Raw genomic sequence first — 144,179 nt, 5'->3', positions numbered from 1 at the left:
GAGAAGGTAATATTATGAATAATTTTATGCCAAAATTTTATTGATAGATCAGTGGTCTGTAAAGTATGACCTATGGGCCTTGCCACCTGTTTTGTGAATAAAATTTTATTGGAATGGAGATGACCGTATTTGTTTACATTTTATCTATGTCTGCTTTTATACTGCAGTGGCAGAGTTGAGTATTCATGAGAGACCAAACCTGAAATATTTCCTATGTGACCTTGTTTAGGAAAAGTTTATTGATTCCCAACTTAGATGAAAAGAACAAATTCATTGAAAGGGGCAAACTACCAAAGTTTACTCAAGAAAAAGTGGGTAACCTGGATATCCCCTGTTCACTAAAGAAACTGAATTTGTAGTCAAAACCTTCCCACAAAGAAAACTTTGGGCCCAGAGGGATTCACTGGTAAATTCTGCTTCTTTCTTTTTATCATGTATTTTTTCTTCTCTAAAATTTCAGTACATCATTGAGTGAGATTGGTGAAATTAGATATCCTGGCTTTGTTCCTAATCTTACTGGAATAACAGTGTTTTGCTTTAAGTATGTTATTAGTTGACCTAAGAGTTTTTTTTTTTTTTTTGTAGAGACAGAGTCTCACTTTATGGCCCTTGGTAGAGTGCCGTGGCCTCACACAGCTCACAGCAACCTCCAACTCCTGGGCTTAAGCTATTCTCTTGCCTCAGCCTCCCGAGTAGCTGGGACTACAGGAGCCCGCCACAATGCCCGGCTATTTTTTGGTTGCAGTTTGGCTGGGGTCGGGTTTGAACCCGCCACCCTCGGTATATGGGGCTGGCGCCTTACCAACTGAGCCACAGGCGCCGCCCAACCTAAGAGTTTTATATCTTCAGCTAATATCTATGAAATCTGGCAGGTTAGGTTTACTTGTAGGTTTTATGTAGAAGCTGCTATCAGTTGACAAAGTTTCTTTTTATTCGTTTGAAGACCATATTTATCTGAATGGGTGTTGAATTTCCCCCCATTTTTTCCATTATGTTTTCTTCAGTTGGCATGGTCTATATATTTTTTCTTATTTTTTCTGTTAAAATGGTAAATGACATTGCTTTTAGAATATTAAAGCAACATTGCACATTTCTGGGATAAAGCATACTTGTCATAATGATCTACCTCTTTTATATTTTTGCAGATTTTATTTGCTGATATTTTATTAAAGATTTTGATGTTTATATTCTTGAAAGTTGGCATCTGTAATTTTCTTTTCTTTTAGTTCTTTATTAGGTTTGGCATCAGAGTTATAACAGCCTCCTAAACCAATCCAGGAAATCGTACTTAGATTTTCTGCTTTTTTTCAAGGAGTTGTATAATTCATTCCTTAAAGCTTGATAGATTATGCTGTCAAAGTCATCTGAGCTTTAAGTTTTTTTTATGGGAAGGTTTGTATTAATTAATTTGATTTATTTATTGGAAATGGAACTATTCAAAAATTTTTACTTCTTCTTGGAATAGTTTGTTAAATTATATTTTTAAAGGACTTTGTCCACTTAATCCAAGTTGTTACATTTATTGGTATAAAGATACAATATTTTCTTATCTTCCTTCCTTTCTTTCTTTTTTTGAGACATAGTCTCACTTTGTGTCCTGGCATCATAGCTCACAGCAACCTCAAACTCCTGGGCTCAAGCGATCCTCTTGTTTCAGCCTCCTGATTAGCTGGGACAACATATGCCTGCCACAATGCCTGGCTAATTTTTCTGTTTTTAGTAGAGATGGGATTCTTGTTCACGCTCAGGCTGGTCTGGAAATCCTGAGCTCAAGCAGTCCACCTGCCTTGACATCCCAGAGTGGCAGGATTACAGGTGTGAGTACCACACCTGGCCATTTGGTTTATTTTTGCTCTGATTTTTATTATTTCCTTTCTTCTGCTAATGTTGATCTTAGTTTGTTATTTTCCTAGTTCATTGAGGTATATGGTTAGATTGTTTATTTGAGATTCTTCTTTTTGAATGTGGGTGTTTTACTGTACCTTACACATTATGGTATTTTGTGTTTTCATTTTTGTTTTTCTGAAGAGCCTTTTTTTAATTTTTATTTTTTTAAAGACAGGGTCTCACTATGTTGTCCAGGCTGCAATGCAGTGGTATGATCATAGCTGACAGTAGACTCGAGCAATCCTCCTTTCTTAGCCTCTTGAGTAGCTGGGACTACATTCATATGCCACTATGCTTGGCTAATTTTTTTATATTTTTCATAGAGAGAGAGTCTTACTACATTGCCCAGACTAGTCTTGAACTCCCAGTCACAAACTATTTTCCTGTGTTGGTCTCCAAAATGCTAGGATTACAGGTGTGAGCCACTATGCCTGGACAGAATATATTTGTTGTATTTTCTTTTGATTTCCTTTTTTAAGCAATGATTGTTCAAGAGTATGTTGTTTAGTTTCCACACAAATATTACTGATTTCTAGTTTTATTCTATTGTGGTTGGAAAAGATACTTTGAATGGGGGGTCCGAGACAAGATGGCTGACTGAAGCCAGCTTTCCACAGAGGCTCCCGTCCAGAAGGAGAGTTAAAGGACAGAAATTTAGCAAGTAACCTGGTGGATTAGAGCTGCACCAAGAGAGACGGTTGAAGAACGTACATCAACCCCGCTGAAGTGAGCTGTGACCCAAAGGATACAAACAAAAGGTACAAAATCCATCACCAAGTGGACGGGAGTCCACTCCCCCATGAGAACGGCTCGGAGTCCCCCACAAACAAACAAGCAGAGTTCAAAGATCCTCCCACTACACTTCACGCATGGGAGAGACCCTCTAAAAGCTGGACTTACCTCCCCTACTAGGGTGCCACGGCGTTCTCCTGCCTCCTGTATATATTCTCTACTTACAATTCTGAGCTCCCAGCACTCCCCTCCACTCTCACTCTGAGGTCTGGAGGCCTGTCCCCCAGGAGTCCAGATTCTTGGGTGATTTCTTGAGGGGTGTGGACAGGGCCTAGACTGCAGCTGGTCAGTGCTGATTCTGTGGCACGGGAATGAGGAGAGGATGGTCGGCTGAGAGGGAACCACACCAGAGTGCAGAGTGGCAGGCATTTTTGGCAATAATAGGGCTCATTCCCGGATATTCCAAAGTCATACCCACTGTCTCCCTGGGCAACCAGAGGAGGCCGGGCATCTTCTCAGGTGGCAACCACCATGGAACAGATCTGGGATGGAAATGCAGGCCCCGTGAGTAAAGGCCTGAGGTGGTACTGGCCTGAGTGGAGCACGGGGACTAGAAAACGCATATGCACAGCCGGGAAATTCCCAGGGCGGGGCTGACCCAGAGGACTGCTTTACTGAGCCTAAGACTCACCCAGCCCTCAGGGGATCGTCAGTCTGTAGACAAAGGAACACAGGAGGCTAGAACTAACAGCTAACTGAATACAAACCTACAGGAGCAAAGACAGGGCCTGAGGTGCAGGCCCTGGGAACTCAAAACAGCTTCTCTTCTGTAGGGCAATTTAGCAGGGACAGAAACAAATTCCTGCAAAGTTGTTCTGTTCTATTCTGTCAGTAACATCAATCAGGGGTGGGGCTGGAACTGAGTGAACACCCCCCAGCCTCTAACAAGCGCCCAAGGTTGTCAGGCCTCACCTCCCCCTGCTGGATAGAGGCAGAGTGCAGTGGCCTGGCTGAGTAGATATAAATTTCCTTGTGATTCAGGCAGGTGCACACCCCTGGAATATCTGTTCACTAGAGGCAACTGGATCACAGCCCTGCGGGGCTATCAGTGACAGGTGCAAGGTGGGGAAGGAGGCATCAACTTTCCCAGACTATTCTATTTGCTGGGTGGGCCTCCTGACTTCGTGGACCACCAGAGCAAGTTATATCTGAGTTGTCACCAGACCCCTGTGATCCAATTGCCGGAGACCTTTTAAACTCTTCCACCTGAGACAGGTGCTGACTGAGACAATTGATTTGGACCTTTTGAACTGAGCCAATCGCCCGAGGAATATTCAAGTGGTGCCCTGGGTGTGTGGTTGTAGGAAGGTTTGATTTTCCTTTTCCAATTGTTGCCTGTGGGTAGCGGGGTGACTTAATTGCTGGTATTTCTCCACAGCTGAGACTTCATCCCAGAGTAACTGTTTCACTAGGGTTGGACAGAGACCAGCTGAAAACAAGACAGAACCACTTAGCCCCACCACACCAAACAGGTCCCCAGTTTCTCAGGCTGTAGCACTGTACGGGTCCTTGACAGAGCTCCAGGGGAAAAGTCAAATGGTGTAAAATAATCATGGGGCAGAATCTGCGGAAAAACTCTGGTAACATGAATAACCAGAATAGATCAACCTTCCCTAGGAAAGATATGGCAGATGTAACGGAAGAGCCCATTCATAAACAGCTGGCCAAGATGTCAGATATTGAATTCAGAATTTGGATTGCAAACAAGATTAATAGAATGGAGGAAAATTTGGAATTAGAAATTTGAGGAGCAATTCAAAAGTCAGAATTAGAAATTCAAGGAGAAATTCAAAAGTTGTCTCAAGAATTTAATGAATTTAAAGACAAAACCACCAAAGATTTTGGCACACTGAAGCAAGAATTTGCAGCCCTCAAAGAGCTGAAAAATACAGTAGAATCCCTCAGTAACAGAGTGGAGCAAGCAGAAGAAAAGATTTCTGACATCAAAGACAAAGCTTTTGAATGCTCCCAAACTCTCAAAGAGGAAGAGAAATGGAGAACAAAAGTGGATTATTCTCTCAGAGAGCTCTGGGATAATTTGAAGAAGGCTAATATCCGCCTTGTTGCGTGACCGGAGACGCGAACCAACAGCAGCTTTGCCGTGGGTATAAACTCGCTCCTGTAATTATTAAGTCAAGAAACAGACCACACAAATGGGATGGTGTGTGTAGTGAAATTCTTTATTCAGGGTTTAGATTTTATACTTTTCTACTCACGTATACACTTAATCTATCATGTTATTTCCATCATTATCTTATTTTACCTATCTGAAATTAACTTGAAATATTTTGTTATTATATCAATACAATTACTTTTGTAGTAAACCTCTTCTTATAAACACTGACTAATTTCTTGGCAGGTATCTAAATAAAGATCACAAAGAAGAAAATAGCTCCAGGGGAACAGAGTTAATGAAAGAATATCTTCAAGCATTCACTCAGTTTACTCAGTATGAAGTAACGACTGTGTCTTTCCCTCAGGGCAGAGTACCTATAGACCTCTGACAATATGTTGTTAGCTTACGTCAACCCTGTGGCCCATATCTCTGAGAAAGGATGGCATGCCCTTTGATCTCAGTCTTCATGGGGCGCATAGCTTCAGAGAATGGGCTTGTGGAATTTTTAACTCCAGGCAAGCCAACTCTGTGTGTGTCCAAGGGGGCCCCAGGTCCCTTAAGTCTCTGGAAGAAAAGCAAGTCATTTTAAACTCACACTGAGTTCACTTTGTGTGCTTGATGTAGGATATGTTTATTTCTAAATATTATCCTACACACTTGATTAGAATCCCTGAAAGTGATGAAGTGGCCTCGCAAGGCACAGAGGCCCTTCTCCATGAAATTATGAAAGAGAATTTTCCAGACATGCCAAGAGATTCTGAAATTCAGATAGCAGACAGTTTCAGAACCCCAGCACGACTCAATCCAAATAAGACATCCCCTAGGCATATCATAATTAACTTCACTAAAGTTAATAATAGGAGAAAATTCTGAAAGCAGCCAGATGTAAGAAATCCATTACCAAAAAAAAAAAAAAAAAAAAAAAAGAAATCCATTACCTACAAAGGGAAGAATATTAGAATGACTGCAGATCTCTCTGCTGAAAAATTTCAAGCCAGAAGAGGGTGGTCATCGACATTTAATCTACTAAAACAAAATAACTTTCAACCTCGGATCCTGTATCCAGCTAAACTGAGTTTCATTTATGATGGAGAAATTAAATACTTTAATGACATTCATATGTTGAAGAAATTTGCCATAATCAAACCAGCTCTTCAGGATATTCTCAGACCTATACTACATAATGACCAGCCCAATCCTCTACCACAAAAGTAAACTCACTCAGAAACTTTTGATCAAACTCCTACCTCCACAATGGCAAAAGAATTAAAAACGTCCACTGGACTTTCGAAAATCTTAATACCCAAAATTTCACCAGACTTATCAATATTCTCCATTAATGTGAAGATCTCTCTGCTGAGAGAGAGAGAGACAGAGAGATCTGTCCTCTAAAGAGGCACAGGTTAGCTGACTTTACAAAAACTCAGGCCAGATATTTGCTTCATACAAGAGTCACATCTTACCTTAAAAGATACAGATTCGGGGTGAAAGGATGGTTGTCCATATCTCAGGCAAATGGTAATCAGAAAAAAGCAGGTGTTGCAATTCTATTTGCAGACACAATAGGCTTTAAACCAACAAAAGTAAGGAAGGATAAGAATGGTCACTTCATATTTGTTAAGGATAATACTCAATATGATGAGATTTCAATTATTAATGTTTATGCATCCAACCAGAATGCACCTCAATTTATAAGAGAAACTCTAACAGACATGAGCAACTTGATCGCCTCCAGCTCCATAATAGTCAGAGATTTCAACACTCCTTTGGCAGTGTTGCATAGATCCTCCAATAAGAAGCTGAGCAAAGAAATTTAAATGTAAACCTAAGTATCCAACATTTGGATTTAGCTGACATCTATAGAACATTTCATCCCAACAAAACTGAATATACATACTTCTCATCAGTCCATGGAACATACTCCCAAATCAATCACATCTTAGGTCACAAGTCTAACCTCAGTAAATTTAAAGGAATAGAAATTATTCCTTGCATCTTTTTGGACCACCATGGAATAAAAGTTGAACTCAGTAACAACAGGAATCTGCATACTCATACAAAAACATGGAAGTTAAATAACCTTATGCTGAATGATAGCTGGGTCAGAGACGAGATTAAGAAGGAAATTGCCAAATTTTTGGAACAAAACGACAATGTAGACACGAATTATCAGAACCTTTGGGATACTGCAAAGGCAGTCCTAACAGGGAAATTGATAGCACTGTATGCCTTCCTCGAGAGAACGAAAGGAGAGGAAGTTAACAACTTAATGAGACATCTCAAGCAACTGGAAAAGGAAGAACATTCCAACCACAAACCTAGTAGAAGAAAAGAAATAACCAAAATTAGAGCACAAGTAAATGAAATTGAAAACAAAAGAATTATGCAACAGATCAATAAATCAAAAAGTTGGTTTTTGAAAGGTCAATAAAATAGATAAACCTTTGGCTAACCTAACCAGGAAAAAAAGAGTAAAATCTCTAATCTCATCAATCAGAAACGACAAAGATGAAATAACAACAGACTCAGAAATTCAAAAAATCTATAAGGAACCATTTCATTGTTAGGGATAACCTTCAAAACTCTGAAAAAGTTAAGTTTCAAAAACTTCAAGAAGTCAATTTATGAAAGATAAGAAAAGTGAGTCATGACAATTAAATGCAATACAAAATTCTCAAATGAATCTGAATTAAGAAAAAGAAATAGGACATATTAGGACAATTGAGGAAATCTCACTCTAGACTTTATATTTTCATAGATACTAGTATTGTATTAAAGCTAAATTCCTAAATTATATAGAAGAATGCCCTTGCTCTTTGAAGATAAAGCCTAAAGTATTTAGGATTCCCAAAAGACTCAGTGAAAAATAAGGATGTGTGTAAAGCAGGGAGTGAGCATGTAGATGTGACAAAATATTAACAACTGGGGAACCCATATAAAGGTGCTCACTGAACTATTCTTTAAATCTTTCTATGTGCATGACTTTTTTCAATACAAATTTGAGATTAAAAAGTATCAGAAAGAGGTCTAACTTCAGGGTGCAATGAATTGTCTAAAAGACTAATTGGACATTTCTTCCCTCCACCCCCAATTCAGAGACAAAACCACAAAGGAAAACCATTATAATCTTTGTTAAAAATTATAATGTGCAAACTATAAAAAGAGATGCCCATATTAAAGAATTAATATAAATAAAGAAATTAAAAAAATCCTTAATGAATATTACAAGAAACTTTATTCTCAGAAATATGAAAATTTGAAGGAAATGAACCAATACCTGGAAGCACGTTACCTTCAAAGACTTAGCCAGAATCAAGTGGAAATGTTGAGCAGGCCAATATTAAGTTCTGAAATAGGATCAACCATGCAAAATCTCCCTAAAAAGAAAAGCCTGGGACCAGATGGTTTCATGTCAGAGTTCTACCAAACTTTTAAAGAGGAACTAGTATCTATATTATTCAACCTGTTCCAAATTATAGAACAAGAAGGAAGACAACCCAACATGTTCTATGAAGCAAACATCACCCTGATCCCCAAACCAGCAAAAGACCCAACAAGAAAAGAAAATTATAGGGTGGTGCCTGTGGCTCAAAGGAGTAGGGTGCCAGCCACATATGCTGGAGATGGTGGGTTCAAACCCAGCTCCAGTCAAAAACTTCCACACACACACACAAAAAAAAAAAATAAAAAAAAAATTATAGACCAATATCACTAATGAATATACATGCAAAAATATTCAACAAGATCCTAACAAACAGACCCAGCAACACATCAAAGAAATTATACATCATGACCAAGTCAGTTGTATCCCAGGGGCTCAAGGCTGGTTCAATATACGTAAATCTATAAGTATAATTCAGCACATAAACAAATTAAAAAACAAAGACCACGATTCTCTCAATTGATGGAGAGCAAGCTTTTGATAATATCCAGCATAGCTTCATGATCAGAACACTTAAGAAATTGGTACAGAAGGGACATTTCTTAAACCGATAGAGGCCATCCACAGCAAACCCACAGCCAATATCATATTGAATGGAGTTAAATTGGAATCATTTCTACTCAGATCAGGAACCAGACAAGGCTTCCCATTGTCTCCACTGCTCTTTAATATTGTAATGGAAGTTGTGGCCATCGCAATTAGGGAAGAAAAGTTGATCAAGGGTATCCATATAAGGTCGGAAGAGATCAAACTTCCGCTCTTCGCAGATGATATGATTGTATATCTGGAAAACACCAGGGATTCTGCTACAAAACTCTTAGAAGTGATCAAGGAGTACAGCAGCATCTCAGGTTACAAAATCAACATTCATAAATTGGTAGTCTTTATATATACAAACAATAGTCAAGCTGAAAAAACAGTTAAGGACTCTATTCCATTCACAGTAGTGCCAAAGAAGATGAAATATTTTGGAGTATACCTAACAAAGGACGTGAAAGATCTCTATAAAGAGAACTATGAAACTCTAAGAAAAGAGATAGCTGAAAATGTTAACAAATGGAAAAACATACCATGCTCATGGCTGGGAAGAATCAACATTGTTAAAATGTCTATATTATCCAAAGCAATATACAATTTCAATGCAATCCCTATTAAAGCTCCACTGTCATACTTTAAAGATCTTGAAAAAGTAATACTTCATTTTATATGGAATAAAAAAAAAACGTTGAATAGCCAAGACATTACTCAGAAATAAAAACAAAGCAGGAGGAATCACACTACCAGACCTCAGACTATACTACCGTGTTTCCCTGAAAATAAAACATCCTCCCAGCGGCGGGTGTGAGAGGAGAGGGGAGGGCCGAGTTCCGGATCCACATAGGCGCCCATCCCGCACACAGGCCGGGTGGGGCCAAGACGCGAGCGTGGGAGGAGCAGGGTCCCGCCAGGCAGGGCTGCGAGGTGGTCTCCCCGTGCCTGGGGCTCCCGAGGCCGCGGGGATCCCGTCTTCGCGGCCTGTGGACGCGCCCGAGGGTCTCGTCACTTGGACGCTTGTTTGTGCACCTGCCTGCGTGTGAGGCACACCTCAGAGTTGCGACCAAAACCTGAGAATAAGCCTTTCCCACCATAAAACAACCAAAGGGCGAAACGACCACCCTGCGCGGCTCTGGCCACGTCCTTACCGACCGGCAGCGGCGTAGGTCGGAACAGCGCTTCGTGCGCGTGTTGCTGACGGCGCAGCCTTGGGAACAACACTGGTCCATCTTGTGTTTGGTTCCAACACTTGTGCGTGACAGGGAGACTGAAAACTCATAATGTGGTATGGAAAAAGGAAGCATGCTTGAGAAACCTGATTTCTTTAAATGGAAGATTAAGTTCTTATAGAGCAATGATTTTCACTGGTGTGCCATGAGAAGATCTTAGGTATGCCACGAAAGTTCTGAAAGATCATTAAACTATTTTCAAAAGAAGTTCAAAGCGCAGCCACAACTCCTCAGTAGACTATGGCACTAGAAAAGAGAAAATAATTTACTGTGATGAAAATGTTGTGGTGTTAAAATATATGCCACAATCCAGCTTTACAAATTCTTTAAAAAGCTGAATCAGAGGAACACAGAGAAAAGGCCATAAGAAGACACAGCAAGTGAAAAGGAAACCACACACAGGCTGAGGAGAGGAAAGAGGCCACAGAAAACCAAACCAGCAGCACCATCTTCGTTACCTTCAGCTTCCAGAACTGCTTCAACTGTGAGGAAAAGTCATTCAGATTTGGCCAACATCTCATTAAGCCCTCTGTGGTCTTTCTTAAAACAGAACTGTCCTTCGCTCTTGTGAACAGGAAACCTGTGGTGCTGGGACATGTCCTTGTGTGCCCACCGTGGTCAGTGGAACGCTTCTGTGACCTCCGTCCAGAGGAAGTGGCTGATTTGTTTCTGGCAACCCAGAGAGTTGGGACAGTGGTGGAGAAGCATTTCCAGGGGACCTCTCTCACCTTTTCCATGCAGGACGGCCCTGAAGCTGGACAGACTGTGAGGCACGTGCACGTCCATGTGCTTCCCAGGAAGGCTGGAGACTTCAGCAGGAATGACAGAATCTATGACGAGCTCCAGAAACGTGACAGAGGGGGGAGGACTCCCCGGCCTCTTGGAGATCAGAGGAGGAAATGGCAGCAGAAGCTGAAGCTCTGCAGGTCTACTTTCAGTGACACAGTAACTCAAACAAATCTCAAAGCATAAGGAAATGGGCCTCACTCTCGAGGACTCTGCAGCATTGGAAATGAAGCTAAACAGACTTCATTACAACTTAGAATTTTGCAGCCTTTTAGGAAGGATTTTATTACACCTGTGGAAGGCACTGGGTTGTGATTCAGTTATGATGACACAAGCTGACTCAAACCCGTAGCCACAGCCCTTCCACCTCTTTGTTGATTATATACTTAGAGTAAAACTTTTCTTAAATTGTCCCCTGGCCTGGATAGAAATAAAATAGTAGTTAAAATTTTTTTAAAAAAACTTGAATCGTGGACAGTACTGAAAAAACCTTTTTACTTACAGCCTTCTCCAGTTTGCATAAAAGTAGTAATGAAATAGTTAAATGGCCTTAGTGTATTTAAACTTCCTTAATGCACTCCATCATTCATACAGTTGAATATGAGCTCTGTTGTGGGCACCTCTGACGAATCTGCAAAGGAAGCCAGACTGCTGTGTCCAAGGACTTGAGCCTCACAGAATTGGAAGGCAGGTGTGGAGCTGGAGGTGCAGCACTGAGCACCTGGGACAAATGGCAACCCCACCCAGGTCTGCTGCACTAAGGACGCAAGTCAGGGGGGCCCTAATCCACATCATCCTTTAGTAGGAACAGGAAGACTTCTGGGATGCAGATAGTGACACACACACCCACATTGTTTATTCCCTCAATGAGAACTTCAAGACAAAGTTCTATAAAGAATGAAAAGACAAAGCAAAAAGAATCTAAGTTCCCAGCTGCTCCAAAAAAGGCCTGCAGCTGGCTGTTGACAGCACTGGTCACAGGAGCGGTGTTGGCATCAGGAGAAGTGGCAGCAGGTGCAGGAGGCCCACTGCACCACTTTCCCAAATCGCCGCCACTGAGCACACAAGTTCCCAGATACTGCCCTCCCATTTCCTGGCTTTCCTCCTACCTCTGGCTGTTCTTCCTTTGTCCCTTGCACTCCGAGTTACTAGTTGCTATGTCCAAGCCCTCCTAATTCCACTTTTTAATGTTTCTGGACTATGTATATTTTCACCTTTATTTGAAGTAAAAAAATTAAAAGTTACGCATGACCTTTCAAATAGCAATGCCTTAAATTGTTCTAGGTATGTTCCCTGTCTAGGTGACCTTATACCCATGCATGGTGGGGCACGTACAGGGACTTACATAGCAGCATTGGTTGTAAGGAAAGGAACCATATAAAAGTTCGTTGACTAAAAACTATATGGATAATTACAATCCATTTATAAAATGAAATAATCTACACTTAAGGTTTCCAAACCTCTTAGTCTTGGGAAGCCTTTATAGTCTTAATTATAATACATCAGAAATTAGAACAATTTTTTTGAAAATTTAAATCATTGACAAAGAATAAATTCATTATAATGTTAACATTTTTATGGAAAACATTTCCTAAACAAAACAAAAAAAATTAGTGAAAAAACATCATTTTACATGTTTTAAGTGCATACCATTCTGTCTTTGGGTTGAAAATAATAGCATTAATACCAGGAGCTGACATTAAGCATTTTGTTTACTTGGTATATCTATCAATCCTTGTAACAGCCCCCAAAGCTAGGCATTATTATTCCCATTACAAAGATGAGACAAAGACCTAAGGAAGAAGGAGAGATGTGTGGAGTATTCTGTGAGCAGCTGGCTGCACAGCAGGGCATCTGATCCAGATGTCCTTACCCACTGCTGTGTTAAACTGAGCAGTACCTCATCACGTACTTGGGTATCCAACAATGAAGTGATGGTAATAAAGTCAAATGTGTATCTGAAGAGCATGTGATGTGAAATCAATACTGCTAACTTATTTCAGCATTAACAGGTGGGAAAGACACACCCACTGTGAGGGAAAGTGAGGTTAGGATGGACCTGACCCCTTCTAACAGGGGTCCTCATAACAGGAAGTTTGTATGCAGTACAGAGGTGAAGGCTTGGGCAGAGCTCAGCCATACAAACAGCCCTGCCAGCACCATATCTTGCTTGGACTTTAGTCTCCAGAACGGCCTGAAAATAAACCTGATTAAGCCATCCAGCTCGTGATTCTGGGTTATGACAGCCCTAGCAAACTAGTGCAGTGGGAGATTTGACAAGGTTTCGGTGGTTCCTGGTGAACCTGCCTAGTGTGCTGTGTGGGCTAACAAATGATAGCATAAGACAATTCTCCAAATATATTCATTTTGAAGTGTATTTTGTATACTTAATGGCAGAAAAACTAGTATATTTGGGGGTCCTCTAACACATTAGCACGCTATAATTTTAAAATGAAACCTGTATACTTTAAAAAATAAAGTGAAGCTTTATGTCATAGTATCTGATTTTCGGTAAACTTTTAATTTATCATTTTATAACAAAATGTCCTTAGTTTTTTTTTTTTTTGGAGACAAAAGAGTCTCACTACGTTGCCCTCAGTAGAGTGCCATGGTGTCACAGCTCATAGCAACCTCAAACTCTTGGGCTTCAGCGATTTTAGCCTCAGCCTCCTAAGTAGTTGGGATTCCAGTGCCTGCCACAATGCCAGGCTATTTTTTTGTTGCAGTTGTCATTGTTTACCTGGTCTAGGCTGGGTGGGAACCTTAACTATTGTGCTGTGGGTGCCAAGCCAACATTTTAATATAATACCGAATAATTGTGGGATTTATCTTTTATATTTTTTCCTTTCTGTATGAGATTAAAGCCTAGCAAAAAGAGATTTACACTTTTTACTGGTAAAGACACTACTATATCAGGATCAAAATAAAATGTTATGTAATAATTCAGAGAAAATTTATATAGTATCACTAGACAAAAGTAAACTGATAATCTTATCTACTCATAAAATTTTAAGGTTTTGTTTTTTGTTTTTTTGAGACAGAGTCTCACTATGTCACCCTCAGTAGAGTGCCATGGTGTTACAGCTCACAGCAACCTCAAACTCTTGGGCTTAAGCGATTCTCTTGCCTCAGCCTCCCAAGTAGCTGGGACTACAGGCGCCTGCCACAACACCTGGCTATTTTTTTTATTGCACTTATCATCGTTATTTAGTAGGCCCGGGCCAGATTTGAACCCGCCAGCCTTGGTCTATGTGGCGGCGCCATAACCACTGTGCTATAGGTGCCGAGCCAAGAATTATTTTTTAATTACAAATGTATGGCCAATTTAGAATTTAAAAATGGAATTTTGATATCTCTTACCTGAGATTCTAAATCAAGGATTTAGAAATGAGACACCGTGGAGAATAAGATTTTAGCACAGAAATACAAAGGACACAAATCATCAAAGAAGTAATGAATTATATTTCAAACTTTATTATTTCATGAAACAGTTTCTATATACTGCTTTCAATTACTTTTTATTAACCGCTTCCAGAAACCGCAGCAGGTGCAGGAATAGATTGATGATATCCAAGTAGAGGCTGATGGCAGCCAACACATACTCTTCAGGTGACAGTTTATGCATCAGTGAGTGTGTGTCATAGATGATGAACCCACAAAAAAGAAGGGCTCCCGCAGCAGCCAAGACCAACTCCATTGTTTCATTATAAAAAAATAACTGCAGGCAAGAGATTTTAAAGATTTGTTGGTGTTTAACAACAGTTTTAAGAATACTTAAGTTACTTTCCCCCAATGGCCCACTGCAACACACACATTTAATAATGGTGTAAAACTTTGAAAACCAATGTTAAAAGCAGAAAAAAGCAAAGCAAGTCCAAGCCTGTTCTGTTGGAGGGAAGGACGAATGTGTGGATATCTTTCAGTTAAAACTGCCCACTTGACTCTGAACAGTGGCATTCCAAATATAAATTATTTTAAAATATATCTCTTCTTTTTTTTTAGAATGAAATGAGTGATTGCAAGTTGTCAGTTAAAAAGTAAAGGTCTCTTTCTATGTAATTTAAAAAAAAAAAACATCCTCCGAAAATAAGACCTACTCACAGGTTTCCTTCTCAGTGAAATATAAGGCATCCATCCGAAAATAAGGCCCCCACAGGCTCTGTCTTGGAATGAAAATTAATTTACTGTAAACTGGTTGCTAGGGCCGCCCCAACTGGCGTCTAGCAACCAGTGACATTACGCGGAGTCCTGACATCACTGCTGTGTGGAGGCAGAGTGGAGGTTGGAGTGAGTAGTGAGTGGGTGCGGGAGAGAGGAGGAGACGTTCATAGATGCATGTAGAAGAAAAGGAGGATCAGAGTGGACGGGACGCGGCGAAAGTGGTGAGTGCTGGTCTGTCTCTGATGACACTGCCTGATGCTTGCAGCCGCCCTCATGATGACTGACAGTAGGATTCACAGTTTGTCTGGTTTGTGTTGACTACTACCGTACTACCGTACTGTATACAGGTAATAAATTTCCTTTATTTTCATTTAACAATAAATGTGTAACATATTCTTCTTCATGGAAAAATAAGACATCCCCTGAAAATAAGACGTAGAGCATCTTTGGGAGCAAAAATTAATATAAGACACTTTCTTATTTTTTGGGAAACAGGGTATAAACCGAGAGTGATCAAAACAGCATGGTACTGGCACAAAAACACAGAAATAGATGTCTGGAACAGAATAAAAATCCAAGAGATGAATCCAGATACTTAGCGTTATTTGATCTTTGACAAGCCAATTAAAAACATTCAGTGTGGAGGGGTGGTGCCTGTGGCTCAGTCAGTAAGGCGCCGGCCCCATATACCGAGGGTGGTGAGTTCAAACCCAGCCCCGGCCAAACTGCAACCAAAAAAAAAAAAAAAATAGCCGGGCGTTGTGGTGGGCGCCTGTAGTCCCAGCTACTTGGGAGGCTGAGGCAAGAGAATCACCTAAGCCCAGGAGTTGGAGGTTGCTGTGATCTGTGTGAGGCCACGGCACTCTATCGAGGGCCATAAAGTGAGACTCTGTCTCTACAAAAAAAAAAAAAAAAAAAAATTGAGTGTGGAAAAGATTCCCTATTGAACAAATGGTACTGGGTGAACTTGCTGGCAACCTGTACAAGACTGCAAGTGGAACCACACCTTTCACCATTAACTAAGATAGACTCTCACTGGATTCAAGGTTTAAACTTAACACATGAAACTATAAAAATACTAAAAGTGAGTGTGGGAAAACCCTTGAAGAAATCAGTCTGGGAGAGTATTTTATGAGGAAGACCCCCCCGTCCCCTGAGCAATTGAAGCAGCTTCAAAAATACACTACTGGGACCTGATCAAACTAAAAAGCTTCTGCACAGCCAAGAACACAGTAAGTAAAGCAAGCAGACAGCCCTCAGAATGGGAGAAGATATTTGCAGGTTATGTCTCTGACAAAGATTTGATAACCAGGATCTACAGAGAACTCAAACGTATATGCAAGAAAAGAACAAGTGATCCCTTCACAGGCTGGGCAAGGCACTTGAAGAGAAACTTCTCTGAAGAAGACAGGCGCATGGCCTACTGACATATGAAAAAATGCTCATCATCCTTAATCATCAGAGAAATGCAAATCAAAACTACTTTGAGATATCATCTAACTCCAGTAAGATTAGCCCATATCACAAAATCCCAAGACCAGAGATGTTGGCGTGGATGTGGAGAAAAGGGAGCACTTCTACACTGCTGGTGGGAATGCAAATTAATACATTCCTTTTGGAAAGATGTTTGGAGAACACTTAGAGGTCTAAAAATAGATCTGGGCCGAGTAACAGCTTCCCTGCAACTAAGCATGGTGAGTCTGGGGAGATAAGACTCCAGGCATCTCTGGCTGGTGGGATCTGCCTATAATCATCCCTTTGCAGATACAGTGAGTCATCAAGGGACTTATAGACACCAAGAGGAGGACAAAAACAGTGGAAAACTGCCAAGTGGTTGTGTGTGTTTGTTTGACCTGACCTAATCTCGCCGGCAACCGTAAGTACAAGCAGCAGTGAGACTGCAAACTGGAAAGGCCTTACCTGTGAATTGTTTTGGTGTTATTGGACTTGGCACTCAGTTGAACTGCCTTGGGGAGAGCTTGAGCAGGAGTGTGGAGAACTTTGGGCATTGTCTAGGGCCCCAGACTGAACTCCTGAGCCAGAGAGAGCTAATAGTATTTTTTTTTTTTTTTTTTTTTTTTTGTAGAGACAGAGTCTCACTTTGTGGTCCTCGGTAGAGTGTCGTGGCCTCACACAGCTCACGGCAACCTCCAACTCATGGGCTTAAGCAATTCTCTTGCCTCAGCCTCCCGAGCAGCTGGGACTACAGGCGCCCGCCACAACGCCCGGCTATTTTTTGGTTGCAGTTTGGCCGGGGTGGGGTTTGAACCCACCACCCTCGGCATATGGGGCCGGCGCCTTACTGACTGAGCCACAGGCGCCGCCCGAGAGAGCTAATAGTATTAAGGCTGTGGGCCACAGGGAGCAATTGTGAGAGAACTGCCCTGGCAAGCTCTGCCCTCAGGGTTGCAGAGCAAGGATCAGGCGGGAGCTAGTAACCTAGTGACTGAGCAGCCTAAAGGCGGGGAATGACCTGCCTATGGCCTTACCCTCAAAAACAAAATAAGAGACTGGTCTGGGCACACTGGAGCCTTGGGCTGTTGCCCTGGGTAGAGTGCTGTGGTATCACAGCTCATAGCAACCTCAAACTCCTGGGCTTGGTACCGCCTGAAGCTCCATAAGAGCTGCACCCGCTGGGCCTCTGCATGCCCTGACCAGGAACTGCAGGAACTGCACAACCCCGTGTCCTCCCTCTCTCCTCTAGCCTCCCTGCCTCCACACTGTCCTACCCACCTGGCCAGGGACACTGATAGCCACGTGCCCTTCGGAGCTCTCCCTGCCTCTGTGCAGAGCCCTTCTACTAGCCAGAGACTGCTAGAGCCTTGGGCTCTCTTTGCCAAACTCACTGGGTGCCAGGCACTCCCAGAACCGTGTGTACCACCTCCCGCCTTGTTGCTGGATCTGGATGTGTCACACTCCGGAGCTGCTTCCACAACAAGATCTTCCTAGCTGGGCAGCCACAGAGGAACTACACAGGGCCACTCCCTACAAAGATCCAGCAACAATAGAGTGATCCTGCTGGGGTCTAATCTTGGAGAGAGAGAGAAACCTCGTCAACTCTGAGGATGGCCAGAGGCAACAGTGAAAAACAATCATGAGGCAAAATCAACAGAAAAACTCTGGCAATATGAATAATCAGAGTAGATCAACTCCCCCAAGGATCAATGGGGCAGACACAGCACAAGATCCCATATACAAACTAATAGCTGAGATGTCAGAAATCGAATTCAGAATCTGGATAGCAAATAAAATCGAATTAGAACTCCAAGCAGTAACCCAAAAGATATCTCAAGAATTCAACGAATTCAGAGACCAAATGACCAAAGATTTTGACATTCAGGCAAGAAGTTGCAGCCATCAAAGAGCTGAGAAACACAGTAGAATCCCTCAGCAACAGAATGGAGGAAGCAGAAGAAAGGATTTCTGACACTGATGACAAAGCTTTTGAATGCTCCCGAACTCTCACAGAGGAAGAGAAATGGAGAGCAAAAACAGATCACTCTCTCAGAGAGCTCTGGGACAATTAGAAGAAAACCAATATTCGTCTTATAGGGATCCCCAAAAGCGACGAAGTGACTTCACAAGGCACAGAGTCTCTTCTCCATGAGATTATGAAGGAGAACTTTCCAGACATGCCAAGAGATTCTGAAATTCAGATAGCAGACAGTTTCAGAACTCCAGCATGACTCAACCCAAATAACATCCCCCAGACACCTCATAATCAATTTCACTAAAGTTAATATGAAGGAGAAAATTCTGAAAGCAGCCAGATGAAAGAAAACCATCACCTACAAGGGCAAGCATATTAGAATAACTGCAGATCTTTCTGCTGAAATTTATCAAGCTAGAAGAGGATGGTCATCAATTTTTAATCTCCTAAAAGAAAATAACTTTCAACGCAGGATCCTGTACCCAGCTAAACTGAGTTTCATTTATGACAGAGAAATTAAATACTTCAATGACATTCACATGTTGAAGAAATTTGCCATAACTAAACCAGTTCTTCGGGATATTCTCAGACCTATCCTCCATAAAGACCAGTGTAATCCTCCACCACAAAAGTAAATCCACCAAGAAAATTCTGATGAAATTCCAACTTCCATAGTCGCAAAAGGATTAAAAATTTCCACCGTACTCTCCAAGGGCTTATCAATATTCTCAATTAATGTGAATGGTTTAAATTGTCCTCTAAAGAGGCACAGGTTGTATATAAAAACTCAAGCCAGATATCTGCTGCATACAAGAATCATATCTTACATTAATAGATGAATATAGACTCAAGGTGAAGGGATGGTCATCTATACTCCAGGCAAACAGAAAGTAGAAAAAAGCAGGCATTGCTATTCTATTCACAGATGCAATAGGCTTTCAGCCAACCTAAATAAGGAAGGATAAGGATGGACACTTCATATTTGTTAATGGTAATACTCAATATGATGAGATCTCAATTATTAATATTTATGCACCCAACCAGAATGCACCTCAATTTAAAAGAGAAACTAACAGACATGAGCAACTCCATTTCCTCCACTTCCATAGTAGTTGGAGATTTTAACACCTCTTTAGCAGTGCTGGATAGATCCTCCATAAAGAAGCTAAGCAAAGAAATTTTAGATTGAAACTTAACCATTCAACATCTGGACTTAACAAACATCTTCAGAACATTTCTTTTATTTTTATTTTTATTTTTTGTTAAATCATAGCTGTGTACATTAGTGCAATCGCCTGTACCCTTTCTAAGATGCACCATAGATGTGGCCCAACCCATTACCTTCCCTCCACCAAAACCTCCACCCTCCCTTCCCCTTCCTTGGCCCTTTCTCCATAGTCTTGTGCTATAGTTGGGTTATAGTCTTCATGTGAAAGCTATAATTTAGCTTCATAGTAGGGCTGAGTACATTGGATAATTTTTCTTCCATTCCTGAGATACTTTGCTAAGAAGAATATGTTCCAGCTCCATCCATGTAAACATGAAAGAGGTAAAGTGTCCATCTTTCTTTAAGGCTGCATAGTATTCCATGGTATACATGTACCACAATTTGCTAGTCCATTTGTGGGTCGATGGGCACTTGGGCTTCTTCCGTGACTTAGCAATTATGAATTGGGCTGCAATAAACATTCTGGTACAGATGTCTTTGTTGTATTGTGACTTTTGGTCTTCTGGGTATAAACCTAGTAAAGGAATTATAGGATTGAATGGCAGATCTATTTTTAGGTCTCTAAGTGTTCTCCAAACATCCTTCCAGAAGGAACGTATTAGTGGGCATTCCCACCAGCAGTGTAGAAGTGTGCCCTTTCCTCCACATCCACGCCAATATTTCTGGTTTTGGGATTTTGTTATGTGGGCACTCTTACTGGGGTTAGGTGATATCTCAGAATAGTTTTGATTTGCATTTCTCTGATAATTAAGGATGATGAGCTTTTTTTCATGTGTTTGTAGATCTTGTGTCGGTCTTCTTTAGAGAAGTTTCTCTTTAAGTCCCTTGCCCACCCTGAGATGGGGTCACGTGTTCCTTTCTTGTTAATATGTTTGAGTTCTCTGTGGATTCTGGTTATTAGACCTTTATCGGAGGCATAACCTGCAAATATTTTCTCGCATTCTGAGGGCTGTCTGCTTGCTTTACTCACTGTGTTCTTGGCTGTGCAGAAGCTTTTTAGTTTGATCAGGTCCCAGTAGTGTATTTTTGATACTGCTTCAATTGCCTGGGGAGTCCTCCTCATAAAATATTCACCCAGGCCAATTCCTCCAAGAGTTTTCCCTAAACTTTCTTCAAGTATTTTTATAGTTTCATGTTTTAAGTTTAAATCTTTTATCCAGTGAGAGTCTATCTTAGTTAATGGTGAAAGGTGTGGGTCCAGTTTCATTCTTCTACAGGTTGCCAGCCAGTTTACCCAGCACCATTTGTTAACTAGGGAATCTTTTCCCCACTGAATGTTTTTAATTGGCTTGTCGAAGATCAAATAACGCAAGTAGCTGGATCCATCTCTTGGTTCTCTATTGTGTTCCAGACATCTACTTCTCTGCTTTTGTGCCAGTACGATGCTGTTTTGATCACTATGGATTTATAGCACAGTCTCAGGTCTGGTAGCGTGATTCCTCCTGCTTCGTTTTTATTGTTCAGTAATGTTTTGGCTATTCGAGGTTTTTTCTGATTCCATATAAAACAAAGTATTAATTTTTCAACATCTTTAAAGTATGGCAATGGAGCTTTAATAGGAATTGCACTAAAGTTATATATTGCTTTGGGCAGTATGGACATTTTAACAATGTTGATTTTTCCCAGCCATGAGCATGGTATGTTTTTCCCTCCGTTAACATCTTCGGCTATTTCTTTTCTTAGAGTTTCATAGTTCTCTTTGTAGAGATCTTTCACGTCCTTTGTTAGGTATTCTCCCAAATATTTCATCTTCTTTGGCACTACTGTGAAAGGAATAGAGTCCTTGACTGTTTGTTCGGCTTGGTTATTGTTGGTATATATAAAGGCTACAGATTTATGGGTGTTGATTTTGTAGCCTGAGACATTGCTATATTCCTTGATCACTTATAAAAGTTTTGTAGTAGAATCCCTAGTGTTTTCCAGGTACACGATCATATCATCTGCAAAGAGTGAAAGTTTGATCTCTTCTGACTCTGTGGATACACTTGATTGCCTTTACTTCCCTAATTGCAATGGCTAGAACTTCCATTACAATGTTATAGAGCAATGGAGACAATGGGCAACCTTGCCTGGTTCCTGATCTAAGTGGAAATGATTTCAATTTAACTCCATTCAATACGATATTGGCTGTGGATTTGCTGTAGATGGCCTCTATTAGTTTAAGAAATGTCCGTTCTATACCAATTTTCTTAAGTGCTCTGGTCATGAAGGGATGCTGGATATTATCAAAAGCTTTTTCTGCATCAATTGAAAGAATCATATGGTCTTTATTTTTAAGTTTGTTTATGTGTTGAATTACATTTATAGATTTACGTATATTGAACCAGCCTTGAGACCCTGGGATAAATCCGACTTGGTCATGGTGTATAATTTTTTTGATGTGTTGTTGGATTCTGTTTGTTAGGACCTTATTGAGTATTTTTGCATCAATATTCATTAGTGATATTGGTCTATAATTTTCTTTTCTTGTTGGGTCATTCCCTGGTTTGGGGATCAAAGTGATGTTTGCTTCATAGATGGTGCTGGGTAATATTCCTTCTTTTTCTATATTTTGGAAGAGGTTTAGTAGTATAGGTACTAGTTCTTCTTTAAATGTTTGGTAGAATTCTGACATAAAGCCATCTGGTCCTGGGCTTTTCTTTTTAGGGAGATTTTTGTATAGTTGATGCTATTTCAGAACTTGATATAGGCCTGTTCAACATTTCCACTTCGTTCTGGCTAAGTCTTGGTAGGTGGCATGCTTCCAGGTATTGGTCGATTTCTTTCAGATTTTCATATTTGTGAGAGTAGAGTTTCTTGAAGTATTCGTTAAGGATTTTTTAAATTGCTGAGGGGTCTGTTGTTATTTCATCATTACCATTTCTGATTGATGAAATTAGAGATTTTACTCTTTTTTTCCTGGTTAGGTTGGCCAAAGGTTTATCTGTTTTATTGATCTTTTCAAAAACCTAGCTTTTGGATTTATTGATCTGTTGTATAATTCTTTTGTTTTCAATTTCATTTAGCTCTGTTCTGATTTTGGTTATTTCTTTTCTTCTGCTGGGTTTGGGGTTGAAGTGTTCTTCCTTCTCCAGTTGCTTGAGATGTCCCATTAAGTTATTAACTTCATTTTTTCCGTTTTCTTGAGGAAGGCTTGCAGTGCTATAAATTTCCCTCTTAGGACTGCCTTTGCAGTATCCCAGAGGTTCTGGTAATTCGTGTCTTAATTGTGGTTTAGTTCCAAAAATTTGGTTATTTCCTTCTTAATCTCATCTGTAACCCATCTATCCTTCAGCATAAGGTTGTTTAGCTTCCATGTTCTTGTATGGGTATGCAGGTTCCTGTTGTTATTGAGTTCAACTTTTATTCCATGATGGTCTACGAAGATGCAAGGAATAATTTCTATTTTTTTTAAATTGCTGAGGTTAGATTTGTGGCCTAGGATGTAGTCGATTTTGGAGTATGTTCCGTGGGCTGATGAGAAGAATGTGTATTCAGTTTTGTTTGGATGAAATGTTCTGTACAATGAATCCCCAACAATAAAAAAAAAAAAATAAATAAATAAAAAAAAAAAAAAAAGAAATGTTCTGTAGATATCCGTTATGTCCAGATGTTGAATGGTTGAGTTTACATCTAAAATTTCTTTGCTTAGCTTCTTTTTGGAGGGTCTAGCCAGGACTGCTAAAGGGGTGTTAAAATCTCCAACTACTATGGAAGTGGAGGAAATTGAGTTGCTCATGTCTGTTAGAATTTCTCTTATAAATTGAGGTGCGTGTGGTTGGGTGCATAAATATTAATAATAGAGATCTCATCATATTGAGTATTACCTTTAGCAAATATGAAGTGTCCATCCTTATCTTTAATTATTTTGGTTGTTTAAAGCCTATTGCGTCTGTGAACAGGATTGCAATGCCTGCTTTTTTCTGCTTTCCATTTGCCTGGAATATAGATGACCATCCCTTCACCTTGAGTCTATATTTGTCTTTTAATGTAAGATGCGATTCTTGTAGGCAGCAGATATCTGGCTTGAGTTTTTGTATCCAGTCAGCCAACCTGTGGCTCTTTAGAGGACAGTTTAAACCATTCACATTAATTGACAGTATTCATAAGCTTTTGGAAAGTCCAGTGGACATTTTTAATCCTTTTGCGACTATAGAATCTGGAATTTGATCAAAATTTTCTGCGTGAGTTTACTTTTGTGGTGGAGGATTATGCTGGTCTTTATGGAGGATAGGTCTGAGAATATCCTGGAGAGCTAGTTTAGTTATTGCAAATTTCTTCAACATGTGAATGTCATTGAAGTATTTAATTTCTCCGTCATAAATGAAGCTCTGTTTAGCTGGGTACAGGATCCTGGGTTGAAAGTTATTTTGTTTTAGGAGATTAAAAGTCGATGACCATCCTCTTCTAGCTTGAAAGGTTTCAGCAGCGTGATTTGCAGTTATTCTGATATTCTTCCCCTCGTAGGTAATTGTTTTCTTTCGTCTGGCAGCTTTTAGAATTTTCTCCTTCATATTAACTTTAGTGAAATTGATTATGATGTGTCTGGGGGATGTCTTATTTGGGTTGAGTTGTGCTGGAGTTCTCAAACTGTCTGCTATCTGAATTTCAGAATCTCTTGGCATGTCTGGAAAGTTCACCTTCATAATCTCATGGAGAAGACACTCTGTGCCTTGTGAAGCCACTTCGTCACTTTTGGGGATCCCTATAAGACGGATATTGGTTTTCTTCAAATTATCCGAGAGCTCTCTGAGAGAGTGGTCTGTTTTTGCTCTCCATTTCTCTTCTTCTTTGAGGGTTTGGGAGCGTTCGAAAGCTTTGTCTTTAATGTCAGAAATGCTTTCTTCTGCTTGTTGCATTCTGTTACTGAGGGATTCTACTGTGTTTCTCAGATCTTTGAGGGATGCAACTTCTTGTCTCAATGTGTCGAAATCTTTGGTCATTTGGTCTTTGAATCCGTTGAATTCTTGAGATAACTTTTGGAATTCTAATTCGATCTTATTTGCTATCCAGATCCTGAATTCAATTTCTGACATCTCAGCCATTTGTTTGTGTATGGGGTGTTGTGCTGTTTCTGCCCCATTGATCCTTGGGGGAGTTGATCTACTCTGATTATTCATATTGCCAGAGTTTTTCTGTTGATTTCGCCTCATGATTGTTTTTCACTGTTGCCTCTGGCTGTCCTCAGAGTTGGGGAGGTATCTCTCCAAGATTAGACCCCAGCGGGATCACTCTATTGTTGCTGGATCTTTGTAGGGAGTGACCCTGTGTAGTTCCTCTGGGGCTGCTCTAGCTAGGGAGTTCTGGTTGTGGAAGCAGCTATGGTTTGTGACACACCTGTATGCAGCAACAGGGCTGGGGGTGGTGCGCACCGTTCTGGGATTGCCAGGCGCCCAGTGACTTTGGCACAAAGAGCCCAAGGCTCCAGCATCTCTGGCCAGGAGAAGAGCTCTGCGCAGAGGCTGGGAGGGCTCCAAATGTCACACAGCTACCAGAGTCCCTGTCCAGATGAATGGGCTAGTGTGGAAGCTGGGAGGAATCAGGAGGGAGGACGCAGGGTTGCATGGCCTCTGCAGCTCCTGGTCAGGGAATGTGGAGGTCCGGTGGGTACGGGTCACCGGTGGGGGGTCGCTGCACAGCTCTTAGGGAGGTCTGGGCGGCGCCAAGCCCAGGAGATTGAGGTTGCTATGAGCTGTGATGTCACGTCACTCTACCCAGGGTAACAGCCCACGGCTCCAGTGTGCCAAAACGGTCTCACTCTGCCCCTAAGCACTAACGCTGTAAGGCAGCTCAGTCCCCGCCTTTAGGCTGCTCAATCAGTAGGTTACTTTGAACCGCCCAATCCTTGCTCTGAGACCCTGAGGGTGGAGCTTGCCGGGGCAGTTCTTTCACAATGGCTTCCTGCGCCCAGCTCAGTGGCTCAGTCTGGGGCTCCAGGCAATGCCCAAAGTTCTCCACACTTCTGCTCAAGCTCTCCCCAAGGCAGTTCAGTAACTGAGTGCCAAGTCAAAGAACACTGAAACAGTTCACAGGTAAAGCCTTTCTGGTTTGCGGTCTCACTGCTTCTTGTACTTACGGTTGCCGGTGTGATTAGGTTGATCGAACACACGCAACCACTTGCCAGTTTTCCACTGTTTTTGTCCTCCTCTTGGGGTCTGGATGTCCCTCGCTGGCTCCCTGTATCCTCAAAGGGATGATTATAGGCAGATCCCACCAGCCAGAGATGTCTGGAGTCTTGTCTCCCCAGACTCGCTGTTCCCAGTTGCAGGGAAGCTGTTACTCAGCCGCCATCTTTAATCCTGTCCCCTCTTCAGAACATTTCATCCCAACAAAACTGAATACACATTTTTCTCATCAGCCCACGGAACATACTCCAAAATCGACCACATCCTAGACCACAAATCTATCCTCAACAAGTTTAAAAAAATAGAAATTATTCCTTGCATCTTCTCAGATCATCATGGAATAAAAGTTGAACTCAACAACAACTGGAACCTGCGTACCCATACAAAACCATGGAAGCTAAACAACCTTATGCTGAAGGATAGATGGGTTATAGACGAGATTAAGAAGGAAATCACCAAATTTTTGGAACAAAACAACAATTAAGACATGATTTATCAGAACCTCTGGGATACTGCAAAGGCAGTCCTAAAAGGGAAACGCATAGCACTGCAAGCCTTCTCAAGGAAACGGAAAGAGAGAAAGTTAATAACTTAATGGGACATCTCAAGCAACTGGAGAAGGAAGAACACTCCAACCCCAAACCTAGCAGAAGAAAAGAAATAACCAAAATCAGAGCAGAATTAAATGAAATTGAAAACAAAAGAATTATACAACAGATCTATAAATCCAAAAGCTGGTTTTTTGAAAAGATCAATAAAATAGATAAACCTTTGGCCAACCCAAACAGGAAAAAAAGAATAAAATCTGTAATTCCATCAATCAGAAATGGTAACGATGAAATAACAACAGATCCCTCAGAAATTCAAAAAATCCTTAACGAATACTTCAAGAAACTCTGCTCTCAGAAATATGAAAATCTGAAAGAAATCGACCAATACCTGGAAGTACGCCACCTACCAAGACTTAGCCAGAACGAAGTGGAAATGTTGATCAGGCGTATATCAAGTTCTGAAATAGCATCAACTATACAAAATCTCCCTAAGAAGAAAAGCCCAGGACCAGATGTCTTTATGTCAGAATTCTACCAAACCTTTATAGAAGAACTAGTACCTATATTACTAAACCTCTTCCAAAATATAGAAAAAGAAGGAATATTACCAACACATTCTACGAAGCAAACATCACCTTGATCCCCAAACCAGGGAATGACCCAACAAGGAAGGAAAATTATAAACCAGTGTCACTATGAATATTGATGCAAAAATACTCAATAAGATCCTAACAAACAGAATCCAACAACAGATCAAAAATTATAAACCATGACCAAGTGGGATTTATCCCAGGGTCTCAAGGCTGGTTCAATATACATAAATCTATAAATCTAATTCAGCACATAAACAAACTAAAAAATAAAAACCATATGATTCTTTCAATTGATTCAGAAAAAGCTTTTGATAATATCCAGCATCCCTTCATGATCAGAACACTTAAGAAAATTGGTATAGAAGGGACATTTCTTAAACTAATAGAGGCCATCTATGGCAAACCCCAGCCAATATGATATTGAATGGAGTAAGTTGAAATCATTTCCACTGGGCGGCGCCTGTGGCTCAGTGAGTAGGGCACCGGCCCTATATGCCAAGGGTGGCGCGTTCAAACCTGGCCCCGGCCAAACTGCAACAAAGAAATAGCCGGGCGTTGTGGCGGGCACCTGCTGCTTGGGAGGCTGAGGCATGAGAATCGCGTAAGCCCAAGAGTTAGAGGTTGCTGTGAGCTGTGTGACGCCCCGGCACTCTACCCGAGGGTGGTACAGTGAGACTCTGTATCTACCAAAAAAAAAAAAAAAAAGAAATCATTTCCACTTAGATCAGGAACCAGGCAAGGTTGCCCATTGTCTCCATTGCTCTTTTACATTGTAATGAAAGTTGTAGCCATTGCAATTAGGGAAGAAAAGGCGATCAAGGTATCCACATAGGGTCAGAAGAGATCAAACTTTCACTCTTCGCAGATGATATAATTGTATATCTGGATAACACTAGGGATTCTACTACAAAACTTTTAAAAGTGATCAAGGAATACAGCAATGTCTCAGGCCACAAAATCAACACCCATAAATCTGTAGCCTTTATATATACCAACATTAACCAATCCGAAAGAACATTCACGGACTCTATTCCTTTCACAGTACTGCCAAAGAAGATGAAATATTTGGGAGTATACCTAACAAAGGATGTGAAAGATCTCTACAAAGAGAACTATGAAACTTTAAGAAAAGAATTAGCTGAAGATGTTAACAAATGGAAAAACATAGCATTCTCAAGGCTGGGAAGAATCAACATCGTTAAAATGTCTATACTACCCAAAGCCATATATAATTTTAATGCAATTCCAATTAAAGCTCCATTGTCATACTTTAAAGATGTTGAAAAAATAATACTTCATTTTATATGGAATCAGAAAAAACCTCGAATAGCCAAAACATTACTGACAATAAAAACAAAGCAGGAGGAATCACGCTACCAGACCTGAGACTGTACTATAAATCAATTGTGATCAAAACAGTATGGTACTGGCACAAAAGCAGAGAAGTAGATGTCTGGAACAGAATAGAGAACCAAGAGATGAATCCAGCTACTTACTGTTACTTGATCTTTGACAAGCCAATTAAAAACATTCAGTGGGGAAAAGACTTCCTATTTAACAATGGTGCTGGGTAAACTGGCTGGCAACCTGTAGAAGATTGAAACTGGACCCACACCTTTCACCATTAACTAAGATAGACTCTCACTGAATAAAAGATTTAAACTTAAGACATGAAACTATCAAAATACTTGAAGAAAGTGCAGGGAAAGCTCTTGAAGGAATCAGCTTGGGTGAATATTTTATGAGGAGGACTCCCCAGGCAATTGAAGCAGTATCAAAAATACACTACTGGGACCTGATCAAACCAAAAAGCTTCTGCACAGCCAAGAACATAGTAAGTAAAGCAAGCAGACAGCCCTCAGAATGGGAGAAAATATTTGCAGGTTATACCTGCAATAAAGGTCTAATAACCAGAATCCACAGAGAACTCAAACGTATTAGCAAGAAAAGAACAAGTGATCCCATCTCAGGGTGGGCAAGGGACTTGAATAGAAACTTCTCTATAGAAGACAGATGCACAATCTACAAACACATGAAAAAAAGATCATCCTTAATTATCAGAGAAATGCAAATCAAATGTATTTTGAGATATCACCTAACCCTAGTAAGAGTAGCCCACCTAACATAATCCCAAAACCAGAGATGTTCGCATGGATGTGGAGAAAAGGGCGCACTTCTATACTGCTGGTGGGAAGGCACACTAATACATTCCTTCTGGAAGGATGTTTGGAGAATACTTAGAAACCTAAAAATAGAGCTGCCATTCAATCCTATAATTCCTTTACTAGGTTTATACCCAGAACACCAAAAATCACAACATAACAAGGACATCTGTACCAGAATGTTTATTGCAGCCCAATTCATAATTGCTAAGTCATGGAAGTAGCCCAAGTGCCCATCGACCCACGAATGGACTAGCAAAGTGTGGTACGTGTATACCATGGAATATTATGCAGCCTTAAAGAAAGATGGAGACTTTACCTCTTTCATGTTTATATGGATGGAGCTGGAACATATTCTTCTTTTGTTTTTTTTTTTTAGAGACGGAGTCTCACTTTATGGCCCTTGGTAGAGTGCCGTGGCATCACACAGCTCACAGCAACCTCCAGCTCCTGGGCTCAAGCGATTCTCTTGCCTCAGCCTCCCGGGTAGCTGGGACTACAGGTGACCGCCATAGCACCCGGCTATTTTTTTTGTTCTTGTTGCAGTTTTGCCGGGGCTGGGTTTGAACCCGCCACCCTTGGCATATGGGGCCAGCGCCCTACTCACTGAGCCACAGGCTCCGCCCATGGAACATATTCTTCTTAGCAAAGTATCTCAGGAATGGAAGGAAAAGTATCCAATGTACTCAGCCCTACTATGAAGCTAATTTATAGCTTTCACATGAAGACTATAACCCAACTATAGCACAGGACTATGGGGAAAGGGCAACAAGGAAGGGGAAGGGAGGGGGGAGGTTAGGGTGGAGGGAGGGTAATGGGTGGAGCCACACCTACGGTGCATCTTACAATGGGTACAGGCAAATGTTAGTAAATGCAGAATACAAATGTCTACATACAATAACTAAGAAAATGCCATGAAGGCTATGTTGAACAGTTTGCTGAGAATATTTCAGATTGTATATGAAACCAGCACATTGTACCCCTTGATTGCACTAATGTAGACAGCTATGATTTAACAATAAAAAAAAATAGATCTGCCTTTCAATCCTATAATTCCTCCACTATGTATATACCCAGAAGACCAAAAATCACATTATAAGAAAGATATTTGTACCAGAATGTTTATTGCAGCCCAATTCATAATTGCTAAGTCATGGAAAAAGCCCAAGTGCCCATCGATCCACGAATGCATTAATATATTGTGGTATATGTACAGCATGGAATATTATGCAGCCTTAAAGAAAGATGGAGACTTTACCTCTTTCATGTTTACATGGATGGAGCTGGAATATATTCTTCTTAGTAAAGTATCTAGAATGGAAGAAAAAGTATCCAATGTACTCAGACCTACTATGAAACTAATTTATGGCTTTCACATGAAAGGTATAACCCAGTTATAACCTAAGAATATGGGGAAAGGGGAGAGGGATGGAAGGGAAGGGGTAGGATGGGTGGAGGGAGGGTGATTGGTGGGATTACACCTGTGGTTCATCTTACAAGGGTACATGCGAAACTTAGTAAATGTAGAATATAAATGTCTTAACACAGTAACTAAGAAAATGCCAGGAAGGCTATGTTAACCAGTGTGATGAAAATGTGTCAAACAGTCTATAAAACCAGTGTATGGTGCCCCATGATTGCATTAATGTACACAGCTATGATTAAATAAAAAAGAAAAGATACTTGGAATGATTTTGATCTTCTTAAATTTGTTAGGACTTGTTTTGTCATCTAACATATTATCTAAACTTGAAAATGTTTTATGTGTGCTCAGGAACAATGTGTATTTTTCTGCTACTGGGTGGAAAGTTCTGTATGTATCTGTCAGGTCTATTTAGTCTATCATGCTGTTCAAATCAGTTGTTTTCTTTATCGATTTTTAGAAACCAGATGGTCTAGGTATTATTGAGAGTGAGGGTGTTAAAGTCTTTTACTGTTATTATATTGCAGTCAATTTTTTTCTCCAGATCTGTGAATTTTTTAAATATGTTAAGTGCTGTGAAGTTAGGTGAATATGTGTATATAATTGTTATACTTTTTCTACTGAATTGACCCTTATATCACTATAAAATGTCTTTCTTTTCCTGTGGTGACAGGTTTTGACTTAAATATTGTCAGGTGTAAGTATAGCCACTCCTGCTCTCTCCTTTTACCTTTTGCATAAAATATTGTTTTTAACCCCCTAATTTTAGCGTGTGACGTTCTCTAAGTCTAAGGTGAGTTTCTTATAGCTAACATTTCACTGGATTTTGATTTTTTTAAATTCGTGTAGGCACCGTATTTCTTTTGATTAGAGAGTTTAATCCATTTACATTTAAAGGAACTCTTGGTAAGGGAGGACTTATTATTCTTAAAAATTTGTTTCTGTAGAAAGAAAAAAACTTGTTTGTCTGTTTTACAGGTCTTTTGTTCCTCTCTCTCTCTCTCTTTTTTTTTTTTTTTGAGACAGAGCTCACTTTGTTGCTCCTGGTAGAGTACTATGGCATCACAGCTCACAGCAACCTCAGACTCTTTGGCTCAAGTGATTCTCTTACCTCAGCCTCCCAAGTACCTGGGACTACCCATGCCTGCCACAACACCCAGCTATTTTTAGAGATGGGGGATCTCACTCTAGCTCAGGCTGGTCTTGAACCTGTGAGCTCATGAGATCTGCCTGGTTTAACCTCTCAGAATGCTGGAATTACGGGCATGAGCCACTGTGCCTGGCCTTTGTTCTTCTCTTGATGTTTTCTCTTTCTCCTTCTTTTCTCTCTTTCTCTGTCTCTCTCTCTTTTTCGAGACAAGTTCCTGTGCTGTTGCCTGGTCTACAGGGCAGTGTTACCATCATAGTTCAGGGCAACCTCAGACTCCTGGGCTTAAGTGATCTTCCTGCCTCAGTAAGAGTACCTGGAACTATAGACACACACCACCATATCCAGCTAGTTTTTCTATTTTTGGTAGAGCCAGCGTCTCACACTTGTTAAGGCTGGTCTTGAATCTCTGGCCTGAAGCAGTTCTCCTGCCCCAGCTCCCAAAGTGCTATGATTACAGTCATGAACCACCATGCCTAGACTTTGCTATCTTCTGTTATTTGATGATTTTTGTAGTGATTTGCTTTTACTCTTTTTTCTTTATCTTTTGTGTGTGTGTATGTATGTGTGTATATATATATATATATATATTTTTTTTTTTGTTGTTGTTGTTGTGGTTACTTTAAGGCTTAAATATAATAAGTTGAAGTTAAAATAATCTATTTTAGGGCGGCGCCTGTGGCTCAGTCCATAGGGCGCCAGCCCCATATACCGAGGGTGGCGGGTTCAAACCTGGCCCCAGCCAAACTGCAACCAAAAAAAAAAAAATAGCTGGGCGTTGTGGCGGGCGCCTGTAGTCCCAGCTACTCGGGAGGCTGAGGCAAGAGAATCGCTTAAGCCCAGGAGTTGGAGGTTGCTGTGAGCTGTGTGAGGCCACGGCACTCTACCGAGGGCCATAAAGTGAGACTCTGTCTCTACAAAAAAAAAAAAAAAAAAAAAAAAAAAAAAATAATCTATTTTAGGTTGGTTGTCACGGTTTTCTGTGGACCCCAAACTGGATTGGGATTCAACCGGAAAGGAGGCTGGGGAAATCATGATATCTACACCAGTTTAAAACACAGAGTCTGAGAATGCCTGGAGAAAGGTGTACTTATTTCAAGCTGAATGGGAGAGTGGGACAATGCAGCAATTCTCTGGCTTTTTCAGAAGGCTTTTATTGATTTTTATCATTAAAATGCAAAGATGCCAAAAGATAGGGTTAAAAGAATCCTAGGTCCCCAGGAAGATTGGATAGAGGGAAAGGCTGTGTAAACGGGAGTGTAGGGTAGGGGGTTGTTAACAAACTGGCCCATAGCGTATTTAGAAAGGGGGCGGAGAAAACCAGTTTCATCCCCATAGGGCAAGCAAGCCAGCTTCTCTAATCTAACTGCAGATTAGGAGTTCAAAGGATTTAGTTCTGCATAAGGCTCAGTCCCACCCCACCTGCTGACTCTTGGGGCATAAGGATAGTCCCCTCAGGGCTCCTTTCATTTTAGGTGCTCTTGATGAGCCCCCAGTGATGGCCTGTCTGCAGCTTTCCCTCCATTGAGGTTTAGTGGTAGGGCCCTGTTGGGAAATCAACCTATCTACCTCCCACAGTTCGTAATTTAATTGCATATAAATTTCTACAGTTACTCCTTCATCTTCACACTTTATATTCTTGCAGTCAGAGTTTACTGATTTTTATACTATGTATTGGTTAGTGAATTTTTTATCTTTTAAATTTTATATCAGGATGAAAAGTATTTTTAAACTACTGTTACAGTGTTGTATCATTCTGCATTTGTCCATATACCTTTACTTCTGAGATTTATGCTTATGTGAGATTTATGCTTATGTGTTTATTTGCTGTTTAACATGTTTCAATTTAAAGAGTTCCTTTAAGTAACTTTTCTAAGGAAGGCTTAGTGGTGATGGACTCCCTCAATATTTGTGTAGGAAAAAATTAATTTTTCCTTCATTTTTAAAAGACATTTTTTCTGTGTTTAGTATTCTTGGATGGCTGTTTTCTAGGTCAGTACTTTGAATATACCATCCCATTCTCTTAGCCTGTCCACTGATACTCTTATATGTGATGAGTTATTTTTCATCTTGCTGCTTTCAAAATTCTCTTTGTCTTTGAACAATTAAATTTTAATGTGTCTCATTAAAATTGACTTTTTCCCCTATTATACATTCTTGATATCTTTGTCAAAGGTTAGTTGGTTGCATATGGGTTATTTAGAAGTGTTTCGTGTGTGTGTGTGTGTGTGTTTTTTTCCTGCTCACGCTGGAGGCGCTGGGTGTGCTCCATTTATTGTTCTGTAGGAATGCCCAACAGAGGACAGCATCCGGAGCACTCACTGTGCAGAGGAGCTAGTGCTTAAGTACAAATGGGAGACGTGATTCTTTTTAAATAAATACTTAAACACAACATGGGTCCTATAAGCCTCTGGACTCTAGGTCTGAGTGGCCCCCACATCAAGATTCCCCTCTCCCCGTAATCAATGGTCAACACGATCTGGAGCCCCTTTCTAGAGCCTCCCCAGCTTCTGCATGATCTGGCCAGGATAACTGGAATTTCTCGAAGGTTGATGGTCCGTGATGGTTAGGGATTCTACGTGGCTCTCCTGGTCTCCACACTACATGAGTGTAGCTGTTCTTAGATAACTTTCTTGAGCTTGTCGAACAGGACCAGCACGAAGGCCCCCCCATACCCCTGAAGACGTTGGACCAGGCGCCCTTGAAGAATGCTCTGCCCCCCTCATCCCTGAAGATCTTCCTCCAGCAGTCCACAGTGCCCTTGTACATGATGTCAGCTCCTTTGTGCCCCGACTGCATCATCATCCTTCGCCTCACAGTGTGGAAGGGATAGGACACGACACCAGCCACGGCCGTCACAGTCTAGGCTATTATCCAGCTGACCACAATGTGGGTGTTCTTGGGGTCGGGGAGCATGCCTTTGGCGGTGTCGAACACGCCGAAGTAGGCAGCCCGCCCAGTAGATGATGATTCCCTGCACTGAAAAGTTGAAGCCCTGGTACGGGCCGCGGACCCGTTTGACTTAGTGATCTTCACCAGTCTCTCAGGCCCTTGAACTCCCGTTCTGCGCCCGACTTCCCCACGTCGGCAGTCAAACGGGTTCTGGCAAAATCCAGCGGGTACACGAAGCAGAGGGAGGTGGCCCCGGCAGCCCCTCCAGAGGCCAGGTTGCCGGCGAAATACCTCCAGAGCTGAGTGTGTTTATCCACACCCCCCAGGAAGATCTGCTTGTACTTATCCATAAAGGCAAAGTTGAGGGCTTGGATGGGGAAATAGCGGATGACGTTGGCCAGGTTGCCCCTCCAAAAGGACAGTACGCCCTGCTCCCTGGGGATGCACACGACGCAGTCCACAATGCCCTTGTACTGCTTATCCGCCGCAATCTGCTTGCTCGCATGCTGCACCTGCAGCAGCAGCTTGACCCTCTCGATTGGGGCCAGCGCCGTCTTGGAGTTGGCGGCAGCGATGCCCCCGGCCAGGAAGTCCTTGGCGAAGGAGATGGCCTGTTCCGTCACGGTGGTGGCACAGGCGAACAGCCGGAGAGCAGGCGCGGAGGACAGAGGGAAGGCACCGCTGACTCAGCACTGCCACAGCTAGGACCTAAAGGTGAAGTGTGTGTTTTGATATCTAAATATTTAGGAATTGTCTAGATTTCCGCTTGTTATTGATTTCATGTGGCTGCAGAATATATCTGTAACATTTAATACTTTGAAGTTTATTGAAAGTTGTATTATGACCCAGTATATAATTAATTTTTTTGTATATTTTTTTACACTTGAAAAACATGTATTCTCTAATTATTGAATATCATTTTTTTGGATTTTTTTCTTTTGTTGAAGAGGGGACAGGATCTCACCCTGTCCTACCCTCTCACCCAGGCTGGAGTGTAGTGGCATGAACCTAACTCACTGCAGCCTTGACTTCCTGGGCTCAACGTTCCTCCTGCCTCAGCCTCTCAAGTAGCTGGGACTGCTGCCACATGTCATCACACCCAGCTAGCTTTTTAATTTTTAGTAGAGATGGGGTCTCACTATGTTATCCAAGCTGGTCTCAAACTCCTGGACTTAAGTGACCCTCTGCCTTGAACTCCCAAACTGGTGAGATTATAGGTATGAACCACCATGCTCTCCTGTTGGGTAAATTTTAATTAAGTAAAGTAGTTAATGGAGGTGTTGAGGTCTTTTATATTATTATTGCATTTTATTTAATAGTTTCATCAGCTACTGAGAAAGGGTTGTTAAATCTCCAACTATGATACAGATTTGTGTACTTCTCTTTAATTCAGTCAGTTTTTGCTTAATATGTTTTAAAGCTCTAAATTAAGTAGATGCCTATTTACAGTAGTTATGTATGCTTTGATGTAGTGACATATAATTATGAAATGTACCTCTTTATTCTTATCTACTTTGTCTTATATTAATATTACCACTTGTGGTAGGCTGATTAGTGATTTTCCCCACATGACAAACATGTTTACGTTCTAATCCCTAGAACCTATAAATATGACACCTTATAAGACAAAAGAAATTTTGTTGCTATGATTAAGAGTTTTGAGATGGAGAGACTATGCTGGATTGTCCAGGTGGTTCCAGTGTAATCATGGTGTCTTTATATGAGAGAGGCAGTAGAGTGAAGTCAGAAAAAGTGACAGCAAAAGCAGAGGTTGGAATGACACATTTTAAAGGAGGAAGAAGCAGCCCCAAACTACAGAATTTAGGCAGCCTCTACAACTGGAAAAGTCAAGGAAATGGATTCTCCTTTGAGGTCTCCAAAAGGAAAATAGTTTTCTTTCTGTTTTTATGAATTTGACTACTTTATCTACCTCATATAAGTGGAACCATGCAGCATTTATCTTTCTGTGACTGGCTTATTTCATAGAGCATGATGTCCCCATGGTTCATCATGTTGTAACATATGACAGGATTTCCTTTTTAAGGCTCCACGGTATGTGTAGACCACATTGTTTAGATTGCTTTCCTTTTAAGGGCAAAAAAATTTGTTCTCACCAGGCATTTAAATTACTGGTAGATCTTTTTTTTTTTTTTTTTTTTGGTTTTGCAGTTTGGCCGGGGCCGGGTTTGAACCCGCCACCCTCGGTATATGGGGCCGGCACCCTACCGACTGAGCCACAGGCGCTGCCCACTGGTAGATCTTTTTGATGAAGTCCATCTTTGTTTTATTTTTTGTTAGTGCTTCTAAGTTATCAGCACCTCTGTTCACACTGTTCGGCCTTAGCTCTTGGCCCAGTAGGAGCCTATCTTAGCTAGGATTTGCAGAATTTTGTCACATGTCTGTACAGCCCATCTCTCAGCTACAGACATGTGATGATTTCCCATACAGTCTCCTGGCACCTTTCTCTGTGCAGTTCTCTTGTCAGTTACCCTGCCCTGAAAATTCTAGGCACTTAGGGAGCTCAAAACTCCAATCTCTGCCTCCATAGCTGAGTGAGATTGCGTTCTGTTTAGGATTCATTTTTTCTGTTCTGTGCTAGAAAGTGGCCCTAGGTTGGAAGTAAGGATGATCACAGTACTCACCTTTCTGTGTTTGCTCTCCCAAGGATCACAGTGCTGCCTTTTGTGTGCCTGAAAACAGTTGCCTCATGTATTTTCTCATGTATAGTTTCTGCCTGGAAGATAAGTCTAATAACACTCTGTTATAGCTGGAAGCAGAAATACATTAGTTTTTATTTATTAATATTCACTCTTCTCATTCTTCTATCTTTATATATTCTATCTTGGTAACCTAATCTATTCTTAAGAGTGTTAATTGTCTTTCTGTTTTCCTTAATTTAACTTTTCAATAACTTTTCCCCTACCAGAAACAAATCACTAAGACTTTAACATGTATTTGTTTAACCTGTTACCCTTTTTAGTTGTCTTTGCCTATGAAAATGAGACAATAAGGAGGGAAATTTAATGGAATTTCTGACACCAAGAAAATAAAGATTGATTAGAGCACAACTGGGATAATGCTTTGGGGAAGACATGGGTATGTCATATTCACAAAACGTTTCTGGACAAGAGTCCATTTCTGCTGTGATTTTATGCACATGTAGCTAGTAGTCTACTTTAGTGCCTGTCACTACCCAGCAGGTTCAAAAAAATGATTAAATCAATCCTATTTGCATACAGTATTTTTTTCAGAAGGAAACAAAACAGAAAAAAATCTGAGATGAATTCATAACTAGGAAACACTCTCATTTTTACTCTAGTTTCCATAATCAAAATTTTCAGAGCTGAGAGCAATTTTTCCTTGCTCTACAGAATTATGTGAGATGGGAATTCAATTTAATACATATTCAATGAACATCTAGAGAATGTAGTGGGGCAAAAAATCAATAATTTAGAATACTAATTTCTATAGGCAGCCCCAACATTTGAATCATTTCCTGAAAAATTGCTTCTGCTTTTGTTAAGTTTCCTGCTAGCAGTTTAGAGATTGGGTGTTTCCTTGCTGATAACATGTCTCTTCACACTTTTATAATTTAACTCTGTCAAGTGAATGTGAAAGATATTAGACAGAGATGACTGACAGTGCTGTTTATTCCATGTTAGAGTTATCTCCTGCAACCCAAGCCCAGAACGACTACAGACTACAGCAAAAAGGTGAGTTAACAGAATTAGTATGGAATACTACACATGGTGACCATAGGCTAAGGATGAATGGGGAGGAGAATGAGTTTGGAGTAGAGGGTGCAGAAAAATTGACGATAATTGGAGGAAATATCTTGGTTCAGTTCAAAGTCTGGAGTTGGAATATGAAAATTTGGTATGTGGTCCTGAATCTGATCTTAGGTCTCAGGTAACTTCTTTTCTAACCATTCACTTCTATGATCCCATCTGGGAAACCCAAGCCAGGGCAATACTGTTATTTTGTATTACTCCTGACCTAAAGGTAAGAACTTCATTGGGAGAATTTTATCCCTTTAGTTATGTTTGGACTGACTGTTTAAATCTAGGTATATCTGTTTTCTGGACTATGAAATGAGGAGGATGCCAATCATTTTATTAATAGGTAATGGTAAGAGTTTGTCAAGATAGCAAGTGATTCACATAACTAGGTTTTTTTTTACCTTACAATGTTGCATCAGAATGATGACATGTGAAAGAAAAGGTATGAAGAACATTACAGATAAGTAGTTCCTGTGAGTGTTTGGGGATATGAGGGCAAACAAACCATTTTTATATAGAGCCCTGAGAGAATATTATCTGAGAGAGGCAGGTAGTAGTGTATATGTCAAAATTAATATTTGATTTTATATCTTAGTAGTAAACTTGTGGAAAGTATATTCTTTAGTGTAGCTCCATAAGTTTTATTTTCTTTTTGCTATATGGTCCTATTATTACAGTTTTTAATGTTGTCCATTGATAGCATGGCCATAATGTGCTAAATCATTTAAGCATTTAGATTTATTTGTATTACTATAAATTATGCAGAATTGCACATCTTTTTTTGTATACTTATTCCTCCTTTTGGATTATACTTGTGCTAACTTCTGAGGAATATAAATATCAAGTCAAAAGGAATGTATATATTTAAAGTTTAATCTCAAGGTAATGCAACTGATGATAAGTTGGAATGTAATGGTTGGGGCCATTTTTTTTTTTTTTTGAGACGGAGTCTTTCTTTGTTGCCCTGGGTAGAGTACCGTCATGTCATAGCTCACAGCAACCTTAAACTCTTGGGTTCAAGGGACCCTCTTGCCTCAGCCTCCCAAGTAGCTGAGATTATAGGCACCCCCCACAATGAGTTTTTCTTTAGAGACGAGGTCTCATTCTTGCTTAGGCTGGTGTTGAACTCCTGAGTTCAAGCAATCTTCCCACCTTGGCCTCCCGAAGTGCTAGGATTACAGGTGTGAGCTACAGTGCCCAGTCTGGTTGGGACAATTAAGGGACTCTTAATGGGTATATATTTAAGGTAAATTTGAAAAATTAATTTTACTCACTTTCTTGAATTGCATGGTGGTTTCACAAATTAAATTTTTTTCACTTAGCATAATATCTAAAATGAACATTTGTCTATGTCATTTAATGTTCTTTTGTAGTGAAAATGTATTTCTTTGGTCACTAGAAATCTAGGGTTTTTAGATCCATCAATCCACATATTTATCATGCAGTTTTCTTTCTTTATAAATAGTTTTTTCTTTTAAGAAGTTCGGAATACTTTACATTTACACACACATAACATATAGAATAATGTATCTAAAACTTAAGTAGGAAAATGAGGCTCAAATAGATAAAATTAATTTTCTAATTAAAAATTGCCAAGCCCAAAGGAGTCAGAATTTAAACTTAAATATATTACTTTACAGATTTTTGTTCATTACACATCATTTCTGCACTATCAGACTATGAGATAAAATAAGGGCTTGGGAAAAATACTTCATTTTTGAATGTAAAAAACAGCATAAAATGGTATTCTTAGATATAGCTTGTATGAACACAGTTAATATGAAGTGTCCCATCTTTAGCATGATATCAACCTACACCCACTGCTCTTTAATAACCATTCACAAATCCCTTCTGAGATGTAGATTATTTTATTTTCATTTAAATTTTATGTATTCAAATTTTCAATAGATAATACATTCCCATGGTTCATAACTCAGAAGGTACAAAAGAAAACAAGGTAAAAAGACCTCCTGGCTCCGTGTCTATAGTTCAACGGCTAGGGCGCCAGCCATATACACCGGAGCTGGCGGGTTCCAATCCAGCCTGGGCCTGCCCAACAACAATGACAATTACAACCAAAAAATAGCCAGGCATTGTGGCGGGCACCTATAGTCCCAGCCACTCGGGAGACTAAGGCAAGAGAATCACTTAAGCCCAAGAGTTTGAGGTTGCTGTGAGCTGTGATATCACAGCACTCTACCAAGGGTGACATAGTGAGACTGTATCAAAAAAGGAAAAAAAAAAAAGACCTCCTCCTATCTTGACCTTGTAACCTATTTCTCCTCCCCTGTTCTGTAGAATGCTTCTTTCTCTTCAGTGTATATTGTGAAAATTATTTCCTATTGGTAATATTATCTTTATCATTCTGTTAGAAGCTGCATATTTACTTTATGAATATATCAAAATGTATTTGACTGTTCTTTTTAATTTTTTTTCCAGACAGGGTATTGCTTTGTAGAGTGTAGTGGTGTCATCATAGTTCACTGCAACCTCAAATTCTTGCTTCAAGCGATTCTCCTACCTAAGCCTCTTAAGTTGGGGCTACAGACGAGGTGTGCACCACCATGCCTGGCTAATTTTTTTTCTATTTTTTGTGGAGACAAAGTCTTGGTTTTGCTTAGGCTGGTCTTGAACTCCTGGCTGGCCTCAGCCTTCCAAATTGCTGATTACAGCCTGTGATCTATTGCGCTGGGCCTGATTGTTCTTTTATTGATAGATGTTTAGGTTATAGTCAATATTTTCTTCTTACAGATATTGTTGCCATGAAAAGCCTTACACATGTGACATTTTGCACATGTATGAGTTATCTGTAGGGAAGGTTTCTCAAAGAGAAATATCTGGGTCAAAGGGTAAATGCCCTCACAATGTTGGTAGATATGGCCAAATTGTTCTCTAAAGAGGTTGTATTAATTTGTATTTTTATCACCAAAGTATGAGATCACATAAACCCCAATTTCAAAGGAAAAAAATATTCTTTAAGTTGATGTAGTGTGATCCTTGATACAGGTGTCGGTGGCTACCTTAGACTTTAGACAAACACTGACAGATCTGGGAAAGGAATCTTTATGGGCTGGGTCTCAGTTCCCACAGGCCAAATGGCTTTAAGATCCCAGATATTATTCTTCCTGACCTTCTTTTTTTTAACATTTCTTCTGACTCAAGATTTTGTTTTGGATTCTGTTGTTTCAGCTTCTTCTTCCAGGCATTCTCTTTTGTGCTATGTGGCAATAGCTTTGGGGGTTCTGACTGTGATTCTTACAAGTCTGCTGCTATCCCAATGGATTCTGTGCCAGGGTAAGAGCTAACTTAAACCAAAATTGGTCTTTCATTTTACATTATACACATAAAAGCTATGTATTATAACATAACATGACATTTGAAAAGTTAAAAGTAATTGAAACAAAATAATATGGTTATTCCCTGAGTACAGCCTCCCAATCTTTGATTGCTTACATTTGTGTAAGTATTTAGCTTCTATTTTTTTTTTTTTTTTCTTTTTGAGACAGAGTTTGACTCTGTTGCCCAGGCTAGAGTACCATAGCATCAGTTCAGCTCAGAGCAGCCTCACACTCCTGGGTTCAAGTGATCTTACTGCCTCAGCATCCCAAGTAGCTGTGAGACTGCACCAAACCTTATTGTTCTTTTAGTGATAGACATTTAAGTTGTATTCAATATTTTCTTCTTACAAATATTGTTGCCATGAACAACCTTATACATATGACATTTTGCACATGTGTGAGTTATCTGTAGGAAAAGTTTCTCAAAGAGAAATTTCTGGGTCAAAGGGTAAATGCCTTTGCAATGTTGGTAGATATGGCCAATCATATGGTAGCCACTACAATGCCTAGCTAGTTTTTCATAAATTCATATATTGCTTTTCAATTTTATATTGTATCATAACATTTTTACTTATTACCATATTTATTGTGATAATTAAATTATAATATTAATGGTATTTAATATTTCACATAATAGACATAATTTAATTAAACCTATTCTGATTCTTTTTTTTCCATTTGGGTGTCTTCTCATTTTCTAGGTTTAGTTCCTCTAAGTCCTTAAATCTGGGGATCCAGAGACGTCTATAGAGCATCTATAAGGTGCTTCCTACAGAAAAGATATCTAATCTTTACATGAAAATAACTTCTTTCTTTCTTTCTTTCTACCTCACCTCACCTCACCTCACCCTCACCCCCTATGCTGGAGTGCAGTGGCATCGTCTTAGCTCACTTCAACCTCAAACTCTTGGGCTACAGTGATCCTCTTGCCACAGCCTTGCAAGTAGCTTGGACTACAGGCTTGTGTCATTATGTCTGTTAAATTTTTTATTTTTAGTAGAGGTGGGGTCTTGCTGTTGCTCAAACTGGTCTTGAATTCCTGACCTCAAACAATCCTCCCACTTGAGCCTCCCTCCCAGTGTGCTTGGATTATAGGTGTAAGCCACCACATCTGGCCAAAAAGGACTACTTTCTCTACTTTTTAACTCTCAAATCTAGAATACACATATCTATTCTGTAATTATCTATTTATACATATACTCATCTGGCATAATGGCTTATACTTGTCCACTGTAGAATTGAGCTTATGGCGAATTTATTCAAATGTGTTTTATGTAAACAGAAAATGAATAAAATTATGGAATCTTAGATGGAATTAACCTTGACTGCTTAGTCCCTTTTTTTTTTCGTGGATAGGGTGGCCCCAGGTAGAGTGCAGTGGCATCATCAGAGCTCACCGCAACCTCCAGTGTCTGGGCTTAAGCTATTCTTCTGCCTCTCAGCCCCCAGGAGTTGCTGGGACTAGAGGCCTGAGCCACCATGCCCAGCTAATTTTACCACACCGAGCTAATTTTTTTCTATTTTTAGTAGAGAAGGAGTTTTGCTCTTGCTCAGGCTGATCTCAAACTCTTGACCTCAAGTGATCTTCCTGCTGTGGCCTCCTAGAATGCTAGGATTATAGGAGTGAGCGGCTGCACCCAACCCAGTTCCTTTTAATTTTGACAAAACTATAAGCCAACCATTTTAAAGGAATGAGGATCTCCAGTATTTACAAGAACTTGGTTAAGAGAATTCTGTCATTTTCTACTTTAGCATCTGATATATGTTTCTGTCAGAAAATCTTTTTTTTTTTTAAAGTAAATTCTTCTTGCTGAAGTAAATTTTGTCCAATTTCCAATGGTGATAGACAATCACTTCTGTAATAGTAAACAGACAAAACTTTTCATTCTAATTGTTTGCTTTTTAAAGTTTTTTTCCCTCTTCTTATGTACCATTATGGGGTATCAGGTTGAGGTTGGGCATTCTGAATAATTCTGCCTGATTTAAGCACTATAGTGACCACGTGTAGAAGTACACAGATACATATCACACAATGCACAGTTATTTTCTCTCACCTGTGCACAGAGATCTATAGCATGAGTAACGTACTCTCTCCACAGTCTTCAGGTGGACTGTACCACATTTTCTTCCTTGCTCCTTCAGTCACTGTCACATCCTTGCTTAGAGGGATGCACACTAGTAGTGATGGAGGTGAACATTGTGAGGTATTCAGTTTGTGAACATTGTTATGCATTTCAGTGACGTTCATCTGAGAGACTGAGTGGTCCATAAAAATGTGAACCAGGTCCTCTTGCTTTCTAGGCACCACCTATTCCACTTGTGTCAGCTGTCCTAGCTGCCCAGACCTCTGGATGAGATATGGTAACTATTGTTATTATTTCTCAGCGGAGAAAAAGGACTGGAATTCTAGTCAAGAATTCTGCTTAGCCAAAGATGCACATCTCCTTGTATCTACAGACACCCAGGAAATGGTAAATGCAAACACTTAAAAATGTTAATTGTTTTTTGGTGAATGCTCTTCAAATGTATCATGCATCCTTTTTTGACAAGCAAAAGAAATTTGTGATTTGGGGGGAGACTGTGTTCTTCCTTTTAACTCTGCTTTCTCTCTCCTTCCCCGCTACTTCTTATCCTCACACTGCCTGACCTAACAAACCTCGGTTGCAGCAACCCAGATGCTTATGTATGCATGTATGTGTGCGTGTTGGGCATAGGAGGACGATGAATATTACAGAGAAGAATTAGACCTGAAATTAAAAGAAGTAGTAGGTGGCTTGGCGCCTGTGGCTCAAGTGGCTGAGGCACCAGCCACATACACCTGAGTTGGGGGATTCGAATCCAGCCCGGGCCCTCCAAACAAGAATGACAGATGCAACCAAAAAATAGCCAGGCATTGTGGCGGGCGCCTATAGTCCCAGCTACTTGGGAGGCGGAGGCAGGAGACTCACTTGAGCCCACGGCACTCTACCCAGGGCAACAGCTTGAGGCTCTGTCTCAAAAAAAAAAAAAACAACAACAACAAAAAAGAAGTGGTAGGTCCAGAAACACACAGATCCAACAATAAGGAGGCACTAGATTCCTACATCCTCCCAAATCTGGAATAGACGTTATCTGTATCAAGTTACTGGAGAGGGAGGGGAAGGCAGAAATCCCTGGGACAAAGTGATCATGGCAAGGGCTTAAATGCATACTTTTAAAATGTTTTCCCTTCATTCATTGGAATCCAACAAGTTCTGGACCTGGAAACTATTTCTGGAAAGTTAAGATGTAAGAAAGGAAAGCTGTGTGCGTGTATGTGTGTGTGTGTGATCTTAAACACCTGGCAGTACTCAGCTGGTGGGCTCCACTCCCACAGTCCTCTCGGATCCTTCCTTCCTGCCCAGCATTTCCTTGTAGAAGAGCTGTGTGAGTCCTAGAGCATTAAGGCAATAGAAGGAATTGATATCCTGAGCTAACCTTGTGCAAAAATCAATCAGTTTGTCTAATGGTCAGCGTAAGTAAGATAAGAAATCCTAATTTGGTTTTTAATACTAATTTAATACTAATTTTTATATTTTGATATTGTTTTCTGTTTTCTTTTTTGAGTAAAGTCATGGAGACCGATTTGTTAATAATTTAAGGCTGAGTGCAGTGGCTTATGCATATAATCCCAGCACCTCAGGAGGCTGAGGCCAAACACTGAAGACCTAGCCTGGGAAACATAGCAAGATCCTGTTTCTCCCCCAAATAAAAAGTTATCTGGATGTGGTGGTGCATACCTATAAGGCCTAGCTACTTGGGAGGCTGAGGTGGGATGATCATTTGAGTCCAGGTGTTGGAGATGGCATTGAGCCATGATCAAGCCACTGGACTCCAGCCTGGGAAACAGAATAAGACCCTGTCACTTAAAATAAAATTCAACTAAAAAAAAATTTGAAGTATATTGAATTTGGGAAACTCAAAAAGATAATTACTCCAAAGCAATTAGGTAGAATATACAGTTCCTAAATGTTATAGCTACCTATATATAGAAAAGATTAAAGTACTGTATATAGATTCTTGTTTCCTGTTAAAGGAATACTTATTCCTTTGAAATTCTGGATAGACTCTAAACATCAAATCATTCCACATATGTGACTTATTTTTTCTTTATGTCTTCCCTAGGTTAGATGGCAGAATGCATTAAGGTCTACTCACTCATTAGACGAGATCTTTGGTTTTACAGCTTCTGGTAATAACAGGCTTGCTTTCTGGATTTTGTTGCAGCAACTACTATTCTTATTTTGACACAGCCACTCTGAGGACTTGGGCTGACTAAAGTCAATAGCAGAAGTGAGCAACGGGCTTGAAACATTGCTGGGCAAAAGTGATAGGAGTTAGCAGTCATAGCCCAAGACACTGCCACAGAAGACTGTGTAGCAGCTACTGTGTTACACAGTGCCAGAATGAGAAATGAGGAGAGAAAGAACTAAGAGTATCCGGGAGTTGTGGATATTTTTGTCTCTGAGGCACCTAGAGGAAGGGAGGGTACTGGGGATTTTGTCCTTTCTTTCCTTACATTTCCTGGGTCCTTTATGGAATATTGAGTAAACTCAAGAGAGTTACATTGGCTACATTTCCAAAATGAGTGTATTTTCTTCTAAGGTCCCTTGGTTCAAGTCAGTACTGGAGAAGGTAAAATGTCTTTGCTAGATTTAATAGCACCACAGGTAAGTTTTAGTTCTGACATTATTATGGAATCTTGCCTGGTTCTCTGGCTTAATTCTTTCTCTTGCTCCAGCTTTTGTCAGATTCTATAGAGCCAAATTGATTTATATCTGATTTGCTGAGCTTTTTGGACTAGTATTATTATTCTTGTTCTATAGTATGTGTGCTGTTTTAAGTTATGTGTGATGTTTCAAGTATTATACTGGGGTCTGAGGTCTACCAAAAGACCATATGAAAAAAAAAAAAAGAGGTCTCTGGGTCTATTAAACTGAAGTTTTTCATACTAGCATTCCATGAGTGGAGAAAATACTACTAGGAAATTAGGTTTCTACATGTAGAGTCCGCAGGTCTATAAAGTATCCCTCTCAGGCTGTTAAATAGTCATCTTTTGGGCGGCGCCTGTGGCTCAGTGAGTAGGGTGCCGGCCCCATATGCCGAGGGTGGCGGGTTCAAACCCAGCCTTGGCCAAACTGCAACAACAACAACAACAAAAGAAATAGCCGGGCGTTGTGGCGGGCGCCTGTAGTCCCAGCTGCTCGGGAGGCTGAGGCAAGAGAATCGCGTAAGCCCAAGAGTTAGAGGTTGCTGTGAGCCGTGTGACGCCACAGCACTCTACTGAGGGCGGTACAGTGAGACTCTGTCTCTACAAAAAAAAATAAATAAATAAAATAGTCATCTTTCAGTAGGATATATAAATGTAGTCCACCTCCTATCTTAGATCAGTTATGGCAAAGTGTACAGAAATAGAGAGGTTACCAAATGTCCCAATTTTTTTATGTATATTATTTTTAATCTCTATAGCAATCCTAAAAAGTGAATTCAGCATCTGTTTTATTAACAAATGAATAAAATTCAGAGGAATTAATGAACAAGTTCAAGGCTACAAATTTGGCAGACCCAAATATTAAATTGCACATCAATTTACTGTCAAAGGCACTTACAGAAATATTGTATTTGACAGCTTCTGTCCATCTTGTGCATGTTGAGAATGGTAACTTTTCCTATTAATCGTCTTCTGGAGTCTTGTCTTTTCTGTATGTGTTTAAAAAATTATTTGAATTTGAAATATGCAATGTACATATGGCCATTGAGATAAAAATAAAATAGATGCTTACTTATGATCTCTTTTTCTATTCTGGACTTAAAGATTATTCTTGATAGAGAAAATATTAATAAAAATAGAATTAAAATGGAATCACTCTGTTATTTTCTCAGTTTTCTATTAGCATCTAAGATTTACCCTTTGTTCTTTTGCTCTTTGAATATATCTTTAGATCTTTAGCTATATTCAAATTCTTGCTTTTTTTTTTGAGATAAGAGTCTCACTATGGCACCCTGTGTAGAGTGCTGTGGCGTCACAGCTCACAGCAACCTCAAACTCTTGGGCTTAAGCGATTCTTTTGCCTCAGCCTCCTAAGTAGCTGGGACTTACAGGCGTCTGCCACAATGCCCAGCTATTTTTTGGTTGCCATTGTCATTATTGTTTAGTAGGCCTGTGCTGAGCTCGAACTTGCCAGTTTTGGTGTATGTGCCCGGCACCCTACTCACTGAGCTACAGGCACCGAGCCCAAATTCTTGATTTTTCTTGCCCAGTTCTTCACACTTTCTTTCTCATCCTGGACAGCTTGAAGCCAGCCTAAGGCCTTGGATATTTCCAGGCACTGATAAAAGTATCTAGGTTGTTGCCCAAAACATTGAAAGAAACTGGCCTCTTCTCTGAGCCAGATTCCTTAAACGTTCATAAAAATTCCATACCCTGAGCTCCTCGCTGTGAATACATCTAGGTAGGACCCCTCTTTTCTCTTGCTGTAATGAGAGATTGCTACTGCCTTCTGTACGTTCCCCAAATTAATGCTTTGGCCTTATCACCCTGGAATCTAGTACTTCTTTCTTTGGAATCCATCACAGGACAGTCTTGGGCACTGTTTTGCCGGAACTCCTTGTCTTTCCTGGGGACTCCAACCTCTGGCTTAGCAGGACAAAACAGAGACATACTGTTTATGAATACATTTATCCTGTGTTTCCAGGCTTTTTGGAAAACCTGCATTTTAAGTTCTGCTTTTATCTTATAGCACTATTTCATTCCTGTTTTTTCTGAGCTTTAAATTATTCCATTTAATTTTTTTAAAATTGTAAAAAATGTATTTTATTATTTTAAAAATTCTGCATTACTCTATTGTTTAAATCTTTCCATATTCTTAGGTAAAATTCTACTTATTTTCAATTGTTATGAGCTATGAGCATATTCATATAACTCACTTTTTGTGGAGTCATATTTTTAGGTTATATGCTCTAAAATTAAGTTAGCTAATTGAAAGTTATGATTTAATATTTTTGATATATTGTTAGTTTTTCTTGATATGGATCAAAATAACTTAGATACATTCTATAAACTGTATTCATTTTGGAAGTTTAAGGAGTATATTTTGTGCCTTAATAATAACATTCTAATTTCAATTTAAAAATATTACCTACAAAAGTGTGTGTGTGTGTAGAGCATAACTATTGACCTAAAAAACAAAAAAGAAAAAGAAAAGAAAAAATGCACCTGATTTCATTTGTTTAGGTTTTGTTTTCATTTTGCTTTTAGGTTTTTCTCACTAAAATACAAGTAAACAGGATGGGTGCGGTGGCTCATGCCTGTAATCCTAGCACTCTGGGAGGCCCAGTTGGGTGGACTGCTTGAGCTCTGGAGTTTGAGACCAGCCTGAGTGCAAGTGAGCACCCTCATCTACTAAAAATAGAAAAGAAAACTAGCCAGGCATGGTGGTGCATGCCTGTAGTGCCAGCCTCTTGGGAGGCTGAGCCAAGAGGGCTGCTTGAGCCCAGGGGTTTGAGGTTGCTGTGAGCTATGATAACAACATGGCACCTTACCCAGGGAGACAGAGTGAGACTCTGTCTCAAAAAAAAAAAAACAAAAACCCCAACTATAAGTAAACATTACAAACTCTAAAGTGGCATAACACCTACCACTGGGCTCTATCACACCTTCTCTAGGTGACAAGAGTTCTTCGTTAACGCCCTAAGAAGCTGCACCTTCATTTATTTTCTCCAGTGAGTCACACATGCACACATTCCCCATGAATACATAGAAAGCTAATTACACTCTGGTTCTGAAGGCCTTTTCTAAGTGGGAAGGTTTTTGTTTTTATTTATTTATTTAGTTATTAGTTAGATTATTTTTATAATAATCTAACTCTAAATTTTAAAATTTAACTTTATTTATTTAGTTATTAGTTAGATTATTTTTATAACCACTAGACCACCAGGGATAAATGGGAAGGTTTTCTTTTTTTCTTTTTTTAAATGGGAAGGTTTTCAAGTAAAAGTGCTATAATAAACATTTTTAACATCTGCTTCCCCAATGAGAAGTAGCAAAAAAGATTGACTGGTCAAGGGACTTAGTACAGTATGGATCTTGAGAGTAGTAAGTGGGCACAAGATTGGGGCTTGTAAGTGGCATCACCTAATCCCGGCTCTTCTGACTCTGGTTGAAATTTTGAGCAAACCTTCATCCATTTTTATGCTTCATTAGCTGCCTTTCTTCCTCTGGAAGAAAAAAGAAATGAACTGTTTTTCTTATAATGCCAGTAGAGAAATAAAGAAACATTTATTTCTTTATTTTTTAAGTTAAATTTTAAGTATATATATTTATATATATCTTAATTTACAATTTTTCATTCAAATATACTCAGATTGTGTGTGTATAGTGTGAATACAGTAGCATTTTATTTTGAATCTTTTAGATCATGACTATCATTAGCACACAAATTTTGTGAATATATATTACATTTGTACGTATATATATGTGTGTATATATAATATATATGTATATATATATGTAATATATATACACACATTTTTTTGAGACAGAGTCTCACTTGGTCACCCTCCATAGAGTACTATGGTGTCACAGCTCACAGCAACTTCAAACTCTTGGGCACAGTGATCCTTTGCCTCAGCCTCCTGAGTAGCTGGGACTATAGTAGCCTGCCACAACACCCAGTTATTTTTTTAGAAATAACTTGCTCTTGGGTGGCGCCTGTGGCTCAGTGAGTAGGGCGCCGGCCCCATATGCCGAGGGTGGTGGGTTCAAACCCAAACCCGGCCAAACTGCAACAACAACAACAACAACAAAAAATAGCCGGGCATTGTGGTGGGCGCCTGTAGTCCCAGCTACTTGGGAGGCTGAGGCAAGAGAATCACGTAAGCCCAAGAGCTGGAGGTTGCTGTGAGCCTTGTGACGCCACAGCACTCTACCGAGGGCAGTAAAGTGAGACTCTGTCTCTACAAAAAAAAAAAAGAAATAACTTGCTCTTGCTCAGGCTGGTCTCAAACTCATGAGCTTGGGCAATCTACCCATGTTGGCCTCTCAGAGGGCTGAGATTATAGGCAGGAGCCACCGTGCCTGGCTGAGTTCTTACTATTATGATGCTTACATTAAATTTTTATAATTAAAGATATGATTAGACTAATTTATTTAAGGAAAATATTTCTGGTTTAATTCTATTACTTTTTTTAAATGAACAAATAATAATTGTACATATACAGACACATATTTAAAAGAAAGGAATTAGTAGTATGTCAAAGAGATATCTGTACTCCTATATTTATTGCAGCACAATTCACAATAGCCAAGATATGGAATCAACCTAAGTATTGACCAATGGATGAATGTATAAAGAAAATGTGGTAGATATACACAATGGAATATAATTTAGCCATAAAAAATGCAGTCCTGTCATTAGAGGCAACATGGATGAGCCTGGAGGACACTGTGTTAAGTGAAATCGTCAGGCACTGAAAGATAAATACTACATGTTCTTGCTTGTATGTGGAAGCTAAAAAAGTTGATCATGTAGTAGAGAGTAGAATAATGGTTACCAGAGGCTGAGGAGAGGTTCTGGGAGAGGGATACAGAGAGGTTGATTAAGTGATACAAAATAAGAGGTAGATGAGATGAATCAATTCTAGTGTTCTATGGCACTGTAGGGTGGCTACTATTATCAACAATTTATTGTGTATTTTCAAAGGGCTAGAAGAGAGGATTTTGAATGTTTCCAACATGAAGAAATGATAAGTGTTCGAAGCGATGGATATGCTAAATATTCTGATCTGATTACTGCACATGGTGTAAATGTTACATGTGTTTACATTTCAGTCAGAAGAGACAGACAACAAAAAAGTAAATTAGTGTGGTGTTATATGTTTTGAAGAAAATGAAGGAGTATGATGTAATAGTGAATGTGAGCAGTACTTTTAATTGGTCAATTAAGGGAGGCCTCTCTGGGGAGGCAGCATTGGAGTTCAGCCCTCAACCTGATGACGGCCATGTAAAAATCTAGGAGAAAGATATTCAAGTTAGATGGAAAAACTAGGCAAAGACCCAAGGCAAGAACAAGCTTGGCATGTAAAAGGAACAGAAAGAAGGCCCCTGTGGCTGGAACCTAGTAAGTGAGTAAATGATTGGTAGGGGGGAGGTTGTGTGAGACCTCATACATTTAGTAATAATCTTAGATTTTTTTTTTCTGTGTGAGAGGTGAAGCCATTGGAGGCAATAATCAGGGTTCCGCAGAGTGACTTGCTTATTACAACAAGGGGAGGAGAGCCTAGTGTAATGCAGAAGGTTAGCACTGAGAAAGAAAACATGAATGATTATTTGTTAAGGAGACTTGGGTAAGATGTTTCACCCATGGGGACTTGTTTTCTCTTCCATAAGGATGAAGATAAAATTTGCCTACCTTCCAAGTTTGTCAAGAATTTTATAACTGGAAAGAATACTATAGAATATTAATAAGCTAAATATTCATGTTACCAAACCCCCCAAAATGGGTCCAGCCCAATTATTGACACAACAAGAATTGCCAAGTAAGAAAAGAATTTTGATGTGAAAGGTATGTGTCAGGAGAATGGGAGGAATAGTTTCAAATCCATCTCCTCAACCTACCAAGGGACAGGGCTCTTAGAGTGGGTTGTGGAGTGCATGTCATGTTATGTGGGGACTGAAGTCATAGAGTCTCCACGAGTTGGATTTAAGAAACAGTCATTGATGATAGATGGCAAGTCCTGTGGAGAGGCTAGTTAAGTCTGAGGGAGCAAAAAATAACTTAGGAAGGGGGCCATTTTACAAGGCCAGTTACTCTCATAAAGGAACTAAAAGCTCAGCCAGATTAAGCAATTTCATTATCAGAGAGTAGGGACAGAATTAGCGGCAGACTATGATATTTTGCTTTTTTTCCCCTAAATTAACTTTTAATCCAGTATTGTATTTTTGTTTTGTCTTCCTAAATGCGTACTGCATATCCAGTATTTCAAACAAAGTTAGAAATTAATACAAAGAGATTTTTGTAAACCTTAAAATATAATACAAATACATACATAGTTGCTTTTAGGACACTGCCTTGAGAGTGTCCTTAAAACATTATCATAGGAGATAGAATACCTGAGAAGGAAGCATTGATAAACAAGTTGTACTGATTTTTCAAGTGTGTCACCGAGAAGATACCAAAACCATGTGTCCTGAAAGAAACTAGTACTGAAACCCAGATGAAGAGAAAATAGAGGTTATTATCAGTATAACCTGGTTTATTGTACCCTCAATGAATCCACAACAATAAAAAAAAAAGAAAGAAAGAAAATAGAGGTTATTCTTGATGGTTGGAAGTAGCACAAAAGACTCATTTTGCCTCCTCTAGCATCTTTACTAGGACCGCGAAGAGGCTTCTTTATGCCTTTCTTGATTTTCGAAGAGAAACTCTTTATTCATGCTGGTGAAGTGCCCAAGGAGGTAAAAGGAAAAAGTTAAGAGCAGGACCCATGAAATTCTTACTCTTCAGCAACCATCTTCCAGGAGTGGAATAAAAATGGCATCAAAATGGGACATCTGGAGGTATCATAACCATAGAGAGTTTAAATCTTACTGCTTTCTTAATAGTTTCTGGGTAAAAAAGAATTACTTTCTTCCAAAGATGTTCAGCTAACTAAACTGTCATTAGAAAATATTGAAAGTGTAATTATTAGTTACACTGACATGAAATCTTGCAAAAGTATTAAGCTTTTTGAATTTATCCTTATTTTATTTCATTTTATAAAAGCAATTCCTTTCCAATATGAACTTCTTCATTTGAATGGCAGATTCATTTATCTTTTCTCTGTGGGGGAGCGTGGCACACAAATGGTATGGCCAATTTAACTTTACCTCAAGCTTGTTCCCTTTAAGAACACTTTTTTCTTTTTTTCCTATCATATACAAAATTGATGAGGACTTAGAAAATGAGCGTTTAGTGGGTGAAAAACAAGTATACTGCTACAGGCTTAATAATATTTTATGTATTCAACAATGAGAAAGACAACAGCTTCTGCAGCAGCATTTAGCTTCTTTCTTTTGAAATTATCTGAATACCTGTCAGGTACCCCCATCTAATCAAAGAGGAAGTTGCAAGAGAAAGTAGAGGTGTAATATCTTATCTGTCACATGCCAAAGATGTTCATGTCCTAATGCCTAGAACACAAAAATATGTTACCTTATATGACAAAAGAAACTTTGTAGCTATGATTAAATTAAAAATCTTGAGATGGAGAGACAGCACTGGGTTGGCCGGGTGGTACAGTGTAGTCATGAGTGTCCTTACAACAGGGAGGCAGTAGAGACAAAGTCAGAAAAAGGTGATGTGACAGTAAAAGCAGAAGTCGGAATGACATACTTTAGAGGTAGAGGGAAAAAGCCACAAATTAAGGAATGCAGGTGGCCTCTAGAAGCTGAAAAAGTCAAGGAAATGGGTTCTCCTTTGCAGTCTCCAGAAGGAAAATAGTCCCATCAACACCTTGACTTTAGGCTTCTGATCTCTAGAACTTTAAGAAAACAAATGCATGTCATTTGAAGTCACTAAGTGTTTGATAGATAATTTGTTACAGCAGTGATAGGAAACTGATGCACCACTCTGTTTTTTTTTTTTTTTTTGCTTTGCTTACTCCTTGCTTAGTATATGTTTTTTCAAATACAGTTACAGACAAAAAGGTTAATTCTAGGAAGCTGCTCTGCTTGGCAATGAACAAATCTCTAGAATTAGAAATTTACACTCTGGGAGTCTGAGGCAGTTGGATTTCCTGAACTCACAGGTTCTGGACCAGCCTGAGGGAGAGTGAGATCCCACCTCTAAAAATAGCTGGGCATTGTGGCAGGAGCCTGCAATTTCAACTACTTGGGAGGTTGAGGCAAGAGAATTGCTTGAGTCCAAGAGTCTGAGGTTTCTGTGAGCTATGACACCATGGCACTCTACCAGGGGTGACAAAGTGAGATTCTGTCTCAAAAAATAAAAGAAATTTAAGAGGTATTATTTATTTGAAGTTGGTGATTGTCTTAGCTTGGGGTTACTATGACAAAATGCCACAGACTGGGTGGCTTATACAACAGCCATTTGTCACTCACAATTCTGTAGGCTGGGAAGTCCCCCTTCCAGCTTGCAGATTGTTGCCTTATTGTTGTGTCCTCACTAAGGGGAAGAGGAGAGAGGGGGAAGGGGAACACACTCTGGTCTCTGCTTCTTCTTATAAGGGCACTTATCTCTTCATGGGGGCTCCACTCTCATGACCTCATCTTTGACTAATTCCCTCTTAAAGGCTTTTCCTCCAGATACCATCATATTGATGTTAGGGCTTCAACATACAAATTTGGTGGTGGTGGCGGTGGGGGGACACAAACATTTAGTTCTTAACAGTGATGATGAGGAAGGGTGTAAGGAGTAATTGTTTGACCATGACAAGGGGTCTCTTCTTTGGTTTTCCATGTCTTTCTTACCTTTCATCATCTTCAATCTCTCTTCTTAGAGCTGGCTCAAAGATTTCCTCAGTAAAGGCTTTTATTGGATTGGCTTGAGAAACAATTCTGGCTGGAGGTGGGAAGATGGATCAGTTCTAAACTGCTCAAGGTAAGGGGTTTCAAAGGAGAGCCCAGAAAGAGAGAGGGAGTGAGAGAGAGAAGGAAAGAAAAATTGTGTCATTTGAAGCATGGATGAGTAATAGCAGATGGAGAGAGGAAAGAGTGAAAAAGAGAGGAAAGAGAGGGAAGGGAAGGAAATGAAAAGTAGGTAAGGGCAAAAACAAAAACAAGGATGGTATTTTAAAAAGAGGTTAATGAATAGTTTTTATTCTTCTGCTGTTTTGGGAGACTGTTTCTCAGAGCCTGAGTAGGAAGAAAGAATTTGCTTAGTTTTTAGCTCTTCATGCATTTCAACCCCTTTATTGTGTATGCACCTTAAAGCAATTGACTTTTCTGATTTCTTACAGGATTGTTTCTAATAGCTTGGTACAGACTTGTGGTACCATCAGCAAAGATAGCTTCCAAGCCTCTAGCTGTGAAGTTCCTTTACAGTGGATCTGTAAGAAGATCAGACTTTGATGGTGGACATGTGGTCCTGACCCTTGGACCTCTTATGTATCCTTAAAGAGAGGGATACTCTTTTTAGAGTATCCCCGGGCACTTTTTAGAGTATCAGTAGCCCCTGGGCATTGCGACAGCCATGAGTGTATATTTAGCAAATGCTGAACTTTCTCAGACATGGCATTGAAAGTAAGATTAATGTAGCCTCCTAGAGACTGATGCTTTACTAGTGGATTCCCTTTGAAAATATTTGGATATTATGTTAACCATTTAAAGACCAAATCTAGGCAAATTTGTGAAATGAATTTTGGTTTAAGTATTTCTCAGTCTGCTAACTGATGCTGCCTCTCTCATCCCTACCCCACCATTCCTATCAAAAATGTGCCTTTTCCGTGTTATATTCTGAGCTAATCTGATGAAATCTGTACCAATATATGCTACCATTGTTGTACTTAGAGGGGTTTCTTCTGGACTGGTGGTTACTGTGTTACTTCTTCCTGAGGATATATTTTTGTGCTAATAGTGACCCTTTACAGATTAATCTTTATTCTAAAGAACAATGCCAATGGCAAGAATATAAAGTGTGCAACATGGGTAAGGGTGGGGAAGTTCCTGCTTCTCACCCCTTCACACTTACATGAAGACTGGTTGATTGCATTTTTTTTCTGAGTATACATAAGTGTGAATAAACCAACGTGTGACTAAATATTTTCCTTGCTGTGAATGTGTGATTTGCATAGTAATTTCATAATAGTGGGCAATCAGAGGAGGCATTTTCACAGAGGAAAGTTTACAGAAGCAGTGTATGTGGTTGGGCATTATTCTGTCTCAAAAGTGAGAAAAATTTTATTATTTCTCCTTGGTAGAGTTTGGACATAGACAAGGAGAGAAGGACAAAGATGTAAGAGGCAGTAATGAAGGAGACCATAATTCCATAGTGTTGATGACACTGGATCATAATCTGTCATTATTTTTTTCTTTTTTTCTTTCCTTGCTTTTTGTTGTTGTTGTTGAGACAGTGTCCCACCTCTATGCCCTGAGCAGAGTGCAATAGCATCATAGCTCACTGCAACCTTAGACTTGGACTGTGGGTATCCTGCTGCCTTAGCCTCCGGAAGCCATTGGTATTACAGGTGCTCGCCGCAGTGTCTGGTTGGGTTTTTCATTTTTTTTATGAGTCGGGGTCTCACTCTTGCTCAGACAAGTCTTGAACTCCTGAGCTCAAGCAATTCTCTGTCATTATTTTTCATAGGTTTGTAGAACATGGATTGTATCTTATCCACCAGTGTATCCCAGACACCTAAGATAGTGCTTGCATTAAGTGAATATCAAATACATAAATGGATGAATAAAAGATAATAAAAAAATTTATTATAGTTGTCTCTGTTAACCCACAAATTAGAAGTATTAAAGGCAAGCAAAACAGCATATCCTAATTCTCCCTGACCTAGCCATATGAGCATTCAATAGCTGACTCTTAAAAAGGCAAAGGGCCGGTTCAATCTGGACATAATGATCATGGAAGAAGGTACAGTTGGCCCTTGGACAACACAGAAGGCGGGAATACTAATCTCCTGCACAATGTGAAATCCAAGTATAACTTTTGACTATCTAAAAACTTTACTAATTACCTATTGTTGACTGGAAGCATTACTAATAACAAACAGTTAATTAACATATATTTTGCATGTTGTATATATTTTATTCTATGTTATTACAATAAAATAAGCTAGATAAAAGAAAATGTCAATAAGAAAATCATAAGGAAGAGAAAATATATTTACTATTCATTAAGTGGGTCATCATAAACGTCTTCATCCTCCTTGTCTTCATGTCAAGTAGATTGAGGAGGAGGAATAAGAGGGTTGATATTGTTGTCAACCCATCTGTGAGTGGATGCCTGCAGTTGGAAGCATGTTGTTCAAGGATCTACCGTAGTGGGAACAAGCTCCCATCCCTTTGTCATCTCTTACCTTTGGTTCCATAGGTATATCTTCATTATGGATATGATGGTGGTGACGTCCACTTCATTAATGGTGTAATGATAGTGATTCCACTTGGGCCATGGCTTTGCTGTTATCGGGTACAAATTTCATTTACTTAATCAAAGATAAATGAAGAGGCACAATAGGCTTTTAAATTTTCACCTGAGCAGGCAGGATGTGTGTGGCTCTCCTCTGTGAATGTCTTTCAGTCCTCTCATAAGGATTTCTTGACCTGTCATCAGAATTGAGTCTAGTTCTTTATCTGCTTTACCTCCCTTATGAATATTAAGATAGACATAGCAGCTTTTAGTTATTAGATAGAAATAGCAAGTCTTTTAGTTTTTCCTTAGACAATAAAGACTACAGTCAGTTGTTGACTAAATTCTTTTACCTGGTAAAACTAGTTGGTAAAATTAGAAACTAAAATTATTCTATTAGTGCTTACATTCCACAGCTAATTCCTTTGACAAATATGATATGACAAGCTTATCTAGGACCTGCAGTGTTTGGAATAAGATAATAATAGAACGGTAACAAAATGAAGATGAAGACAATATGTACAGAGAGGGATAAACTTTGGTAGAGGCCACCGCCGTATTACATCTGAAGAGGGCTCAATGGAGAAAGTGAAAATAACGAGACTATATAATCCTTGCAGAATAGCAAAAACTTAGACTCTTGTCCATTTTATGTTTTGTTACTTCACTGTACTTTAGGAGATAATTGGTTGAACTTCAGGTACAGTGATTAGAGTGATTCATACTCCTCAGTTCAGGGAGTCACCATCTTTATCAGTCCCCATATGTCTCTCATGTTCTGTTTCCAGCTTCCTGTATACCTATGTCTATTCACTTTTCCTCCACAAAAACATACTTTGATGCTTAATATAGTCCTTGAACATACCTGGATCCTTATAAAATATGTAATTTCTTTCTTCATTTTTAATATTCCAGTAAATGATTTAAAGAACGTATTTTTCCACCAGTGTGATGTTGTTGAGCTCTGTCCATGTTGCTTGCTCTCTGTGCACGTGGTTCATCCTTTTTAGCTGCCGCATAGTCTCCATTTCATGTTTCCTTTCTTTTAATGATAGATATGCCTAGTTTGCCTTTGATTCCCCTCTGTCATACACAGTGCTGGGATGAGTATATCTAAACATAGAAAAGGTACACGAAAAACACAGCATAGAAGATAAAAAATGGTACACCTGTATTGGGCACTGACCATGAATGGAGCTTGCAGGAAGAGAAGTTGCTCTGGGTGAGTCAGTGAATGAATGTGAAGGCCCAGGACATTATTGGATATTACTGTACACTACCGTAGACTTTATAAATGCTGTTGTTAATGGAAAAAACTATACTCTGTAAATGATTTAAAGAGTTTTATTCTGAGTTGAATATGAGCGACTATAGCCCAAGAAGACATAATCCCAAGAGTCCCTGAGAAAGTGCACCTTGGAGAGGTCAAGTTATAGTTTGGTTTTAAACATTTTAGGGAGACAGATATTGTAGGTAAGATCATAAATCAATACATGGAAAGTATACATTGGGTCAGTCCAGAAAGGCAAGACATTCTTATAACAAATACCAAGATCACTGTCAGGTTTTGATTAGCTACGAAGGCTATTGTGGCCTATGGCTGCCACATGTATATAATAGTCCCAACTATTATGACATCTGCCCACAGATTGGCCAGAATGTGTTCTGTAAGAGCTAGCAAAAGTTTTTTTCTTCTTTCTTGGTTCTTCATGATTTTTGCTTAAGTAATTTTTCCTGGCTTCAAGAATCTGCATGATTTATAACCAACTATTTACATCTAAATGCTGCTGGCTGTGACAGGTACAGAATGTTTTCTCAAAACTAATTCATTACACTGGCTTCTTGTATGGGTAGATATAAGATTTTCCTTACTTGTTTATATTTATATATACACCTATTTATTTTTATGTTTTTCATTAGAAAATGCCTTGTCTCTACTTGAGAGTAGTGGGAGCATAGTGGCACAAACACCTGTCCTGGAGGAGTGTATTCAATTTCTTTTTTTCTAAAAATTGCTGGGTGGTGCTAGGTGAAATGCTTAACATCTCTAGCCTGTCTGGTCATCCAACCTGATCATTCTGTCTAATGTAGCAAATCACCCGCTCTCTGTAACAGCCACTTATTTAGTTTATTCAAAGCTCTTGCCATGGTCTGTGAATCTCTTCTTTATGTGCAAATTCTTTACAAGTTGTCGATGGCAACTGGGGGCCCTGGGAACACACCAGGGCCACCTGGAGCACAGAACATTCTGTCTCAGTGTCAACCAGGGCCAACATTCACTGTATATTAGCAGGGGACTAGCATATGGTAAGTTTCACATAAGGTCTCCAGTCCCTGCCCACCCCCTCCAGGCACTCTCCTTGGGCTGCTTCCTATTTAAAAGGAAAGCAAGCTTCAGAGTCTGTTTCTGTCTGCTCCCTGAGATAAACAGCTGGCTTCTCCCCTCTTGGGATTTATCTTCCCTTTTGCCCTAGCACTTCAGGGCACCTACATCACTATTAAGAACCCAAACGGAAACCAGAGCACTCTGCATCACAGTGTTTCTCACCCCTGCTAGCAACAGCCACTTTCTTCAGGGCCCGAGTGTTCATAACAAAAATGGCATTTCACATACTTGGTTCCCAGTGACTAATAGGACCTAGCAGGTCCCCAACATTAGCCCACAGGTGTGTCTACAACAGGGACTAATCTCTCTATTTCTGGGACAGCCAGGGTAATGTTATCCACCCTTGGATTCCACAGCCGCAGCAAAAGCAGGTAGTCAGGGTTTCATCAGGCTTCTATCTGAACTGTTTCCCAACTGTTTCCCACCAACTCTGTTAAGGTGGAATACTCAGTTCCTTGTGGGAGTGTGGCTGCCCGCCCTCCTGGGTCACTCCATTGTTGCATTTTTACCTTCTGGGTTACCTACCACTGGCTGTGCCCTAAAACAGGATTCAACTTCCTCCTCTTGTGAGGAGTTTCCTACCACCACCACAGGAAAGTTCAGCTGCCCCCATGATAAGTTACCACTATTACCACTCCACTCTAAGGAGCGTTTTATTTTCTCCAGCACTGCTGCTGCTGTTGCTTCTCCATCTCCCGCTCATTCTGGAGTTCCCAACCAGAGCACTGAGTTAGGTGATCTTCGCTCCACCCCCAGCTTGTCTTGGCGTTCCCAGACATGGGCTCCTTTCCGGAGCTTTGTGTTTGTCTTTGCGTTGTCTCTGCTTGCATAGCTGTAAGAAATACCTACTCTAGCCCTGATCAGATATGTGGACTCTTTTCTTTTCAAACACCTCTTCTACTGAGTAGAGGGCTCTTTTGACCCTCAGGCATTCTCATCCACATTGGAACACTTATAGTAGGGTCACTAAGAAGACAATAGACTTACCAATGAGCGCCACATACTTGCAGTGGGCCACTCCTCAATCCCACCCGCTTAGGGTACCTCCATGCTGGCCTTAACCCGATCCTGGTGACTATACCAATTGCTGTGCCAACCGTTCATATCTGACAGGTCAGAGAACTACTGAGGGAGTGGGAGGGAGGAATAACATGTCTTTATTCAGTTCTGGTAGCTGGTGAGCTAAGGTACATGGGAGGTCTGCCATTCTAGCTCCTGGAAGCTGGGGATCTGGGCTACATAGAAGGTCCACAATTCACAATCCATAATCTGCCATTCACTATCCATTAATCTGTCATCAACCATCCGCAGTCAGCAATCTGCAGTTCACCGAAGCAGAAGGTCCTGTACACCTTTATACCAAGGGAACAAAAGTGGCAACATGCCAAACAGCTGCAACATAAGCATCCTTGTACATAGTTATGGTTATCTAAAAACACAAGGCATCTTGTACCCCGTTCCACTTGTCTGGGTGGTATGACAGGGAAAGGCCAGACATCCTTATCTCATCCCACACCCAAGGCCATGGGCAAGGAAGCCCAAACATCTTTGTCTGTCCCTATACACATTAACAAGTCTACCATACTGTTGGGGTAGTCCACAAAGAGCAGTCCTGAGACTACATGCACAGAGAGAGAGAGGGCAAGTTGTCCCAGAATCCCAGTAGTGTTATCACTGCCATCTGGCTACAATTTCATAAGAGATCTTTGGCAGGGCCATGAGAAGAATCATCCAGCTTAGCCCAGTCAATTTATGAAGCTGTGAAGTACAATAATGTTGTTAAAATGATTAGATTTGGGGATGATTTATTATGTAGCAATTGATAAATGAAACAAATATTATCCATTGTAAGATGTGTACCAATGTCAGAGATGTTCAAGTGTGAAAAAATGTGCAATTTAGAATTGATGAGATACAGAAAAAGGAACATGTGAATTATGTGAGTAAGTAATTTGTAGCAAAACTTCTAATGGCTAATGTAAAGAGATGCTAGTAATCAGAGAAGGAAAAATTAAAAACAATCGAAAAGTACATCTTTTTTTCCCCTCAAACAGTACAGAAAATTAGAGTGTTAGGTAATGATCAATATTGGCAAGGATGTAGGGGAAATGGGACACCTTTGTGTATTACTGAAGGGGGTGTAGAGTGGTACAGACATTCTGTGTCAAAATATACAATGGCCAAAACTTACAGAACTGCATGGAAAAGTATACAAATCTGTTACTAGTTGGAGACTTTAACAACAATTTATGAGTAAATGACAGATCCAATAGGAAGAAAATCAGTAGGAATACAGCTGAATTGAACAGCATCATCAATCAATTAGAGGTAATTGACATTTATACTCATTCAACAACACATTCTCCCCATGGTTTGTGTGGAACATTCATAAAGGTGGTCCTGGTAAACAAAACACACATAAACAAAATTAAAAGAATAGAAGTCATATAAAGTATGTGCTAAGATAACAGTAGCAATAGATCAGAAGTCAACAGCAGAAAGCTAGAAAATCCCAAAATGTTTGAAGAATGAACAACAGGCTTCTAAATAACACATGGGTATAAGAAGAAGCCTTAAGAGAAATTTGAAAATATGTTGAGCTGAATAAAAATGAAAATATTAGTTATTAAACTCTGTGGGATGTGGCAGAAGTAGTGCATAGATGGAAATTTATTTATTTATTTTTATTTTTTTAATTTTATTTTTTATTGTTAAATCATAGCTGTGTACATTAGTGCAATCGCCTGTACCCATTCTAAGATGCACCATAGATGTGGCCCCACCCATTATCCTCCCTCCACCAAAACCTCCCCCTCTTCCCCTTCCTTGGCCCTTTCCCCATAGTCTTGTGCTATAGTTGGGTTATAGTCTTCATGTGAAAGCTGTAATTTAGCTTCATAGTAGGGCTGAGTACATTGGATACTTTTTCTTCCATTCCTGAGATACTTTGCTAAGAAGAATATGTTCCGGGCGGCACCTGTGGCTCAGTGAGTAGGGTGCCAGCCCCATATGCTGAGTGTGGCGGGTTCAAACCCAGCCCCAGCCAAACTGCAACAACAACAAAAAAATAGCTGGGCGTTGTGGCGGGCACCGGTAGTCCCAGCTGCTCGGGAGGCTGAGGCAAGAGAATCACCTAAGCCCAAGAGTTAGAGGTTGCTGTGAGCCGTGTGACGCCACGGCACTCTACCCAAGGGCGGTACAGTGAGACTCTGTCTCTACAAAAAAAAAAAAAAAAAAAAGAAGAAGAATATGTTCCAGCTCCATCCATGTAGACATGAAAGAGGTAACGTCTCCATCTTTCTTTAAGGCTGTATAGTATTCCATGGTATACATGTACCACAATTTGCTAGTCCATTCATGGGTTGATGGGCACTTGGGCTTCTTCCATGACTTAGCAATCATGAATTGGGCTGCAATAAACATTCTGGTACAGATGTCTTTGTTATATTGTGACTTTTGGTCTTCTGGGTATAAATCTAGTAAAGGAATTATAGGATTGAATGGCAGGTCTATTTTTAGGTCTCTAAGTATTCTCCAAACATCCTTCCAGAAGGAACGTATTAGTGGGCATTCCCACCAGCAGTGTAGAAGTGTGCCCTTTCCTCCACATCCACACCAACATTTCTGGTTTTGAGATTTTGTTATGTGGCCTACTCTTACTGGGGTTAGGTGATATCTCAGAGTAGTTTTGATTTGCATTTCTCTGATGATTAAGGATGATGAGCTTTTTTTCATGTGTTTGTAGATTTTGTGTCGGTCTTCTTTAGAGAAGTTTCTCTTTAAGTCCCTTGCCCACCCTGAAACGGGGTCATGTGTTCTTTTCTTGCTAATAAATTTGAGTTCTCTGTGTATTCTGGTTATTAGACCTTTATCGGAGGAATAACCTGAAAACATTTTCTCCCATTCTGAGGGCTGTCTGCTTGCTTTACTCACTATGTTCTTGGCTGTGCAGAAGCTTTTTAGTTTGATCAGATCCCAGTAGTGTATTTTTGATACTGCTTCAATTGCCTGGGGAGTCCTCCTCATAAAATATGCACCCAGGCCGATTCCTTCAAGAGTTTTCCTTGCACTTTCTTCAAGTATTTTTATAGTTTCATGTCTTAAGTTTAAATCTTTTATCCAGTGAGAGTCTATCTTAGTTAATGGTGAAAGGTGTGGGTCCAGTTTCAATCTTCTACAGGTTGCCAGCCAGTTTACCCAGCACCATTTGTTAACTAGGGAATCTTTTCCCCACTGAATGTTTTTAATTGGCTTGTCAAAGATCAAATAACCGTAAGTAGCTGGATCCATCTCTTGGTTCTCTATTTGGTTCCAGACATCTACTTCTCTGCTTTTGTGCCAGTACAATGCTGTTTTGATCACTATGGATTTATAGTACAGTCTCAGGTCTGGTAGCGTGATCCCTCCTGCTTTGTTTTTATTGCTCAGTAATGTTTTGGCTATTTGAGGCTTTTTCTGATTCCATATAAAACGAAGTATTATTTTTTCAAGATCTTTAAAGTATGACAATGGAGCTTTAATAGGAATTGCATTAAAGTTATATATTGCTTTGGGCAGTATGGACATTTTAACAATGTTGATTCTTCCCAGCCATGAGCATGGTATGTTTTTCCATCTGTTAACATCTTCGGCTATTTCTTTTCTTAGAGTTTCATAGTTCTCTTTGTAGAGATCTTTCACGTCCTTTGTTAGGTATACTCCCAAATATTTCATCTTCTTTGGCGCTACTGTGAAAGGAATAGAGTCCTTGACTGTTTGTTTGGCTTGGTTATTGTTGGTATATATAAAGGCTACAGATTTATGGGTGTTGATTTTGTAGTCTGAGACATTGCTGTATTCCTTGATCACTTTTAAAAGTTTTGTAGTAGAATCCCTAGTGTTTTCCAGGTATACGATCATATCATCTGTGAAGAGTGAAAGTTTGATCTCTTCTGACCCTATGTGGATACCCTTGATCGCCTTTTCTTCCCTAATTGCAATGGCTAAAACTTCCATTACAATGCTAAAGAGCAATGGAGACAATGGGCAACCTTGCCTGGTTCCTGATCTAAGTGGAAATGATTTCAATTGAACTCCATTCAATACGATATTGGCTGTGGGTTTGCTGTAGATGGCCTCTATTAGTTTAAGAAATGTCCCTTCTATACCAATTTTCTTAAGTGCTCTGATAATGAAGGGATGCTGGATATTATCAAAGCTTTTTCTGCATCAATTGAAAGAATCATATTGTCTTCATTTTTAAGTTTATGTGTTGAATTACATTTATAGATTTACGTATATTGAACCAGCCTTGAGATCCTGGGATAAATCCGACTTGGTCATGGTGTATAATTTTTTTGATGTGTTGTTGGATTCTTTTTGTTAGGATCTTATTGAGTATTTTAGCATCTATATTCATTAGTGATATTGGTCTATAATTTTCTTTTCTTGTTGGGTCTTTCCCTGGTTTGGGGATCAAGGTGATCTTTGCTTCGTAGAATGTGCTGGGTAATATTCCTTCTTTTTCTATATTTTGGAAGAGGTTTAGTAGTATAGGTACTAGTTCTTCTTTAAATGTTTGGTGGAATTCTGATGTAAAGCCATCTGGTTCTGGGCTTTTCTTTTTAGGGAGATTTTGTATAGTTGGTGCTAATTCAGAACTTGATATAGGCCTGTTCAACATTTCCACTTCATTCTGGCTAAGTCTTGGTAGGTGGCGTACTTCCAAGTATTGGTCAATTTCTTTCAGATTTTCATATTTCTGTGAATAAAGTTTCTTGTAATATTCCTAAAGGATTTTTTGAATTTCTGAGGATTCTGTTTTTATTTCATCTTTACCATTTGTGATTGATGAAATTAAAGATTTTACTCCTTTTTTCCTTGTTAGGTTGGTCAAAGGTTTATCTGTTTTGTTGACCTTTTCCAAAAACCAACTTTTTGCTTTATTGGTCTGTTGTATAATTCTTTTGTTTTCAATTTCATTTAATTCTGCTCTGATTTTGGTTATTTCTTTTCTTCTGCTGCGTTTGGGGTTGAAGTGTTCTTCTTTCTCCAGTTGCTTGAGATGTTCCATTAAGTTATTGACTTCCTCTCTTTCCGTTTTCTTGAGGAAGGCTTGCAGTGCTATAAATTTTCCTCTTAGGACTGCCTTTGCAGTATCCCAGAGGTTCTGGTAATTCGTGTCTTGATTGTTGTTTTGTTCCAAAAATATGGTGATTTCCTTCTTAATGTCATCTATAACCCATGTATCCTTCAGCATAAGGTTGTTTAGCTTCCATGTTTTTGCATGGGTATGCAGGTTCCTGTTGTTATTTAGTAAAATTTTTGTTCCATGATGGTCTGAGAAGATGCAAGGAATAATTTCTATTTTTTTAAGTTTGCTGAGGTTAGATTTGTGGCCTAGGCTGTGGTCGATTTTGGAGTATGTTCCATGAGCTGATGAGAAGAATGTGTATTCAGTTTTGTTGGGATGAAATGTTCTGTAGATGTCTGTTAAGTCCAGAGGTTGAATGGTTAAGTTGAAATCTAGAATTTCTTTGCTTAGCTTCTTTTTGGAGGATCTATCCAGGACTGCTAAAGGGGTGTTAAAATCTCCAACTACTATGGAAGTGGAGGAAATCGAGTTGTTCATGTCTGTTAGAGTTTCTCTTATAAATTGAGGTGCGTTGTGGTTGGATGCATAAATATTAATAATTGAGATCTCATCATATTGAGTATTACCTTTAACAAACATGAAGTGTCCATCTTTATCCTTAATTATTTTGGTTGGTTTAAAGCCTATTGTGTCTGAGAACAGGATTGCAATGCCTGCTTTTTTCTGCTTTCCATTTGCCTGGAATATATATGACCATCCCTTCACCTTGAGTCTATATCTGTCTTTTAATGTGAGATGCGATTCTTGGATGCAGCAGATATGTGGCTTGAGTTTTTGTATCCAGTCCGCCAACCTATGCCTCTTTAGAGGACAATTTAAACCATTCACATTAATTGAGAGTATTGATAAGCCTTTTGAGAGACCCGTGGACGTTTTTAATCCTTTTGCGACTGTGGAAGTTGGAATTGGATCAAAAATTTTTTGGGTGGGTTTACTTTTGTGGTGGCAAATTACACTGGTCTTTATGGAGGATAGGTCTAAGAATGTCCTGGAGAGCTGGTTTAGTTGTGGCAAATTTCTTCAACATGTAAATGTCATTGAAGTATTTAATTTCTCCGTCATAAATGAAGCTCATTTTAGCTGGGTACAGGATCCTGGGTCGAAAGTTATTTTGTTTTAGGAGATTAAAAGTTGATGACTATCCTCTTCTAGCTTGAAAGTTTTCAGCAGAGAGATCTGGAGTTATTCTGATATTCTTCCCCTTGTAGGTAATGGTTTTCTTTCATCTGGCTGCTTTCAGAATTTTCTCCTTCATATTAACTTTAGTGAAATTGATTATGATGTGTCTGGTGGATGTCTTATTTGGGTTGAGTCATGCTGGAGTTCTGAACTGTCTGCTATCTGAATTTTGGAATTTTGTGGCATGTCTGGAAAGTTCTCTTTCATAATCTCATGGAGAAGACACTCTGTGCCTTGTGAAGCCACTTCGTCACTTTCCGGGATCCCTATAAGACGAATACTGGTTTTCTTCCAATTATCCGAGAGCTCTCTGAGAGAGTGATCTGTTTTTGCTCTCCATTTTTCTTCTTCTTTGAGGGTTTGGGAGCGTTCAAAAGCTTTGTCTTCAATGTCAGAAATCGTTTCTTCTGCTTGCTCCATTCTGTTACTGAGGGATTCTACTGTGTTTCTCAGATCTTTGAGGGATGCAACTTCTTGTCTCAATGTGTCAAAATCTTTGGTCATTTGGTCTTTGAATCCATTGAATTCTTAAGATAACTTTTGGAATTCTAATTCGATCTTATTTGCTATCCAGATCCTGAATTCAATTTCTGACATCTCAACTATTTGTTTGTGCATGGGGTCTTGTGCTGTTTCTGCCTCATTGATCCTTCGGGGAGTTGATCTACTCTGATTATTCATATTGCCAGTTTTTCTGTTGATTTCGCCTCATGATTGTTTTTCACTGTTGCCTCTGGCTGTCCTCAGAGTTGGGGAGGTGTCTCTCCAAGATTAGACCCCAGCGGGATCACTCTATTGTTGCTGGATGTTTGTAGGGCGTGACCCTGTGTAGTTCCTCTGGGGCTGCTCTAGCTAGGGAGTTCTGGTCGTGGAAGCAGCTCCGGTTTGTGACACACCCGGATCCAGCAACAGGGCTGGGGCTGGTGTGCATGGTTCTGGGAGTGCCAGGTGCCCAGTGATTTTGGCACAGAGAGCCCAAGGCTCCAGCAGTCTCTGGCCAGGAGAAGAGCTCTGCGCAGAGGCAGGGAGGGCTCCAAAGGGCACACAGCTACCTGAGTCCCTGTCCAGATGAATGGGCTAGTGTAGAAGCTGGGAGGACACAGGAGGGAGGACACAGGGTTGCGTGGCTCCCGCAGTTTCTGGTCAGGGAATGTGGAGGCCTGGTGGGTGCCGGTCACCATTTGGGGGTCTCTGCACAGCTCTTATGGAGGTCTGGGCGGCGCCAAGTCCAGGAGTTTGAGGTTGCTATGAGCTGTGACCTCACGGCACTCTACCCAGGGCAACAGCCCAAGGCTCCAGTGTGCCAAAACCATCTCACTCTGCCCCTAAGGATTAAGGCTATAAGGCAGCTCAGTCCCCGCCTTTAGGCTGCTCAGTCAGTTGGTTACTTTGACCCACCCAATCCTTGCTCTGAGACCCTGAGGGCAGAGCTTGCCGGGGCAGTTCTTTCACAATGGCTTCCTGTGCCCGGCTCAGTGGCTCAGTCTGGGTCCCCAGACAATGCCCAAAGTTCTCCACACTCCTGCTCAAGCTCTCCCCAAGGCAGTTCAACTGAGTGCCAAGTCCAGAACACCGAAACAGTTCACAGGTAAGGCTTTTCTGGTTTGCAGTCTCACTGCTGCTAGTACTTACGGTTGCCGGCGTGATTCGGTTGATCGAACACATGCAACCGCTTGCCAGTTTTCCACTGTTTTTGTCCTCTTCTTGGGCTCCAGAAGTCCCTTGCTGGCTCCCTGTGTCCTCAAAGGGATGATTATAGGCAGATCCCACCAGCCAGAGATGCCTAGAGTCTTGTCTCCCCAGACTCGCTGTTCCCAGTTGCAGGGAAGCTGTTACTTGGCTGCCATCTTTAATCTCTGTCCCATAGATGGAAATTTAAAGCACTAAATGAATATATTTGAATGAAGGAAAGATCTAGAATCAATAATATATGTTTCTACATTGGGAAACTTGAAAATATAAAGTAAGCAAATATAAAGTAAGCAGGTGAAAATTCTAAAATAAGCAGAATAATTCCTTAAAGATACAATAAAAAAATAGAAACCAATTAAATTGAAAACAGAAAATCAAATAGAAGAAATCAACTAAACCAAATGCTGGTTCTTAGAAAAGATCAATACAACTTTATAGAAATATAACTAGGCTAACTAAGAAAAAAGAGAATATAAACAAAATAAATGTAAATGAGAAGGGGACTTTGCAACTGATTCCATGATTCTAGGGAAATGAGAGAAGTGTAAGAAAGGAATAACTCTATGTAAATTAGATAACTTAGATGACATGAATCAAGTCCTTGAAAGACACAATGTGCTAAAATACCTGATAATGTGAATAGGTCTGTATCTATTAAATAAATTGAATCAATGATTAATACCTTTTTAAAACAGAAAGCACCAGGCCCAAATGAGTTTACTGGTGAATTCTACCAATCATTTAAAGAAATGATACCAATCCTCTACAATCTCTTCTAGGAAAAGAAACAGAAGGAATACTTCTTAATCCATTCTATAAGATCAGTATTGCCCTGATACCAAAACTAGAGAAAAATATTACAAGAAAGGACAACTACAGACCAATATCTGTCATGAACAGAAATGCAAAATCTTCAGTAAGATATTAGCAAATCAAGTCCAACAATTTTCCTTGTGGAAAAATAATTATACACAATGAAGAATGGGATTTATTCCAGGTAGGCAAACCTAGTTCAACATTCAAAAATCAATTAATGCCATCCATTATATTAATGAGCTAAAGAAAAAAAAATCGTGGCCATGCATATATTAGTACATGTAGAAAGAACATTCAACAAATTTCAATAGTCATTTATAGGAATAAAAGTTCTCAGCAAACTAGAGTGGAGGGGAATTTCCTCAACTGGATAAAGAACATCTACAAAAAGCCAACAGCTGACATTATATTTAATGGTGAGAGACTAGATACATCCCCTAAAACAAGACAAAGATGTCCCTTCTCACTACTCTTCTTCATCATTTTTCTGGAAGTCTTAGCTACTGCAGTCAGGGATGCAGTCTGTATAGCTTTTATCTGTATAATAAAAGCTATACAGATTAGTAAGAAAGAAAGAAAACTGTCTTCGTTCGGATCACACGATTGCCTACATAGGAAATCTGAAGGAATTGACCTCAAGGGAAGTTTAAGACAAGGCTTCTTAGCTTTTGATTTTACAAGAATGAACGGGGGAAAAACAGAATTTGAGAAGAAAACCAATAAAGAGATGAAGATTTATGAAGAGAGAGACTTTCCCCAGATGAAAATCATTCCTTTAGGCTGCAGAGAAAGATGTCAGTGGCTCCTTTAAGAGTGGGGACCTATGTCTAGTTTCTTGTTACTCTGAGAAGGTGTCAGGGCCTTAGAAGAAAGGTCAGCCTGGAGCACTTGGAAGGCTGGATTTGAAGTCCAGACAGGCACTCGTTCTTTGTTAAAGATTCCTACCCCTCCAAATGGCAAGTTTGCATAGTGGACTGTGGACTATAATTGGATGACTACATGGGGGGAGATATAATGCCTTGATCCTGCGTTTATCATCAGGTTGAAAGAACCCCAGAATGTCTGAGATAAATTTCCTGCCAGTCCATTGGAGCTGGAATTTAGACTCACATTTTATTTACAGAAAAGAGATATAACATTTCTTGTAGAATATGTTAAAAGAAAACAAAACTGAAAAAAAAAAAAAACCCAGTTATTTTCAGAGTTGTGAACTCAATTCTGCTCATAAGTAAGGATGATTTACGCTAGTATCTTGTTTTGTCTTTTTACTTTGGTTTCCATAATTATTTTACTCCTCTCCTCCCTTTCTACCCAACGTCTTTTTTACCTTTTGTTTTTTTAAAGACAGTGAAAGTACTGATTTTTTTTTTTTTTTTGAGACAGAGTCTCACTATGTTGCTCTTGCTTGAGTGCCGCAGTATCACAGCTCACAGCAACCTCAAACTCTTGGGCTTAAGTGATTCTTTTGCCTCAGTTTTCCAAGTAGCTGGGACTACAGGCTCCTGCCACAATACAGGGTATTTTTTTTTGTTGAAGTTGTCTTTGTTGTTTGGCAGGCCCCAGCTGGGTTTGAAACCACCAGCTCCAGTGTCTATGGTCAGCACCCTAGCTACTGAGCTACAGGCGCTGAGCCAGTACTGATATTTTTTAACCTTTGCTGCCATCCTGTGGCTCTTTCATTATTGTATATGAAAAGAGGGTGTCTCAGAGCATCTGTTAAGCCAGCAGAACAGGGGTAGGGGAAGAATATCTAAAATGTGTTTAAAAATAAGGCTCAGTGCCTGTGGCTCAAGAGGCTAAGGTGCCAGCCACATACATCGGAGCTGGTGGGTTTGAATCCAGCTCGGGCCCACCAAACAACAATGATGGCTGCAACCAAAAAGTAGCCAGATGTGGTGGGCGCCTGTAGTCTTAGCTTCTTGGGAGGCAGAGGCAGGAGAATTGCTTGAGCCCAGGAGTTGGAGGTTGCTGTGAGCTGTGATGCCACAGCACTCTACCCAGGGTGACAGCTTGAGGCTCTGTCTCAAAAAAAAAATAATAATAGTAATAATTCTATATTATAGATATTATTATTAATCCCATTTATTAAATGAGAAAAAACCAGATATGTAGAGAAGTTATGACACTTTCTCAAATTCCAGTTGATGAAGGAGGCAAGATTTAAATTTGGGCATTCCAGCTATGAAGTCCACTTCTCTAACTACGTACCTGTGCTACTTAGCTAGGGGAAAAAGAAGGTTGTCTCATCGGAGATTTTAGATTGTGGGAAGAGGCTAAATGCAAAAAGACAGATGTGTTCAAAGGAAGAAAAGTGTATGTGGGAGCAGGAGGTAAAAAGAGAACAGTGGGGCAGAAGAAGCAGGAAAAACATCTGGAAGATCCTCAGGGGAGTTCATATCTGTGACCTGCTGGCATCACTATGTAGCAATCGTCCATTTCTTGTATGAGCCATGTGGGATTGGTAGACTGACCTGTATGCTCAAGATTTAAATATGCCTTTCCCAAAAGTCAGAGTGTACTGAGGGTGGAGAAAAGGTAACCCACTTACAAGATCTCTTGCTTAGAGCTTCTTTATTTAAAGATTGTATTGCTTATTTTCTCTTTCTGGATAGTGCAAGAAAAGAAAGAGTATAAATCATATCTGGGTGGAAACTCCTTTTGCAAGGACAAAATGGTCTTTAATGCCAGATAAAATGATTGGCCTGATTAGATAGGATTTATACTCTTCTTTTCACTAATCCACACATTGAAAAAGTTTTTTGGAGGGCTAGGTCCAATGGCTCACACCTGTAATCCCTGCATTCTGGGAGGCTGAGGCGGATAGACTGCCTGAGCTCAGGAGTTTGAGCAAGAGAGAGACCCTTGTATCTAAAAAACAGCTAGGCCTTGTGGTGGGTGCCTGTAGTCCCAACTACTTGGGAGGCTAAGGCAAGAGGATTAATTGAGCCCAAGAATCTGAGGTTGCTGTGAGCTGTGACGTCACAGCACTCTACCAGGGGCAAGAAAGTGAAACTCAGTCTCAAAAAAAAAAAAAAACAAAAAAAGTTTTCTGGAGGTGAAACTTTCTCAGATTGCCATTGCATTATTTTCTCTATTCTGGGATTCTGTCATTTTGAAGCTGTTTTTAGTTGTTCCCAATTTTACACTATATGCTCTTATCTATTAGAATGTCATTATTTCTATTAGAATGTCATTATTTCATCACCACAAGTGTGGGGTACACCACAAGGCACTAAGTGAGCATGGAGCAAATTTGTTTTGAATGAAGAAGGAATCAGTGACAGAGACTCTCTAGAAATATATATTTGTTTACCATGCTCACTCAATATTGGTGTTGAAGAAACGAAACAATCCTTTAAATGGTTGTGCATCTGTGGATTCCAGCAAAATCCTGTTTATAGGATTTTGAGTCTTAAGCATTTCCTTGCTGTGTCTATGGAGGAAAGTAAACAGGATGCTTGGCAAAGAGTGAATACAATTCTGATTGGGTATGGAAAACAGGGCTTGCTGAAGGATACCAGACTGGTCATGTTTGAGAATGGAATTTGTCAGGGGTCTGCCCTATAATAGATATAGACTTTTCTTTTAGAGGAATTAGGGAAGATTTCCACATGGGTTGTGCTTCTCTCCCAGGATGTATACTTCTGCATTATCATGCAATGTGAGAGTCCGAGATCAACTAACAAAAATGTAGATGATTCTGTTTTTAGGAGGACTAGTTTTCAGAGCAAAATGAGGTTTGGATTATGGAATGCAAATTACCTTACTGTATTGCAGAGGACATTGTATTCAGCACAAGTTGCCTCATCTGAAAGATATAATGGGAAGGTTAAGAATGGGAACTTCAATGGGGCAGAAAATTTGACATATTAAAACTGTAAACTGTACTGAGTCAGGACCTGCATGATTGCAGAATGTAGCCTTCTGGTGAAATAGACAGACATGGTCAAAGACTCTCCACTCTGGATAGCATTGATACAATCCCTTACTCTGGGAAAAAATTAAAGCCTGCTCAGACAACAATGTTCAAGCCAAGAACAAGGAGGAATCACGGCAGGTAGGTATCCTTTCAATTATCTTTCTGTATCTGCTTCTTTTTACCTTCATGATATTTTTTGTATTTTTCTCCTACTCTGACACACGTGGGGTGTTCCTCTCCACTAATCAGAATAATGGCCTTTGGGGGTTGAACGACCCTTTCACAGGAGTCACCTAAGACCATTGGAAAACACATACTTCCCATAGTCTTAGGAACCAAGACACCTCTCCTCTATCCATCTCCAGGCTGGTCCACCCACATGCAGATAGGCCCACATATGAGTGCTCAGCATGATGACATCATTGGGTCAACCCCATCACATACACCCAGTACAAATACAGGTGTGTGTGACGAGGTTGGTGCCATAACGTACTTATGTGGACCAGCCACACGTGTAGAGAGCAGCTATTATGTAGAAAACAGCTGCTGTGTTGAAAGCAGCTACTCTATTAAAAGCAGCTACTATGTTGAAAGCAGCAGTATTGGAGGTAAAATGACACTTCATGAATTATAATTACTAGGTAAATGTAAAATCATTTACTGTAAAATCATCAACTACTGCAAAAAAAAAAAAATCTGTACCATGGGAAATTAATCTGGATGCTGATCGGTGATAGGTCTTTTTATATTCAGCTGCGGTTGATGTGAATACTGCCCCCTTGTGATAGTAACAAGTATGTAAAAAAAAAAGGCAGAATGGTAAATGATAGGAAACTTTAATGAACTGTATTGACTGAACTATGCCTTATATCCTCTTTTGTATTATTAAAGCTATTGTTATATATTATTTTCATTAGCAAACCATCCCATGACAATGGATCGTGTAGAGAAGAATGTTAAGAAAAGAAAATATAGTGAGGATTTTTTACAGTATGGTTTTACCTCAATATTTATAGCAGGAATTGAGAAACCGCAATGTGTTATTTGTTGTGAAGTTCTATCAGCCTAATCTATGAAGCTGAACAAACTAAAACGCCATGCTGATAGCAAGCATCCAAGTTTTGCTGGCAAGGATACCAACTACTTTAGAAGCAAAGCTGATGGTCTCAAGAAAGCCAGACTTTGGTATTTACCTGAAGGAAAAGAAATCATTATATTTAAAAAACACTTGCACTTGTCTGTTTATTGCAGCACAATTCACAATAGCCAAGTCATAGAATCAACCAAAGAGCCCATCAACCAATGATCCAAATTTTAAAAAATGTGGCCCACACACACCTGTGTATGTATATACTACTCAGTAATAAAAAATAAAATTCTTTATGAATGGGGGAAAAAAAAAAAGAAAGCCAGACTTGACACTGGTGGCAAGTACCACAAACAAAACATAGCAGCTGTTGAAGCTTCATATTTGGTGGTACTCGGAATTGCCAGAGCTCTGAACCTCATACCACTGCTGAGGATTTACTGTTGCCAGTGGCCAAAGACATTGTTTGAGTTATGGTCAGAGAGAAATTAGTTATGAAATTGAGTGCAATTTCCTTATCTAATGACACTGTCAACAGAAGACTAGATGACATGTCTGCTGATATTCTTCATCAGGTAATCCAAGAAATTAAATCTGCTCCACTTCCAATATTTAGTATCCAGCTTGATGAATCTACAGACATTGCAAACTGTTCAGTTACTGGTTTACATGAGGTATGTTAATGATGACAACTTTAAAGGTGAGTTTCTTTTTTGCAAACCTCTTGAAATGACAACTACTGCATGTGATGTATTTGACACAGTTGGTTCATTTCTGAAAGAGCATGAGATCTCTTGGGAAAAGGTTTGTGGTATTTGCACAGATGGTGCTCCAACTATGCTAGGATGTCAGTCTGGATTTCAATATTGGGTATTGAATGAGTCACCAAAAGTCTTCGGAACTCACTGTATGATTCATCGGCTAATATTAGCACTGAAGATGCTGCCACAGGAGTTACAAGAAGTAATGAAAAGTGTCATAAGTTCTGTCAATTTTGTAAAAGTGAGCACTTTAAACAGTTGACTTTTTCACAACTGTGCAATGAGTTGGATGCGCCGAATAATGCTCTGCTATTTCACACTGAAGTGAGATGGTTGTCAAGGGGAAAAGTTTTAAAACATGTTTTTGAGCTTCGCAATGAACTCAAAACGTTTTTTAATCAAAAAGCAAGACCACAGTTCAAAGCACTTTTCAGCGATAAAAGTAAACTGCAGAAAATAGTTTACTTGGTTGACAGAAAGAGTTAAATTTATCACTGCAAGGACCAAATGTAACATGCCTCGATTTGTCTGAAAAAATCCGATCATTCCAATTGAAACTTCAGCTTTGGCAAAAAAAATTGGATGAAAATAAAATTTACATGTTGCCTACCTTTTCTGCTTTCTTTGAGGAACATGACATTGAACCAGACAAAAGGATTATGATGATAATTTCTGTGAAAGAACACTTGCACATGCTCCCAGACGAAATTTCATCATACTTTCCAAATCTACCTGATACCCCATTTGCACTTGCCAGAAGCCCATTCACAATCAAAGTTGAAGTTGTTCCTGAAACAGCACAAGAGGAGTTCATTGAACTTATTAACAGCAATGCGCCGAGAACTGATTTCTCTACAATGTCAGTTACAAAATTCTGGATCAAGTGTTTGCGGTCATATCCTGATCTGTCCGAGATTGGGTTGCGCCTCTTCTTCCGTTTCCAACAACATATCTTTGTGAAACAGGGTTTTCCAGCTTTTTGGTTATCAAGTCTAAATACAGAAGTAGACTTGTTGTGGAAGATGAAAGACTGCCTGGAGAATTTATGATCTGGTGAGAAAGATGCAATCTCAACCTTCACACTGACGTTGGCTTTTTATGCATACTGTCGCAAAATGTAGTAATGTAGTATTTAATATTGTTATATTAAGACTGTTACCCATGCTACACCATGCTTCAAGACAAAATTTCATTTATTTGTAATTAGAAATAAATATTTTACAATATATAATTACATATTGTTTTTGTGATTAATCACTGTGCTTTAATTATGTTCAATTTATAACAATGAAAATGCATCCTGCATAGCAGATATTTACATTATGATTCATAATAGTAGCAAAATTACAGTTATGAATTAGCAACGAAAATAATTTTATGGTTGGGGGGTCACCACAACACGAGGAACTGTATTATAGGGTTGCCGCATTAGGAAGGTTGAGAACCACTGATTTAGGCTATGTAGTTCTATGCTATCCCTAATTTTGGATATAATAATTTGTATAATTCCTTAGCCTCTTATTTGTTGCTTTACATTGCTGTCTTACCTTCTAAAGGAGATTTGTTTGTGCCTCTATCTGTAAGCATTTCTTTTGTAAAACTCTTGGTGCCTTGTATTCTTTTGCATGATCGATGGCCTTATATTGCAAGTAGTTTTTGCAGTAGTTTTGTAGGCCAAGGTGATAGGAATAAGGTATGGATGACAGACTAAATTGAAAACAGAACTTAAAGGGTTTGCCACACTCTAATTCTTTTATTGAGTTTTTTTCCCTTTACATCAGAAACATCACGCTGGAAGGAAGTGAGTTTGTCTGAGACTCTTAGATCTCTCTTTCTCATCTGCCTCACAGTAATTATAGACTTTTGCAAGAGAAGCTTTCAGGTTTCTTACAGGGATGGCTTTCAGAATGGTGAAAGAAGAGTGCAGTGGCTGGTAACCTGAGACAAGAAAGATTAACAGTTCAAAACCAGGAATGCCTTATCTCTTTTTCTTCAGCCTGACTCAGTCTTCATCACTTATGAAACAATTCCCAGTTGAACTCATTGTGCTAACTGCTCACCTATGTGGATGGAGATATGAATTTAAGATGGAGTAGGAAACTGAGGAATTAGAGCAGAGGCTCCTAAGAGTAGATGAGAAATTTATTGGTCTTTTAAGCAACTAAAACAATCCATATTCCTCCATAATGTCTGCAGCTTTGCCCATAGTGAGAGAAAATCAGTTGGCAGGTGGACTCTGTCTATATTAGTATTTCCATATATCCAGGAGGCAGACATACATGAGGGTGGTGTTTTTGTGTCACTAATAAAATCAATCACATTATAGTATGACAAAACTGTGATAAATATATCTGGGCTGATACTGTATCTTATCATCTCTATATTTGTAATAGCTATCTCTCAACCTAATTTTCCCATATGTGTATGTTAAGGAAAGGTTGATTTAATCACTGACTAACCCTGGGGACACTTTCTATCCTTAATTACAAACTTTCAGCCTGGCTTATTTATGGAAAAGAATGTTTCCATGAAGTAAATAGAAATATATTCCACTTTATTATTATATAAAAAAAAATCCATACCCACTGGCCTCCCCTTTGCCCTCTTGTCTTTGACACTCCAAGTCCCAGGGAGTTGTGGAAAAAGAATTTAAAATATTATATAATGTAAGCAGAGAGGATGTGCTTTTCCACAAGGCTGCTCTTCTTTTACCATGAGCTTCCCAGGTGAAGAGACTCACCTGGAAACACCATCCACCTGGGTGTGTCCAGAAAGGCTGGCAGCGCTCTCACCTAAATCAAGACATTATTATTGCTTTTATGGCCAGATCTTTTAAGCTGAGAAAAATGAGAGAAATCAGCAGTGTTACTGAATAAATTAAGCCCCTGATAGGACAAAGAGACAAATAGACTGTGAGATTGAAGTCTGTATAAAAAAAGATGCTAAACTTAACACTTGGTACCACATAAATCAAGAAACTGTTATTAAAGTCCCTTAAGTGAATTTGAAGACATTTTCCCAATAAGATGAAAATATAATAGAAAATTGTAAATACATTAGATAGAAGATTGAATGTTTGTATGACTATGTCATGAATGTCTTTGACTTTTGCTCGAAAGTAATGGAGAAGTATCCTCAAGTTGGAGCTATTCATGTCATCTATCAAGGCATCTGTCGCTACTCTAACTGATAATGATCTCAGCTTTCTCTAAATGTTCATAGTACTTAAAGACGATACCAATAATTTGGCACTTAATTATATCTTGCTCTGAAATATTATTTGACAATTTGATTACCTTTTTTATAACAGCATTTTATTATTTATTCATTTACTTTTCTTATTTCAGATTGGTGTAAGGGTACAAAGAATGCTAAATATACACTTGTTTGCATTTGTTAAGTAAAGTTCAAGTTGTCGTTGAGCCCTTCACCTAGTAGGTGTGCTATATACCTCTACAATGTGCCTGTTAAGTGGTAGCACAACATACTCCCCTCCTTCCTCCTCTCTCCTCCCTTGCTCCACCCCTCCCTCCATTTGAATGTGGTTGTATTTTTTCTCTTGTGTGGGAGTGCACTTGGTTTCATATTAATATTGAGTACATTGGATACTTGCTTTTCCATTCTTGTGATACTTAGGAGTATGTTCTTCAAATCCATCCAGGTAAATGCAAAAGAAGTAAGGTCATCCTTTTTTATGGATGAATACTATTCCATGGTATACATATACCACAGTTTATTTATCCATTCATGGGGTTGATGAGCATTTGGGTTGATAATTCTTGGCTTGGTTACCTGTTTAAAAGTATTCTTATCTAGAATGTAGGCTCAATTAGTTCAGACACTTTTTCTTATATTTGTTGCATTGGCACCCAGCACAATGCTAAATATATATTTGTTAACACATAAATTCAGTTTCCTTAGATGAGGATCAGTGTTGCTTCGATAGAAGTTGACAATATTAGGTTGCTATTGGTACTGTCTTTCAACTGTCAGTTTATTGGAATGTAAAAAAATCATCTTTACATCTGTAATCACCATGTCAGAATTGGAACAGCTCCCTGAGTAACTATAGATATGAGAAAGGAAAGAAATAGGCCTCTATGTTTGAGTCCTGCCCTCTGTTAAGGTGAAGCATTAACCCTGGCATCTTTATGTAGCTTTCCTAAGTACTTTCTTGTCCTCAATGGTCTTTTCATTTCTGGAAATAGATACCTTTATGAGTGGTTCTGAAAACTGACTGTATAGCAGAACCACCTCAAGTTTATTTTAAAAAAGGATGCCTGAGTACAGCCTCAGAAATAATAAATTAAATCTTCGAGGATGGGACCTGATAATCTGCATTTTAAAACAAATTCTACAAAGGATACTAGATTTTAGAATCTCTAGTATATGTAACTTCTTTATAATTTATATACTTTGGATTGATGATTACAGTTTTCTTCATGTGAAGACTTTCTTCCCAAGTAGACTATAAAAGTTCTTTAGGTAAGAGACAACATCTGTATTTATATTCCCTGTAGTTGCTTGAATATAATTTTGCTTAATTAGTATGTCCTGCTTTTAGGAAACACATTTAACTTATTGTCTATTGATGATGAATCAAATTGTGAATGTTATTTTCTCTTTTCATCTAAGAGCCTTCAGATTTTGTACTTATAACCAGAATCACTGGTTCTAGTCTAAGTAAAGCTTTTGAAAAGTGTTATTGGATTATGAATCTTTTTTCTCTAGAAAAATTGGATTTTAGAGACCAGGAAACTTTTCCTTTAGAAGTAAAGAAGAAAAATTGCATGATAAAGTATTATTAAAGGGAATTATTTATTCTTTAGCAATGATGGAGAATCTTGGATACAGACTAGTTAGAGCTTTACACTCTACAACCTTATTGTCTACATGGATGAAGATAATTTTTTTTACAAGGAAAAAACTTGATAAAGAGAGGTATTTTAGGTATCCTTGAATCTATTTATTAAAGATTCTATGTCATTAATATTGTCATAGCTAGGTAATAGAGACAGACATTCCTACTTGACTTCTAGGAGATCTGAAAGCTTATGTGAGTTTTGGGTCTATCGTTAAGTTTGAGGCACTGTCTGTATTTGTAGAGTGAATAAACATTCTTTCGTTTCCAAGAAGACAATGTACTTCAGAGCTATTCGTTGAATTAATGAATGAAAATAGTTTATCTGTTGTCCACTGAATTCCCCAGTCAGGTTCCTAATTTGCCCCGTACATTAAGGAATAGAATTTCCATTTTTAGGTGGGAGGTTTACAGTTGAATGTTTCCCTCAGGAGAGTGTCCTGGCAGCACAGCTCACAGCAACCTTAAACTCTTGGGCTCAAGCGATTCTCTTGCCTCAGCCTCCCAAGTAGCTGGGACTACAGGTGCCCACCACAACAGCTGGCTATTTTTATTTTTTTGTAGTTGTCATTGTTCAGCAGGCCCAGGCCAGGTTTGAACCTGCCAGCCCTGGTGTATGTGGCTGGTGCCCTAACCACTGGACTATGGGTGCCGAGCCTGTTAGGCCTGTTTTTAATTATAACTGTTAAGCAACCAGAAACTACTGATTCCCAAGGGCGCCAGATAATGGGGGAGATTCTGTATTTCCTTGACTTTATACCTGTCCTTTCATCCTGGTTTAAAGTTCCTATAGAATGCTACTATTTGGATTTTGAGTCATATATATTCCTTCTTCTGAGAAAATCTGCCCTTGCATGCACCACCCTGTCAACATTTTCAGTCCATCATCCATACTGAATCTGAGAATCAAGGTTAACTGACTCATCGCTCTTACCAGTCAGTGTCAGATTAGGACACATAACTCTCGATTATGCTGCCTTCCAATAGAACCTGTTCAACCTTGTATTTCATTACTTCTTTTTAATGTGTAAATCTTTTCTGGTCAGGACAGTCTTTTATTTTTTCCATAAAAATCCACTCTTTGGCTTTTTCTTAGGGTATTTCCATAACCAAACACACTTTACACTCTCCTGGTACATAATCCCATACTTTCTTCTTTTTTTCCTGCAATCCCTACACAAAGCCTACTCAAACCAACATCGCTGTACCTTTTTTCATATTCAGAAGACTTCCGGCCCTTGATTGCTATTGATTTGTATCTCAGGAGTCTATTGTGAATACAGAGAAATGTTTATTGAATGAATGAAGAAACAGTGGAGATTGAGCAGAAAAAAAGATTTACTTATTTCTTTGGAGATAAAAAACAAACAAAACATTTGTCTCCTTTGAAGTCCTGATAACAAGAACTCCAGCAAGACACTTTTCATCCATGTAGTCTTCAAGCATTTCCTTGATCTGTGATATTGGAAAGAAAAGAAAATGAAGATGAACTTCAGTTTCCATGAACAGAGAATACTCCTTCCCTTCCATCTGTGTAACAGAGTGCCTAAGGAAACCACATAGTGGAAAATGAAATCTATTGCAGATACTTTCCCAGTATGCAATCCTATGAACTGCCTGACGTTTGACAGAGTCAGTGGCTCTTTCTAATAAATGTGTTTACCTATAATAATACACAGTGCACACCATATGATGTCTATGAAAAATATTTAGCCACAATTTTATGAAGGAGATTTGAGGGATAAGCCAAAGGACTTTTGTGTTTTGAAGGAGTGTGAATTGCTTACCTTTGGTGCAAGGAGCATTGTACTCAGCAATGGCAAACTCATCTGAAAAACAAACAGAAATCATTACATGAAGTGAGAGGGAAAACAAACACCTGTTGGATACAGGTCAACGAGGGAATCTTTAATGTAGGAAGAATCATACTTCATCAGGCAAGTCAGCACCATTTTTTGATGCACTGCTTGCTGCTTTATATTATTCTTTCAATCACAGTATATTTTCTTTTATCCTAAACTCTTGAAGGGCACTTCAGATAGTCTACTTAATCTTATATGTCCTATAGTTGCTTTGTCTGATGAACAAGGAACTTAAATATCCTACAGGTGCTTTGTATTAGTAGCTGATAAGCTTATAATGTGGAGAGTTACTACAATCATGTATAGAAGACAAGAAAAGAAGAATCAGGTTTGATGGAGACAAAATAAAGTGATAAGAGCACTTAATGTAATGAATTGCCCCAACACACCTCTCAAATCTAAATTTCTGTGATTAGGGATTTAATTTCTATGTGAGAATCGCATCACTCACACTCACCTGTCTCATAGTAATCATAGACTTTCACTATGGCTGGTTTCAGATCTCTTACTGGAATATCTTGCAGAACCGTGAAGGATAAGCTTAGTGTCTGATTTGACACCTAGAAAGCAAAAGGGAATTAAATGACCTTCTTGGAAACTTCTTCTCCTTAAATAAGTTTAATCATCTACTGTTGGGGAAAAAATTTGCAACCTATAGTACACTACAGGATCCTTAAATTGCAAAGAAATCCCTCAGGGTAGATGAGGAATTCTCCAAATTATTTCCTCTTCTTCTTTTTCTTTCTTTTTTTTTTTTTAGAAATGAGGTCTTGCCATGTTGCCCAGGTGGGTCTCAAACTCCTGGTTCAAGCAATCCTCTTTTTTTTTTTTTTTAATTAAGTCATTTGTACATAAATCATAAATACATTTATGCCATTATGGGATTTGATGAAGCAATCCTCTTGCTTCAGCTTCCTGAGTCTAATTCTAAAATACCTAACATAACTCATACCTCTGTCAATGCCAGCACATGCCTCTGTTCATAAATGATGTATGATTTTTTTTTTTTTTTGAGACAGCGCCTCAAGCTGTCGCCCTGGGTAGAGTGCTGTGGCATCACAGTTCACAGCAACCTCAAACTCTTGGGCTCAAGCGATTCTCTTGCCTCAGCCTCCCAAGTAGCTGGGACTACAGGCTCCCACCACAATGCTCAGCTATTTTCTGGTTGCAGCCGTCATTGTTGTTCAGTGGGCTGGGGCTGGATTCGAACCCTCCAGCTCAGGTATATGTGGCTAGTGCCTTAGACACTTGAGCCACAGGCGCCAAGCCTGATGTATGATTTTTATTGGATGACTATCTATGTCCATTTTTAAATAACCAGAGATTTAATATAGTTTCACCTTTTGTCTTTCAGAAATACTTGTGTAGACTCAAGGAGTTACCTAAAAGTTTGGTCATGGTAGCCTTGTTTAAGTTTCATAAAATTTGTAAACTATAATGGCCGTCAACATGTGCATGAATAAACCATGCTACCACACATATCTATAAAACCAGACTGACTGACTGGTGGATTGGTCTTATTATTTTACAATCCAAGCCCTCATAGATACTGACAGTACTTTGCATTTTATATTATTGATGCGGACGTTAGTGGAATAATTGACTAATCACAGTGGTTACTTCACTACATCACTCAGCATTTTCAAAATAATTTGTGGATGTAATGAACACATTATATGGAAAATTTCTTGCTTATAGGGTTTTAGAAATGTTCTTATCCCACTATTAGAACATTTCTGCTCATGATCCCAGGTGAAATATAAATAAAAGAGAGGAGAAAATTTGCTGGAATTAATATTAGAATCCTCAAATTTCTGGCATGAAAGTGATGTTTCTAAAATGGATTCTCACTTCCAAGATGCTCTCACAAGAGAAATTATTATCTCTATAGTTTTTGCAACTAGACTGGCAGGTCTCTCACCTTATCCAGGTAAATCAAGACATGGTTGTTGCTAACTTCTGTCCGGCTCACATGGTTAGATCTTTCAAGCTGAAGAAAATTAAGACATCACAAATGTTAACAAACAGATGAGACACCTGGAGTATTCAGAGAAAAAGGATTTTTTATTGCCAAAATAATCCTGAGGGTAGAACTAATTCAAGTGCTTTTTGTAAATAAAGGCATAATATAGTAGACTTTAAAATAAAGGTAATTTTGGTAAAGAGTTTAATATTAGTATGAACATGATCTTTGTGTAAAGTTGACTTATCTGATAAAAAAGGAACTAAATATCTGAAACTTTGGAATTAGTCATATTTCTTTGCTTTCTTTTTTTTTTTTTTGAGACAGAGTGTCAAGCTGTCACCCTGGGTAGAGTGCCATGGCATCACAGCTCATAGCAACCTCCAACTCCTGGGCTTAAGCGATTCTCTTGCCTCAGCTTCCCAAGTAGCTGGGACTATAGGCACCCACCACAACGCCGGCTACTTTTTGGTTGTAGTTGTCATTGTTGTTTGGTGGGCCCGGGCTGGATTCGAACCCGCCAGCTCTGGTGTGTGTGGCTGGTGCCCTAGCCGCTTGAGCTACAGGCACCGAGCCAGGAATTACTCATATTTCAATGTTCAATTCACATTCTATTCCTTCATTATGATTTTTTTTCTTGCTTTTGTTGTTCTCTTAGAGTAATCTCATTTTGTCTCTTAACTTGTGTAATACTTACATCCTGTTCATATGCTTTATCTTATTAATGAGTTTCTAAGCTCCATGAAACCAGGAACCTGCTGACATTTTTTCCTCCCTAGGTCTCCTGGCTCCTAAAGATTTCTACACACACGCTGGGCACTCATATAAACACAATGACTTACATTTCTGAGTTTGGAGAAAGTGTAAGTCTTTGACAGAGGATGATTTAATAGCATTTTAATATTTGTATTTTCTTAGTCTGGGGATACATAAACCATTAAATAAAATAGAACATTCTGGACTTATAATAAACCTACCATTTTTACTGTTGGTTTCAGGGGAATGAAGCCAGATACCATTTTCACATCAGCAATTGCCATGTTGGAGGCAGGACGACTTCCAGTGTAACTGAAGATCCAGGGGAGGAAGGAATTAGGGTTTTCTGTGTTATTAAATATTCTATTTTTCTATGTCCACATTAAGCACTGAATAGGTCTCAAAGGTACGCATAAATCTTCCCAAATATCCTACCTCACCTGTTTGGAAAATTAGCTGCGTATAGAATTTCTAGAGAGCTTATTAAAACCACAGGGACCAGCCCCTACTCTAGATCTGATTAATCAGAATTGCAAGTGTGTGTGTGTTGGGAGGTGGAATGGTGCCCTGAGTATTTGCGTTTTAAGAAAAGTTCTATAAATGATGCATGAATTTACGATTCTAATCTGTGACAGTTATTTATTGCATAAAGTTTATCCTGTTGTTTTTCCTGAATAGTATCCCTAACCAAATGATTCTGTGAACAGATATTTTTGTGAAAGCCTTGTAATTGTGGGAAATATTGCTGCATATAAATGTATTTCACCACAAATTGATTATATTGTATATAACCTGAGATTTATTTATTCCCAGTAGGAATCTAACTAAAGAGTTACCACTCTCTCTTTTTTTTGAGACAGAGTCTCACTATGTTGCCTTCGGTTGAATGCCATGGGGTCACAGCTCACAGCAACCTCAAACTCTTGGGCTTAAGAGATTCTCCTGCCTCAGCCTCCCAAGTAGCTGGGACTATAGGTGCCTGCCACAATGCCCAGCTAATTTTTGTTGTTGTTATTGTTATTGTTGTTTAGCTGGCCCTGGCCGGGTTCGACTCACCAGCCCCGGTGCATGTAGCTGGTGCCCTAATCACTGAGCTAAGGCACCGAGCCAAGAGTTACCACTTTCATGTATTCAGACTCTTCAAGAATTCTGGATCTCTGTCCTGAATAAAGCAATACTATTACAGGATTCATTACATTAGAAGGAATTCAGATCAGAGGCATGGGGTAATATTATTCATTTAGTAGTTACTGAGGAGAATTACTACACTTTAAATAATGATGTTGTGTAATAATAGATCCTGGAGGCAGATCATGGACAATGTAAACCACATCACTGAGAACTTCTATTGTGTCAGGCAGGCTAAGAGAATACATTGCTTTTTCAATAAATGTCATACTGTTGGACCGCTTTACTTAATGAGGAGTTCCCATAAGAAGATTGGTTATTTTTCTCAGAATTAGGTGATACAGTTAGAAGTTCTTACCTGACATTCAGTGAGATCTGGAAGCTGGTGTGTGCTTTGGGTCCATCACAAGTTTGGGGTAGAGTCTGTACCTCTAAAGCAAATGGGAACTCTTCCTTTTCTGGGACAACATTGTATTTCAAGGCTGCCTACAGAACATTAAAGACAAAGTCTGTTACTTGGCCTTCTCTAGAATTCCTCTCAACTTCTCTAGATCTTTCTCTGATTTGCCTCACTGTTTGCCAAGTCAGGACACATCAGTGAGAACAGGTAGTGTCCTCATCTGCCCAGGAGTCTCACCTGGAGATAGACACACCCTTCTCCTGTCACTTTTGTGCTGTATTCCCCAGGCAGCTCTGGCAGCGAGGCCTGCTGTAGTAACAGCCGGTTGTTGTTGTCCACTTGGAATTTGGTGGAAAATGCTCCCGAAGACTGGATGGTCACCTCTGCAGCCTGGCCAGTCCTGGTAAAAGTGGCTGCTCCATATTTGGACAAGGCATGGAGAGCCACCACTGTGTCCTGGAGGAGATGAGCAAGATAACCCACTTTTAAGTATATAACCTTTTGAGGGCTGAGATATCTTCCAGAGGCCCACATGAGCTGTCACAAAGGGGCTTTGATTTTCTATTTCTCTCTCTTTTTTTTTGTAGAGACAGAGTCTCACTTTATGGCCCTCGGTAGAGTGCCGTGGCCTCGCACAGCTCACAGCAACCTCCAACTCCTGGGCTTAGGCGATTCTTTTGCCTCAGCCTCCCAAGTAGCTGGGACTACAGGCGCCCGCCACAACGCCGGGCTATTTTTTGGTTGCAGTTCAGCCGGGGCCGGGTTTGAACCCGCCACCCTTGGTATATGGGGCCTGTGCCTTACCAACTGAGCCACAGGTGCCGCCCGATTTTCTATTTCTCTTACTACTTAAATGTTGGAGCTCTAATTTGAAGATTGATTCTAATCTATGGATAGATGACACAACCATACCATTCACCTATCTACTTGGCCTATATGCCCTAGACAATTATTTTTACTTGTCAGGAAACTGGTTGTTTTCTTACTATAAATAAATGTGGGATATGGAATGTGGAAAATATATGTGAATGGGAATCATCTATTGGCATCAACTATTTGCCTAAGATGTCCTTCTTAACAACTGTGGTCATAATCTGCCACCAGCCACCCAAAATTCAATCTGTTTTTTTCTTCAAATGAAACTCTGCTCTGTTGCGGAGGTCAGTGCCCTGAGAGAACCCAGGGTTCTTTGTAGCTGTGATCAGGTTCATGCTTCAGTTTCTTCAAGGAATTAAAAAATGATGATTATAATTATTTTCTGGATTAAATAACGTTTATTTGACTTAATTTTTTTTTATTTTTTGCTTTCCCTTTTTTTAATGGAATACAGTAGAACCTCTGTAGTTGACCACCTCCTTACATTGATCACCTCCTTAAGTTGACCTAATTTTCATAGACCAGACATGTACCATATGGCCTATATGGAAGTTCCTTCTGTTGATTGGATTGTTCCAGTCCCTTGCATGGTCAACTTAGAGGGTCTAATGTATTTTCTTTGCCCAGTGGATTACCCTGATATTTCATATTCTCAAAACTCATCAACACTGAACCTAGATGACACTCTTTAAGGAAGGATTAAATGATAACTGTTTTTTTTTGGTTTGAACCCGCCACCTCTGGCATATGGGACCGGTGCCTTACTCCTTTGAGCCACAGGCGCCGCCCTTGAATGATAACTGTTTTAACAAAATTATTTAGTCTTTTTTTTTCATTCATGTGGAAAAATAAGAGTTTAAATTTAACATAAAAAGGATGGGATGCCATTTTGTCACATTTTTCTCTCATGTATATACTAACACCTAAATTCTGTGCATTCTTGCAGGGTACATACATATTGATGGACTGTTTAGATAAAAGATTATATAGGTAGGTTTAGGAGGCTGAATGAATAAAGATAGTTCTTTTTACTTCTGATGAACAAATGTTTGTGTATGAAGAGGTGGATGGGAGAAGCACAAAGGGTGCCAGACTGCTTTAAAAGAAAAGCCCATTAAAAGGGACTTAAGAATGGGGATATTTGCAGGGAGAGATTTTTGGATTTTGTGTAGTTCCTCTAACAGTTTAAAGAGACTCCAGAACTTCCAGAAGAATGGTAGGAGATGTTTTCTTTCTTTTTATTGTTAAATCATAGCCGTGTGCATTAGTGCAATCAAGGGGTACAATGTGCTAGTTTCACATACAATCTGAAATATTCTCATCAAACTGTTCAATGTAGCCTTCATGGCATTTTCTTAGTTATTGTATGTAGACATTTCTATTCTGCATTTAGTAAGTTTTACCTGTACCCATTCTAAGATGCACTTTGCACTTTTTGGCCGGGACTGGGTTTGAACCTGCCGCCCCCGGTATATGGTGCTGGCACCCTACTCCTTGAGCTACAGGCACCGCCCGCCCTCTTTGACTTTTATTTTCTCTTATTTTTTATTATCCTTGAATGCTAAAAATCTTTTCTTCACTTTAAATTATTTTCATCTCCATCCTTGTATGTGTTTATATCTTGTTCAAACCTTTTGCTTCCTGAAGTAAAAGGTTCTGGCAAATCACCCACCTGGGTAGAGGAGAAACCGCCATGAGAATTCTGTTGCTTTGTGAGCCAGTTCACAATGTGCATCGCAGAAGTCAGGTCCTCTGCTGCTGGGGCTGGCTGGGCCGTGAGGTAAGCGAGGAGCACATAGGATGTCATCTCCACCTCAGCAGAGGGAGCCTGGAGCTTGTGAAAATGCTCCACTTGTGCCCTGGGTTCCTGAGGTCTCTCCCAATGGACTGAATTGTCTTGATGTAAGAAAAAGGTATTTATAAGTCTCTACATATTCATATTTAATTCACAATAAAAGTACTGAGGTGAGGGTTGTATTCCAATCATAACCTCTTTAATCTTATATAGATGCTTTTGCTTCTATGTAAATATAAACACGGTACCTTTCAGCCTGGCTAAAACAGGTAATGGTGTTGGAATCAGAAAGAAACCTATACTCATCTATGTTTTTAAATAGTCACTATAAAAAAAAAAAAGAAGAACAAATAGTTGCTGTAGTTGGTTGGTGGGAGAAAGAAATGGCAAAGCAAGTTGTTCTCTCACTGCTTGTGGTTATTTTCTATTTTTGATTTTACCTAGACCTTATCTGGAATTTGTTAAATTTCCTATAAAGCTTATCCTTAGAGATTTCTTGTGAGGATTATTTCTTGTGATCATGGCACAATAGAATTTAATAGATTGGGAAAAAAAAATCCAGTAATCCTTGAAATACCAAAGGCTGACATGGATATGAAACAAAGGAAATGGATATACACTGGTGTGGGATGTCAGTTGCTCTTGGGGAACAATCTGGCAATATCCAGCAAATAGGAATATTTAGGAATAACCAGCACTGGTTAGTCACCATACTTGTTGAAGTATAAGTTAGGAAAACTCATACGCATGCATAAGGACACAGGCACGTGAGTTTTCACTGTAGCGATGTTTCAATAGCAAAAAAATAACAAGAAAAGATCCATGAGGAGAAACTCAGCTGTAAATTAAGATCTATTTATATTCTGTAATATATTATGCAGCAGTGAAAATTAATGAGCTAGAGTTATAGGCATGCATATAAGGGACTTTATTAGCATAATGTTAAACTTAAAAAAGAAGAGGCAAACAAATAAACAAAAAGCCAAGCTGCCGAAATATCCAAAAAGTATGACACTGGTTGTCTAAAGATGAAAACAATCTAAAAATTATGAATATTACTTATGGACACATACGCAGCAAAACAGAAAATCTATGGAAGCCATGTATAACAAATTCAGGGTAATGATCACTTCTGGATGTGGAAGTGGTACACAGGGGATTTTTCCTGCACTGGTAATATGTTATTTCCTCAGCTGGGAAGGAGTTATATAGGTGTGTGTTGAGTATTCTTTGTGCTTTTTTTGTGTATCGGAAATATTTCCCAATGAATTTTAGAAATCACTAATGGCACTGTTAAAGGGGAAATGTTGAGTGTATTTTATTGAATATCTTATTATTTACATTATATTTTTTTCTTCAATCCATCATATAGACCATGGTGTATGTAGAAGTATTGTAAGAATATGAATAGATTGGTCAACATTATTGGTTTTGTAAAATGAGATTAAAATACCAGAATTTATTCATGGGGTTACCTTCACCAATTTTTCCTTATGTTTGAGATGATTTGATGTACTATGTAAGTGTGGGGCTTATATGAAGAACAGATGTTTTAGTAATACTAGCTAATACTTTCATTTATATGTGCCATGTACTGTAGTAAGTGTTTCATGGATGCTAATACTCAACAATAAACCCTTTAAGGTAAATACTATCATCCCCATTTTACTGATGAGGGAACCAAAACACAGACAAGTAAATGACATGCCCAAGATTACATAGGTAGTACATTTGGAGCTATTCTCCAGAAGCTGAGCTTTTCACTGGTACACGTACAGATGGTCTCCAAGTTACAATAGTTTGATTTAATGATTTTTTTAAAACTTTACCATGGATTTATTGGGACATAACTGTCATAAGTTGAGGTATGGTTTGGTTAATAAATCTTAGATTTTATAGAAGTAGGATATGGACAAAATATACATGACATAGATAAAAGAAGAGAGGGGACAGGGCTCACAGGAGGAAAAAGAAGAGAGTTTTACAGTGCAGTTCTTAATACAGAGAACATTAGACAAAAGAAGCATCTTAGGTTTGCTCTTACCTTCCTTCACAGATTCTTCATTAAGTGACTTGAGCACTTCTGTCCTCTTCTCCTGGTAACCTGCCAGGGCAAAAGCATAGGCCAGTAGTGCCTTGGTGTAGACATGGCTGCCTACGGCTCCTTTCTTTGCTGACTTCCAGGATAACTCCAGGCAGAATAGGGCATTGCGGACAACAGGGTGCTGTGAAAGGAGAAAAGACTGGAACTGAGCTGTGTGGACAGGTGCTGGCATTCCCAGGTAAACACACAGATCATAGCCTAAGAGGTGAAGAAGTTTTTCTTTCTTTCTTTCTTTTAATCAAATCATAGCTATGTACATTAATGCAATCAGGGGGTACAATGTGCTGGTTTTATAATACCATTTAAAATATTTTCATCAAACTGGTTAACATAGCCTTCACCACATTTTCTTACTAATTGTGTTAAGACATTTATACTCTACACTTAGTAAATTTAACATGGACCCTTGTAAAATGCATCATAGGTGTATTCCCACCAATTACCCTCCCTCTACCCATTTTTTCCCTTCACCTCCTTTCCCTCTCCTCCCTCTCCCTCTTCCTGGGCTATAGTTGGGTTATAGCTTTCATATGCAAGCTATAAATTGGTTTCATAGTAGGGCTGAGTACATTGGATACTTTTGCTTCCATTCTTGAGATACTTTGTTAAGAAGAATGTGTTCCAGCTCCATCCATGTAAACATGAAAGATGTAAAGTCCCCATCTTTTTTTAAGGCTGCATAATATTCCATGGTGTACATATACCACATTTATTAATCCATTCATGGGTCGATGGGCACTTGGGCTTCTTCCATGACTTAGCAGTTATGAATTGGGCTGCAATAAACATTCTGGTGCACATATCTTTGTTATCATGTGATTTTTTGATCCCTAAGTGATCTCCAAACATCTTTCCAAAAGGAACGTATTTGTTTGCATTCCCACCAGCAGTACGTAAGTGTTCCCTTTTCTCCACATCCACGCCAACATCTCTGGTTTTGGGATTTTGTGATGTGGGCTAATCTTACTGGAGTTAGATGATATCTCAAAGTGGTTTTGATTTGCATTTCTCTGATGATTAAGGATGATGAGCATTTTTTCATGTGTCTGTAGGCGGTGCACCTATCTTCTTTAGAGAGTAAAGAAGTTTTTCTTTTTTCTTTTTTTTTGTAGAGACAGAGTCTCATTTTATGGCCCTCAGTAGAGTGCCGTGGCCTCACACAGCTCACAGCAACCTCCAACTCCCGGGCTTAAGCGATTCTCTTGCCTTAGCCTCCCTAGTAGCTGGGACTACAGGCGCCACCACAACACCCGGCTATTTTTTGGTTGCAGTTCAGCCGGGGCTGGGTTTGAACCCGCCACCCTCGGTATATGGGGCCGGCGCCTTACCGACTGAGCCACAGGTGCCGCCCCGAGTAAAGAAGTTTTTCAAATGCATTTGTCCATCTATTCCTCATTCTTATGGATAGAGAGAATAACTCTATTATTTTCTGTTATTTTCATATTTGAAAGGCATATTTTAGGATTTTTCTTTGGGGCAGGGGAAGAGAAATAACCTACGGACATCACTAAGAAATCTCTCTTAATGAATTGACTCAATTCTCTATTGATCTGGGAAGCATTGTCATTGCATATAAAGAAAGCTGACACTTCTTTTGGTAGGATAGTATTTCAGGTGGCAGGCAAGCAGTTTCTTTTCTTTTCTTTCTTGTTTTTTTTCTTTTTTTTTTTTTTTAATGTTGCCCTTGGTAGAGTGCCATGGCATCACAGCTCACAGCAACCTCAAACTCTTGGGCTTAAGCGATTCTCTTGCCTCAGCCTTCCAAGTAGCTGGGAATACAGGTGTCTGCCACAATGCCAGGCTTATTTTTGTTGAAGTGGTCATTGTTGTTTAGTAGGCCCGGGCTGGGCTTGAACCCACTAGCACTGGTGCATGTGGCCAGTGCCCTAACCACTGAGATACAGGTGCTGAGCCAGGTAAGCAGTTTCACTGCATCTAGAACTACCCTTCAGTTGAGGAATGAGACGGTACCTACAGTGACTGGGAGAGGCATCTCCAGAAGAGCAATTGTAATATAGGCAGAGAGGGTCACTTCATTTTCAACTCCTCCCTGTAAACATGAGAGAAGAAGAGATTTGAGTAATTCTAAGAAAGCTCTTGATCAGTTCCCTCCATCTGTTGTGTCGTGCAATTTATCCTTACCCATAGCCATTCTCATGGGGTAAAATATCATAACCAACTTAAAACTAAAGTCCATCCTCTCTTTCTTGGTGCTATCCAGGTTTCATTTTTCTCTGATACCTACACTTAAGTATTTCTGCATTATTCTTTCTTCTTCTCATCCTTGTAGATACCATAATGAAAAAATCAAAACTAGCTCCAGAACAGTGTACCTTCATAGCATTGTTGAGCAGTGACCCAGAGCTCCTGAAACAGCCATTGTCCTTCTGCTTCTGGGAGAGCCAAGTGAGGGCTTGGGTGATGTGTGCTTCCTCAATGAAGATATGGGCTCGAGCCTGGGCAAAAGCCTTCAGTACAAAGGCAGTGAGCCTGAGAGGGGAGAAAGTGATGATGATATTTATGCTGTTGGAATGGATCTATAGCGACCTCACAGCAATAGGCTCCATATGACACTTCTTATGTTGATGTGAGTCATTGAGCAGCCATTCTCAGGTCCTATCTCTTTTAGTCTCCTTGACTAATCTGCTAGGTGACTCACTTTCCCTTTGCCACACCAAGTCTAAGTACTTCTAATTTACTTATTTTTCTTAGTCATTTGAGTAAGTCTTTGCATATCTCTTTTCTTTAAGATTTCTTTCAGTAGATGACAGAATCTTCTCATGGGCAACAATAATGTCTACTATTGCTTTGCTTTAGGGATTTAAAAAATAATGTTTCATATTACTGTCATCTCAATTATTTCCTCCTGTTAATGACTTTTTTTCTCTATTAAAGAATTTATTCTACGTCAAGATGAGTATGATCTATAAGACCCAGTATAAACTGAAGGTAACATGATTTATCTGGTAGTTATATGGTACATTCACTGTTCACATCATTTAAAAACTCATGGTCATAAGAGTTATTTTAGAAAGACTAGCCATTTTAGAAGGATAACAGTATATTATTTATAAGATCAATTTTGGGAATAAATCCAACACAAATGCATTTGAATATCAGCTTTTATGCTTGTTACCTTGCTAATCTTAGTGTATTTATCTAGATAACCATCGATAGGTTTAACAATACATATCTGTTAGGGTTGTTATAAATATAATAGTGATGATTTATGTTAAAGAGCTGACACATGAATAGGAGCGCAAAAATGTGTTCTTTTCTTACCAAGTGTTGCCTTGGTTTCTGCTATATTTCTCCCCAAAGGTGCTATAGGAGCCATCACGGTGCTTGTAGTTCAACTGTCTCTGGTAACCTGGAATGGAAGGTTAATGAAACAACATGGCAGATTACTAGTCATGCTGATGCCAAAGAAAAATACCAAAATGTGTTGACTTTTCTTATGACCTTTCTTAAATTGGTTGTCTTATATTAGAAAGTTCTGAGCCCTAAACATTGTAGTGGAGGTTGGAGAGTGGATAGTTTCTATGAAATTATCTATCATTATATTCTTATTATAGTAGCTACCATAGTAATTAGTTAATGTATCATAGTATTGATAAGCAACTCTTAGAAAAGTCTAGTTGAAATGACAATATGAATTTTCTACTCGCTCATTCCATCACTCACCAGTGTTGAGATAACCAATGGCCTTGGACTTGATATCTGAAGTCAGCTGCTGTGTTTCATTTAGATAATTCAGAACATAAATGTTAGGAGCAAAGAGGGCCATATTCTGTTCTCCACAGCCGTAGGGCATCTGGAGTAGATCTTGTGTGTTTTGCATGGCAGAGCCTAATATATCTCCTAGAGAACGAGAGAGATAAGTCATACAGTTTAAAGATTATAACCTATAACCGTGGGTGGCGTCTGTGGCTCAGTGAGTAGGGCGCTGGCCACATATATTGAGGGTGGTGGGTTCGAACCCAGCCCCAGCCAAACTGCAACAAAAAATAGCCAGGCATTGTGGCAGGTGCCTATAGTCCCAGCTACTTAGGAGGCTGAGGCAAGAGAATTGCCTAAGCCCAAGAGCTGGAGTTTGCTGTGAGCTTGATGCCACAGCCCTCTACCGAGGGTGACAAAGTGAGATTCTGTCTCTAAAAAACAAACAAACAAAATATACACAACACACACACATATGGTTATATATGTATATATACATACATATATACAGTTATATATGGTATATATATGTATATAACCATATATATGTACACATGTATATACATGTGTATATATATAACCATATATATGTATATATGTGATTTATATATATACATATATATAAGCTACCAGAATCACTAAGAAGAAACTATTAATTGAGGTAAAATAAATGAGAATTTTTAGGAAGGGTGAGACTTCTAGAGATATAAATATGACTGGAAGCAATAAACAGGTCCAAAGAAGGAGAGGAAAAGAAAATTAAAATTACAGTTGTCATTTTAGTAAGTATTTATAGAAATAAATATAGTAGAAGCTGTTAATGCCCAAATCACTAGGGGCTAGGGACTTACCCAAAACTGAGACAGAGGCTCGGGCAGATTCTTCTACCATATTTGGTGGTAGCTTCAGGGATAATTTCTCAGTTACCTCGGCACCTAAATAAAGAAATAAGTCATGTGAAAATTATTTTCACATTTTATTTTTCTGAAGAGCTCTATGACCCAGAAGGTAGGACTATGCTTACATCTGAACATATCCTGAAAAGTTGTCCCTCTTGAATAGAAGTTTTTCAATGTCTTAAAAACAGGCTACTGGGATTCTGAGATTTCCAGAATTTCTTCTCCAATTATACTTTCACTTATAAATAGAATTACATCTCAAAAGAAGATAACAGACTGATAAGAGTTGGGTGTATGTAATTCCTTTTCAGTCATCTGATGGCTAACACAAGTTGGCTATCATAAGATGATCTATTTAGTGCCCATCTCAACTTCCTTACTCAACAGTATTATGGGAAAAAAATCCCAACAATGCACTGTATGTATTATGTGTATAAGCAAAGGAAAATTTCTCTAAAGGTCCATATTTTTACAATAATTCTATGTCCTTTCTTCAGATATAAAGGTAGTATTTTTTGAAAAACTTAGAAAATAACGATGAGGAGGTAAACATGAATAGTATTTGACTCATTGAAAATAAAATAATTGCTACTGACAAACATACATTTACTACCATTTTAATCTTGGCTAATGATTTGAAGATGACAAGGAGAGAATTGTAGTATTTATTTTCATACTAAATCCCTCATAAAATTAGAAGTAAAACTTTTATAAATTATACAGATACCTTAAGCAAAGACAAAGAACAAATGAACAAGTGAAATAAAATAATCATTACTGGTTAGCATACATTTACTGTCATTTTAATCTTGGTGAATTATATGACGATGAAAATGAGAAAAGTATAGTATTATCTTCCCTTTCTCATAAAATTAATGTTAAACCTTTGTTAAAAACAGACACTAAAAGGAAAGCTAAATGAACAAGTGAAAGAAAATAATTGCAACATAATCAACAGATAACAAATCAGCATCATACAACTGATTCAGAAAACGACAAACTACACAAAATGTAAAAGATCAAGGCTGTGAAGGAAATCCATAGACATGCAGAAATAAGCTCATCCTTATTCCCAACACTTTCAATTAGGGAAATATAAACTAGAACAATAGCAATATATTTTTTCATTCACATTTTTGGCCTAAATTAAAACATTAATGGTAGGTAATGTTGGTGATGGTGAGTATACATTATAAAAATGCATGCTGGAAGAAGTATATAGGTGATAAAGCAGGAGGATTTTTCTACTAAAACTCAGAATACAGCAAAATGGTGGAGTAGGAAGTCTCAGGCTCCTTCCCTCTCCACAGAAAGTTTAACTATTAACTATCTACAGATCACAACATCTTTTTGAAAACCTCACTACTTGAAAACAAGTCTGGGACACACGTATTTCACAGAACTGAATGAAAACCAATTTATAAGGGCAAGAAGAATGGTCTCACTTTGATCCTGTCATCTCACCCCTCTTTTACATTAGCGCAATGTCAGACAGAGAGATTAGCCTTAGGTCCAGAATTTCTACAGGGTAAAAGAGAATCAGAAGTAGTTGTTCAGGGCGGCGCCTGTGGCTCAGTGAGTAAGGCGCCGGCCCCATATGCCAAGGGTGGTGGGTTCAAACCCAGCCCCGGCCAAACTGCAACAACAACAACAAAAAAATAGCCGGGCGTTGTGGCAGGCCCCTGTAGTCCCAGCTGCTCGGGAGGCTGAAGCAAGAGAATCGTGTAAGCCCAAGAGTTAGAGGTTGCTGTGAGCCGTGTGACGCCACGCACTCTACCCGAGGGCGGTACAGTGAGACTCTGTCTCTACAAAAAAAAAAAAAAAAAGGGCGGTGCCTGTGGCTCAAGGAGTAGGGCGCCGGTCCCATATGCCAGAGGTGGTGGGTTCAAACCCAGCCCCGGCTAGAAAAAAAAAAAAAAAAAAGAAGAAGAAGTAGTTGTTCAGTTTCCTAAGCATTCTGAGATACTTCTGGCATTCAGGATGCCAACTATGGTCTTATCTCATGGGAGAACACTGGGAGTAATGTATTGGCTAGACAATTGGTCAAGTGGAAACAAAGAAAGGAGAAAGAACTCACAGTGACCAGCATGTGAATCTTAGTGTGTGTTTCTGCCAGCTATGGTCCCCATTCAGAGATATCACCAACTGTGCAGCCCACCTACAAAGCTAAGCTTGTCACTTTTAGAAGCATGAACTTCTAGATGGCCAGTCTCCAAGGTCAGCCTTAGAACTCACCCCAATGACCCTGTCCAGGTAGGAGACACTACCATCTGAACAATTCAGATAAGTATAGGGGATAGACTTGCTTGATTCAGTAGTCCAAAGAGTGGCTCGGCTCAGCCACAAAGCCCACCCAATAACTTTGCCCAATCAGTTAGATACCCACTTCCACATCTTTTTTTAGAAATGTAGGAACTATGCCTGCCTGACGTGAGAGGTTCAACTTTGGCTCAATTGAGCCAAAACCTCGCTCTATGCCTCTACTTACATAGGCAATCCTTAATCATGCATTCCTAAGGAGCACAGTCTTTGGTCCTGCCCATCCCGAGCATCAACTCCATCTAACAGTGACCATGCCTGACTTCAGGTTCCAACTAGCAGAATCATCCTGCCAGGCAATATATCTTGTGACTGGCCTGACTTAAGGCTATTGTAGTATCCAGACAGCAGCTTCATCTGATAGCAGAGCTCAACCAGTGATACCACCAGACAGAAAAACTCAGACAGGACCCCACCCAGTATCAAAGCAAAGGCAGTGGTCTAGTTAACAAGAGAACCCATAACAAGATGTGCCTGTTTATCTCTGATTTTTATAGGCCAGAAGAGATGGTGGTCTTCTCAGATGTACAGACAACAATGCAAAGAAATAAGGATTATAAAGAATCAGTGAATCATGATACTTCCAAAGGAAACTGATAAAAATTGATCTTATGAAAAGGGAGATCTAAGGAATCACTGACAAAGAATTCACAATAATCCTTTAAATTATTTAGAAGGGTAAGAAGAATGGTCTCATTTTGATCTTCTCAGTGAACTACAAAAATATACAAATACAAAATTAAATAAAATTTAGAAAACAATACAACATAAAGTGAGATATTTGACAACTAAAAGAAACCAAATAGACTTTTTAGAAATGAAGAATACCTTGACTGAACTAAAAAATTCAATAGATAGTTTCAACAGCAGACTTCATCAAGCAGAAGAAAGAATCAGTGAGCTCAAAAACGGAATATTTGAAATTATCTAGTCAGAAGAGCAAAAGACAAAATAAGGGGAAATAAAGAAGAAAACCTATGGGAACTATGGGACATCATCAAGGAACCAAATCTTCACATCAAAGGAGTTTGAGAAGGAGAAGAAAGTGAAGAAAAAAAAAAAAAGGAAAACATATTTAAAACAACAATAATGGCTGAAAACTTACCTCATCCAGGGATAGATGCCCACATCCAGATGTAGGAAACATACTAGTCCTCAAACAAATTCAACCCAAAGAAGAGTTCACTAAGACACATGATAATCAAACTATCAAATTTCAAAGGTAAACATTCTGAGACAAGGAAAAGACAACACTTCACATACAAAGGAATTTCAATATGATTATTAGTGAATTTTTAGCAAAAATCATGCAGGCCAGGAGAAAGTGATAGATTCACTGTCCTGAACAGATGGGGGAAAGCCTGTAAACCAAGAATGCTTTCTTTATCCAGGAAAGCTGTCTTTTAGCAATGAGGGAAAAATAAAAACTTTCCAGACAAACGAAAGCTAAGGGAGTTCATTATCAATAGGCCTGCATTAGAGGAATTATTTACAGAAATTATAGAGAGTTTATTAAGCCAAAACTAAAGGCTGCTAAGTAATAACATAAAAAGTACAAAAAACACAAAACTTAATGGCATAAATAGTACAAAACTATATTCAGAATATGCTATAACTGTAATGGTGATGTATGAACCAATTTTATCCATAGCATGAGGGATAAAAGGCAAAACTATTAATAACTATAGCTAAAATAAATTGTCAATAGATACATGTTATAAAATGATGCAAATTATGACATCAAAAACACGAAATGTGTATGGAGGAATAAAAGTATTAAAAGTTGTTATGAGTTTGAAATAGACTGTTGTAAGTATAAGATGCTCTAGCTAAGCCTCATGATAGTTCACAAAGTGAAAATATAAAACAAAGATAAAAAAGATCTGCATACCACTTTTAAAAAATCAAACCACAGTGGAAAACAGCAAAAGAGAAATAAAAGTATTTGCAAGACAACCAGAAAACAATGAATGAGATAATATCAGTAAGTTTTTTTCTATTAATAATTATGTTGAATGTAAATAGATTAAATTCTCCAACAACAAGGCATAGAGTGACTGAATGAAGTAACAAAAAGCAAGACCCAACTGTATGCTGCTTAAGTAAGACTCACACATTTTTAAGGACACACATATACTGAAAAGGAAAGGAAGGAGAAAGGTAGATACTACATGAAAATGGAAACAAAAAACAAGCAAGGTAGCTATACTTATACAAAACAGACTTTAAATCAAAACTGTAAAAAAAAGAAGAATATTATATAATGATAAAAGTGTCAAGTTATCAAGAAGATATAACAACTGTAAATATATATGCACCCAACATTAGAGCACCTAAGTACATAAACAAATGTTAAAGGATCTGAGGGAAAAGACTGCAATATAACAATAGTAGGGAACTTCAATGCCCTACTTAAAAAATATATAGATCATTCAGACAGAAAATTAATAAGGAAACACTGGACCGGAACAACACTTTAGAGAAGATGAGCCTTAAAATCCATTATAAGGCATATTAAAAAATAAAAAATAACACATCAAATGGACCTAATAGACATATACAGAACATTTCATCCCAGCAACAACAGAATATACATTCTTCTCAAGCACACAAGAAATATTCTCCAGGATAGATAATATGTTAGGTCACAAAAGAAGTCTTAGCAAATTTAAGAAGACTGAAATTATATCAAGTATCTTTTCTGACCACAATTATATAAAACCGGAAAACAATAACAGGAGGAATTAAGACAAATTCACAAATAACAGAAATTACCTCTGAACAACCAGTGGGCTGATGAAAAAGTTAAAAAGGAAATAAAAAAAATTTAAATTTAATGAAAATGGAAACACAACATACCAAAACTTACAAAATACAACAAAAGCAATTCTAAGAGGAAAGTTCATACGTAGCAAGAAACACGTATGCTAAAAAAGAAGAAAAAAATCAAATAAAGAACTTAACATTACTCTTCAGGGAACTAGAAAAAGGAGAACAAACTAAGCCCAAAGTTGGCAGAAGGAAAGAAATAATAAAGAGTGGAGCAGAAATAAATCAAATAGAAACTAGAAAAGCAATATGAAAGATCAATAAAATTAAAGTTTTTTTTTTTAAAAAGGTAAACAAAATTGACAAACTTTTGCCTAGCCTAAGAAAAAAGAGAGAAAGCTCAAATAAAATCAGAAATGAAAGAGGAGACATTATTTCTGATACCACAGAAATACAAGGATCACAAAGATTATCATGAACAATTATATACCAACAAAATTAGATAATTTAGAAGAAATGGATTAATTCCTAGATGCATTCAAACTACCAAGTCTGAATTGCAAAGAATGAGAAAATCTGAAGAGAATAATGTGTGAAGAAATTGAATCAGTAATAAAAATTTTTCCTCTTAAAAAAGCCAAATTTGAATTGGCTTTTCCAAATGATGTCTTCACTGTAGAATTCTACCAAACATTTAAAAAAGAACTAATACTAATCTTTCTCAAACTTTGCCAAAAACAATGGAAGGGGGAGGAACACACTTTATGAGTTTAGAAGTATTAACCAGATACCAGTGTTAGACAAAGACATTACAAGGAAAGAAAATTACACACTAATATCTTTGGTGAATATAGATGCCAAAATTCTCAATAAAATACTAGGAAGCCATCTAGGCACAGTAGCACTTGTCTTTAATCCCAAGTATCAACTACTTGGGAGGCTGAGGTGGTAAGATCACTTGAGCCTAGGAATTTGAGTCCAACTTGGGTAGCATAGTTAAAGTCTTCTTCTAAAAAATAACAACAAAAAAGGTAGGAAATCCAATTCAATAACACTTTAAAATGGGTATCCACCACGATGACATGGGTATTTATCCCTGGGATAAATTGTTCAACTTATGCAAATCAGTATTCAACTTATGCAAATCCATAACATTAACAGGATGAAGAACTAAAATTACATTACCATCTCATTAAATAGAGAAAAAGCACCAACAAAAATCAACATTCTTTTATAATAAAAACTCACACCAAATTACGTGTAGAAAGAAGAATGAGTCTCAGCTGAGAAAGAGCATAAATGGTAAGCCCACAGCTAACATTATATTCAATTAATGTCAAATTAAAAGCCTTTCCCCTAAGATCTGGAATAAGACAAGGATGTCCATTCTAGCCATTTCTTTTCAAAGACATACCAGTAAGAGCAATCAGATAAGAAAGAGAAAAGGTATCCAAATTGGAAATAAAGAAGTAAAATTTTCATTATTTGTGATGACATGATCATATGCATAGAAAATCCTAAAGACTTTACTAAAAAACTGTTAGAACTCATAAATGAATACTGTAATGTTGCAAGAAACAAAAATCAATAAAGTTTCTACATACAACCAACACACTATCAAAAAAAGATCAAGAGAATAATTACATTCACAATAACTAAGAAAAAATATGTAGAAATAAGAAAGTAAAAAGTATGCTGAAACAATAAAACACTGATGAAAGAAATTGAAGAAAACACAAATAAATGGAAAAATATCCAGTGTTCATGGACTGGAAGAATTAATAATGTTAGAATATTCATACTACCCAAAGTGATCTATAGATTCAATGTAATTCCCATCAAAATTCCAATTTCACTTTTCATAGAAATGGAGAAAACAATCTTAAAATTCACATAGAATCACACACACACACACACACACACACACACAAACTCAAATGGCCAAAGCATCATTATAAAAAGAACAAACTTGGAGATATCACTTTACTTAATTTCAATGTATATTACCAACCTATAATAATTTGAACAGCATGGTACTGATATAAAGATAGACATATTGACCAATGGAACAGACTAGAGAGCCTTAAATGAATCCATGCATGCATGATAAATTGATTTTTGACACAATTGTCAAGAAAATACAAGGGGAAAACTTAAGTCTTTTCTTTCTTTCTTTTTTTTTTTTTATTGTTGGGGATTCATTGAGGGTACAATAAGCCAGTTACACTGATTGCAATTGTTAGGTAAAGTCCCTCTTGCAATCATGTCTTGCAGCTTAAGTCTTTTCAATAAATGGTATTGGAGAAACTGAATAACCACATGCAGAAGAATAAAATTTTACCCTGTGTAACACGATAAATTCAACTAAAATGGATTAAAAACTTAATGTAAGACATAAAATTATTAGAAAAAATATAGGGGACAAACTATAGGACATTAGATTGGGCAATAATGTTTTTTGGTTTTGATTCCAAAAGTGCAGACAACAAAAGCAAAAACAGACAAATAGGATTACATCAAACTAAAAGCTTCTTCTCAGCAAAAGAAACACCAGTGTGAAGAGAAAAACTACAGACTGGGAGAAAATATTTACAAACCTTTGATAAGGAGTTAATATCCAAAATATATCAGAAACTCAAACAACAGCAAGAAACAAATAACCCAAATAAAAATGGCTTACAAACTAAGATATACAAATGGCCAACCAATCCATTGTACAAGGTCTGACAATTAAGTTTGCAAACTTGCACTGTCCACTTAATGTTGGCAGCACTGTACAAATAACCTGGTAAGGTTTCATAACCTTGATTTATCAGTGTCTCACAGCTGTGCTCATGTCAATGTGTGGTGGTGTCTTCCTGAGGGGTGGTCATTATTGTTGTTGCATGTTTTTGTGTGTTGTACAATAGACAGCTTTGATGGTCATTCCAGAAAAAGAGTGCTTTGAAGGATGGAGTAGGTGCTGGCATCAAGTACATAGCTTCCCAAGGTGAGTGCTTCAAAGGTGACCATAGTGATATTTATCAATGAGGTATATAGCACTTTTTCTGGGTTGAGTTTGTGAACTTAATTATTGAACTTCAATGGCATACAACCCCTAACTGAGGAATTTCCAGTTTTGGCATCTATCTTACCTATCCTCACATATTGTAAACAAGGAGGCTGTTATTATCATTAATTAAATATAATTATTATTTTTACAAACAAATAGTTGGAAAAATCAATATGGGAAGGTTAAAAATATACTGATATTAAAGAATTAAAAGCAACTAAAAGGAATGATGGTATCTATAATTTAGCATAGTTAGATCTCCAAGACAGACTGCTGAGTTATGGAGTGAAAGTTACATGATACCATTTATGTAACCTACATGAAAACACATGCATCTACGGTCCATAAATAATCATTAAAGTATTGAAAATATTACAAGGGAAGGATATTAGCCTTTAATATGATGTTTGTTTTGTTTTCTTAAAAGACAATGTATTTTTGTATAATTATAGAGATAATTAAACTTATCTGCATGGATTTCATTAAAATTTCTTGATGATTGGTATTGATACCTGAGAGATAAATCAAAACGAATAACTCAGAAATGGAGAAGTCATGATAAAAGGATTGAGTGATTAGTACTAAATGCATTTAAGTGTAGAAATAAGGCTATAAATTCAGTAAATAAAGTTTTTAAGGCAAATTATATATATTAGTCTTCACAATAAAAAGTGTAGTAAAAAGACATTAGTAGGCAGACAGAAAGGGTGCAATGAACATATATTTGATTTTGATTTGATATTGGTTTGGGGTAAGAACACGTTGCGTTAACACATTTCTCAGTGCACTTTGTTTTTCTCTTTAAAAAATACTATTTTATTTTATTATTTTTAAATTTCAGAATATTACAGGGGTACAAATATTTTGGTTACATGAATTGTTTCTGTACAGTTTGCATTAAGTTATAAGTGTGCCCCTCACCTGGACAGTGTTCATTGTACCTGTTAGGAGTGAATTTACCCCTCCACTCCTGCCCTCTCCCACCTGATTGCTTTGCATTGAGGTTTTCTACCAAATGTCTTAGTGTACTTTATTTCTATAAATGTTTTTTAGAGTGGAAAATTCTTCACCAAGATAAAGTTATACTTTTTACCATAAGTTTCTTCAGTCCCTTCTCAAATGATAGTGCATTAGGTACAGTATTGGCAGCAAATAAATATTAATGGTAAAGACCATGACAGCTCTTTCTTTGGGAAATGGCACAGTCTCATTATCAAATGATGTCATCTATGTAAAACTCAGTATGTGAATGCTCTAAATTCAGCTATCCATGTGTTATATTAGTAATCATTCAAGGAAATATCCCCTCTGGCAATATTCATTTTGACTTTACCTACTTTGTACCTATGCCCACACCACACGCTGTTTAGAAAGACATTTTGGTGTTTCTATAAGTGCTGGAAGAGATCAAGTCTTATAATGCATGGACTAGGGTGGCGCCTGTGGCTCAAAGGAGTAGGGTGCTGGCCCCATATACCAGAGGTGGTGGGTTCAAACCTGGCCCTGGTCAAAAATTGCAAAAAAAAAAAAAAAAGAAAAGAAAAGAATGCATGGAGTAACGATTTTCTCCTGATGGTACCCCATCAGAAATTCCCTCTTACCTCATAGGGAAAGTTTTAAAAGTAACATACAAAAGCTCTTTGACTGTCAAGCGTCACATAAATTTTAGTCAATGCTTTTAAGTTATGATGATTGAGTCTTACCTGATGGACAAAGCAGGGAGTTGAATGTCACTTCCCTCTCTAGTCCTTCAGGCTATAAGGAAAGAAAAAAAGTTAAAGATGGGAATGGACCAACCTTCAGAACATGTGTGTTGATAGGGAAAACACAGATTTCTGGATAGTGAAGAGAGGGATTTGAACTGTATTACATAAGCAAACTCTATAAGTATAAGCTATTTGAAGGCAACAAGTTGATACATGAGAAAGTAAAGGAAAAATTAAGAAAATGAGAGACACAGGGATTATAGATGGGTATGTAGGCAAAGAAGAATAATATTGTAAAATATCCATAATGACTATTAATATTATTATATTATTCATGTACATTATTAAATTATTATTAAGGATATTGTGGACCATATAGTATTTAGGTCTTCTTACCTAAAAGTGGAACACCCAACTGGATTCTCTATTGTTTTTTGTGATTCAGTGTGACCTGTCCAATGAGTAGGCTTACTTACTTCAACCAACAGTGGCTTGATGATAGTGTCTTTCTTTCCATGTTCAGGGACTGTAGGCAACTCAGTCCCACACAACTCTAAAGACACTAGTGCCTCTGCACTCACGGTGAAATTCACATATCCTGAAGAAAAGAGCCAATAGAGATGAGTATTGCCTTCCCCTTCCTTCATGCCTTCAAACTCAAGATTTATAAGTGTTCAACACCGTGCTTTAACTTTTGCTTCATAAAAACACAGGAGCAAGAATGGAAACACACAAATGAGGGGTTAATGATACTGAAAATTCAAGGTTGAGATGTTTGGAGATATCTTTCTAGGCACTCCTGTATTAAAGACAACAAAAAACATATTGTACCATCTAGGGGCCTTTTCCTAAGGAAAGTAGTACTAAATATAAAGTTCCCATGGGTAGATACAATTTTTGAGTACAGAATTATTTCTAGTAGTCTGTCCCTCACCTAGTGACTTTGGGGTTACTGCCCAGGATACAGTTTGCCGCCCATTCCCGCAGATGCAGTGAGACTCCGGTTCCTTCTCCATGGGGACAGCTTGGAACATGGGAGTGTCTTCCAGCTTCACACTGACCTGAAAACACACATGAGACAGATTAGAGGGAGGAGACTGGAGAGAGAATGCGTTTGAAGAAAAGCATATGGAGGGACTGGTTAAATTTCAGGTTGCTAATATCAATAAAGATACAAAGACAAAGCACCGTTAGTACATCCAGGTGGATCTGATGTCTAAATCTGAGTATTTTGTTGCAACCTGCTCTTCCATGTGGTGGGAGCAGAGAAGAGACGTGATCATGGCTTATTGCTGTACTGATTTGGCCTGGAAACTTGCCCATCTCCTCAGCTTTCCCAGCAGAGTATACACAATTTACAAAGAGATATGGTTTCAGTACAGGTAAGATGCTCATAAATAACTTAAAATTAGGTTTAATATAACGAATGAGCTATGAAAAGTTAAATATATGGGAATGTAGAGGTTAAAACCTTGAAGAATCTAAGATATGAGAATGAAGATTAATGATTTTTTGGTTGCCTGTGTCAGAAATCGTCATTACCTGAAGTACCTAACTTTAAAGGGTTATGAAGGTCTAGAAATTTAGTTGCAATTTGTTATTTGGAAATAGCAACTGTAACTCATGTAACACATGAATATCTGATAATATTCTTCCTCTAGTATACAGATCTTGTACACAAGAGTTTGTCAATACTCCTAAGGATGTAGCTTTAATTTTCGTGACTTCTTACCTTGTGTTCAATTTAGGAAAGAGATCCTTACCCGAATGCATACAGGAAGGTAGTTTAAGACCGTGGCCTTGAGTGTGAAGGCCTCTCCACGGACCACAGAGTAGGGCATTGTAAGCTCCACAAAGAAGGGCTGGAAGGCTTGGAGAGAGGCAGTAGGAGAGAGACCAAGTCCAGTGTCTTGGGACAGGCAGAAGGCCCCTGCCTTCCACTCTGTGATGGTGTCAGGGACTGATACTCCCACCTCTGCAACACCCAATGAGCTGGGGAGGATGACAATGTGAAGAACAGAAAGAACATAGTTAAGTAAATCCTTTCTGGGATGAGAACTCCTATAAATGATTCTATTGTCATGACATGTATGCATTCCATAGAATGTCAATAATTGAGAATATAATCAAAGCTTGAGATGGGAAAATGTAAGTCCTTCATTTCTTCCAATTCTATTTTCAATGCTAGTCTATCTCAGAATCTCCTACAGCCATACAGTTGCAGCATAACCTTTTACACACAAAATAGGTAGAAATTTATAATTTGAGATCATCTTTAAGTTCTTTTCTCTAAAAAGCTATTTTACTGAGGATCGATTTATAATTTTTAATTCTACTACTAATGTGTATAGTTGGCCCGACTGAATCTGTCCTTAGCCCAAGATTGTTGACCAGTTAACACTCTTACAGGTATTAATCTCTGTTATATTTCATCCTTATGCTAATTTGGGAAAAATCATAGAATTAAATTTATGCTAAATTTCTTAGCTCTGATGCCATTTAGTGAGACTTGGTAACAGAAGTATTTATACTAAACAACTCCTGAAAATATCAATGTGCTTAAAAGAAGTGCTTCAATACTGAAAAATTAGCTCTACTCTGGTGGCAGCCACTGGCAGAACAGATCTGGGATGAAAATGCAGGCCCCATGAGTAAAGGCTGAGACTTCAACCCAGAAATACTGATTCTCTAGGATTATATATAGACCAGCTGAAAACAAGACAGAGCCACTTAGCCCCATTACACCAAGTAGGTCCCAGTGTCTCAGGCCATAGCATTGTTTGGGTTCTTTGCAAAGCTGTAGAGGAAAACCTGCAGTCACCAGCCCCAGTTCTTGGGCAAAGGGCTGGTTAATCGCTAGTCCAAGAGCCCCCAACCCAATTTCCCCTTATCTGCTCATCCAGCCAAATGATCAAAAATAATTATGGGGTGGAATCAGCGGAAAAACTCTGGTAACATGAATAATCAGAGTACATCAACTCCCCCAAGGAATGACAAGGTGGACACACCAGAAGATCCCATTCATAAACAAATGGCTGAGATGTCAGAAATCAAATTCAGAATTTGGATTGTAAATAAGATTTAATAGAATGGAGGTAAAGTTGGAATTAGAAATTCAAGAAGCATTTCAAAAGTTGTCTCAAGAATTCAATGAATTAAAAGACAAAATTACCAAAGATTTTAACACATTGAGGCAAGAACTTGCAGCCCTCAAAGACCTGAGAAATACAGTAGAATCCCTCAGTAACAGAATGGAGCAGGCAGAAGAAAGGATTTCTGACATTGAAGACAAAGTTTTTGGATGCTCCCTAATGCTCAAAGAGGAAAAGAAGTGGAGAGCAAAAATGAATCATTCTCTTGGAGAGCTCTGGGATAATTCAAAAACTAATATTTGCCTTATAGGAATTCCTGAAGGTGATGAGGTTGCTTTGAAAGACCCAGATGCTCTACTCCATGAGATAATCAAGGAGAACTTCCTAGACATGCCAAGATTCTCTGAAATTCAGGTAGCAGACAGTTTCAGAACCCCAGCATGACTCGACCCAAATAAGGCATCTCCCAGACACATTATAATTAACTTCACTAAAGTTAATATAAAGGAGAAAATTCTGCAAGCAACCAAATGTAAGAAAACCATAACCTACAAGGGGAATAATATTAGAATGACCTGCAGATCTCTCCGCTGAAACTTTCAAGCTAGAAAAGGGTGGTCATTGACTTTTAATCTCCTAAAACAAAATAACTTTCAACCCAGTACCCTGTATCCAGTGAAACCAAGTTTCATTTATGATGGAGAAATTAAATACTTTAATGACATTCACATGTTAAAGAAATTTGCCATAACTAAACCAGTTCTTCAGGATATTCTCAGACCTATCCTCCATAATAACCAGCACAATCCTCCACTACCAAAGGAAACTCACTCAGAAACTTTTGATCAAATTCTAACTTCTACAGTGGCAAAAGGATTAAAAATGTCCACTGGACTTTTGAAAAACTCGATACCCAAAATTCTACCAGGATTATCAAAATTCTCAGTTAATGTGAATGGCTTAAGTTGTCCTCTAAAAAGGCACAGGTTGGCTGACTGGACAAAAAAACTCAGGCCAGATATCTGCTGCATACAAGAATCTCATCTTACCTTAAGGTAAGATAAATATAGATGCAGGGTGAAGGGATGATCAGCTATGATCCAGGCAAATGGCAATCAGAGAAAAGCAGGTGTTGCAATTTTATTACAGATACAATAGGCTTTAAACCAACAAAAGTAAGGAAAGATAAGGATGGTAACTTCATATTTGTTAAAGGTAACACTCAACACGATGAGATTTCAATTATTAATATTTACGCACCCAACCAGAATGTACCTCAATTTATAAGAGAGACTCTAACAGACATGAGCAACTTGATTTCCTCCAGCACCACAACAATCAGAGATTTTAACACTCCTTCGGCTGTGTTGGATAGATCTTCCAATAAGAAACTCAGCAAAGAAATTTTAGACTTAAACTTAACCATTCAACAATTAGATTTAACAGACACCTACAGAACATTTCATCCTAACAAAATTGAATACACATTCTTCTCATCAGCCCATGATCATCCTCCAAAATTGATCACATCTTAAGTCACAAGTCTAACCTCAGTAAATTTAAAATAATAGAAATTATTCCTTGCATCTTCTTGGACCATCATGGAATAAGAGTTGAACTCAGTAACAACAGGAATCTGCATACTCTTACAAAAACATGAAAACTAAATAACCTTATGCTGAACGATAGCTAGGTCATAGACAAGATTAAGAAGGAAATTACCAAATTTTTGGAACAAAATGATAATGAAGACACAAATTATCAGAACCTCTGGGATACTGCAAAGGCAATCCTAAGAGGGAAATTTATAGCTCTGCAAGCCTTCCTCAAGAGAATAGAAAGAGAGGAAGTTAACAACTTAATGGGACATCTCAAAGAACTGGAAAAGGAAGAACATTCCAATCCAAAATCCAGCAGAAGAAAAGAAATAACCAAAACGAGAGCAGAATAAATAAAATTGAAAACAAAAGGATTATAAAACATCAATAAATCAAAAAGTTGGTTTTCTGAAAAGGTCAATAAAATAGATAAACCTTTGGCTAACCTAACCATGAAAAAAAGAGTAAAATCTCTAATTTCATCAATCAGAAATGGCAAAGATGAAATAACAACAGACTCTTTAGAAATTCAGAAAATCCTTAATGAATATTACAAGAAACTCTATTCTCATAAATACGAAAAACTGAAGGAAATAGACTGATACTTGGAAGCACGCCACCTTTCTAAACTTAGCCAGAATGAAGTGAAAATGTTGAACAGGCCTATATCAAATTCTGAAATAGCATTAACTATACGAAATATCCCTAAAAAGAAAAGTGCAGGACCAGATGGCTTTGCATCAGAATTCTACCAAACCTTTAAAGAGGAACTAGTACCTATATTACTCAATTATTCTATATTTTCCAAAATAGAAAAAGAAGGAACACTATGCAACACATTCTATGAAGCAAACATCACCTTGATCCCCAAACCAAGAAAAGACCCAAGAAGGAAAGAAAATTATAGAGCAATATCACTAATGAATTTTGATGTAAAAATATTCAACAAGATCCTGGCAACAGAATCAAATAAATCCTAGCAACACATCAAACAAATTGTACATAATGACCAAGTGGGTTTTATCCCAGGGTCTCAAGGCTGGTTCAATATACATAAATCTATAAATATAATTCATCACATAAACAAAATAAAAAACAAAGACCATTATGATTCTCTCAATTGATGCAGAAAAAGCTTTTGATAATATCCAGCATCTTTTCATGATCAGAACACTTAAGAAAATTGGTATAGAAGGGACATCTCTTAAACTGATAGAGCCCTTCTACAGCAAACCCACAGCCAATATTGTATTGAATGAAGTTAAATTAAAATCATTTCCACTCAGACCGAGAACCAGGCAAGGCTGCCCATTGTCTCCACTGCTCTTTAACATTGTAATGGAAGTTCTAGCCATCACAATTAGGAAAGAAAAGGTGATCAACAGTATCCATATAGGATCAGAAGAGATCAAACTTTCGCTCTTCGCAGATGATATGATTGTATATCTGGGAAACACCAGGGATTCTACTATAAAACTCTTAGAAGTGATCAAGAAATACAGCAGCATCTCAGGTTACAAAATCAATATTCATAAATCTGTAGCCTTTATATATACCAACAATACTCAAACTGAAAAACAGTTAAGAACTCTATTCCGTTCACAGTAGTGCCAAAGAAGGTGAAATATTTGGGAGTTTACCTAACAAAGGACATGAACTATCTCTATAAAGAGAACTATGCAACTCTAAGAAATAGCTAAAGATGTGAACAAATGGAAAAGCATACCACGCTCACGGCTGGGAAGAATCAACATTGTTAAAATGTCCATATTACCCAAAGCAATATACAATTTTAATGTAATCCCTATTGAAGCTCCACTGCCAAACTTTAAAGTTCTCAAAAAAATAATACTTCGTTTTATATGGAATCAGAAAAAACCTCAAATAGCCAAGACATTACTCAGAAATAAAAATAAAGCAGGAGGAATTATGCTACCAGACCTGAGACTATACTATAAATTGATAGTGATCAAAACAGCATGGTACTGGCACAAAAGCAGAGAGGTAGATGTATGAAACAGAATAGAGAACCAAGAGATGAACCCAGCTACTTACCATTATTTGATCTTCGATAAGCCAATTAAAAACATTCAGTGGGGAAAAGATTCCCTATTTAACAAATGGTGCTGGATGAATTGGCTGGCAACCTGTAGAAGACTGAAACTGGACCCACACCTTTCACCATTAACTAAGATAGACTCTCACTGGATTAAAGATTTAAACTTAAGACATGAAACTATAAAAATACTAGAAGAAAGTGCAGGAAAAACACTTGAATAAATTGGCCTGGGTGAATATTTTATGAGGAAGACCCTCCTGGGCAATTGAAGCAACACCAAAAATACATTACTGGGATCTGATCAAACTAAAAAGCTTCTGCACAGCCAAGAACACAGTAAGTAAAGCAAGCAGACAGCCCTCAGAATAGGAGAAGGTATTTGCAGGTTATGTCTCCGACAAAGGTTTAATAGCCAGAATCCACAGAGAACTCAAACATATTAGCAAGAAAAGAACAAGTGATCCCATCTCAGGGTGGGCAAGGGACTTGAAGAGAAACTTCTCTGATAAGACAGGCACACGGCCTACAGACATATGAAAAAATGCTCATCATCCTTAATCATCAGAGACAAGCAAATCAAAACTACTTTGAGATATCATCTAACTCCAGTAAGATTAGCCCACATCACAAAATCCCAAAACCAGAGATGTTGGTGTGGATGTGGAGGAAAGGGAACACTTCTGACTGCTGGTGGAAAAGCAAACTAATACATCTCTTTTGGAAAGATGTTTGGAGATCACTTAGGGATCAAAAATAGACCTGCCATTCGATCCTTCAATTCCTCTACTAGGTATATATCCAGAAGACCAAAAATCACTTTCTAACAAAGATATTTGCACCAGAATGTTTATTGCAGACCAATTCATAATTGCTATGTCATGGAAGAAGCCCAAGTGCCCATTGACCCATGAATGGATTAATAAATTGTAGTGTATGTGAACTGCAACCAAAAAATAGCTGGGCGTTGTGGTGGGCGCCTGTAGTCCCAGCTACTCGGGAGGCTGAGGCAAGAGAATCGCTTAAGCCCAGGAGTTGGAGGTTGCTGTGAGCTGTGTGATGCCACGGCACTCTACCAAGGGCCATAAAGTGAGACTCTGTCTCTACAAAAAAAAAAAAAAAAAATAAATATATATATATATATATATAAAAAAAATTGTAATGTATGTACACCATGGAATATTATGCATCCTTAAAAAAGATGGAGACTTTACCTCTTTCTTGTTTACATGGATGGAGCTGGACATATTCTTTTTAGCAAAGTATCTCAAGAATGGAGGAAAAAGTATCCAATGTACTCAGCCCTACTATGAAACCAATTTATAGCTTTCAAATGAAAGCTATAACCCAATTATTGCCCAAGAAGAAGGGGAAAGAAGAGAGAGAGGGGAGGAGAGGGGAGAGGATGAGTAGAGGGAGGGTAACTGGTGGGATCACTCCTATGGTGCATTTTACAAGGGTGCATGTTAACTTTACTAAGTGTAGAATATAAATATCTTAACACAATAACTAAGACAATGCAGTGAAGGCTATGTTAACCAGTGAGATGAAAAATTTCAAATAGTATATAAAACCAGCACATGGTACCCCCTGATTGCATTAATGTACACAGCTATGATTTAATAAAAAAAAAATCATTAAGAAAACACTGAAAAATTAGCCAACAGCTTTCAGTTTCTCTTTGGAACTGGTTTGTTTACTCACTTTCTCAGTTGCTGCCTGAGGACTGAGGGGTAAACAATAGTCCTCCAGAGGCCTGAAAAGGAGTTTGGGAACATTCCCTTCTTTCCTGCCTCTCTTTCCCTGCCACCCATCTCCCTTATAGTGATAAACTCAGACTCCACGTTTTCTCTGGAAGGAGTGTATTCATACTTCCTTGGTGTTCATACTGTTGGTGGGAATATAAACTGGTTAGCCATTACGGAAAACAGTATGAAAATTCCTCAAACAATTAAAGATGAAAATACGGTATGACTCAGAAATCCCTCTTCTAAGTATTTACTCTGAAGAAATGTAATGAGCACCTCCTTGTAGAGATATATATGCATGCTTATGTCCAATGCAGTATTAATGACAGTAGCCAAGATAGGGAAACAACCTAAGCATCTGTCTATGGATGAATAAAGAAATTTTATGTGTAGGGATGTGTGTGTGTTTGTATAACGGAATATTATTCAGCCTTAAAAAGAAAATGATCCTGCTATTTGTGAGGGCATGGATGAACCTGAAGGACACTGTGCTAGGTGAAATAAACCACACACAGAAGGAAAAATATTACATGATTTCACTTGTATGTGTAATTTAAAAGAAACTGAACACACAGAAACAGAATAGCATGATGGGTTGTCAGATTCAGGTCAAAGCCTACAAAGTTGCAGTTAGGTAAGACAAATAAATGTAGAGCTCTAAGGTACTGTATGAAGGCTATAGTTGATAATATTATATTGTATACTGGTAATTGGCTAAGAGGATAGATTTCCAGGTGCACTTGCCACAGGCACAAAGACAGGTCATAATGTGAGGTGATAGATACGTTAATTTTCTTGATTGTGGTAATCAATTCACTATGTATTGGTATATTAAAACATCGTGTTGTACATTGTAAATATATACAATAAAAACAGAACAATTAGCTAAGAATTGAAGATAGTGAGGAATCTGTATTGCCTTTGGTACATAAAGGAAGCTACTTGGCCCTGTGCGGTGGCTCATGCTTATAATCCCAGCCTCGGTGAGGCTGAGGTGGGGGGATTGCTGAGCTCATAGGTTCGAGACCAGCCTGAGCAGGAATAAGACCCTGTTTCTTTTTTTTTTTTTTGTAGAGACAGGGTCTCACTTTTATGGCCCTCGGTAGAGTGCCGTGGCCTCACATAGCTCACAGCAACCTCCAACTCCTGGGCTTAAGCGATTCTCTTGCCTCAGCCTCCCGAGTAGCTGGGACTACAGGCGCCCGCCACAACGTCCGGCTATTTTTTGGTTGCAGTTTGGCCGGGGCCGGGTTCGAACCCGTCACCCTCGGCATATGGGGCTGGCACCCTACCGACTGAGCCACAGGCGCCGCCCAAGACCCTGTTTCTAAAAAAAAAAAAAAAAAGCCAAGTTTTGTTTGTGGTGGGTGCCTGTAATCTCAGCTACTTGAGAGGCTGAGGTAAGAGGATGATTTGAACCCAAGAGTTTGAGGTTGCTGTGAGCTAAGATGCCACAGCACTCTATCAAGGGTAACCAGTGAGACTGTCTCAAAAAAAAAAAAAAAGGGAAAAGAAAGAAAAAGGAAGCTACATACTTCATCATCACCAAATCCCAGATCCATGTCTCAGGGAAGTACTTTCGTACAGTCTCTGTGGGAGCCTCTTCCAAATAGATCATGCTTGAACCCTCGGGGCCTCTTCGTAATACATCTGACTCTACTAGGGTGAGAGAGAAGACAGGAAAAATAAACATTAAAGTTAAAACTTGTGAGAGTTTGTAGTAGGTGCTATCAGAGACATAAAAGGTGAGAAACAGAGAAGAACCAGGAGAGGGAGGGTACTTGGGTGGTTAGAAAAAGTTTCTTGGAGGAGGTAGTATTTCAGCTGATTCTGATGTATTAGAAGCTAGAAGATCATAAGCAGAGGATATAGAGACCTTGGCAGAAAGAGCCTTGGAGTGCCTATGGAGCAGAAGGGCTCTGGAGTCCTCTGTGGCTGGGCCATTATGCTAAGAGGATGGAATTATGACATGGGGTTGGGAGGAAAGCAGTAGTCATATTTCCCATTAGTGTATTTCTCAGTTGTGACACAATATATGGCAGTAGCTTTGGGAAACAGTTTACAGGAGTGAAAAGATCAAGGATGAAAAAGTCCCATTATTCCATATTGTGTCAGAAGTTAGAGTTAGGTCCTTTCACCCTATTCCCTATCTGCTACGGTTATGCTGATAAATATTTAATAACCAAATCTCTGAAAAAATAGTGCATTGATATGCTTGTATGTATGACAGTTTACTGTAAATGGTACTGATAAAGGATTGTAGAATATAATTTATAAATAATATAAATATATACAGTAATCTTTGTAGTAGTACCATATAGCCAATTGATTCTCATTGAAGGTTTTCCTTGCTTTTTGAAACTCTTCTGTGTGTACTTAACGCATGCTTAATCATGATTTGGGAATGTAAGATTATAAATAAACACTTGATTACTATTTGATTTATCAACAAGGAAGCTCACATTGCTGACGAATGCTTGTGGTTGCAACATTAATATTGGCTGATGAATATTGATTGATGAAAAAGTAGCTCTCGTTCATAAACATTTCTATTTCTGTTTACACTGATTCTATGCCTGGAAACTTTCTCTTCCTTTTTCTACCTCACACATCTCCATTTGCCAGAAACTAATTCTTCATGAAAGACATCTGATTCCTCAAGCAGACTTAATATTTCTTTTACTTTGCATATTTGTGTAATAACCTCTCTCACAGTCTGCCTTGTATTATTGGCAGAGTTGCACATGTGAATGGCCTGACACAATCAGAAGATATGGGGTTATATTGCTATATGACCTCCAACAAGAACCTCAATACATGTATATGTCAATCACAAGTCCTTTTTGGTTAATTTGTTTACATTTTATCTTTCTAAAAATCCTTTTATTCAGTTCAATATATCAGGAGATAAATTTTTATTCATTTTTTTTTTTTACCTAAATAAGCAATCTCTGGTGTCCGTTGTTCATACTGTTTACGCTGTGGGCATACTTTGGGTTTATGAATCTTTGAATTGGTGAATACCCTTAGGCCCATATCCTGTAAAGGAAATTATCACCTAATCAGTACATAAATATTACATATTGATGCATGCTTTTTTTCTTTTTTTTTTTTTTTTTTTTGTGGTTTTTGGCCGGGGCTGGGTTTGAACCCGCCACCTCCGGCATATGGGACCAGCGCCCTACCTCTTTGAGCCACAGGCGCTGCCCTCATGCTTCTTTTCTTTGAATTTGATAAACAGTCCAGTTAGCTCAATACTCAACTTTTAACGTTCACATCTATACAAGAGACATTGAGTATACTTATGTAAGTAATTTCATTCTCTTCCTTGAGCTCTTTCAATAGTAGTTATTTTATACATGGGATATTTACGAACATCACAAAATAATGAGTTTTAATAAAAAAGAAAATTTGATTATCCAAAAAAGTACAGTTCAGTTTCATGGATTTTAGCAGATCTGTTACTATTAGCGACCTTTGAGTGGTCACTTGATCTCTTCGTCTCATTATCCTCAACTATAAGGGATTAAAATAAGTGATTTTTTCCACACACAATATTTTAAGAACTGTATAAACTGACCATCCACCATGTGAGAAATTTACCTGTAGGAAGCTATACATATCCTTTTCATTTGTATTTGGCACTGGGGAATATGTTATTCCGTTAATATGAATGCTGTAATGTTCAACACAGTCTTCATTGTCGTCCTGCTCGTTCATACCACCCGGCAAACCAGTGAGGTCCTTCAGTGGAAGCAGGTTGTAAACCTGCACAAATGCAAAGAAACAAAAAATGCAAACTTAACTTGTGGTTACTTTTTTAAATTCAAGGAAAAAAGAATAAGCATCATCAGCATGAGTGCTCTTATTAATTTGATAATTTAGAAAAAGAATGTGGATAATTTTCTCTAAAAACTGTTGCCATTTTGAAGATGTTTAACCAAAACACTCTCATCTAAGTACTTACAGGTCATAATGTTTTTTGTTACATAGTTCAGAAGCAAAGACTAGACTCAAAATTAGAATGAAATAAACCTATAAAAATAGAGAAATTTGTCTGCTATATTTGAGATATTGCACTGTGGTAACAGTTTTTGCCTTTTGTCTTGTGATTAGTGACTGATTCAATACATAATAAAGTTAATGGACATATGTTTTAAACAGTCATATGAATAAATAAATGTTGTCTACGTGGGACAGGACAGTATCTTCTTACATATTATTTATGGAAGCAAAATCCTCCAGCTTTTGAAAAATACATAAAACTTTAACAGTGAAATAATGGACATGACACTTCAGAGACTTTGGCTATTGCATGCTTTTTCTTTTTACATTTATACATAATACATATTTTACATATAATATTTGCATTATATATAAAATATATATAATGTGTACAACACAATGCAAGGGTACATTTCAAAACTAAGAGTAAATTTTATTTGTCTTGCCACAAAAAATAAGTAAGCGAGGTGGGGGTTATGTTAGTCAGTTTGATTTAAACATTCCATATTGTTTACCAGATCATCACATTAAACCCCATAAATGAATAGTTATCATTTTAATTAAAAATTAAACAAAAAATATGTAAAATATACTATGGGGGCCAAAATGTGTACATATTTCAAGAAAGGAAAAAAACTGTGTTAAATTTCTAATACTCAAGTCACATTTGAGTATTAGAATTCTGCAATTACAAGATTCATTTGAAAGGGAGGAGTAAGATGGAACATAAAAATGTTGCCAGGTGAGCTATATTACATTCATAGGAGTTTTAAATTGATTGGCAAGAGCAGATTAGCAAAGTGAGTCCTGTAATGAAAATTAGACATTTTTCTCAAAGGTAGTTCTCAAAATTTCCCATTTCTCCTCCCTGCTCTGTTTCTCCAAAGCACATCAGTATCACGTCTCATCTATACGAATGTCATCAGACATGAATCTTTGTCAATGAGATAGCAAGATCCATCTCTCTCCCCCACCCACTACTCAGCCTACCCAACAGGAAGATGAGGAGGATGGAGAACGCCATGATTCATTTCTGCTGAATGATTAGCAAATATACTCTCTCTTCCTTATGATTTTCTTTTCTTTTTTTCTTTTTTGAGACAGAGCCTCAAACTGTTGCCCTGGGTAGAGTGCTGTGGCATCACAGCTCACAGCAACCTCCAATTCCTGGGCTCAAGCGAGTCTCTTGCCTCCACCTTCCAAGTAGCTGGGACTATAGGCGCCCGCCACAATGACCAGCTATTTTTTGGTTGCAGGCGTCATTGTTGTTTGGCGGGCCCAGGCTGGATTCGAACCCGTCAGCTCAGGTGTATGTGGCTGGCGCCTTAGCCGCTTGAGCCACAGGCGCTGAGCCATGATTTTCTTAATAACATCTTTTTTCTCTAGCTTAATTTATTGTAAGATACAGTATATAATACATACAACATACAAAAAACGTGATAATCGACTGTTTATGTTAATCAGTAGGGTTTCTGGTCAAAAGTAGGCTGTAAAAGTAGGCTTTTTATTTTGGGGGAGTAACAAATCATATTCATATTTTGGACTATGGTGGGGGATGGATCAGTACCTATAATCCCCACAGTGTGCAAGCATCAACTGTACACATATGTGTTGAATGAATGACTGACACTAGTGGGAGCAAAGTGTTCCATTAGTAAAACTAGGATTAAGAGAAACTAATGTTCCATCCCAGGTCTGCTACTAAATACCTGAAAGCTTCTGCTTTATTATTAATAAGTTGAATATCAAGTAGAATTTTCTGTCCTACTTACCCATCAAAGTTGTTGTAATTAAAAAATAACCTTGAAAGTGCAAAATTGTTACATAAATATAAAACATTAATGCTATTTTTCGTACACATCTTCTTGTTCCCACTATTGATATGTCCTTGATACTTCCTTTAGAAGTATTTTATATTTTCAATTAAAATATTATTATAAGAACCAAGAAGTAAAAACTTTCTTTTCTAGTTTCTTTTGGGGGGAAGTAAAAGCATAAAACTTCCCTTTGTAAACTTCTAATAGTGGAAAAAGTTCCTATAGAAGATTATTCCAGTTGGCCTCATACTGAAAATGTGAAGATGTGACCAACCTGGTATTAGTACATGCTAAGTACTTTCTTGTTGTTTATGTCAACACATGCTTTTGGTACAACTTCTATTAATCCTGTATTTTAAAATACTTCATTTATTAATATCAGCTATCATATATTAATTCACATTTCCTATATTCATCAGAGACAATACTTATCTTCCTTCAGAAATTAGCTGAAGATTGGGACAGCTATTATTTCAATTGATATAAGTTTTTTAAAAACAGAAATTTGATACTTCATTTAGCTTGTGTAGTCTTAGAGCTGGTAAATGTACCACTTCTGTTAGGCTTTTTGAAATGTTAAAACTGTCTTGGAAACTCCTATTACTGGTTCCATGGAGCTCTGTAATTTCAGAGACTTTGGATAGCACATGTTTTTTCTTTTCACATTTGTACCTATATAAAATACATATTACATACTGTATATAAAATATACAAAGGGTGCCAAAAATGTATACATATTTCAAGGAAGGGAAAAACCATATTAAATTTGTAATACTTGAATCACATTTGACGTCTGCAGCTACAAGAGGCACCTAATGTGATTTGTACTCATCTTTTGGTATCAGTATACTTATATATTGAGCATTACAATTTTAATAAGTTTTTCACTTTCTTAAGCTGTGTATACATTTTTTGGCCCCCTCTGTGCATAATATACATATATATAAATTTATGAATGACTTCCCTGATTCCGCAATCAGAACGAATCCTTTTATTTGTATATCTACACCTCTCTTATAGCACTTTTCACAATCTGCCTTGTATATTCTCCAGTTTTGCATATTTATCAGCAGTCCCAGGCTGAACAAGGTAGGTTCTGTAGATCTGTTCTTAAGTAGAACTTGTATGTAGGTTGGAACAGGTACATTTACCTATTACCTGTAACAGCCTCTGTTTGTAAGTGTGAGTCATTTGTCAGTCAGATGTTTGTAACTCGGGGACTGCCTGTAAGTGCCTTGACACAATGAGATTTGGATTTGTATAGCTATGGAAACAAGCAAGAACCTTATTTAATCTTAGTCACAAGTTCTTTTTCTGTTTTATTTATTTGTTTATTTTTTGAGACAGGGTTTCACTCTGTCTATCAGTTTAGTGGTGTCATCATAGCCCACAGTGACCTCCAACTCCTGGGCTCTAGTGATCTTCTGGCTTCACCCATCTGAGTAATTGGGACTACAGGCACATGCCACCATGTCTGGCTACTTTTTTTATTTGTCACAGGGACAGAGTTTCACTTTGTTGCCCAGACTTGTCTCACATTCCTGGTCTTAACCTATCCTCTAGCCTTGGTCTCTTTTGATGTTAATTTTTTAAATCACATTTTATATTCATAAAATTCTTTTATTCATTTCAGTATGCTGTATGGCAATACATTTTTATTACTCTTTTTTTTTTTTTTACCTGTAATGGCTAGTAGTCTATATCCTATATAAATATATAATGTTACCCAGACACATACATATATATAATACATTCTTCACCAAAGAAAGCACATGTGAAAGAGCTCAAAACTATGAACTCCTTGATAAATATACTTTTAATAGATGTTATTCTTATCCTTCCCGGATAGGCATTTTTGCTTGCTTTGAGCCCCTTGCATGGCCCCTTTTTGATCTCCTGAGGCTGTCAGGAACTCACGGAGGATGGGGAGAGCTCAGCCTCAGGCTTCATGAGCAGCACACTTTGGTCCACCGCGCGGAGGGCACAGACCGACTGGGGAGAAGCTGTGACTCGCAGGTAGGCGTGAGAGCCTGGGAGCCCTCGCTCCGGGTCAAAGTTCAAAGTCACCTGTGAAATTGAGGGAAAAGGTCAGAAAAGGAAATGTACTGATTTAACCATGCATGCCTTGCATTTTCTTTTTTTTTTTTGTAGAGACAGTCTCACTTAATGGCCCTCGGTAGAGTGCCGTGGCATCACACAGCTCACAGCAACCTCCAGCTCCTGGGCTTAAGCGATTCTCTTGCCTCAGCCTCCCGAGCAGCTGGGACTACAGGCCCCCGCCACAGCACCCAGCTATTTTTTTGTTGCAGTTTGGCCGGGGCTGGGCTTGAACCCGCCACCCTTCGGCATGTGGGGCCGGCGCCCTACTCACTGAGCCACAGGTGCCGCCACATTTTCTAAATGTGCTTCATACTCAGTGGATAACTGCTTTGACTTCAGGGTGGCTGGTGTTATGTCAGTCCTGAGGCTTTTTGTGCCCTGCAATTCTTTCATTCTCAAGAATCAGTTGAGCCATTTTAATGATGTCTAGTTATTCTTAGAAATTACTAATTAGGACACGTCATTTTTTAATCTTTGATACGAGGTCAGGCACTCATTTAATATGGTTGGATTGCACAAAAATAGCACATGTTTTTTCTTTTCACGTTTGTATATATATATAAATTTTTGTTTTTGTTTTGGCTCTTTAGTAGTCTTAAAATCTTCTATTTTTGTTTTGGCTCTTTAGTAGTCTTAAAGTCTTGCTCATATATTTCCCAACATTTCATCAGAGATAAAGGGGACAAGTACTCTGAACTGTGTCATTCGATAGGAGACAAGGTGCTAGGTGAATTTTGAGAGTTTTGCACTAGGAATCAAGTGACAGGGCTTTTCAGTTTTGACTCTGCTGTTACCTGGCTGAATGTCTTTGGGGAATCTGTTTAACTCTTTTGGCTCTTATGCTCACAAGATAAATGAAAACGATAGTAGCTACTATGATTTTACAAAATATATAGAAAATACAGCAGAACCTCCATAGGTGACTACCTCCCTACATTGACCACTTCCTTAAGTTGGCCTAATTTTCTTTTCTTTCTTTCTTTTTCTTTTTTGAGACAGAGCCTCAAGCTGCTGCCCTGGGTAGAGTGCTGTGGCATCACAGCTCACAGCAACCACCAATTCCTGGGCTCAAGCGATTCTCCTGCCTCCACTTACCTAGTAGCTGGGACTACAGGTGCCTGGCACAACGCCCGGCTATTTTTTAGTTGCAATCGTCATTGTTGTTTGGCGGGCCCAGGTTGGATTCGAACCTGCCAGCTCATGCGTATGTGGCTGGTGCCTTAGCCGCTTGAGCCACAGGCACCGAGCCATGTTGGCCTAATTTTCATAGACTGGCCGTGCACCACATGTATTAGTACAGCAGGCTTAGTTCTTTATGTTGACCACCTCCATATGTTGACCAGTTACAGTCTTTTGGGTGGTCAATTTACAGAGGTTCTACTGTATTTTCTGTCAGCCATTTCTTTGTAAAATTTTGTAATGAATATTATAATAAAAGGTACATTTAGCTATAATTTCCCATTTTCCCTATTTATGGCAACCTTATGGGTAACTTTCAGGACACCCTCTAGTTTGAAATGTTGAGAAGTTTGTAATATCAAGCACCCACCTTGTTGGCCAGACACTTTTCAACTTCATACTTTGCTGAATCCCCAATCACTTCCCCATCAGGTAAAATGGCATAGATGAGCAACCGAGCCACCGGGGCAATGTCTAATGACACGGGGACGGACACGGAAAAATGGCCTTTCACTGAAGCAGGGAGAATGAGAAGAAGCAATCATGGGTTACAGTTCTGTTCAGAGCTGACATGAGATTATTCTGTTGCACAAAGCCATTTTGGAAGGCTGGTCCAGTTAATGACTTTCTGTTAGTAGATGTAATAGACATATAAAGAACAGTAGATGCAATAAATGGATGAATAAAACACTAGCTTTAGGAAAAAATTCATCAAAATCCATTTTATTTTATAAATCATATACAGTATTGATTTCTCACCAATTTTAAGCATTAGCTCACCTCTATACGGCTCTGATGCTATCTAAAGGTATGGAGACACCCATTTTGCTACCATTTGATCAGCACCTCACACTAGAACAGGGAGATAGACCCTGAAGCTACAAGATAAAATAGGAAGAGTTTAACATGTTGTATTTAGGCTCTATTAGATGAGGAGCAACCTTAAAATGTTTATATTTGCCACATATTTGTTCATGGAAAGGGTCCAATTCAATAGTGGAAGTATACTATTTAACTCTTTATAAATAATAACCATCCTCAAAGGGAAAATAAGATATTTAGAAAGGTATAAATGATTCAGCACAAGAATGCATCCTCAAACTTTACCTTTCCTCCTCCCCTCCTCTACTCAGCACGACAGCGCGAACTAAAATAATTCTTCAGTGTTTCCCATTTTGAGAAGAGAGCCCAAGAATACTTACATGCTTTAAAAATGTGGAATAAGCATAGGTTATATACAACAACATATAATAATGCAAACAGAACATGCTGAAGGAGAACATGGGTATGTGATTAAGGGAGGGAAAAAGGAAACATTGCTTTCCCGCTCTCAAATTCTTCTTTACTGTGCTTAGAGAGAAATGATCCCTCTGTTCTTGAAAGTAATGCTGGTATTTCTGTAGTAAAAAGATGAATACGTCAGAATGGGGCAACAATGTGATCATGGAAATACTCACTGTCTTCCTGCCTCACAGGCAGGACATGAGTCCCATTTCGGACAATACCTCCCTTTGCCATTACCTGCAAAAAAGGAAACACAAATGAATTTCATATGTCTGACAGAGATTTCGTTCCAATCTTGCTTTGATATACTTGCTTTATTGAGCCCCTGCTGGTAATAAATACCCCCAAGAGAAGTCAAACTTTCAAAAGGAACATGCATAAGAAGTCAAGATGGTCGGGTGTGTTGGCTCATTCCTGGGATCCTAGCACTCTGGGAGGCCAAGGCAGGAGGAGCCCTTGATCCCAGGAGTTCACAGCCTGAGCAAGGGCAAGACCCTTGTCTCTACTAAAAATAGGAAAAAAATAGAGTCAGGCGTTGTGGTGGGTGCCTGTAGTCCAGCTACTTGGGAGGCTGAGGCAAGAGGACTCTGGAGAATAAGAGTTTGAGGTTGCTGTGAGCTATCATGCCATGGCACTCTACTCAGCGCGACAGAGTGAGATTCTGTCTCAAAGAAAAAAAGTCAAAGTGGTGATGCCTGAATACTCTCCGAAGAAAAGAATGATAAGAATGGAAAATCAAGCATCCCACGTAGTAAATACTAAGTTGAAATCTGTAGATTAACAACAATGTGCACACATGAGAAAAAAAATTCCATTAAATTTAAGAAATGTGGGGGAGGGAGCTTGGTGAGTTCCCACCTAACGGGACGATGTACAGGTAAATGACACACTTCCTGGGTGAAGGTCTCAACTATGACTTGGACTTTACCTTACATACTCAAACAATGTAGCCTACTTGTATGTCCTCTCGTATTAATCCAAAATTTAAAAAAAAGAGCTTTATAATTACTTGCCCCTGTGGAGAGCTTTTGTCTACAGATAAGTCAATGCTGTGACTTCTTTCTTACCAGGTAATAGAAGACAAGCTCCTTCAGTTCCTTCAGGACCTGTGCTTTCAGAACATAATGTGCCTGGACTGTGTGAGTTTGACCACAGCGCAGTTCCCCAGGCACAGGCTCAAGGAGCACAAAGCTGTTGCTCAAGGAGAACACGAGATTGGCAGTGTGATAGGCCTCTTGGTTTTCTTCTGACACCCACTGGTAGCCATAACAGCTGTTTTGATCCCTGTGTTTGACCTAATGAATTAGGAAAACATTCAATATCATTTTATAGATGATACGGCATAAAGAATAAATATTCTGACAAAACTGTATAAGTTTACTGTCCTACTTTAATTGTAGCTAGAGAAATTTTACTCCACAATAAAAAGTGAGAGAGAAGGACTCCTTATTTTATTTATCTGTGTCAAATGCAGGCATGCTTTTACATGCAGAGGCTGCTAGGTTTGAGATTTACATTTTTGAAAAACACAAAATGAGGCTTCTTACGCTCTGATTAGCTTGCTTGAAATTTCTTTGGCTACTTTACCTATGCAAATAGGGACATGGTACCTATGAAACCTCACTGAGTCTCTTAAATAATCTTAAGAAACTGCTTCAGAACTGTCTTTTTAATGATCGGTTTGATACAAGTATTATGAATAAATAAAATACTGCAACCTTAGGGGTCTGAGAAAATACTGGTAAAAATCATTGATTTCAGAGTTGAGTTGGTGAATTAGCTGAAGTCTACCTCTCCTGGACTGGCAGGCTGAGAATTTTTCATGTTTCCTGCTGTTCTGGATTCTTCTCATACCTCATAGGCCCTACTGGATTCTATTTCAAATATTTCTACGTGTAGAATTTGGTCCTTAACTCTGGGTCCTTCACCCATAGCTGCCAATAGAATGAATTCATCCTTGTGCCAGCAAGACACTTAGTTCATAGTAGGGTCTCAATATATGTTGTAGTGATAACATATATATGATCAACCCCAAGAGGGAGCATTTACAAGTAATATTTTCATTGTATTTTCACAGTGCCCGGCACATAGAAAACATTTAAAAGATATATCGATTGATAAATGAATAAACATTTAAATTTGAGTCATCGGAGGTATGGGATATTATACTATCTATTTACATCTAAATCCATAACATTATATTATTTATGTCTTCTATATACTAAATCAGGCAGGGGTTTTCCAGTACTACGAAAATGTAATATATATTGTGTATTTATTTGTCTATAAGATATATCTATATCTCTGTTGGTGAATAGAATATGCTACATGTACACAAAACAAATTATATGGGAATAGACAGGTCATCTGGAGAAAATTAGAAAGCAAGACAAAAATATAGTAAGACAATAATTTATACAGTGTATATTTTTGAAACTAAATGCAATTATGTTAAGATTGGCTTTTATAAATAGAAGTATTTAACAGTTAAAGAGTGGTTACAAAGTGCATGTATTATTTAATCTTTACAATAATGCCAAGAGTTAGGTACTGATATTGTACCCATTTTAAAGATAATGAAATAAAGCATTGAGGTTTTAGTTATTTTCCCTTAATATAGAGTTAAATCAATATTTTTAACCACTTTACTTGATTTTGATTCTGGAATTTACACTTTTCAAAAAATTGTGATAAAAATAAAACATAAAATTACTATCTTCATAATTTTTTAGTGTACAGTTTGGTAGTGTTAAATGTATGTGTTGTGCAACATAGAATTTTTTATTTAGCAAGACTGAATCTCTATACCCATTAAATAGCAAATCCCTATTTATTTTTCTCTCTAGCTTCTGGAAACCACCGTTCTATCTTCTGCTTCTATGACTTTGACTACTTAGGAACCTCATGTACATGGACTGCAGTAGTTCTCCTTTTGTGAGTAACTTATTTCAGTTGGCATAATACCCTCAAGGTTCATCTGTGTTGTAGCGTGTGTAGGATTTCCTTCCCTTTGGAAAGCCTAGGCTGAGTAATGTTCCATTGTATTCATATGATATCCTATGTTTTGTTTATTCATTCATTGGTGGATATTTGTGTAGGTCCCACCTCTCAGCTATTGCGAATAGTGCTGCTGTGAACATGGGTGTGCAAATATCTCTTCAAGACATTCCTTTCTACTCTTTGGTAAGGTTTATGAATCATACAGTAATTCCATTTTTTAATTTCAAAGAAACTGCTATACTTTTTCTTTTTTTTTTTTTTTTTACAGTTTATGGCTGGGGCTGGGTTTGGAACCGCCACCTCCAGCATATGGGGCCAGTGCCCTACTCCTTTGAGCCACAGGCACCACCCTAAACTGCTACACTATCTTACCTAGTGGCTGTACCATTTTACTCCATTCCTACCAATGTTGCTGAAATCAAACTCACACTTTTAGCCCCACCAAAATACTGCCTCCTTTTCATAAACTTATAAAAAGTTGACCTTAAATTGATTCCTAATTGCTAGTTTTTTCTCTCCCTGGGACTAAACACAGTTTGGAAATTTCATCACTTTTTAAGTTGCAATCATATTTTCAAGGCTATGTCATGCCATCGATAACTTCTAACTTACCCTCACACTAAGAGAGGTACCCGTAACATTGGTGGTGTTGATGGAGAACTGCACAAGGCCATTCTCATCTGTGGTAGCATTGGAGTGATAGTTAGCTTCATGTGCTGTGATATAGATGATTTTATTTGGCATAGGGATATCTTTCCCATCCATTAAGCGTACCTGAAAATTAAAAGCTGTGAGTCAGTCATATGGATAATAAGTAATAAGCACCAAACATACGCATTTTATTACAAATATTTTTTGAGTGCCTTTTAAATGTTGAACACAGTTCCAGGCATTGAGGATATAGCATTGAACAAAAAGTGCTTTCCATCACTGTCTAATAAAAGAGCTAGATGCTAAATGAATGTATAAATAACACATTAATTTAGTAGTAATCAATCCCAAGAAGAAAAATCAAGCGGTTTGAAGGGATGGAGAGGAATAGGGTTAGTAATAACAGGGATGACCTGAAAAACATATTCTGAATACTTTGGAAATACTGTGTATTATATGTAACTCTTGGAGAATTATAGAGCACACAAGTAATATACTGATGCAAATTTGAATACATTAGTCACATTTATTTGAGCCCCAGACACTTATTTTGTGGTGGACTATTAACTTCCTGTGGATTACTGTCTTACAATGTGCAAGTACGCAATGTGCAAGTACGCAATTGCTAATATATTGTCCTGTGTTCCTCTCTAGTTATCCTATATACAGTGCCCACTTCTCAGCCTAGATTTTTAACCTTTTGGAAAGTAGACAGATTTTATGACATACTTCCCATGTGCAAAATCTAAAGCTGAAAAGAGTCGCTCCAAATAAGGCCTAAAGCCAAATTATTGCTAATGATGAACTCAGCAGATGAGTAGTCTAGTTCAGATTGTTAAGATAGGGATTCTTTTTCAGTATAAGTTATTTTTGGTAGTAGGAAGCACAATAGGCTGACTTGGATCAGCATTTGTAACTGGTTAACATAAGTGAAGTTTGCAGTGGAATGTTAGCTGCGTGTACAAAGGTAAGAATTTATGCAAAATTTTGATTCTCTTCTAGTGAGAGTCTGAACTCTCACTAGAGTTATTTAATAGCAATGTAATATAAAATAGTACAACATACCTCTGAGAAATCTAAAAATAGACAGCACTTTCATTGTAGGAAGTGGCCAAAGTTTCTGAAAATGTTTTGCAGTCATAACATAACTAAGCCCTCTAGAATATACTCACTTTGTTGAGTCTAGTCCTGTAACATTTCTATCAAGAACATGATACACAATAATTGCACACTGAGGTACACACCACTATCACCCTAGACTTCTGGAATCAGAAAGATTCATTTGCACATCTGTTTACAATAGGAAAATCACAATGGAAGATTTTTTTTTTGATTTGTATGAAAATTTCTAAGTTAAAAGCCTGGAAACCTTAAATGGTGATATTTTACCCATAGGTTTACTGTTTTTAAAAATGAACTTGTTACTATAGAAAAGTAATATAAATATAACATCCACAAAAGAAAGACTATGTATAGTACAATCTTTAATACTTCGAAATAAAAATTAAAACCGCTTACCCACCCATTTCCTTTCAAAGTTAGGGTGAGAGGGATAGTGTAAATGGTCGCCATAAATTTTGAAATTCCTATGAGAAAAGGACTTAACAAACTGAGACTGCATGATAGACCGTGCAAAGGAAATTGAGTGATATCGTACAACATTGTTCCAAAGGTGATTTAAAAACCCTACTACAAATTTAGGTCTTTTTAAAATGTGGTTTTATACCTTTGTTTGCATTAATAAACTTTGGTAATGTTTTATATTTTTGGTTATATTAATTGAGAACATTAATGAGACATGGTTGATTGTGCGAATTAGGTGACAGTACACGGGTTCACTAGTGAACTGTAAAATACTCCACCTGCCCAAAGAAGGGGATCCCTTGTCTAAAGTTTGGGTCTACTTTCACAAACGAGAGTTTGGTTATGGTTCTTGTGATTTCAGTGGATCCTTTCCCAGTTAATTCCACGTCTGAAAAAGAAGAAAAAAAGAAATTCTTTCTTTTTGGAACAGTGATGTTTCTGAACTTCTTATACTACCACCTTCCTTACAGTTCATAATTTGGCTAAAAAATTAAATCTGTGCCCATTGTTTTTTCCCATACCCACATGGTATACAAACCTGTTCCTTCTTCTTTGATCTTGGCCTCCACGTGAAGTTTCATTTCATACCCTTGCCTCTTTAGCTGAAAGACCTTGATGTTTACTCGCTGAGAGAAGCAGCCATGGCTATTTAGCTAAGAGGGGAGAAGATCAAATACAAAAATATGGTGCGTATTATTCTGGACAGATCAGTGGTCAGTTGATCTCATGGTATTCTTTTGGGGCCAACATAAACCTAGGCATTTGCTATGATGAGGATACAATACATTTTCTCTATGACTAAATATTGTTACACTTCACCATAATATCTCACATGTAATTGACAGATATATTTTTTAGTATCTGAAATTCTCTAGATAGAGATAGAAATGCCTTAAACATTTTTGAGTAATCGTTTTTAAAAATGATTCATAATATTTGTACATAATTATGGGGTACATATGATATTTTGTTATAAGCACAGAATGTGTAATGATGAAGTCAGAGTATTTAGGTACTACACTTGATCTTAGCCAAAAGACGGAGAAGCGATTGAAGTCAGAGTATTTAGAGTATCCATGCCTTGAGTATTTATTATTCTATATGTTGGGAACATTTCAAGTCTTGTCTACTAGCTATTTTGACATATACAATATATTTTTAATTATAGTCATTCTGCTCTGCTATTGACTATTAGAACTAAATCCTTAACAAAGTCTGGTTCCCCTCTTGTGATATACACTGTGGATGGGGAGTGGCCATCCACCTGGGGACTGGGTTCCCCACTCCCTGACATCTAGGTCAGGCCATGTGATAGGTTCTTGCTCCTAGAAAGAGAACAGAGCTGACATTCTAACCAGCCAAGACAATTAAAAGGTGTAAAGTTTTCTCTTTACTTCATAGAGAAGTTGACACTTAAGGAGGCTTTGGACTGCTCAACTTCTAGCATTCTGGAACATTCATAATGAGCAATTACAAAAAATAATTTCCATTTTGCTAAATTAATGATTTTTTAAAAAAAATTATAGGGTGGCCATAAAGTTTGTGTGCAATTTAAATAGTTATACAATAGCTGGCATGGAATTCTCATCCAGACTGCTCTCTTTCTGAGTTAGCACCATGTTGCCACACTCTGCTTGTCAACAATGCTTTTATTATTATTTCCTAGAAGGAAGAATTTTCAACCTACCTGTTGACTGAATTTCTCACAGAAAGCCTGTGAGTCTTCACCAAAACAGTTGGAAGGGTTGCTATACTTTCTGCAGACACTCACAGTCACATGTCCAGGGACAGGCTTCCCATACGTGTATCTGTCGTGAGAAAATTGCCAAATGAATCAAAGCAGACATTAAAAACTCCCATTTTCAGCCTATTTATATTTCCCCTCTAGCTATAGTATATTCTTCCTGGTGTTTTCCTCTACCCTCTGCGGGGCTCACACAATATTGAGGGCAAGAGTCACTAATCACTCTTCCCCTTTAGAAAAATCCGGCGCGGTTTTTCTCCCTTTCCGGGTTTGGTAGCCCCTTTCCCCTCCCCCGCCCCGGTCCCTTGCTCCCCAACCCTCCGCCCCGGGGCAACCCCGGCGGAGAAGAGCCCGCGCCCGGAAGCGCACCGCCGTGGGCCGTCGGGCCGAGCCGCAGCCAAGCGGTCCTCCCCGGCGGCGGGCGGAGACGCGGGCGCCCTCCCCGCTCCAGCGCGAGATCTAGAAAAAACAGTTCTACGCTTCCTATGGCATCAGAAAGATCCTGAATAATGAGTGCAACCTTATGTAATAAGAACAAATCTGGAAGCATCACTTTACCAGGCTATACTACATGGCTCTCATAATTAAAGCAGCATGGTACTGGCATACAAATAGAGACACAGACCTGTGGATCACAGCAGAGAACCTGCACATGAAACCATCCTCATAGTCCCCTCTGATCTTTGACAAACCTGACAAAAACATACACTGGGAAAAAGAATCTCTATTCAATAAGTGGTGCTGGGAAAATTGGATAGCCACATGTAAAAAACTGAATCAGGACCCACATCTCTTGTCACTCACAGAAATTAATCACAGTGGACAATAGACTTAAACTTGCAATAAGAATTCTAGAAGAAAATGTTGGAAAATCTTATAGATAGTGGCCTTGGTAAAGAATTTTTGAAGAAGACCACAAAGTAGTCACAGCAACAACAGAAATAAACAAATGTGACGTGATCAAATTAAAAAGTGTCTGCTCAGCCAAAAACTCAATCAGTGGAGCAAATAGACAACTTACAGAATGGGAGAAAAATAATTGCATGCTGTTCATCCGATAAAGGGCTGATAACCAGAATCTATAAAGAACTCAAGCAATCAGCAAGAAAAGATCAAACATTTAAAAAATGGGCAGAAGACATGAACAGAAACTTTTCAAATAAAGATAGACTAATGGGCAAAAACACATGAAAAAATGCTCCGTGTCTCTAATCATCAGGGAAATGCAAATTAATACCACATTAAGATATCAGACTTAACTCCAGTGAGACTGGCTTATATCAAAAAGTCCCCAAGCAACAGAAGCTGGTGTGGATGTGGAAAGGAACACTCAGACACTGTTGGTGGGACTGCAAACTAGTACAACTCCTATTGGAAATTCTATGGAGATACCTCAAAGAACGAAAAGTAGACCTCTGTTGATCTAGCAATCCCACTACTAGGTATTTACTCAAAGGAAAAAACAAAAAATTTTATGAGAAAGAGTCTTGCACTCAAATGTTTATTCACAGTGTCAAAAGATGTGGAAACAACCCAAATGTCCATCAATATATGAGTGGATTAATAAAATGTGGTATATGTTAAAAAAAAAAAAAAAGAAATATCCGGCAATGTGCTGAAATGTACTACGTTATTTTTTTTTAGCATATCTTTTTCTCTTTGATTTTTTTTAAATTTATCTTAGAAATGTCTTTGTTATTACAAAAGCCAAACCTGTTTTTAAGATTAAAAAAAAAAAATCTTTATGCCAGCACCATGCCATTTGGTTACTATGGCCTTGTAGCATAATAGAAATTAGTTGGTGTGATATCTCCAGATTTTTTTCTTTTGCATATGATTGTTTGACCATTTATGTTATTGTGTGATTCTATATGAAGTTTGGGACTAATTTATCCAATTCTGTAAAAAAATTATGATATTAGTGTTTTGATGAGACTTGCATTAAATCTGTCTATCATATTGGGTAAGACGGACATTTTAACAATGTTGATTCTTCCAATTCATGAGAGTGGGATGTTTTTCCATTTGTTTGTGTCATCTATGATTTCTTTCATCAATGTTTGTAGTTCTCCTTGTAGAAATCCTTTACCTTGTTGGTTAGGTATATTCCTGGTTATTTTATTTTCTTACTAGCTATGGTAATGGTACTGATTCCTTTATTTAACTCTCAGATTGACTGCTACTAGTATATAGAAATGGTACTGATTTGTGTATGCTAGTTTTTTAAGCTGAGACTTTGCTGCATTTATTTATCAATCCCAGGAATCTTTGGGGAGGGTCTTTAGAGTTTTCAAGACAAAAGTTCATATGATTAGCATTAGGGATAGGTTGACCTCCTCTTTCCTAATTTGCCTTTTATTTCTTTCTTTTGCTTGGTTATTCCGGGTAAGACTTCCACTACTTATGTTAAATAGAATTGGTGACAGTGGGCACCTTTGTCTTGCCCAGTTTTTAGGGGAAATGATTTCAAATTTTCCTCATTCAGTATGATTTGTCTGTGGGTTAGTGAGTGGATAAAGAAAAATGTGGTGTGTGTGTATGTCTATGTATTTGTGTATATGTAAATATACATACATACATAAATATTCATACATATATAAATACATATACATACACACATTCTGTGGAGTACTATTTAGCTACAAAAATGAAATAATGCCTTTTATACCAACTTGAATGGAACAGAAGAACATTATTCTAAACAAAGCATACCATGAAAGAAAAATAACCATCACATGCTCTAATAAGCGGGTGCTAAACTGTGGGTATACATGGTCCTATAGCTGTATGTAGTATAAGGGACATTGGAAACTAAGAAGGGGGAAGGTTGGTAGTGTAGTTAAGGATGTAAATTTGCCTACTGGTTACAATGTACACTACTCTGGTGACAAGCACACTAAAAGCCTTGATTTCAGTGTTTCTCAATTCATCCATGTAACAAAACCACTTGTACCTTCTTAATATTTTGAAATAAAAAAAGAGGAAAATCAAACCAAACAAAAACAATGCTTTCAAGCCTTCCTAGGAGTACAAACTACTAATATGATGGTGTCTCTACTTCCATCATCTTCTCCTTATTTGCAGCCATCTTTATTTATATCAAGTTATACTTGTTCACTTTTTACAAAAATGGAATTGTTTCATAGATATGCAATAGATGATGGCTGTGCTTCCTTACCGATTTGAAATGTATTCTCTATTTGCAAGAGCAATGGCTCACCAGTTACTTGGGAACAGGAACTTGGCCATTGCTCTGAGACAGCCTGGGGCAGGGGCCTCGCTGAAGAGTGGGTGGATTACATATGTGGTCTCTAGGCAGGACTATATTCTTCATCTGCCTCCTCTTCTGGCTACGGCTACTGCTGGACTGCCAGGAAAGGGAGCACAAGATCTTAGAAATGTAGTTTTTAGGTTGGAAGAGACCATACTGAGAGATCACGTTCAGTCTCCTCAGTAAAAGTGGCAGTGCACAGAGGTATGTGACGTGCCTTAGGTAGACCAATGAGTTAGACGAGATTTTGGCCATATGCCCAGCTCTACAAATTCTGAATCTAAGCCATTTTTCTACTATACATGCAAGGCCACATAAATGATCTATTGAGGACTGAATTTGACCATGTGTTGATTATTTCTTTAATACATGTTTGGTTTGGCTAGGTGCAGTAGCTCACGGCTGTAATCCTAGCATTCTGGGAGGCTGAGGCGGGTGGATTGCTTGAGCTCATGACCAGCCTGAGCAAGAGTAAGAACTCATCTCTACCAAAAATAGAAAAAAAAAAAAATAGCCAGGTGCTGTGGTGCACACCTGTAGTCCCAGCTATTTAGGAGGCTGAGGCTGATCATTTGTGCTCAGGAGTTTGAAGTTGCTGTGAGCTATGATGTCACAGCACTCTACTCAGGGTATGGAGTAAGACTCTGTCTCAAAAAAATTATATATATAATAAATATATATAATATATAATAAATATATATAATATATAATAAATATATATATCATATATAATAAAATTACATATATACATATATCTAATACATACATATATGTGTACATTTGATTATTTCTGCTTAAGAGAAAGCAAATACCCTTCAACACTATTCTGTTTTCGTTTTTGTTTTGGTGTATGTGTGTGTGCAATTTTGTCACTTTTAGAATCCATCCTAGGAGCCTAGTCTCTGTGGAAACAGTTCTCTACCTCAAGATAGTAGTACTTATAAGGATTTGAGGATATGAAAGGATATAAGGATATAAAGAAAATAAGAAGGAGAAATAGAAAAGTAATGGAAGTAGATGGAGATGTTCTCCAAATAAAATATTTGTGTTGCAGCCGGGCGCAGTGGCTCACACCTGTAATCCCAGCACTGTGGGAGGCTGAGGAGGGAGGATTGCTTGAGCTCAGGAGTTCGAGGCTTGTCTGAGCAAGAATGAGACCCCGACTCATGGAAAAAAATGGAAAAACCCAGCTGGGCGCCGCGGCGAGCGCCTGTAATCCCAGCGGCTTCGGAGGCTGAGGCAGCAGGATGCCCACAGCCGGAGTCTGAGGTTGCAGTGAGCTACGATGCCATTGCCCTCTGCTCAGGGCATAGGGTAGAACTCTGGTCTCTACAAAAAAAAAACAAGGCAACTGTGCGCATAAAATATTTGTGTTGCCACCATCATTTACCAAATGGTAAATCTCTTTTAAATTATTTTCCTTAAAAGATGAAAAGCAGTCAACTCACATGCCACACACTGATACATTCATCGCTTCTTCCAAGATGGTGATTACCTTTGACACTGTTACTCGTACTTCGAACTTGGGAAGCACTGTTGTTAAGCAAAAAGGGAGATTGGGGATTAGTTTTCAGTTTTGGAGGGCATGAATACTTTCATGTTCTCTGTAATAACTTCTTCACTTATTTTAGGTCCCTGACAAGGTAACTCTACTCTCCAATATAATCCTATCCACTCTGTAATTTGGGTGTTTTTTATCCCAAGCTTCATGTTGAAATTTGATCCCAATGTTGGAGGTGTGGGCCTCATGGGAAATGTTTGGATCGTGGTGATGGACCCCTCGTGAATAGATTAATGCCCTTCCTTGGAGTGGGGTGAATGATTTCTCACTCTATTAGTTTCCATAAGAGCTGGTTGTTAAAAAGAAACTGGCAGCTTCCTTCTTGCTCTTTCATACTTCCTCTCTTGCCATGTAATCTCAGTACATGCTGGCTCTCCTTTCTTTCTGCTGTGAGTGGAAGCTCCCTGAATCTTTCACCACATGCCTAATCTTCCAGTCAGCAGAATCATGACCCAAATAAGCCTCTTTTCTTTACAAATTGCCTTAATAGAAACGTTAAATGGACTAAGATATCTATCTTAGGAGTTTTTGGTTGAGGGACTATGACAGATCACTGTATCCTTAATGAATTGTGGAAAATTACATTAAAACAAGGATGTTATATGTATATTGTTTGGAGTATTAATTATTTTTCCAAACAGTAACCAAGCTATAGGAAATCTTATTCACAAGTCATTGATGCCCTCACTGGACTTAGATATAATTAGTTCTACTCCAAGCCCATCATCACTCATGGGAAAGGGAATGACTACAAATAAGTTCAAATTTTGGGCCCCAGAGGTTTAACTATGAAAAGAAATGTTCCATGATTTTCTGTGATCCATACCAAATTCTTCCACAGTGAAAGGATGCTCTGTTTTTCCACCTGATTCTTTCTGTACCACCACCTTATAGGAGCCCTGCAAAGGCTCTGATGAGAGGAGAAAGGACAGTTGCTGTAGGCCATTCTCTAGCTTGAGACTCTGCCACTGTGAGATGCGATTTCCTTTGGGATCCTATGGATAAATTAGTTATAATTTAAAAAAGCATCTAGCTCATTAGAGACAATAAAAGAAATCCATGATAATTCCTGTTTTATCCACAAAAAGGAAAAATAGGTGATAGTGAAGGCTAAGGAGGGGAGATGAATAATAACCATTCAGCTCTGTGTGAGGCTGAAGGCTTCTCCCTTAATGACACATTTCTGAGATATTGTTAAGAACCTCTGAAACAAGAACACTTTCTCTGGATTTACTGCTTTCCTTCCAATTATGGAATGTTTCATATTGCTTACCTGAATGTATACTAGTGGAATCTGAAAGAAGAAAGAAAAAAATGGAGTGTGTAATAGTTCTCAAATATTCTCAAATCTTTTTTATAAGCAAAATAGCTTTGTGTAGAATAACTCTCTCTATGGTAAAACACAAAGATTCCAGATTAAATTTCATCTATTTTAAGCAATTAATAATAAATAATGTTAAGAACTTACTAGGCCATCCACAACAATTGTGCACTGCTATTTACTAGGAATGCGACTTACTAATATTACTTAAGTGCTTATAGTGAATTTTACTGAAGAACATTCTTCTGCATGCAGTTAAATGGATTGAAAAATAAACATGAAATTGGAAGTAGCTATGTTCAAATGTATGGGTAACAGAATTTTTAGGTAGTTCTAAGAATGAGGAGCAATGGGAATAGCTCCTTTGCTATCGATGTTTATTCATTTTTAAAACTAGTAATTTATTAAGTACCTATTCACGTGTTGTGTATCATTCTAGGTGCTCAGAATATAGCAAGGTGAAAAAGAATGTCTGTTTTAATGGAACTTACATTATAATATGAATAGACATTAATAAAACTTTTCATATATATCTCTCAGTTAGTAGTAAATGACAAGATGAAAAATAAAGCAGGGTTGAGCCAATAGAGTGATGGCTGTGGTGGTCGATTTTTAGATGAAGGAGTGAGAATAGAAGTGGGGAGCTCACTTTCAGTGTTACTGCAATGATCTTGTTTAGAGATGACATTGGCCAGGATGAGATTGTAGCAATTCAGGGAATAAGAAGTAGTCAGGATATACTTTCAACTGACATGATTTTCTAAAGAAGTGGATGTGTGCGAGGGAGAAAGAGAAGGAAGGATTATGCTATTATCTCTTGGAGTAGAGGGCAGAAGAGAAGTATTGCCTCTTTTTGAGATAAGAAAATAAGGCAGAGAAGTAGATTTGGGAGAGAAAAATGAAGACTTTGGTCTGATGTATTGCATGTATTACAATAGAAATAATTTTTTTTAAAATCACAAATGTTAAGAGTTAATCTTGAGGAGCAAATTGATTACCTCATTTTCCTTTATAACAGGGGCTTAGGTAGAAGTGTTTAAAGTGTAAATATCTCTGAAAAGTTATTTGAATTTATGTTCTTTGATGGTTTATGTGTGTCTATTAGTTGATGTATCTTTCTAATATTCCTGAGGAATTATCTAAAGGGTAAATTTCATTGTGTGACAACCGACTGAGCACTAGTCCAAAGACACAAAGAATCACTTGCTCTCTTGACCTGGGATAATGTTTTAAATGAGGATCTTATGACACTGTAATGCCAGAAATTACTATTAGTGATATCTGATTTGTCCTTTCTCTGATCCTCCCTGCAACACTAAAAATAGGCTCCCAGGCCATTTATACAAATAACAATAGTTTTATGTAGATAATAAAAAACTCACCACATCATTCAGGGGGTGAAAATCTTCATCCAATGAGACAATACGAAATTTGACTGAAACAGAAATATTTTCCATGAGCCCTCAAACTCTAATTAAGCAATTAAGGAATGAACATTATAAGACCTTTGGGGACTATCCAGGGTGGGAAGATCTTTCCTTTCGTAGTTGTCCTGAAGTTGGGCTTCTTCATACCTACCTGTCTGCCGGGGTTTGTAGATAGGTTTGTCTGTCTGTACAAAGACCAGATTCTCTTTCTTTTTAACCATCACTGTGGTCCGCCTGTTGAATTTCTGGGTTGGTCCTTTCACTTCGACAGTGAGGAACATTACCTCTTCATTGGATGAAGGCTCCGGGACCTGAAATACAGAAGAGATCCTGAGAACCCAGTCATTCTCCCACATCTCCTCTTCCAGTCCCTGCTCCACTCTTCCCTGGAGATACTGCCCTTTTTACTGAATTTCACACCCTTGTTCTCATCAGGGAAAGTTGGCATGGATGACAATTATTTTTGTCATTTTACAAATGCGGAACCAGAAACAGGTGGAGGAAGATACATCAGTAAGAGGTTATACCTGAGACTCACATGTTTGTATAGCTGAGAAAAACATAGTCTTGATTCAGTTATACACTGAGCTTTACCAAGTTGTTGTTATATGCAAACGGGCACGATAGAAGCATGTCTTAAGGCTATGAAAAAACTAATATTTAATTGGCACTAGGCTGTAAACATCTCACGTTTGGGCCACTCTGAAGAGATATTGGACATTTTCTCAGAGTAATTTGTGTAATTTTTTACTCTTAGAGAGAAGGTGGAGTAATATTTTCCTCTTGATCTATAACTGGTGTCTCATGTTGGTCTGGGACCTAGTTTGCTTTTTTAAGATTTTCTTCATTTTATTTTTAAGAAGACACTACTTTTTTTTTCTTTTCTGGCTAATTGGGTTTTTCTCTGATCATTAAGTTGATCCACTATTTATTTATTTATTTATTTATTTATGAAAGGGTCTTGTAGCTCAGGATCCATAGTACAGTGGTTATGGCACCAGCCACATACACTGAGGGTGGTGGGTACGAACCCGGCTCAGGCCTGCCAAACAATGACAACTGCAACAAAAAATAGCTAGGCGTTGTGGTGGGCGCTTGTAGTCCCAGCTACTTGGGAGGCTGAGACAAGAAAATTGCTTAAGCCCAAGAGTTTGAGGTTGCTGTGAGCTGTGAGGCCACAACACTCTACCGAGGGCAACATAGTGAAACTCTGTTTCAAAAAAAAAAAAGGACAGGATCTTGTCTTGTTGGAGTGCACTGGCACAATCATAGCTCACTGCAACTTCAAATTCCTGGACTCAAGAAATCTGCCTGCCTCAGCCTCCCTGAGTCGCTGGGACTATAGGCTCATGCCAGCACGCTCAGCTAATTTTTAAATTTTCTTTGTAAAGATGGTGGTCTCACTATGTTGTCTAGGCTGGTCTGAAACTCCTGACCTTAAATGATTCTCCTGAGTTGGCCTCCCAAAGTGCTGGGATTACAGGTGTGGGCCACCACACTCTGCATGCATTACTTCCTAATTTCTACACTTGGTTGCTACATTTCAATTCCTTCTTGAAGTTTTTACCAGCATTCCAAAGCCTTGTCTTGACTGAATACTGAATTACTTGACAAAGAGAACTTCATATATTAATTCAAACGCTCACACTCACAGTGAAGGAGACGCAGTGGAATAAGTCCTCCTTTGCCACCAGGTCAGTAAAGAGGCTTCTGTTTTCCTTGAGAGACTCCAAGGAAGCTCTTACAGTCACTGTCTCATTTAGGTGGCTCAGAAGGACACAGCCCTTCTCAGGCATCTCAGCGTGGAGCAGGGAGGGGACAAGGACCATGTAGTGTCTGGAAATGGGAGAGTCCAGTTGAATAAAGAAGAGTAAAAGCAGAGGCAATGCTGTCAGCAGCACTGTTTTCCATCGTAACTGTTATCATCATCAGTTCTACTCTAAGAGAAGGTATTCTGATGAGAATGAAACTCTGCTGTTGAAGGGCATGCAGAAAAATTATTTCCCCTTTCTAGCACATGCCATGGCAGTGAACATTTTACTTGAGGTGGGTCTTAAAAGAATAAAATTTATGGGCATATGTCACTTTAAGGACCTAATACATGAGCATCTGAATTCAAATAAAAAATATGTTAGTTACATTTATTCATGTGAATCTCTTTCACCTTGCTGTAAAAAGCAAGCCACCTCTCAAGCAGGTGAACACTACAAAAACCAAATTATAAAATGTCCATTAAAAAAGAAAAAAATACGTATCTAGGTATATATTCAACTACTCTACTTGCTTGTACTTCACAGATATGGAATCTACCCTGTTTCCCTGAAAATAAGACATCCTCTGAAAATAAGACTTACTTACAGGAAAGATAAGACGTCCCCTGAAAATAAGACCTAGCGCATCTTTGGGAGCACACCTTAAAATAAAACACTGTCTTATTTTCGGGGAAACAGGGTAAGATTCAAAGAAAGTGAGTTATTAGTTTAAAGTGTTACTTAGAGTGTTGCCTAACCATGGGTGTTTGTATTTTAAATATTTGCCTTTCAACTCATGTTTAGACAATGGCTAATCCAATGTTTAGACAATACCAATCCAAAAATTGGTAACTTATGAGCAGGACAGAAACTTTCTCAGTATCTTGATATATAATTTAAGACTGTAGTTTTAAATATTTTTGCTCAAAGAGCTCCTAAAATAATTTTTGGACATTGTGTACCTCTTACATGTTTTCAAGGAAATATCTATTTTTTTAAATCATGGTTATAAATAACAGCAAAAGATATTACTTTTGATAAGATGTTAAATTAAAACTCTGATTACTTTTGCAAGTTACCCATGGAATTTTAAATATTATAGTGATAAGACACCCAATAGCATCGGCTTAAAAAAACATTAAAAAGTTCTTTTTGTAGTGGTCAGTTTTTTAACATCTTTCCCTTTTTCCTTCCTTGAACTTGAATTTCCATGCCTCCTACCATATAGAAGTTTATACTGAGATTTTGATGCTTCAAAATACTTTATGGATCACTCTTATTATACACATATACTTAACAAGTATATAATACATATAATAATGTATATGTATAATATGTATAATATTACAGGTGGGTAGACAAATTTATCTCTAACTCTTCTTATAAAGATATTATGACCATAAATTTGTAAATATTCATTTTCTTCTGATTGAGTTATTTACAGACATGCTTGTATACAACTGTTCAAAACAAAATAAGTACATTACAAAGTATGATTCATGCATATTAGATATATAATTAAAATAAAAATAATTTTGAAGCAAATCTTTAGTGAGAATTATGAGCTGGTTTTTTTCCCCAGTGAATTTTATGTATCCATAGATGGATATTCCATATGGAAGAATTAAACAAGGCCTAACATTACTTTTGTCACTATTTCATTTTATGTAGATATAAGTGCTAAGAAGAATTGTTCACATGGAAGTAATAAATGGCAGGTAAAATAACAATGTCATTGCCACCACTTGTAAATGCTTCTGCATTACGTCCCAACATTTACCCAGGACCTTATTATTAAGAATTGCTTCAAATCACCTATCAGCTGGTGTTTCCTTTAGTTCCTCCTTCAATTTTTCTGAAACAAGGAATTCATCACTACCTGATCCGCAAATGGATTTTCTCTCTTGTCAATACAGTCCTTTGCTTTTTCAATGTCAATACTAATATTTCAAATTGTTCCTTTATTTGGCACCCTGGAGATTTTTATACTCCAAGACAATGATCCATGGTAAGATATGGTTAAGGGAGAAGTTTCTCTGTTTTATAAAATAGAATATAGGTAAATAAGAAAGGGGAAGTAGGGTGGTGCCTGTGGCTCAAGGAGTAGGGCACTGGCCCCATATACTAGAGGTGGTGAGTTCAAATCGGCCCCAGCCAAAAACTGCAAAAAAACAAAACAAAACAAGAAAGGGGAAGTAAGAAAGAATAAATAGCCTGGTCTCAGGGCAATGTGAACATGAAGATCTGAAAACTGATTCCTTAAATAAGTATCAATTTCTGATGCCTCTTAGAAAGGCATTGGTTATCACCAGGAAATTTAGAGATCCAGAGATCCAGAGAATTGGAGAAAAATTGTTAGGAATAAGTGAAGAATGAATAAGCCAGATTTACACACTGTCATGGTTGGAAAGAAGCTTAGAGACAGTTCCACAGGAAAGACAAATGATGTAAAGGAGAATCTGAAATAACAAGAAAGGACTCTTAAGTCATTCTTCATGTTCTGTGTAGAACTTACGGTTTTCCAGAGACTGAGGCAACTGTGGGCAGGAAGACCAGGAGGAGAAGAGTAAGACTTGAATGAAGGAGTTTGTTTTTCTCCATAGTGCAGGGAGAAGGGACGAGAGGAGACCAGACTGTATTGTACCCTACTCCCTGCAACAGGTCTGGTCCCAAACACTCCCCGGAGCAACCAGGCTTTATTCTGCTCTGTGCAAACAGGAAGTTCCACCCACACAAGGTCTCTAAACAAAGTTAAGGTCTCTGAACATTTTCTGAAAGGAACATTGATGACCTATTTATAGTCAAAGTTAATTCCTGGCGAGCTAAAAAGAATTCCTGGAGGGATAAAGCTACATTCCCGTTAGTGCTCAGTGTCTCTGGGTATTACCATAAAGCAGCTGATCAACTTTTCAGCCTCTTCTCTCTCTCACTTCTTCAAAAACCTCCAAAATGCCTTTTACGGCCTTCTCACGTCTCTGGTATGAATAGTTGGCAAGGGAGACTGCAATTTAAGCAACATTGGGCAGGCTCAAAACAGAATATTTCACTGTTTCATTCCAAAGCGAGGCCCTGGAATAATAATGATAGCAGAAAATAATTTCCTGTTTTAAGAAAGTGAAAAGTTGAAA

General features: G+C 38.4%; 2 protein-coding genes and 1 long non-coding RNA gene across 4 annotated transcripts; 2 read left to right on the top strand and 1 right to left on the bottom strand.

The window, feature by feature from the left end:
• The first annotated feature begins 34,850 nt into the window (after window positions 1-34,850).
• On the top strand, window positions 34,851-56,970 carry KLRG1 (killer cell lectin like receptor G1). The gene is made up of 6 exons (XM_053554642.1): window positions 34,851-35,191; window positions 38,140-38,190; window positions 41,446-41,550; window positions 43,896-44,065; window positions 55,107-55,207; window positions 55,566-56,970. The coding sequence occupies exons 1-6, from the start codon at window positions 34,981-34,983 to the stop codon at window positions 55,675-55,677; spliced, it is 750 nt and encodes a 249-aa protein (XP_053410617.1). The 5' UTR covers window positions 34,851-34,980; the 3' UTR covers window positions 55,678-56,970.
• A 15,995-nt stretch (window positions 56,971-72,965) lies between these two features.
• On the top strand, window positions 72,966-76,863 carry LOC128560955 (uncharacterized). Its single transcript, XR_008373185.1, has 3 exons — window positions 72,966-73,945; window positions 75,470-75,568; window positions 76,285-76,863. It is a non-coding gene; the product is annotated as an uncharacterized LOC128560955 (long non-coding RNA).
• A 4,973-nt stretch (window positions 76,864-81,836) lies between these two features.
• A2M (alpha-2-macroglobulin) lies at window positions 81,837-143,916 on the bottom strand. 2 transcript variants are annotated; one of them, XM_053554629.1, is made up of 36 exons: window positions 143,567-143,916; window positions 140,953-141,136; window positions 139,452-139,611; window positions 139,256-139,308; window positions 137,826-137,846; window positions 137,379-137,547; window positions 136,440-136,524; window positions 131,664-131,784; window positions 130,515-130,629; window positions 130,255-130,364; window positions 128,354-128,515; window positions 125,809-126,036; window positions 124,915-124,978; window positions 123,828-123,970; window positions 122,096-122,245; window positions 117,960-118,124; window positions 117,293-117,395; window positions 115,892-116,015; window positions 107,626-107,854; window positions 106,797-106,923; window positions 106,339-106,460; window positions 105,860-105,911; window positions 95,969-96,052; window positions 95,085-95,261; window positions 94,683-94,770; window positions 93,734-93,890; window positions 93,376-93,450; window positions 91,341-91,521; window positions 89,174-89,397; window positions 86,863-87,081; window positions 86,584-86,711; window positions 85,319-85,409; window positions 84,300-84,368; window positions 82,836-82,938; window positions 82,304-82,345; window positions 81,837-81,971 (listed from the first exon to the last, which is right to left on the bottom strand). In XM_053554629.1, exons 1-36 carry the CDS (start codon window positions 143,650-143,652, stop codon window positions 81,955-81,957), a joined length of 4,428 nt encoding a protein of 1,475 aa, XP_053410604.1. In that variant the 5' UTR covers window positions 143,653-143,916; the 3' UTR covers window positions 81,837-81,954. The 2 variants fall into 2 exon arrangements, with proteins under 2 accessions (XP_053410604.1, XP_053410605.1); XM_053554630.1 differs by having other exon boundaries at window positions 115,892-116,012.
• Between the last annotated feature and the right edge of the window lie 263 nt (window positions 143,917-144,179).

Source organism: Nycticebus coucang, chromosome 12 (genome assembly GCF_027406575.1).
Source record: "Nycticebus coucang isolate mNycCou1 chromosome 12, mNycCou1.pri, whole genome shotgun sequence".
Taxonomy (NCBI): Eukaryota; Metazoa; Chordata; class Mammalia; order Primates; family Lorisidae; genus Nycticebus; species Nycticebus coucang.
The sequence above is the reverse complement of the archived record's forward strand: the minus strand, read 5'-3'. Positions and strand labels throughout refer to the sequence as shown.

What these genes read in the sequence shown, in the direction of transcription:
- KLRG1 (XM_053554642.1), top strand. Translation starts at nt 34,981, where the DNA reads ATGCTGCACCTGCAGCAGCAGCTTGACCCTCTCGATTGGGGCCAGCGC. An exon ending in CCAATGGATTCTGTGCCAGG is followed by an intron (nt 41,551 to 43,895) that starts GTAAGAGCTAAC and finishes CTTGCTTTCTAG; the next exon opens with GCACCACCTATTCCACTTGT. An exon ending in CTACAGACACCCAGGAAATG is followed by an intron (nt 44,066 to 55,106) that starts GTAAATGCAAAC and finishes CTCTCTTCTTAG; the next exon opens with AGCTGGCTCAAAGATTTCCT.
- A2M (XM_053554629.1), bottom strand. Translation starts at nt 143,652, where the DNA reads ATGGAGAAAAACAAACTCCTTCATTCAAGTCTTACTCTTCTCCTCCTG. An exon ending in GCCTGTGAGGCAGGAAGACA is followed by an intron (nt 123,971 to 124,914) that starts GTGAGTATTTCC and finishes TCCCTGCTTCAG; the next exon opens with TGAAAGGCCATTTTTCCGTG. An exon ending in AAGGGTGTGTCTATCTCCAG is followed by an intron (nt 86,712 to 86,862) that starts GTGAGACTCCTG and finishes AATGTTCTGTAG; the next exon opens with GCAGCCTTGAAATACAATGT.